The sequence below is a fragment of the Bos mutus genome, chromosome 7 (genome assembly GCF_027580195.1).
Source record: "Bos mutus isolate GX-2022 chromosome 7, NWIPB_WYAK_1.1, whole genome shotgun sequence".
NCBI classification, from domain to species: domain Eukaryota; kingdom Metazoa; phylum Chordata; class Mammalia; order Artiodactyla; family Bovidae; genus Bos; species Bos mutus.
Genome location: NC_091623.1, coordinates 47,855,654 through 47,999,832, shown reverse-complemented (window position 1 = coordinate 47,999,832; position 144,179 = coordinate 47,855,654). Strand labels below are relative to the sequence as shown.

The window sequence follows — 144,179 nt, the reverse complement described above, 5'->3', positions numbered from 1 at the left end:
AGGTTCATACCATTTCTGTCCTTTATTGTGCTCACCTTTGTGTGAAATATTCCCTTGGTATCTCTAATTTTCTTGAAGTGATCTCTAGTCTTTCCTATTCTATTGTTTTCCTCTATTTCTTTGCACTGATCACTAAGGAAGGCTTTCTTATCTCTTCTTGCTATTCTTTGGAACTCTGAATTCAGATGCTTATATCTTTCCTTTTTTCCTTTGCTTTTCGCTTCTCTTCTTTTCACAGCTATTTGTAAGGCCTCTCCAGACAGCCATTTTGCTTTTTTGCATTTCTTTCCATGGGGATGGTCTTGATCCCTGTCTCCTGTACAATGTCACAAACCTCAGTCCATAGTTCATCAGGCACTCTATCTATCAGATCTAGGCCCTTAAATCTATTTCTCACTTCCACTGTATAATCATAAGGGATTTGATTTAGGTCATATCTGAATAGCCTAGTGGTTTTCCCTACTTCCTTCAATTTAAGTCTGAATTTGGAATAAGGAGTTCATGATCTGAGCCACAATCAGCTCCTGATCTTGTTTTTGCTGACTGTGTAGAGCTTCTCTATATTTGGCTGCAAAGAATATAATCAATCTGATTTCAGTATTGACCATCTGGTGATGTCCATGTGTAGAGTCTTTCCTGTGTTGTTGGAAGAGGGTGTTTGCTATGACCAGTGCATTCTCTTGGCAAAACTCTATTAGCCTTTGCCCTGCATCCTTCTGTACTCCAAGGCCAAATTTGCCCATTACTCTAGGTGTTTTTGGACAGCCTGCTTTTGCATTCCAGTCCCGTATAATAAAGAGGACATCTTTTTGGGTGTTAGTTCTAGAAGGTCTTGTAGGTCTTCATAGAACCATTCAACTTCAGCTTCTTCAGCATTACTGGTTGGGGTACAGACTTGGATTACCGTGATATTGAAGTCTAAACGGACAGTATTAGAGCTCCTTAGTGGTAACAAAGCAGTTCTGTATCCTGATTATTGTTGTGAATCTATTAATGACATCCAATTGCAAAGAACTAGACACATCCACATGTGAACCACACTCACATGAATGTAGGGTTTTAAAAAGGTCAAGATTGAGTAAAGTCTGTAGTCTAGTTCTCTGTATTGTATCAATATCAATTTTCTGGTTTTGATATTAGACTAGTAAAAAATGTCAGTCTTTGATGAAAGGTACCTGAGTCACTCTAATTGCACAATAAAATTAATTGCACTATAAAAAGTAAGAGGATGGGAAGTGGGAGGGAGGTTCAAGAAGGAGGGGACATATGTACACTTGTGACTAATTCATGTTGATGTATGGCAGAAATCAAACCAATATTGTAAAGCAATTATCCTTCAATTAAAAATTAATTTTAAAAATAAGTAAAAGAAAAAAATGTCTTTCTAAAGAAGCACTTTTAAAATGCTTATAAAGATATCAATTATGTCTAACTGGTCCACTGTATCATTTAAAGTTTGTGTTTCCTTGCTAATTTCGATTCAGTTGATCTATCCACAAGTGTGAGTGCCACAGCAATCAGAGAAGAAAAAGAAATAAAAGGAATCCAGATTGGAAAAGAAGAAGTAAAACTCTCACTGTTTGCAGATGACATGATCCTCTACATAGAAAACCCTAAAGACTCCACCAGAAAATGACTAGAGGTAATTAATGAATATAGTAAAGTTGCAGGATATAAAATTAACACACAGAAATCCCTTGCATTCCTATACACTAACAATGAGAAAATGGAAAGAGAAATTAAGGAAACAATTCCTTCACCATTGCAATGAAAAGAATAAAATACTCAGGAATAAATCTACCTAGAGAAACAAAAGACTTATATATAGAAAACTATAAAACACTGATGAAATAAATCAAAGAGGACACAAATAGATGGAAAAATATACCATGTTCATGCATCAGAAGAGTCAATATAGTGAAAATGAATATACTACCCAAAGCAATCTATAGATTCAGTGCAATCCCTATCAAGATACCAATGGTATTTTTCACAGAACTAGAACAAATAATTTCACAATTTTTATGGAAATACAAAAAACCTCGAATAGCCAAAGCAATCTTGAGAAAGAAGAATGGAACTGGAGGAATCAACCTGCCTGACTTCAGACTATACTACAAAGCTACATTCATCAAGACAGTATGGTACTGGCACAAAGACAGAAATATAGATCAATGGAACAAAATAGAAAGCCCAGAGATAAATCCACACACCTATGGACACCTTATCTTTGACAAAGGAGGCAAGAATATACAACGGAGAAAAGACAATCTCTTTAACAAGTGGTGCTGGGAAAACTGGTCAACCACTTGTAAAAGAATGAAACTAGAACACTTTCTAACACCATACACAAAAACACAAAAACATAAGACCAGAAATTATAAAACTCCTAGAGGAAAACATAGGCAAAACACTCTCTGACATAAATCATAGCAGGATCCTCTATGACCCACCTCCCAGAGTAATGGAAATAAAAGCAAAAATAAATGGGACCTAATTAAAATTAAAAGCTTTTGCACAATGAAGGAAACTATAAGCAAGGTGAAAAGACAGCCTTCAGAATGGGAGAAAATAATAGCAAATGAAGCAACTGACAAAGAATTAATCTCAAAAATATACAAGCAGCTTCTGCAGTTCAATTCCAGAAACATAAATGACCCAATCAAAAACTGGGCCAAAGAACTAAACAGACATTTCTCCAAAGAAGACATATAGATGGCTAACAAACACATGAAAAGATGCTCAACATCACTCATTATCAGAGAAATGCAAATCAAAACCACAATGAGGTACCATCTCACGCTGGTCAGAATGGCTGCTGTCCAAAAGTCTACAAACAATAAATGCTGGAGAGGGTGCAGATAAAAGGGAGCACTCTTACACTGCTGGTGGGAATGCAAACTAGTACAGCCACTATGGAGAACAGTGTGGAGATTCCTTAAAAAACTGGAAATAGAACTGTCATATGACCCAGCCATCCCACTGCTGGGCATACACACCGAGGAAACCAGAATTGAAAGAGACACGTGTACCCCAATGTTCATCACAGCACTGTTTATAATAGCCAAGACATGGAAGCAACCTAGATGTCCATCAGCAGATGAATAGATAAGAAAGCTGTGGTACATATAGACAATGGAATATTACTCAGCCATTAAAAAGAATGCATTTGAATCAGTTCTAATGAGGTGGATGAAACTGAAGCCTATTATACAGGGTGAAGTAAGTCAGAAAGAAAAACACCAATACAGTATACTAACGCATATATATGGAATTTAGAAAGATGGTAACGATGACCCTATATGCGAGACAGCAAAAGAGACACAGATGTAAAGAACAGGCTTTTGGACTCTGTGGGAGAAGGTGAGGGTGGGATGATTTGAGAGAGTAGCCTTGAAATGTATATATTATCATATGTGAATTGGATTGCCAGTCCAGGGTCGATGCATGAGACAGGATGCTCAGGGCTGGTGCACTGGGATAACCCTGGGGGATAGGATAGGGAGGGAGGTGGGAGGGGGTTCAGGGTGGGGAACACATGTGCATCTGTGGCTGATTCATGCCAATGTTTGGCAAAAACCACTACAATATTGTAAAGTAATTAGCCTCCAATTAAAATAAATAAATTAATTTTTAAAAACCTAAAAAAAATTAAAATGCCTATATTATCAGAAAATAAGAAAGCAAAAAAGTAAGCAAAAAGATTAAAGGTCATAAAGTGGCATAAGTTAAAGCTCATACTATTCGTGGGATTAAAATTAATCCCATAAAATTAGAAAAAATTATTATTAGGAATGCAGTGCCAGTAATAACAGATATCATGAAATGTTGGGGTATAAAGAATGTTGAGCCATTAGAAATGGCAAATGTTTTTAGCTTTCCCTGCTCTTTAATGTTTAATGTCCAATTGCATGCTTTTCCATAGTTTATTGATTGATATACATTTATTTTAATATATCACCACTACAAATAATGTTTTAGTGAATTTTCTTATCATATGTCTTCTTATTATAGTAAAATATATATAATTGTTTAATCATTTTTAACAGTTAAGAAGGAAATGCCACAATTAAGTGGCATTAAGTACATTCATAATGCTGTGCAACCATCCCACCATTTATTTCCAAAACTTTTTCATCACACCACCTAGAAACTGTGTACCCATTAAATAATTTATCACCCTCCTCCAGATCCCTAGTAACCTCTCTTCTACTTTCATGTCTATGTATTTGCCTCTTCTAGGAACTCCGTATAAGTGGGATAATACAATATTTGCCCTTTTGTGTCTGGCTTCTTTCATTTAGCATAATGTTTTCAAGGTTTATGAACACTGTAGCATGTATCAGAATTTTATCTCTATTTAAGGCTGAATAATATTCCATCATATGGATAAACCACTTTATATTTATCCACCCATCAACTTGTGGACACTTGGGTTGTTTTCACTTTTTGCCCTGAGGCAGAGAGTTCTAGGATAGCTTGGGAGAGGCAGGAAGTTCTGAGGCCTGAGGGTGGCAGGGACCTCTGAACTTTCCTGGGAGGCAACCAGGGCTTTTGTTTGGTTCAAACTTAGAGTTAAGGGGAAAGCAGGCCACTCAAGCTCCCAGCATGGTAGGTCCACCTTGCACTTGCCTTGTGGGGACACCATGTAAATATCCTTTTATTGGTGAGGTGGCCATGGGTGAGTGGAACTGTGGGGGCCTGAACCCTGAATTTTAGGTGAGCACAGAGGTTATGGGAGGATCTTCTGAGAAGATCTGAGAGCTCAGAGGCCCTAACTGTGGGTCAGCCAGGAACTGAGTCAGTACAGAGAACCATGTTCCAGGTCCAGCTGAGCCAGAGCTGCTCCAACCAGCTCAGAACCTGAATCAAGTCTGCTGCTAGGACCCTGGTCAAAGGGCTCCTGCAGCACCTTCATGGGTCAGAATCCTTCGATCAGAGCAGAGCAATGGACAGCACAGAGCAGAGGCCCTGCCTCGCAGGCCAGTGACCAAGGCCTGGGAGCCACGGGCAGCAGGGGTAGACACACGCAGATCAGCCACCTGCCTTTGAACTTGGAAAAATAGGGGGCAGACATCTGCGATCAAAAAGGTATCTGATGACGGGAGACTTCATCCCTGTTTTCCATTGAGCCTCCATGAGTTCTGGGGATTGGGATCGGAGCGGCAGTGATGACAAAATACAGCGTCATTGCAAAGACATCTGCTACTTTGGGGTTGGCAGAGGGACTTGAGAGGCTGTTGCCCTTGCCAGGGCTGCAAGGGTTCTGTGCACTGCGCTGGCCTGTGCCCTCACCCAGGACAGCGGGCAGCTATTCACGGAGCTGTCAGAGACTACTGTCCCTAGGGGCCGCACAGATAGGCTGTCCAGGCATGCGTGACCTGAAGAAGTTCCTCCTCTTCCCTCCTCCAACCCCTCACCTGGCAGAGTTCCCTCCGCAAAGGCGTTCAGAGATGAGCATCGCATTGTGAGGTGGGGCCCGGCCAGGTGCTTGCTGACGGGAACTCCTGGCTGCCTTCCGAGGAGGAGCCAGGAGCCGGGTCAGCCAGAGGCCTTAAAAGGCTGCCGCCAGGCAGGCTAGGAAGGCCGGGCAGCGGCATCCGTGGAATGTTCTCTAATCCGCCTCCCGGGTTAGCCAGCCACGGGTGAGGCCCCCTCCCCTCCACTGCTCCAGCTCCACCATCTCCCATCTAAGACTGTCCCAGTTCCTCCATGACCAGAGAGAGGCCTCAACCCTCAGGCCAATCACGAGGGGGATAATGTGTAGATACAGGTGGAAATGGAACCAACACATCCTTTCACAGATATTATCTCAACTCCCTAATAAAATCACTGTTTTCTACTTTTACAAATGATGCCACATTCTTGCACTCACAACACATATTCCTGTGGGATGGATTTTTTGAAAATGGCAATTGCTGGTTGGAAGGAGAGCATATTTAAAAGTTGGTGGGCACTGTCAAATTCCCCTAAAATGACTGTTCTAGCTTAAACTCCCACCAATACACTGCCAAGGAGTTTCCTAGAAGAATCTGGGCTGCTTGACAACATTTACCAGCAGTGCACACAGTTGCACATCTCCATGGGCAGCTGAGTATTGCATATTGTTATATTTGCATGTTATTATTTTTAAAACCTTTACTATTCTAGCTCAAGTGAACACTCTGGTTTACACCCGCTTTGGGATTTCTTGCCATCTAAGAGTGCAGCAGCAGCAGCAAGAGTGATTTTATGTTTTTAAATGAATGAAAAAAATATATCATGGTGTGAAAATTACATGAAATTCAAATTACAGTGTGCATGAATAAGGTTTTATTGAACCTAGTCATGCTCAATCACTTATGCTTTTCTGAGACAGCCAGGAAGGGAAGAGTTGTGACTGCAGGGCCCAGGTCTCTGGCCCTTCAGAGAAAAGATTTGCTGACCCCTGACACAGCTCATGAATACCGTAAGAATTCACTGTTGTTTGTGAGACTGGGTCCTCTTGTGAAGGCTGCTCCTTCCATCCCCCGTTTGCCCTGCTGAAGCCCCCTAACTCTTTCCCACAGGCCTGCTCCTTCCAGCCCGCGTGTCTCCTTCCCTTCTCACTAACTTCCCGGCAGGCCTTCCCCCTACCATCCCAGGCCTCCCACATACTTCACGTCTCCTTCCGTCCTCATGGGGAGGTCCTGCTCCTTCTACCCTTAGGCCCCCTTCTGACCTCTGGCTTTCACCCACAGGCCTACTTCTTCCCTCCTCCATGTTCCCTCCTCTTCCCTTCACTTGTCCCCACAGACCTGCTCCTTCCACCCCAGGCTGTCCCCTGCTGGTGCTTCCTACCCCTGCGTTATGGCTCTTCCTCCATCCACCTTGGCCTGGGAGTCCACCATGGCTCCACAGACTCTCCTGACTGCCTTTCCGCTTCATGTGCCTATTTCTGTAGAGCCACCCTGGCCTCCCGCTAGGATAGATGGTGCCCCTGGACGGGAAGACTCAGGCCATCCCCAGGAGCCTGCCCTGTGGAGGCTTTCTGCTAGGCGACCTCTCCCAGGATCAGTTCTGAGAATAAGGCTGGGCCTCGTGGGCCTTTGTCAGGGTGGATGGGGTGTATGAGCTGCAAGGTAGGCTCAGATCAGGCTGACTCTGATCCCCCAAAGTCACTATCTGAGGCCAGCATAGCAGGAAAATGTCATAAACAGTACTGGGCTCCTGCCCAGGGACCAAGGCCCACATGGGTCTTGCCCTCAGTGTCCGCTGCCCACCCTCCGCCCAGTGAACTCCACGCCAGACAGACCCAGGACATACCTAGAGGCCAGGAAGGAGAGGCCTGGTCCTGCAATAGGTCCTGCGTGACTGTGAGTGGCCGGAGTGTCTCAGGTCCAGGCATGAGCACCAGGAGTGGTCATCACTGCTCCTCAGGCCTGATCCAGGTTTGATCCATGCCCCTCTACTCAGAGCCCGGACACAGACTGGCACTTCGGCTCCCCCCTGCCCCCTGCTGGGAAGCCCCTGCATCATGCCTGTCAACCTTCCTAAGACCAACTCTACACAGACAGACCTGTGAAATCACTCCTGAGTGCCCCAACCTGAGCGGAAGCTGCGACTGTACTAAAAGAAAGTGAAGCAAACAGGAACAAGCAGAAGATCCAGGTCTCACCCTGGGGAGCACGGAAACCAGAGGGGCAAGGAGGCCCAGGTGGGAGGCACCCAGACCAGGAGCCAGATCAGCCCTGCTGGAGAGCTTTGCTGGGGCCTGAGGACGGTCCCCCGGGCAGTGACCTCAAAGAGAAGCCATCTGGAGCCTGGCTCAAGGATCCCCGGCTACAATCTGTGTGGAGGAGCCCTGGACATGGATCTCTTGTGGCTCACCTCCCTGGACCTCAGTTTCCCCAGCTGTAAAAGGAGGGCTAACAAGTCTTCCCTGGGAGATGACTTGAGCAGAGAGTACGTGGCCTGTGCTCCTTCCAGACACAGCTTCCCCCTCCCACAGCTGGTTCCCATTAGAACAAGGCTTGGATCCCACTGGTTAAGCGAACTTGTCAGGCAAATGAGGAAACCTGATCCTTCGCTCATTCCACATTCCAGCCTTGGGAGCAGGCAGGAGCAGCATGCTCCTGTCTCCTCAACCCTGCCCTTCTGGACCTTGACTCTCAGCCGACTCCAGAGGGCAGGCAGGGACTCTCAGGAAAAAAGAGCCCTGGATCTGGCCCATTCCAGTAAGAGAGGGATTTGGAGACCCCCTTCTTAGAGCCTCCTCCTCTAAATGGCAACCCACTCCAGTTTAATCCCATGGAGAGGAGCCTGGTGGACTAGAGCTCCATGGGGTCGTAAAGAGTCAGACATGACTGAGCACAGCACAGCTTTTTTGTAGCCCAGTTTCTGGGGCCACTGGCTTTTGACTGGAGTAATGTTGACCTAAAACAAATAGACTGCCAGCTATTTCTCCAGCAAAGATGGGTTTATTTGGGATCAACAGAGAATTGAAATTCAGGGTCTGCAACCATGGCAGGCCATGTGCAAGTTCTTGGACAGCCAGGGGAGGAGAACTCTTTTATAGAAGGCAAAAGAAAGTCTGGAGGGCTACAGTAAACAAGGAGTCTATGACTTTTCCTTGGCTGAGTCCTGGCCAGAAATAAAGAGGAGTTTTTCTTCTTCCTCTTGGGCTGTATTGTTGTCACAGAGAGGGAGAGCTCCTCTTTCTGAGGTCCCAACTCAATTTAAGTCAGGTTTCTGTTTATTAGTTTTTCACATTGCTCCACTTTTGAACTTTGAAAGTATCACAGATCAAGAGTCAGGTTTTCCAGTTTCAGCAGCTTTTTGTCTCTCAGTGCCAAGAAGGACCTTTCCTGGATTTAGTGCCCCATGTTGGAGGGTAAGTACACAGATTGGAAACCTATTGAGGTTGCACTTGAGTAACAAGGGAGGGCAAGAGGGAGAATTCTCAGGCCTTTTTTATCCAAAGGCCATATGTTATCAAGAGTATATCAAGGAGATTGAGATTGACATATATACGCTACTATGCTTAAAACAGATAACTAGTAAGAAGCTACTGTATAGCCCAGGGAACTCTACTCAATGCTAGGGTTGTGACAAAGAGGGGATATATGTATACATAGAGCTGATTCGCTTTGCTGTGTAGCTGAAACAACACAACTACAGCAACTAAACTCCAAAAACAGCAACAAGAAAAGATCAGATCGAGGCCTAGTCTGAATATCTTGGGAAGGTTGTCTGTTCAGATGTCATTGGCTTCAATTCCAGGAAATACTTCCAGGTCGCCAGACGATGAGCAGGTCCAGTCAGCTGCTTTCTTTACATGCGTCATGTGAATCCAAGCACCTATTTCTTGGAGACTTTTGGCACAAGAGTTGGTTAGAAATATTTAGTGGGGCCTTTTTAGTGAGGTTGAAAAGAGTCCTTCTGGAGGTGTCTTTTCCAAGAGATAAAGTCTCCAGGTTTGAAGGTATGATGCTTAAAGTCTTCATCTCTTGAAAATGCACTGTGAAAAGATTGTTCTATCAAAACATGGCAATTTTGGAGTATCTCTCCTTTTATCAGTAGTGGGTAAAAAGTGATAGGAGGTAAGTACATTGGTCATCCTGTGACTATCTCTGTGGGTAACAGTTCATGAGTTCCAAAATGCTTTTGATATTTAGAGAATCTCCATGAACTTTACCAAGTGCATCTTAATAGTGCCATTCAGCTAAAGCAGAGCACTGAGGGCGGTAAGCGCAGGAAAGGGACTGCTTTAGTGGCTCAGCGGGGAAGAATCCTTCTACAATGGCGCTTGTTTGATCCCTGGGTCAGGAAGATTCCCTGGAGGAGCAATGGCCACCCACTCCAATATTCTTGCCTGGAAAAAAAAAAAAAAACATGGACAGGGAAGCCTGGCAGGCTACAGTTCTAAGGAGAGCAAAGAGTCAGACATGACTGAGCACACGCAGGGACGCAAGTCCAGTAAAAGTGTCATAAAACCAGCCAACCTGTAGAGACCTGTTGAAGCACCTGACCAATAAAATGGGTACTTTGATCACTGTGATTCAAGAGGAATTCCTCATGTAGGATAATTTTTTCCAAAAGAGTTTTAGCCACAAGAGGTAGTAGCCTGTCTGTATGGGAAAGCTTCAGTCCAAAGTGAAAATAGACCATGATTAAAACATACTTATATTCAACCGACAGAGAAAGTTGTATGAAAGCCATCTGTTACTGTTGTTCAGTTGCTGAGTTGGAAACGTGTCTGACTGTTTGCAACCCCATGGACTGCCGCATGCCAGTCTTCCCTGTCCTTCCCTATCTCCTGGAGTTTACTCAGATTCATGCCCACTGAGTCAGTGATGCTATCTAATCAGCTCATCCTTTTGCCTTCAGTCTTTCCCAGCATCAGGGTCTTTTCCAATGAGTCAGCTCTTTGAATTAGGTGGCTAAAGTTTTGGAGCTTCATCTTCAGCATCAGGCCTTCCAATGCATATTCAGGGTTGATTTCCTTTAGGATTGACTGGTTTGATCTCCATGCTGTCCAAGGACCTCTCAAGAGTCTTCTCCAGCACCGCAATTTGAAGGCATTAGTTCTTCGGTGCTCAGCCTTCTTTATAGTCCAGTTCTCACTTCCATATGTGACTGCTTTGCCAGAACTCAAATGGTCCATTAGACAGTTTAAAATGCCCCAAAGCAGTATGAACAGGCTTCCTCGGCTGTGTTTTTGGACAAGCAGGGCAAGTGAGGTTGGTGTTTTTTGCAGCCTTGTTAATGCTTCCCCACTGATATGGATTCATGATTCTTTTTTCAGTAGATCAATGGATTACTGCATGTACAGTGGTGAGGAGTGAGAATTTTAAAGTCTCTAGTAGGATTGGGCTGTTATTTGGGTTGAACCAGAGCTTTCCCTTTTTGTTGAACCAACAGTTGTTGGATTTCCAATCTCATTTTTCCCTTTCTGAGGCCAATTATTGGGCTTCTCTAGCCAGTTTTTCTAAGTTTTCCTTTGGGGGAAATATTCCTTTGGACCATGACAGAGGTTTGGCTGCTGTTGGTTCCTTTAAGGACAACATTCCTTGCAGAAATGTCAGCAAGGTGATTCCCCTTAGCTTCCAGAAGTCAATTTTAGGATGCCCCAGAATCTTAATAATAGCTAAAACATCAGGTACAATGTTCTATCCAATAATTCCTGGACCTAGGGGCCATTTTAAATTTTATTTCTGCTGGAAGTAAGGAAGTCACATTGCTTCCACAATATCCCCAGATCATGGGCTACTCTGAAAGCATATCTACTATCACCATAGATATTGGCAGTTAGTCCTTGGCTAAAGTGCAAGCCCGTGTAAGAATGTATCAGGCTGAGGTAGCCATAGGTAAAGATGCTGCCTCAACAACATCAAAAGGAGTTGCAATAGCATACCCAGCACAATACTTACCAATGTTACCTTTAACTTTAAAAATAAAAAAAAAAAAAAACTTTTTAAAATAAAAAGCTGCTACTTTTTTTTCTTTTTGATGCTGTGTGCAAACTTTTCTTTAGTGGCAGCAAGTAGGGGATATTCTCTACTTGCAGCGCATGAGCTTCTCATTGCAGTGGCTTCTCTTGTTGCAGAACAAGGGCTGCAGGGTGTGTGGGCTTCAGTTCTTGTGGCACGTAGTTTCAGCAGTTACAGCACACAGGCTTAGCTGCCTCATAACATGTGTGCAATCTTCCCGGACCAGGGATCAAACCCATGTTCACTGTATTGGCAAGAAGATTCTTAACCCCTGGTTCACCAGGGAAGTCCCAAGGCTGCTACATTTTAATCCTGAACTATGTGATTATCCCCAGAAAGGTAAAAAAAAAAATGTATAAACTGATGGCTATCTGGCATTATAATATGATGATATTACTTCTAAGATGATATTAAACCTCATTTTAAAATTTACTTTTTATTAGTTTTTATTGGAGTATAGAGGCTTCCCAGGTGGCACCAGTGGTAAAGAACCCCCCTGCCAGTGCAGGAGACATAAGAGACCTGGGTCCAATCCCTGGGTTGGGAAGATCCCCTGGAGGAGGAAATGGCAACCCACTCCAGTATTCTTGCCTGGAGAATCCCATGGACAGAGGAGCCTGGCGGGCTACAGTCCACGGGGTCACAAAGAGTCGGACACGACTGAAGTGACTGAGCACGCATAGTTGCTTTACGGCATTGTGTTAGTTTCTGCTGTACGACAAAGCGAATCAGCTACACATATACATATATCCCCTCTTTTCTGGATTTCCTTCAATCCCATTCCTGAGCATATCCCCAAAGAAAACCATAATCGAAAAGATATATGCACCCAAATACTCACTGCAGCACTATTTACAATTGCCAGGACATGGAAGCAACCTAAACGTCCATCCAAAGAGAAATGGATAAAGGTGTGAAACAGGTATGCAATGGAATGTTACTTAGCCGTAAATGGAACAAAATCATGCCATTTGTTGTGGATGGACCTAGAGACTGTCATACACAGTGAAGTAAGTCAGAAAGAGAAAAAAAAATATTGTATAATAGTACTTATATGTGGAATCTAGGAAAATGATACAGAAAAAGCAGAAATAGAGACATAGATGTAGAGAACAAACTTATGGATACCAAGAGGGGAAGGACGGGTGGGATGAACTGGGAGATTAAGACTGTCTGTCATAAACTCACTGCTGTGTATTATAAAATAGATCACTAATGAGAACCTACTGTATAGAACAGGGAACTCTACTCAGTGCTCTGTGGTGACCCCTTGTTACCTTTTAAATAAGAGCTCTGAGCCATGGGACTCACCATTACCCAGAGGAGCTTCATCACTCCCTGTAAAGGAGTCAGGAGGTGACCCATCAGCATTACGCAACTGAAGAAGAGTAACAGGGTTAAAGTCATCCCAGCATAACAGCAGTACAAGCGGAGCAGTTAGCAAAAGGACTTCACAGGATGTGAGGCAGCTGGCTGAGAAATGTTAAGTGTGATGAAAATTCAGGAGGGCTTCTACTGATTGAGGTACAAAATTGGTTAAAGAAGATCCCACAATGATTTTCTCAGTGGCCTTCATCAAAAAAGCAATGGCAGTAATGGCCCTAAGGCAAAGTGGGTTATCCCCATGCAGCAAGGTCCAGCTTCTGGCTGTAACACTCTATGGGTTGCTTTTTCCCTGGGGCGGAGGCTTCAGTGCATTCAGGATTCAGCTCTACCCGTCACCCAATGCCATGGCCAAGGAAGGCATTGCTGCTGGAGGTGCCATGGACGTTCATACTGCTCTGCAAGATGTGCTGAAGACAGCCCTCGTCCACTGTGGCCTAGCACATGAAGTCTGCACAGCTGCCACAGCCTTAGGTAAGCGCCAAGCCCATCTGTGTGTGCGTGCATCCAGCCGTGATGTCAAGCTGGTGGAGGCCCTTCGTGTTGAGCACCGAATCAACCTGATTAAGGTTGATGACAACAAGAAACTAAGGGAATGGGTAGGCCTCTGTAAAACTGACAGAGAGAGAACACCCCTGTAAAGTGGTTGGTTGCGGTTGTGTGGTGGTTAAGGGCTATGGCAAAGAGTCTCAGGCTAAGGATGTCACCCAAGAGTACTCCAAATGTAAGAAATGATGAAATTAAAAAACTGGGTTCTTGTTTAAAAAAAAAAGTGCTCTGTGGGTTGATGATGGTTCCTTTGTTTTTGGGTGAGTACCTCAAGGGCATTCCCTTTCTTTTCACACACAAAAAAGAAAAATGGAATCTGATCATTACTATCCCCAAGAAAAGGTTGGTTCAGCAAACCTTTTCTTAAGGCCTTAAAGGTTATATTATTCAGTTCTTCCCATAAAATTGGGTACGGGTTATAGTTAAAAAAATAATAATAATACAGAGGTTTGGCCATAAAACAGAAATTTGGAATCCAATTTCACTAATAACTGACTAAGCCCAAGAAAACCCTGCAGTTGGCTTTTGGGAAACTTAGGACACCATGAAGCCTCTCTGGATCAAGGATGTAGCCCTTCTTCTGATATCAGATGCCCTAAATATCAAAGCTGGGTTTGATCAAATTGCAATTTTTCTTTGGTGATTTTATATCCCTTTAAGGCTAAAAGTTTTAACAAGTGGAGAGTGTCTTCGGTGAGGAGGCTCGAGAAAGAGAGCAAAGATGCAAATCATGCACATATTACGATTGAATAGAACCTCTTGGGAACCTAAGTCATACAGCCTTTAGGATTTGTGAAACTCCCAGTAAAACCCCGAGGCATTACTGTTCCAGGTGAATTAATTTTCTTCCCAAGTGAGAGCAAAAGGTATCAGCTAGCTCTACCAACTGAAGTTGGAGGACTTCCCTGGTGGCTCAGACTGTAAAGCGTCTGCCTACAATGCGGGAGACCCAGGTTCAATCCCTGGGTCGGGAAGATCCCCTGGAGGAGGAAATGGCAACCCACTCCAGTATTCTTGCCTGGAAAATCCCATGGGCGGAGGAGCCTGGTAGGCTACAGTCCATGGGATCACAAAGAGTCAGACACAGCTGAGCAACTTCATGTTCCTGTTCACCAAATGAAGTATGGAATAACTGAAGCACAGCACGAATCAGTTACAATTCTTTACGAATCAGTAAAGAATTGGCTTCCAGGGGGAATGGACGTTAGGACGAGGGTTAGGAACAACAGGGTGTCAAGGGATAACAATGACAATGTTGTTTATTGCTCAGAGGTTTGGACACACCTCCACCCTTGGCCCTTAGGTTTTATCAGTGATAAAACAGGACTGCTACAGGGTCCAGTGCAGGAGATAACAAGGCCTTGAGCTTTGTAAGCTTCTATAATGGGCTTTCGGAGAAGGCAATGGCACCCCACTCCAGTACTCTGGCCTGGAAAATCCCATGGATGGAGGAGCCTGGAAGGCTGCAGTCCTTGGAGTCGCTGAGGGTCGGACACGACTGAGTGACTTCACTTCCACTTTTCACTTTCACGCATTGGAGAAGGAAATGGGAACCCACTCCAGCGTTTTTGCCTGGAGAATCCCAGGGATGGGGGAGCCTGGTGGGCTGCCGTCTATGGGATCGCACAGAGTCGGATACGACTGAAGTGACTTAGCAGCAGGTAATGGGCTTTATGCCTTTAAGGGCTTCTTATAGTGCTATATTGGAGAAGGAAATGGCAACCCACTCCAGTACTATTGCCTGGAAAATCCCACGGACGGAGGAGCCCAGCAGGGGTCCTCCATTTGAGTCCATGGGGTCGAGTCGGACACGACTGACCGACTTCATTTCACTTCATAGTGCTATATATGTACATTCTGGGAAGAGGTTTTGAGGGATATATTTGAATCTTGATGGGAGATACATGTGAATTTTTCCAAAATCAGTTGGACATTTTGTCCAAAGGAAGATGGTACCTAATCCAATATGGACAAATTATCAAGTGTTTGACTGACAAAGAATCAGCTCTGCCATCAGATACAGAGCAAATAAAAGGTGTCAGAAGGTCATTTAATTTACCTGATTGACCACTTTGATGACTGCTGCCAAAGTCTGGAATTATTTCCTCTCTTTTTTTGAGAAAATTCTAGCACGATACTTCTTTAAAAAGTCTCTATCGCTGTCCACCTGGAACTATCACATCATTGTTAATCAGCTATACTCCAATGCAAAATAAAAAGTAAAAAAAAAAAAAAAGTCTTGGCTTAATAACTAGATAGGGACAGAGAAACTAAAGAGAAATGGGTGTGGATCTTTCATAGTGCTTAAGCAAAAAAGGACTAGGTTCATTAACAGGAACCTGTAGTGGTTCATTAGAGATCCCATCTTTTTAAACTGTTTTGGTACCCCAGGGTAAGGGCTGCTTTATTGTAGTAGGTTGAGCACTGAGAGTGTGGTTCTCTTGTCAGTTAGGACTGGAAGAGACACATTCCTAATCTGAAGAAGTATTTCTACAAGTTGATTAAGAGGATATGTCAGGAAGTGCCTCTGTATTTCCTTCAATCTTGTCATTGAAAACTGGACGGACATTGGAAAGATTGGTTAAAGGGCTGCAGGAGCCTGAAGCCTGAAATTTGAAACAATCTCTTTTCCAACATCGTGTGTGTGTGCTGTCACTTCAGTCGTGTCTGACGCTTTGTGACCCAGTGGACAACTGTCCGTGGGCTTATCCCAGCAAGAATCCTGGAGTGGGTTGCCATCTCCTCCTCCAGGAGGTCTTCCCGACCCAGGGATCAAACCTTCGTCCTCCTGAGGCTCCTGCATTGGCAGGCAGATTCTTGACCACTAGCACCACCTGGGAAGCTGTCTTCCTTTTGGGTGACTCATTTAGAGTGTGATAAAGTTTGTTTTCCAGATTAACTAAATGTGGATAGGCATAGTTTCTCATTCTGTCCTGGTTCATTTGACTAGAAAAGAAAGACTTTGATTCAGTCCGTTAATAAACACAGAATTAAAAGCTACCCTGGTGGAATCAACATCTGTAGGAACACCAGAATTTTCTTTAAAAATAACCTGAAGTGAATTATAATAGTCATGAAGATGTTCTTCAGATATTTGTGTTCAAGCCTGACTTTTATTCCAATCAAGAGGCTTTGGAAAAGCCCTAGGAATTATTTGATGAAGTTGCCTAGTGATTGTTAGCAGGCTGAGCTCCTGGTTGTAATACTAGAGCCTTTTCAAGGTTTTCCCAGTTAGCAGTTCTCATCCATTGCTGGATCTGACCCTCAATGACAAGCACATGAATTAGCTAATGTAAGTCACAGAAACCAGGCTGGTAAGTTTGAATGACTATATTAAATTCCTCAGAAAATATCTGAGGATTTTTGGTTACTTTGGGAAATTCCTTAACTATGATTCACAGTTAAGCTTTAGTCTAGGGAATACAAGAAATTAAAGATTTAGCCTCTGGGTCCTCAGAAGGCTTAATTTTAAAGGAACAGATTCTAACAACTTCTAAGGAAAGGGGAGCAGAGAGAGTTTCAGAGAAAAAGGAAATTTGGTGAAAAAATTACAACAGGAGAATTGAGAGGATGGCCTCAAAGTACCAATTGAAATAGGCATTCCATTCAGTTTGGAAAATTTGAGAGCTATGGTAGCCTAATTCGGTTTTTAGGGGGAAAAAATTAATTAATTAAGAAAATTAATTTTAAGGATTTCAAATTTTCCCATAATGGTTATTAATGTTCTAAATTGTCTTGGTTAGGTTGGTCCATTTAGTTAGAATTGTGCATAAGGAAGGACTGTGGTTTTTAAACATAAAATTAGCCCAAGTCCCTGTGTCAGGGGGACAAGCTCAAAATATATAGGTAACTAGCATCCCATTTATTAGGATTTCTTCTCGAGAATGGAAGAATGATTTTCAAATGGCCAAACAGCCTACAGCTCTAACAGCTTAGAGTTCAAACAGTTTAAACAGTTCAGCTAGCTCAGGCAGCTTGCAACTCAAATGGCCTGCAGGCCTAATACCAGCCAGTTCTAAGGAAACAGCTTTGCCTGAGTGAGCCAAGCTGAAGGAGGAGCCCAGTTCCCACTGGCCAACCCCTATCACAAATGAATGGGCCAAAGGCTGAACTGGCACAGTTCCAATTAATTAGCCTTCCACTCTCCACCCCCGCCCCCAACACCCTCACCCCATTCCCAAAGGAATGGGTTGAAGACTAGACAGTTCCAGGGGAAACAACCCCTGTTCCAAAGGGAATTTGTTGAAGGCTAGCACATGATGCCAAAAATGAGTACTCATGCACAGAACAGAAAGGATAAAACCTTAAATTGATCTCAAATGAAAACTGGAGAGCTTCAAAATACAAAGAGAGCATGAATTTGGATCCAGGAGAAAGATGTATCTTCAAGCCCCAAGATCAGCAAGAAAAGCCATGAGGGACAGGGAGGTCCTAAACCTGTTTGCTTCCCAGCTCTGGAGCCTTCTCTACCTCCCATATGGGTTACCAAAATGTTGACCACCAGTTATTTCTCCAGCAAAAATATGTTTACTTGGAATCAGCAGAGAATTGAATTTTGGGGTCTGAAACCATGTCATGCAGTCCCTGTATGACTAGCGTAGGAGAACGCTTTTATAGAGGGGGAAAGGACTTTGGGAGGGCTATAGTAAGCAAAGTGTCTATGATCTTTCCTTGGCTGAGTCCTTGCCAGGAAAGAAGAGTTGCAGGGAACAAGAGCTCCCCCTTCTGGTCTCCTGACTATTTAATTAAGGTTTCTGTTTTTTACTTTTTTTTACAGCCCTAAGAGAGGCTGGGATGCTTGCCTCCCTTCCAGAAACCAAACACCGCCCTGTCCTCTGCTGTGAGAGATATATATCCATCCCCTTACTCTGAGAGGGCCCGCCCAGTGAGAAGGAAGGGCAGAAGCTGCCCCAGGAGCCCTGGAAGCCCACCCTTCTTGTGCCTATAGAGTTATAGCTCAGCACTGCACACACTGTGCTGTAGCCCCACCTCTCCACCTGGCCCAGCCTGTCTTCTTTCCCCATTCTGCCCACCTAGCCTGTGTCTGCCCCCAGCCTGGCCAAGCCATGGGGCATTCTCTTGCCAGGACACCCAAACTGGAATGACCAGGACCCAGTGTCCTTGCTTGCTGCAGAGCTCCCTGCCCTACCTGCCTGGAGGCTGCTACATCTTTCCTATACCACTGTGGAGGCTCTTTAGCATTGTATAGGTGAAGGTTAAAGGGACAGAGAAGAACTGACCCCAGGGAAGCTGGTCCTCAGGACATGCCATACCTGCACAGCAGGGATTGTGGTCATGCTTTGCACACGTGTAAACTGTGTGTGGGTACCATGTGTGGGTAGAGGGGTTGTACTTGTGTGCTTTTCTTGGGGGCACCATGAAGGGGCATTTAGTGCCTTGACCCTGGCTCTCGGCCCCTCGATTGACCCAGGTAATGGGGAGGTTCACACTGGCATGTCCCTCCAGAGAGCAGAGGCCTCGGTCACTCCCTCTGAGGCCCATGAGGGAAACTGCCATGAGTATTCATTCTCTCGAACAGGAAATGAAGCTTGCACCTGGCCAAACATGCTGCTCCTCCTGGGGCACAACCCCAGGGCTTTCTGACCCCATGGCCTCCTAGTGTTGCACTAGGTCTCATGGAAGAGAGATCTGGAGACTGTTTTAGGTCCTGGGACCTTTCGTCTTCAGGCATCAGGGCTCTTGTAGCTGTAGGGGAGGACCTGAGGCAGCACAGATTGGGTGACTGCTGACCCTGGGAGGTCGTGGGGCTCAGGACTCTGGAGACAAGAGCCATCCAGGCTGTGCTGAAGGAGTGGCCCAAACATTAGCTGACACCACCAGGGACTCAGGAGGTGGGGTTGGCCCTGGCCCACCATGCTGCACAATGCAACCCAGTCAGGACCCCTCCTTGAGTGGGACTCTTCAGGCCCAGGTCCACCCTAGGCATGGCATTCTGTGATTCCAGATTACTCAGAACCTGGCAGGGCAGGGTCTCTAGCTCCCAAGTCCCGAGACCTCTTGACTGTCAACTAAGGATCACCATTTCCCTCGGGTACCCACCTGTCTGCCCATTTCACTTGTGCTCTGGGCATGTGCCTCTTACTGTTTGGACCATGGCTCTCGGCCTCCGTCTGACCCTGGTCCCCACCCCCTGACTCCTAGGAGCCTGTCTGCACCAACCCATAGCGATTCTGCTCCACACCCTAGGAGGCCTCACTGATGTTGCAGGACGTCCACCACCTCGAGGGTTTTGCTGGAGCCACTACCCTTTATCAAGCATCTAGAGCATTGGTTCATACTGGACACACAGGCAGGCACTTGGGAATGCACACACATGCTCGTATGTATGCACTGTGCACACATATTCACACCCTTGCACTCACACATGTGCAAACAAATGAACACTTGCATATGCACACACATGCACTTGTATGTGCACTTATACAACACACTCACACACTTGCACTCACACAAGCCTTCACTCACACTAACACACTTGCATGTGTGGGCACAGCGGCACACATGCAGTCAAGTGCACAGAATACACAGCACACACACATGAGAATTTTCATGGATGCATTCACCTGCATGAACACATATTCATTGCACACACTCTGGCATACTTGCACACATGCAATCATATGTATAAATTACACCCACATACATGCGATCACACGCAAACACCTGCAAATATGTACACATATGCACGCATTTTCACATGCACAAGCCCACTTACACACATGTGATGACACTCACAAGAACTCATAAGAATTCAGGTTCACTTGTGCTCTGGCAAGACCAGCTGTGCCCACCTTCTCCCATACAAGCCATCCTCTTTCCTTCTCTGCACTTTGAGTTTCAGTTGCCTCCCATACCCTACCTGTCCCTTCTATGTGGTCAACTTGTGGTAAGCCCATAGGGTCCGGTTCCTAAGAGCTTCCACTGTGCAATGCCAAGCCTCTCAAGTGAACCCCTATAGCAGTGGTTATCTGTCCCCATATGCCTCTTGAGGACAGGACTGTTCCAGACGTATAACTCTACCCAGAAAATACCTGCCTGGCTTAATCAGTAGTGACTTAGCCTGACTGCCATCTCCCCAGGGGCTCAGGCCCAGATGGGAATAGAAATGATGGGCTCAGCCCCTCATGGCTCAGCTCCTCATGGCACTAGGTCACCCTTCACTGCAGGGTGAGCAGCCGGGGTCAGACCACAGAAGTGGTCAGGCTGGGAGCTGAGCCCACGGTTGTGGGTGTCAGAACTGAGCCTTTATGTATGCACACACAGGCTCACCAACAAGTGCTGCGTTCCTAGAGCTGGGGCGTCCCCATCGCCCCAGGGCTTTGATGGGGCCACACTTTCAACCAAGATAGTCATGGACGAGGGTGGCTGGACCCGTGCTCTGGGTCATGCACATGGAGCAGGGACCCAGGCCCAGCCCTGCTCAGGAAAGAGCCAGCTGCATGAAGGCGGGAGGAGAGGGGGAGGGGGAGAAGAACGCAGTGCCCTCATCAGCGGGGCACTACTCGGGATGGACTCAGGCAACCATGGTGGAGAAGGGCCAGCACAGACACCCTTAGGCCACAGCTGGAATAGACTCAGAGTGAAGCAATTCTAACCCCTCTTCTTGCAGATAGAAGACTGAGGTCCAGGCAGGGACAGTAAATCAGAGGTAAAGCTGAGCAGAAGCTCAGGACCCAGATACCCAGGAAGAATGGGAGTCCTGGTGAGGCTGAGGGAACAGCTGTGGTTCAAACGCAAGGCAGATCATTGCACCGGGACAGACATAGGACCAACGGGATGGAGCTGGGAGTTCAGGGACACACTAAGCCTCTATGGCCAACAGATTTCACCAGGAATATAAAGATCATCTAGGGTAAAGAAGAATCTCATCTACAAACGATGCAGAAACAACTGGATGGCCACACACAAAGGATGAAGTTGGACCCCAATCTCAATTAACCACCCACCCAGTTAACCAAAATGGATCATGGATGTAAAGCTATAAGACGCTTAGGAGAAAACACAGGGATAAATCTTCATGATCTGGGATTTGGCAATGAATTCTTAGGTATGACACATAAGTAATAAAAGAAAAATAAGATCTCATCAAAATAAACTTTTGTGTATCAGAGGATATTATTAATAAAGTCAAAGACAATGTGCAGAATGGGAAAAGTTTTGCAAATCATATATATGATAAGAGTCTAGTATGCAGAATTTAAAAGGATGTCTTTCAATTCACCAACAAAAGGACAAACAACCCAGTTAAAAATGGGCAAAAGATTTCAAGAGGACACTTTAAAGAAGATATAACAAATGGTCAGCAAGCACATAAGTTCATTATTATCAGTCATTCAGTTCAGTTCAGTCGCTCAGTCGTGTCCAACTCTTTGCAACCCCATGAATCACAGCACGCCAGGCCTCCCTGTCCATCACCAACTCCCGGAGTTCAGTCAAACTCACGTCCATCAAGTTGGTGATGCCATCCAGCCATCTCATCCTCTGTCATCCCCTTCTCCTCCTGCCCCCAATCCCTCCCAGCATCAGGGTCTTTTCCAACGAGTCAACTCTTCGCATGAGGTGGCCAAAATATTGGAGTTTCAGCTTTAGCATCAGTCCTTCCAATAAACACCCACGACTGATCTTCTTTAGGATGGACTGGTTGGATCTCCTTGCAGTCCAAGGCACTCTCAAGAGTCTTCTCCAACACCATTATCAGCCATTGCTGCCGCTGCTGCTGCTAAGTCGCTTCAGTTGTGTCCGACTCTGTGTGACCCCATAGATGGCAGCCCACCAGAGGCTCTCCCGTCCCTGGGATTCTCCAGGCAAGAATACTGGAGTGGGTTCCATTTCCTTCTCCAATGCATGAAAGTGAAAAGTGAAAGTGAAGTCACTCAGTTGTGTCTGACTCTTCGCAACCCCATGGACTGCAGCCTACCAGGCTCCTCCATCCATGGGGTTTTCCAGGCAAAAGTACTGGAATGGGGTGCCATTGCCTTCTCCAATTATCAGTCATTAGGGTCATACAAATTAAAACCATGACAAAATACTACTTTACACCTGCTGAGATACAAAAAAAGGAGGAAAGTAACAAGTGTCAGCAAGAATGTGCAGGAATTGGAATCTGTGTAACTGCTAGTGAGAAGGTAACATGGTGTATCTACTGTGGAAACCAGAATGGTGGTTTCTCTAAATGTTAAATAGAGAATAACCATATGATCTAGCAATTTCACTCCTAGCGAATGGAGTCTTTGGACTGAAAGCAGGGACCTGAGCAAATACATATACACCCTTGTTCACAGCAGTGCTGTTCACAATAGCCAAAAGTAGAAACAGCCTAACATCCACCAACGGATAAAACGTACAGTGGAATATCATTCAGCCACAAAAGGACTTCCCTGATGGCTCAAATGGTAAAGAATCAGCCTGCAATGCAGGAGACCCAGGTTCAATCCTGGGTAAGGAAGGTCCCCTGGAGAAGGGAATGGCAATCCACTCCAGTATTCTTGCCTGGAAAATTTCAGAGGAGCCTGGCAGGTACAGTCCATGGGGTCGCAAAGAATCAGACACAACTGAACAACTAACACACACACACACATATAAAAAGGAATGAAATACTGACATATGCTATAACATGGATGAATCTCAAGAACATTGTGCTAAATGAAAAACACCAGGTGTAAAAGGCCACATAATATTTGATTCCACTTATATGAAATGTCCAGAGTGGGCAAATCCACAAAGACAGAAAGCAAGTTGGTGGCTGCCAGAGATCAGGGGGAAAGGAAGCGGGAGAAACTGCTTGTTGGTGTTTTATTTGGGGGTAACAAAACGTTCTGGAACTAGATAAAGATGGGACTTCACAGCATTGTGAATGCACCAAATACCACCAAACTGGAAATGGTTACCTAAAAACAGTTACTTTCATTTTATACAAATTGGACTGCAAGGAGATCCAACCAGTCCATCCTAAAGGAGATCAGTCCTGGGTATTCATTGGAAGGTCTGATGCTGAAGCTGAAACTCCAATACTTTGGCCACCTGATGCAAATAACTAACTCATTGGAAAAGACCCTGATGCTGGGAAAGAGAGAAGGCAGGAGGAGAAGGGGATGACAGAGGATGAGATGGCTGGATGGCATCACCGATTCAATGGACATGAGTTTGAGTAAGCTCCAGGAGTTGGTGATGGACAGGGAGGCCTGGCGTGCTGCAGTCCATGGGGTCACAAAGAGTTAGACAGGACTGAGTGACTGAACTGAACTGAACACCTTAATAAAAAGTGTAAGGGCATGTGGGGTAGTTGGGGGTGACTAAGACAGGGTACACAGAGAGAGAGCGCAGGAGAACAGGAACAGAAACTGCCCTGTAGGAGTGGGGGGACCAGCAGTAGTCCCCTCCAAAAGACTGCTGACAGCCCACTCAGCGTGGACCTGAGTCCCAGAAGGGGTGGGACCTCTCCCAAAGCACCCTGGCCTCACCAATACCTCTGCACCCCAGACCCCACAGGCGAGGAGCTGCAGAAGAGTCAGACAGGGCCAGGCCACAACTGCCTACGGTAGGGTAGATAGCGAGGCAGCAGAATGGAGATGGGGAGTGTCAGCACAGCTTTCCCTTAGTGTTCGCTTCCTCCAGTGGACACCACACTGCTGCCTGAGGGTGGGGCCCAGGCCTTGGAAGCCCCTGGCCCCTATACCCAGCGTCAGGCCCATCTAGGCCTGCCAGGAGCCACCTCCCACCCCAGGCAGGCGAGCTGGCCCACAGAAGTTCAGTGCTATCTGTCTTGGTGCCTGTGGGGAGCTCAGAGGTGTCCACACTGGCCAGCACTCTGAAGCGCCCTCCCCTCCCAGGGCCCTGGCCACTCTGTGGCCTTCCCAGCAATCTCCCTTGGCTCCTCCACTGCACCCTGCAGCCCCAGGCCACACCCTCCACCCCCTACTGCAAGTGAGTCCTCTGGCCCACTCTACCCTGACCCGTCCTGAAGCCCATGGCCACGGCACACTGCCATGATGGGCGACCACTCCCTGGCTGTGCGGGTCATATGGAGCAAGGAATACTTCTGTTGGTCTTTCTTCAGGAGATGGATCTTAGCAGCTAGGTTCTTTTGCTTCTGGAGAAAGAGATTCCCATGTCACAGGCCTCAGAATCATTAGGCTACAAATTCAGATCTCTGGGACCCATAGGGTTCTGGCCCTGGCCTGCTGTGGGGCCCAGGAATCTGTATTTATGCCTTGAAACCCATGTGAAGGGGGCAGGGCCAGTCTGAGCTCTAGACTCTGATGGGCTGAGCCTCAGGGACTGGAGGGCATCACTCCCTCCCCTGCCATCTTCGTTGCATCCCTGAAGCCTTTTCGTTCATGCCCCAGAAGCTCCTGCCTGCTGTGCTGGGTGCTGCTGCTCAGCCTCCTCTTTCAACTGACTCTGAGTGAAGGATACCCAGAAAACCACTGTCCTCAAGCAGCCCACTTTGGATGCTAAGACAGGATTACTCCAGAGAAGCAAGAAGAGGTCCTGCCACTCCTGTTCTTGAAGTCTGTTGAGGATATGTGGAATCAGATACTTTGAGTATCTTACCATTCGGGACTTTCCAAGACTTTTAAGAAATGATACAGAGCCAGAGGCACCAGCATCGACTGAGACCCTAGACAGCTGCTGCTGCCGCTGCATCACTTTAGTCGTGTCCAACTCTGTGTGACCCCACAGACGGCAGCCCACCAGGCAATCCCCTTCCCGTCCCTGGGATTCTCCAGGCAAGAACACTGGAGTGGGTTGCCATTTCCTTCTCTAATGCATGAAAGTGAAAAGTGAAAGTGAAGTTGCTCAGTCGTGTCCGACTCTAGCAACCCCATGGACTGCAGCCTACCAGGCTCCTCCGTCCATGGGATTTTCTAGGCAAAAGTACTGGAGTGGGGTGCCATTGCCTTCTCCAGCCCTAGACAGCATCCCACCTCTTTTCAGGCCTTCTGAGGGATGAGACTCTGGGGTCCAGTGGGCCAGGGGATTACACGGAGGAACAGTCTGAGCTAAGCTCTGAGAGAAGGAGCTGTCCAGGTAGGCTGGGGTCTTGGCCAAGCTTCTATAGCAGGAGAGGGTAGGAGCAGGGGGCCAGGAACTGATGGCAGAGAGAGATAGGGCCCCTGCCTGGGAGGGGTCTCTGGTTAGGTGGGGCAGGGCCAAGAGAGGCTGATGAGTTTAGCATCCTTGGGGTACAGAACACAGGCAAGAGTGGGGCAGAGCCTGGATGGGACATGGTGGCCAAGTTGGGGCTGCAAGACCCACTGGTCCAAAGGATGAGATGCTGGGGGTACCTGGGAGATCCCAGCTCCTGACCACCTGGAGCAAACTTGAGCCTCTCTCCAGCTGGTGGCTCAGATGCTGAAGAATCTGCCTCGAACACAGGAGACCTAGGTTCGATCCCTGGGCCGGGATGATCCCCTGGAGAAGGGAATGGCAACCCACTCCAGTATTCTTGCCTGAAGAATTCCATGGACAGAGGAGCCCGGTGGGCTACAGTCCATGGGACTGCAAAGAGTCAGACACAACTGAGCAACTAACACTTTCACTTTTCACTTTCCTTCTGGTACAGTTAGTTCTCTTTCATTCACCACCCTCTCATTCATTCAGGAGTCCCATTCCTGCCCAGAGAGAGTGCAATCAGCCTGGGGCATAGGAACCCCTCCAACAGCAAGAGGGGGCAAGTTAAAGGAGGTGATATGTATGTCAGTCTCAGCCAACCCAGGGGTTACCCAAACAAATGAAACCCCCACTGCAGAACCCAGGCATGATTACCTAGGAAGCAGCATAACTCAAGGCTGGGCCTGGCTGTGGGCCTTTGGCCCTCCTGTGAGTCATCTCTGGTGGCCCCAAAGGTCCTGGCCCACCCCAGGGGACAAGAGGGCAGCTCCACCCTTCCTGGGAGCAGCAGGCCTGTCTAGTTCCAGTGATGTCATGAGGATTTTCCAAATTACGTTTCTGGATCCATCACACGGGTCAGAGGAGGCATGAGGAACAGGCGGGACCTGGGCCCTTCCCTCTTTCCTCCAGACTACAGCTCAGACACTGAGGTTCCACTGCTGCTGCTCTGCCCCCAGAGCCCCCCAGGTGCCCCTCCAGCGTCTGGGGACCTGAGTCTGGATTCTGCCAAGAGGAACTGGGATTCAAGGTGACTTCCCAGTCCCTGGGCCTGGCCTCCCTTGCTGTCTCTGACTAGGGAAGTTCCAGCATGTCTTCCTGAGCCAAGGCCCCTCTGCCACCCCCTGCAAGCCCTGTCACATCCCAGAAGTTTGTCAGCTCTTCATGGGCATTCAGGGCTGCACCCCTTGGTCAGCACCCAGAGTCCGGCGCTGGCCAGGAGCTCCCAGGCCTCCCCTTCCTCACCGCAGAGAACCCAACTGTGAGTGTGCACCTCCGTGCGGGAGTGAGCCCATCCTGGATCCTGTTGCTCAGTCCCTTCTAAACACATCACGGGTAGATGTCATGAGTGGAACCCTCCAAGCACCTCACAGTAGATCTTAGGTATCCCTGAATGATAGGGATAGGAGCATGTCTAGAGGGGGAGGTTCCCGGGTGGAGGTTGGGAGGCTAGAGAAGCGGTAAGTGGAGAGGACTGTGAGGATGTGGGAAGGGTGTTTGTTTTAGGATGATCTAAGGGTGGGCTTAGATCGGAGAAGGCAATGGCACCCCACTCCAGTACTCTTGCCTGGAAAATCCCATGGACAGAGGAGCCTGGTAGGCTGCAGTCCATGGGGTCGATAAGAGTTGGACACGACTGAGCGACTTCCCTTTCACTTTTCACTTTCATGCATTGGAGAAGGAAATGGCAACCCACTCCAGTGTTCTTGCCTGGAGAATCCCAGGGATGGGGTCGCACAGAGTCGGACACGGCTGAAGCGACTTAGCAGCAGCAGCAGCAAGGGTGTATGTGTAAACTGATGAGATGATCTAGGACAGGGGTTGATAATTATGGCTCATGGACCACGTCTGGCTGCCACCTGTTTTATAAATGAAATTTTATTGGAAGAATCACACCCCTTTGTTTCCATATTGTCACTGGCTGCTTCTACTCTACTGCAGCAGAGTCAAGTATGTAGTAGTAACAGAGACCATAACCAGCTCGATTAAACTCAGCGGGGGCCACTGGAGAGGCTAGGAAAGATTCATAGGATCTGCTCTTGTCCTAATTAAAGGAAACTGAGTGGTTGATGAGTTTTGGATGGACACAACCGAGTGTGACAGCTGAGCACCTTCATATTGCCCCTGGGGAGCTATAGCTGTGACTCAGCTCAGCGTGCTGTTGCTCAGAGACTGAAGCACACACGCAGGCCTTGGGCCTTCTCCTCTTCTGGGGCCTCTGTCTCACCACCTGATCCACCTCACCTCCTCACTCAGGCTGCCAATGAGACCCTATGCACCTGAGATGGAGCCTCCAACTCAGTCATCAAAAATATCGATAATTTTGGAGAAAGTCTCAGATCCTATGGGTTTTACACTGCAGTTGTTGGATGGGGACAGATAAGGATTTAAACAAACAGGGGAGTCTCAGACAGGATGATTGCTACAGAGACCCTGGCGGGCTCCTCATCAGGCACCTGCCCCATGAGAAGCCTGTTCACTAGGTAGGTAGCTACCTTAGTTTTTCTTCTCTTCCACGACAACTTTTCTAGGCTGTCAGATGGCCCCCGCCAGTTGAGAACTTGCACCTGTTCCGGTGTGAGGTCTTACCTGTGGTCTCTATTCCTACTGTGTGAGTGTGGAGGCTGACCTGACCAGGAAAACAAACTCACTTAAAGGGCCCAAGGAGTAGCAGGCCCTTACTGACCAGATGGCCAGGCTGGGAAGGCCTAGAGAGGGAAGGAAATGCCTGGCACCACAGGGCTGCCCAGCTGGGACAGGTCTCTTGACTACCAATCATTGCTCTGAACAAAAAGGGCAGAAATGGCAACACAGAGGGTGTCCTAACATGAGCTCCCCCATCCCTCCTTAAAATACCCTCTCTGATCTCCAAACCATATCTGGGCCCAAGAGAACAGACCGCAGTGCTCCACCAACAGCCTTTGTTAACACCAAAGCCTCCGTATTCATCAGGGGCACGAGAGGCACCAGACACAGGCTATGGGAGCAGAGTGCACCTGCAGAGGCCTCGGGAAGGAATCCTGTTCTCTCACCAAGCGGCTCCGACATATGCCATGCACTGCGTGGTGCCATGCTCACAGCAGGGCTTGGGGTGGGGGTCGGGGGCGGTTCCTGATGGAAGGGCCTGTACTTCACATGGAGACACCATCTAAAGATGCCAGGACAGGTGACTGGGCATGCAGCTTCTCACCTGTGACACGCAGGATAATCACACAGGCCTCACCTAGGCGCATGGTGAGTGATGCTTTCTGTTAGCTCTTCTTCCTACCTCCAATCTGATGCCACTATACTTTTCCCAAATGTTCTTTCTTGTCACTTATTTATTGTGTGAGATATTTTATGCATCCTTTACAAGCTGCTCCAAAACTAAACAACAAGGAGCACTGAGTATGTGCTGTGTGCCTGCCTGCCTGCGTGTGCCGGCAGGTCCCCATGTGTCTGCGTGCGTCTGCAGGTCTCTTCATGTGTGTGTCTCTGTGAGCATCCCTGAGTGCCTGAGTCTGCCTGCACACGTGGGTCTCTGTGTGTGCATGCCTCTGCGTGTGCACACAAATGCACATGTGAAGAAATAACTGCGTAATTACATCTGAGTTGCTGGGGGATGAAGTCCCCGAGCAACTCTCCCACGTTGATTTTAGTGAGTTAGCACATGCTCCAGGAGCCCGTGTGATGGAAGGCTTGCTTCCACGGAGTGGCCACCAAAGGTAACTGAGACACAGCCTCCTCCTTCTGGGCCCAGTTCCAAGGGAAGGAAGTTTGTGTGACAAAACCTTGAATACACACAAACATTGCACAACATTACAAGTGCTCCTGACATCATAGGAAGACAGGAAGCTAGCCAGCAGCCCACGGTGGCCAGTGCTCCCCAGGGCATGCGTGGCCAGAAGGTTCTTCTGATGGCCCTTGGAGCACGGGTTTCTAGACTCACACACTCTAGCTGTGTCTACAAGTCAGAGTTTTGCCTGAAAATAACCTCCATTTCCTTATAAAGATTAAAAAGTAACTAGAGAAGAAAACTATTTTTCCAGCATAAATTTCCCCTCTTCTTTCCTTTCATGAAGACTATCTACTAACATAGATTTTGAGAATATCACTCCAAGGTGTACTAAAAAGCAAACATCAGTTTTGGAGAGAAGGTGCAGACTCCCACCCTGCAGGGTACCTGGTGAGAATGTGTCTGCACGGTTACTACTGCAGATGGTTCTTCGGGAATTAGTGTTTAATGGTCAACCCATAAATAAGATAAAAATTGCAACTGAGGAACAATCCCAGAGAGGAGGTTATGGATTTCAAGCTTGATTTCAAATAAATATAATGATGCACTTACCACCATATGTTTAAACTGTGACTTTTACAGAGGTAGCCAAGGAAGAGGCTGTTTTAGGGCCAGTCTCAGCTCCAATTTATTTTGTTGGTTTTACAGTAAATTCAATGTTTTAAGTTTGCCTTGCAATATCAAAACACTGATCCAGAAGCTCCAGGGAAGGAAAACTTGTGTTGCAAAGCTCCACACAGCTGCTTGTATTTTTAATTATAAATAACACAAGTCAGCAAGAAGCACCCAACACTTGCAAAGACTATGGAACCATCCCTAATCCATGCACACATTTAGTTCCAACGTTCGTGGGTCACGGAAGAACCAAGAGAGCTCCAGAAAAGCAGCACGCAGTTAGCACCTTAAAGGAAGACTCCAGACAGCTCTGCATGGAAGGTGGCAGGTGGAAAAAAACCCACTTCTCCCATCAACTCTTCAGCTTGCCCACATCCATCCAGAGATATGACAAAAGTAGGTATTTACATGCCATTTGGCCTTGGCCCAGCCTCCTGAGGTGACTTCACCCAGTCTCCTGGTTTGTTTCCTTCTCCACAAGACAGAGTTTCCTAAGCTTTTTTCCAGTTTTAAGCGTTCCATATACATGTTTTTATTTTAAGCCAGCATGATCCTTTCTGAGAGAAAGTAAACACAAACCATTAATTTGTTGACTGGTATGTTATCTGGTTATAGTGGCCCCTCCTTATTTGCAGGCTCTGTATTTGTGAATTTTCCTACTTTTTAGTGCTGGTTTCCCTTTTTGAAACTTATTTGGCCCCTTGCAGTGAAGGCCTGTGAACACAGGACCGGGGCTGGGGAGCAGCGCCTGACCTGGGCGGGACGGTCCTGCCCAGAGGGTGGACTCAGAGGCTGTCGGCCCTATGCTCCTTTGGTTAAGACTGTATGTTTTTGGCTCTCAGCACAGCGAGGCCGTGGGCCGCCTTGGAACAGTTCGCTCCACCTCTGCGGAGCCTCAGCGCTGCCAAGGGTGGGGGTTAAACTGGGTGCCTTTCTGCCCCCTCAACCCTGCTCGGCGGCCTCTCCTTCAGCTCTTGCAGTGTCGTCCAGCACTCAAAGAGAAGATGAGCCAGGCTTAGGAAAGGAGGGTGGGCAGCAGCCTCGCTTTCTTCAGTGGAAACCTGGCCCAAAGGCTTCCTTTGGCTGTGAGAAAGCTCTGCATGGCTGCAGTGAGGAACTGGAGAGGAGCTGACAGCACTCGGGGAGGACGGGGTCTGAGGGACGAGGGTGTGAGTGTCCTGCTGCCCCCTGAAGTGAGGAGCTGGGTGGAGGCCCGCCTCTGGGGGTCACCATCTCGACCGGAGCCTGGGCCCAGGTGGGATAGTGTAACTGCCTCACTGGACCTTCCCTTCTCCCATCCTTGCTTCTCAATGGCTGTGAGTCTAAGCCTGAGCAGCTGGGAGTGAAGCAGCACCTTGGTGGGTGGGAGGATAGGACTCTACAGAGGGTGGATTCAGAGGCCATCGGCCGCATGCTCCTTCTTGGGTAAGACTGTATGTTTTTGACTCTCACCATGGCGAGGCCCTGGGCCACCTGTGGCCAGTTCACTCTATGGACTGAGGAAGATGGACTCTTGCTGGCTTGCAGAGAACTTGGGGTGCCACAGCTCCTGTCCTCAGTCTTTCACCGCTTGCCCCAAGTTTCCCTGGATGGTGCACTGAGAACAGGACTCCTGGTATCACATGGGGCCTTGGGCCTCTCGAAGCCAGCCACAGATGGGCCAAAGGGAGCCCCGTGGTGTGCACACCCTGTGCCCTTCCTAGCTAACCCTCGGGGTGCCCTGATGAGGACACAGTCCCTCCCCCTTGGAGGGAGGAAGCAGCTGGGCTGGAGTTGGGAGGGCACAGGAAACGAGCAGGCCCCACAGAGGGCGTGCCTTGCTTGAGAAACGCAGGTGGGAGGTTTGAATTCTGTGAAGTCATTCTGGCTAATGGTTTCTTTACCACTGTGCCCCTCCAGGGGGACTGTATGGACGGTGCATCCTCTAGGGTCCCTCAGGACCCAGGATAAGAACGTGCCATCCTAGTGTTCATGACAAAGTCCCACACACTGGGAAGCTTCTCCCAGGCGCGTGAAAGGTGCAGGGTCTTTGATTGAAGCAGAAGACTGGGAGAAGAGTGAAAAGGTCACATGGTGGCCCCAAACGTGGTGAAAGCAGGCCTGTCTAGTGCCTAGTGGATAGGGCACAGACTGCTGATCTTTCACAGGGACAGGACGTGGCGACCTGGGACTCACGCTGCAGTGATGCAGTCCAAGCGCTCACTGTTGCACTCTGTGCTGAGGCGGTACTAGTTAACTGTTGCCCGGGGAATCACAGGGGATGAAAAAGAGAATGATGCTTACTAGCGCCAGGACAACCTGGCTGTCACCAAAAGGAAGGCTTCGGCGTCAGAAGGAAGGACCACACACCTGGCTGAGAAGCCGGAGCTCACCCAGAGCACACGCACCATATGCTGCGTCTGGAGTGGGCGAGGAGCAAGAGTTGGCCACACACATGGAGACCAAAGCCCAGTCCCGCAGACGGCAGCACTTCTGCCCAGGCGTGGGTTTCATCTCCCTGAGGGACCCCACGTGCAGCTGAGAGTGGTGGCTGCTGGGCGTCTTGGGCACACCACCCAAACGAGCACCATTCCCTTTACTGCCCTGGCTGAGAATACTCACATTTCCTATTTCAGAAGTTGCGACTAATGTCCTGTGGGTGGTAGAGGGGAAAATTTGGAGTAGACAGCCCCAGATCTATCCCTGCCCAGGGCTGTGCACATCTCGGGGAGGTGCTGCCTGACGACAGAATGGGGCATGGCTGACCTCAGCTACTGGGAGGCAGAACTCCTTGTCCTGGCACAGGGCAGCCTGGGCCAGGCTCCCAACCCACCCGGACTCTCTCACACACACATGTGCACACAGTCACACCCCAGCCCCTTCATATGCACATATACCCCACACCCAAACACGTGTACATACTTATGTGTACATTCATTCACATGCACACACACACACCCAAACTCTTGCACACACATATACATACACCATGCACATGTAGGGCTTCTCTGATAGCTCAGTTGCTAAAGAATCTGCCTGCAGTGCAGGAAACCCCGGTTCAATTCCTGGGTCAGGAAGATCTGCTGGAGAAGAGATAGGCTACCCACTCCAGTATTCTTGGGCTTCCTTTGTGGCTCAGCTGGTAAAGAATCCACCTGCAATGTGGGAGACCTGCGTTTGATCCCTGGGTTGGGAAGATCCCCTGCAGAAGGGAAAGGCTACCCACTCCAGTATTTTGGCCTGGAGGATGCCATGGACGGTATAGTTCATGGGGTCTCAAAGAGTCGGACATGACTGAGCAACTTTCACTTTCATGCACATACAAACTCATACACACCTAAACTCACACACATACCCTTGCACACACATCTCCAAATCCACTCACACACCCTCCATTGCACATATATGACTCCACACATAGTGTACACACACCCCCCACACACACACGCTCATGTATCCACACCTTTTGTCCTGTGGTGTGTACACACACCACACACTCATGTATCCATACTGCTTGCCCTGAGGTGTGTACACACCCCCCACACACACACGCTCATGTACCCACACCGCTTGTCCTGTGGTGTGTCTTCATCCAGGACCAGGAACACTGACCGCAACAGCGCCGAGGGAGCTTGGCGAGCCACAGGTCAGAGCACTCCCTCCCACTGGCTCCCCTGCCCTGGAGCCAGGCTAGCCCTCCCTCTTCTACCTCATGAGGCTGTTCCCACTGCGTCCTTGGACAGCCCTAGGCATGCATCCCCAGACCAAACCCAGCTCCGCAACGAAGAGGAAAAGAAGCCAACGCTGAGCAGGGCTGCTAGTCAGTATCCTATGCAAATCCTGGTGGCCAAGGCCTGAGGAGGCCACAGGGCTCGTCAGAAGGCGGGACCCTCGGAAGGAGCTGGGAGCTTCCCACGGTCAGCTGACGTCTGCCCAGGCTGCGGGCAGCCTGCATGCAGACATACTTGTCTGGAGGGCTCCACAGTGTGCAGGTACCACTGTGTCACCTCAGGTACTGTTTCCAGAACACCGTCAGGGTTTCACCCTGTCTCCCTGCCTAAGCTCGGTGCCTGGAGGGTGCGGATCCTTTGCTCCCCCTCCCCCTATCCTTTGCTGCTTACCAAAGACCTCCCTCCTAAAGAAAGGGAGCTCGGTGCATCGTCCCTTCCCACCTTCAGACTCCAGCTGCCGGGAGATGCCCCCCAGCGCTACATGCTGCCCTTTCTATCACCTGTCCCCTCCACTTGGATGCCCTCCTGCTGCCATGCCCAAATCCCCTTCCACCTGACCATCCATTGCCCAGCCCACACTGCTCGGCCCCTTCTGCCTCGCTGCGGCTGTAAGCTCACTCTCACACCTTCCCAGTGGTCTGGAGACCAGTGGGGCCCAGACAAGCCCATATGCAGAGATGATAGAGCTCAACATATGAATGAGCAAAATATTAATACTCCCTGCACAAAATTTTCATCTGGATCCTTTAGCACTATACAGATGGAAGGACTGTATTAAAACAGGCCTCAGACTGTACCTAATTTTTATCAGACTCTGAACATAAGGAAAGAATTAAGCTTTGAAGGAGGTATCATTTCCAAATTTAAGCAGATTTTTGTTTTGGAACTTTCTCCCTTGAAAATTACCAAAAGCCAAAACTGACAGGCATGCTTTCTTCTGAAATTGCAGAGTAATTTATTTATTTATTCAGGCCATGTGCTCGCTGGGATGGCATCTGGAGATAAACATCTGCTTTTGGTGAGAGTCTGCAATTTAGTCATGCCAGGCGCACAGCAACTTCAGGCGTGCAAACACACAAAATATCTGGCCCTCTTTCTAAAATAAGAGACTGGTCAGAGGTGGGAGCCAAGTGTGGAGTCCTTCCACATCCTCCTGTGATGGAGCTTGTCCCAGGCAACGGGTCTTCTTTACAGGAAGGGGCCTTAGGAATGCCTATCCTGCCCTCTCCCCAGGACCCTATCCCAGGCCTTCTGCTTTCTGCCTCCTCACTCCTGCAATTCCATGCTCACCACTCCCCTGCTCAGACACACCCAAGCTGAAGGCTTTAAGGCATGGGGCAATAAAAAGTAACCTCTCCCAGTGGCATACTCCTCAGAAGCTCTCCCCTATATTATCCATCTGAACTTCATGTAGCCAGGACCCTAAATGGGTTTTGGTATGAACTGTGTGCCAGGCATGCCCTTATGGGTGCAAATGGTGCCCACTTGACCCCTGGGAGGCCCCACTGGGAGAGTGGAGAAGCCCAGCTGCAGGCGGGTATAGCTAACACACCCAGATCCTAATGAGGGCTCCAGCATCACCTCTGGGCCTGCTTGGGGCTCACCCTGAATGCCAACAAGCTGCAAGCTACCTGCCTGATCTCCTGTCCCCTCACATGGAGTTCCTGTGGTCCTAGTGTAAAGAGGAGAGGGAAGACTGTAGTCCTGAGGGCTGGAGAGTCTCCATCTCTGTCTCCCAGAGACACGCTTCATGGCAATTTCCAAAAAGTCTCTCAGGCACTGGACAGATGACAGATGAGCTTTGCTCCGTGCAATCAGTCAATTCAACACAAGATCTGTCAACAGCACTGAGTCCTTGTCACGCACAGAATTTCAGACACCCGGCTTGTTCTCTCCATTCTGTATCACTCAGAGGCAGCTTCCTAGTGCCCTGGGTGCCATCAGATGATCTCTGCCCCATTTTGGCCTCGCCCCCTCTCTCCATGGATGGAAGAGCCTCTCTTCCCTCCCGGAAGCCAAAGGGTTTTTGTTGAACAAATTCATGATCTCAGGACAAGCCAGGAGGGCCAGACTTGTCTCAGGTTTAAACATGAGCAATTTGAGTCAGGGACCCTCTTGACTGATTGGAAAAGACTGTGATGCTGGAAAGACAGAGGGCAGGAGAAGGGGATGACAGAGGGTGAGATGGCTGGATGACATCTCCAACTCAAAGGACATGAGTTCAAGCAAACTCCAGGAGATGGTGAAGGTCAGAGAAGCCTGGCATGCTACAGTCCATTGTGTCACAAAGAGTCAGACATGACTTAGCAACTGAACAACAAAAGTACCATTCTTCTAGATTCTACGTATATGTGTTGGTACATGATGTTTGTTTTCCTCTTTCTGACTTACTTCACTCTGTGTGATACTCTCTAGGTCCATTCACGTCTCTGCAGACAACACAATTTTGTTCTGTTTTATGGCTGAGTAATATTCATATGTACCACATCTTCTTTATCCATTCCTCAGTTGATGGGCATTTAGATTACCTGGAGAGCATCACCAACTCAATGGACATGAACTTGAACAAACTCCAGGAGACAGTGGGGGACACAGCAACTGAACAACAGATACCCTCTCGTAACAAGATGACACCACCCTTATGGCAGAAAGTGAAGAGGAACTCAAAAGCCTCTTGATGAAAGTGAAAGTGGAGAGTGAAAAAGTTGGCTTAAAGCTCAACATTCAGAAAACAAAGATCATGGCATCTGGCCCCATCACTTCATGGCAAATAGATGGGGAAACAGTAGAAACAGTGTCAGACTTTATTTTTCTGGGCTCCAAAATCACTGCAGATGGTGACTGCAGCCATGAAATGAAAAGACGCTTATTCCTTGGAAGGAAAGTTATGACCAACCTAGATAGCATATTCAAAAGCAGAGACATTACTTTGCCAACAAAGGTCTGTCTAGTCAAGGCTATGGTTTTTCCTGTGGTCATGTATGGATGTGCGAGTTGGACTGTGAAGAAGGCTGAGCGCCGAAGAATTGATGCTTTTGAACTGTGGTGTTGGAGAAGACTCGAGAGTCCCTTGGACTGCAAGGAGATCCAACCAGTCCATTCTGAAGGAGATCAGCCCTGGGATTTCTTTGGAAGAAATGACGCTAAAGCTGAAACTCCAGTACTTTGGCCATCTCATGCGAAGAGTTGACTCATTGGAAAAGACTCTGATGCTGGGAGGGATTGGGGGCAGGAGGAGAAGGGGACGACAGAGGATGAGATGGCTGGATGGCATCACTGACTCGATGGACGTGAGTCTGAGTGAACTCCGGGAGTTGGTGATGGACAGGGAGGCCTGGTGTGCTGCGATTCATGGGGTCGCAAAGAGTCAGACACGACTGAGCGACTGAACTGAACTGAACTGAACTGAACAAGCAGGCGGCAAGATGGGCTGTTGAACCACAGCATTTCATGACGTTATGTGATGTACAGGTCCCTGTGGCCATTTCTCAGGAGAAAAAAAAAAAAGTGAGACCATCTCTAGCAGTGTCAGGAGTGCCCTGGCTTCTGGAACACCTCCAGGATGGGAACACGTCAGAAATGCTTACTGTCCCTAGTGGGAAGGAACTAAACTCAGGGGGTCCTGCTTTCAAAACAGACAAGATGCAAGCCCCAGAGGGCAGGGTGCTCTGAGTTTGCTCTCCAATCGGGGAGCATCAAAAACACTTGGCCAGCATTAGCCTGCCTGTCTCCGCCACACATCTACAGTGTGCAGAGAGTGGAGGGACCCTGCCTGAGCACAGCGGGTTCCATCGAGGCCTCAGCACTCTTCTTGCTGTCTCCTCCCTTCACACTGCCCTGCCGATGGAGCACGCTGCACCCACAAACAGCAGCAAACCATGAGGTCCCTCTCGGACGCTTACTCCACTGGTCACTGGTAACTGGACAGCGCCCTACTCACTCTATGGGGGTCCTGGATCCACTATTACTTCCTGTCTCTCCTGACTTTACTGCTGTAAACACCAGGCACCACGACACAAACTATTAAACTAAAAACATGCTGAACATGGGGAACAAATAGGAACATTTCCATAGACGGGTCTGGTGTCCAGCTGGCCATCTGCATTTTAAGTCCCCTGCTGTACCTCCCGGGCCCACTGCAGGTTCTGGTCTGGCTGTCACCTTGAAAATAGCCTGCTGGAACCAGAGCAAGAGGTTCCTTTTGTGATGACAAGGACACCTGGTCCCCAGGCTGAGAGGGTGAGGGGGTTTCCTCCCCACAGCTGTGGCCCTCATGACTGCCTTCATCATACTCCTTCTGTCTCCTCAAATGTGTGATGGAGAGGAAGGGACTTCTCCCAGGACCTCAGCACTAAAGACCTCCTGGAAAAGGAGTGGCTTCACAAAACCCTTTGTTCGCTGTCTCCTAGCTCCAGAAGCCACTGTGAGGACATCTCACAGCCACCAGGGGTGCGGAAGTCTCACAGATAAGCAGATAGGAAGTAATGGCTTGGGCCAGGGGCTCTGGCTGGTTGTAACAGTGGGCCTTTAGAATCCATATGTTATAGATGCAGAAGTAAGTTACTTCCCACTTCAGAGGTGGGAAGTAACTTACAGAAGTCCTACAGACAGACAGCAAGGAGAACCAGCACTGTGAGCTTATGCATCAGCCCTGTGGGTGAGGGGTGAGGTCTGTACCACCACTTTCCTGGAGGCAGGAAACAGCCAGGGGTAGATCCTAAGACACCCTCAACATTCCTGCCCTTGTGTTCACACAGGCTTGCCCAGCTTTTTGATCAAACACTGATAAGGTGTTGCCGCATAAAGATTTTGTAGATAGGATGAGGGGACCTTAAGATAGGAAGATATCCATGTGGGCCTGACCCAATTACATGACTTCCTTTAAAAGTATTTTTCTCTACCTGGTTGCAGAGGAAGAGGCCTAGGTTCACAGCATGAAAAGGATTTGGCCTGCTTCTGCTGGTATGAAGATGGAGGAGGCCATGGGGCAAGGAACATGGGTCACCTCTAGGGGCTCAGAGCAGCCCAACTGAGAGCCAGAAAGGAAACAAAGACCTCAGTCTCACTGCTGCAGGGAGACGAATTCTGCCAACAACCTGGATGAGCCTGGAAGAGCCCCAGATGAGCCCATATGAGGATGCAGCCTGGCTAACACCCTGATTTCAGAATTCTGGCCTCCAAGACTGTGAAAGGAAATTTCTGTTGTTTCAAGCCACCCAGCTTGTAGCACTTTGTTATGGCAGCCCTGGGAAACAAATACAGATTGTATTACTTGGGAGTGGTACACCACTGCAACAAATACCTAAAAACATGGAAGTGGCTTTAGAATTAGGTAATGCCTTGAAAAGTTTAGAGACGCATGATAGAAAAAGCCTAAACCGCCTTGAACAGACTATTGGTAGAAATATGGATGTTAACAACTCTGCCAGTGAGTACTCAGAAGGAAATGAGTAACATGTTATTGGAAACTGGAGGAAACTTATTATAAAGTGGCAGAGAACTCAGCTGAACTGTGTTCCACTGTGGGGTGAAAAGCAGAACTTGTAAACGAACACGAGGAGATTTCTAAGCAAAGTCTCGAAGGTGCAGCCTGGTACCTCCTTGCTGTTTATAGTAAGACTTGTTAAACAGAAATGATGAGCATCTGATGATGTGGGAAACTCTCAGCCTGTTCAGATAGCAAAAGAGGCTAAAATTAGGAGATTCGTCATGGTTAGTAAGGTATCCACTAGTGTGGCTGAAGAGATTAAGGGTGTGACTCAACCATCTCAGCAGAAGCAAGGAACAGAGATGGGGTTACCCAGGAAAGATCTAATGGAGGATCTTCTTGTCTGCGGTGTGGATCCCCATGACAAACACAGGAGACCCACACGTGTTTTGAGAATGTCAATCAGCAGAAACACTGCCAGCTGGGACTGAAAAGGATGAAGTGGAAAAGGGCTGTTGGGCTTCTAAAATTCTACAGGCAGGAACCACGCTGATAGAGCTACTGAGCTATTGACGTGTTCCACCCTTCAAGAAAAAGGAAGAGTGTGCTGGGCCCAGAGGACGAAGCCTTGAACCACAGAGGATTCTTCTCAGGTCTTGAAACTGAGTGGGATTTGCCTTGCTGGACTTCCTTCCTTTATCTCCTTCTCTCTTTCCCTTATTTTTTCCCAGTGGTCTTTGTTTCTTAGAGCGGTTTTAGGTTCACAGCAAAACTGAGTGCAAGGTATAGAGAAAGTAATCCCTGGCCTGACGTTCACAGTGTCTCCTCCCACCACAATCCCACAACAGAGGGCACACTCATTATAATCAGTAAGCCCACACTGACACATCACTATCATCCAAAGTTCACATGAGGGTTCCCTCTCGGTCTCAAACAATCAACGGGTTTTAACAAAAATAACCCTATTTTTTAGCAGTATCATACAACGTGGTTTCACTGCCCTAAAAATCCTCTGTGCCCTGCCTATCCATCCCGTTCTCCCCTCCATCCCCAATTCCTGGGAACCATTGATCTTTTTACTGCCTCCATGGTCCTGCTGTTTCCAGAACATTATATAGTTGGAATTATATAGTACGTATATTCTCAGATTTTCTTTCAGTTAGTTAATATACATTTAAGCTTTTTCCATGTCACTTCATATTTCATAGCTCATTTCTTTTTAATGTTGAGTAACATTTCATTGTCTAATCAGCAAACTGAAATGGACTGGAATGGGTGAATTTAACTCAAATGACCATTATATCTACTACTGCGGGCAGGAATCCCTCAGAAGAAATGGAGTGGCCATCATGGTCAACAAAAGAGTCCAAAATGCAGTACTTGGATGCAATCTCAAAAACGACAGAATGATCTCTGTTCGTTTCCAAGGCAAACCATTCAATATCACAGTAATCCAAGTCTATGCCCCAACCAGTAACGCTGAAGAAGCTGAAGTTGAACGGTTCTATGAAGACCTACAAGACCTTTTAGAACTAACACCCAAAAAAGATGTCCTTTTCATTATAGGGGACTGGAATGCAAAAGTAGGAAGTCAAGAAACACCTGGAGTAACAGGCAAATTTGGCCTTGGAATACGGAATGAAGCAGAGCAAAGACTGATAGAGTTTTGCCAAGAAAATGCACTGGTCATAACAAACACCCTCTTCCAACAACACAAGAGAAGACTCTACACATGGACATCACCAGATGGTCAACACCGAAATCAGATTGATTATATTCTTTGCAGCCAAAGATGGAGAAGCTCTGTACAGTCAGCAAAAACAAGACCAGGAGCTGACTGTGGCTCAGATCATGAACTGCTTATTGCCAAATTCAGACTTAAATTGAAGAAAGTAGGGAAAACCACTAGACCATTCAGGTATGACCTAAATCAAATCCCTTTTGATTATACAGTGGAAGTGAGAAATAGATTTAAGGGCCTAGATCTGATAGATAGAGTGCCTGATGAACTATGGAATGAGGTTCGTGACATTGTACAGCAGACAGGGATGAAGACCATTCCCATGGAAAAGAAATGCAAAAATGCAAAATGGCTGTCTGGGGAGGCCTTACAAATAGCTGTGAAAAGAAGAGAAATGAAAAGCAAAGGAGAAAAGGAAAGATATAAACATCTGAATGCAGAGTTCCAAAGAATAGCAAGAAGAGATAAGAAAGCCTTCTTCATCGATCAATGCAAAGAAATAGAGGAAAACAACAGAATGGCAAAGACTAGGGATCTCTTCAAGAAAATCAGAGATACCAAAGGAACATTTCATGCAAAGATGAGCTCGATAAAGGACATAAATGGTATGTACCTAACAGAAGCAGAAGATATTAAGAAGAGATGGCAAGAATACACAGAATTGTACAAAAAAGATCTTCACGACCCAGATAATCACAATGATGTGATCACTGACCTAGAGCCAGACATCCTGGAATGTGAAGTCAAGTGGGCCTTAGAAAGCATCACTACGAACAAAGCTAGTGGAGGTGATGGAATTCCAGTTGAACTATTCCAAATCCTGAAAGATGATGCTGTGAAAGTGCTGCACTCAATATGCCAGCAAATTTGGAAAACTCAGCAGTGGCCACAGGACTGGAAAGGTCAGTTTTCATTCCAATCCCAAAGAAAGGCAATTCAAAGAATGCTCAAACTACCGCACAATTGCACTCATCTCACACACTAGTAAAGTAATGCTCAAAATTCTCCAAGCCAGGCTTCAGCAATATGTGAACCGTGAACTTCCTGATGTTCAAGCTGGTTTTAGAAAAGCAGAGGAACCAGAGATCAAATTGTCAACATCTGCTGGATCATAGAAAAAGCAAGAGAGTTCCAGAAAAACATCTATTTCTGCTTTATTGACTATGCCAAAGCCTTTGACTGTGTGGATCACAATAAACTGTGGAAAATTCTGAAAGTGATGGGAATACCAGACCACCTGATCTGCCTCTTGAGAAATTTGTATGCAGGTCAGGAAGCAACAGTTAGAACTGGACATGGAACAACAGACTGGTTCCAAATAGGAAAAGGAGTTCGTCAAGGCTGTATATTGTCACCCTGTTTATTTAACTTATATGCAGAGTACATCATGAGAAATGCTGGACTGGAAGAAACACAAACTGGAATCAAGATTGCCGGGAGAAATATCAATAACCTCAGATATGCAGATGACACCACCCTTATGGCAGAAAGTGAAGAGGAACTAAAAAGCCTCTTGATGAAAGTGAAAGTGGAGAGTGAAAAAGTTGGCTTAAGCTCAACATTCAGAAAACGAAGATCATGGCATCCGGTCCCACCACTTCATGGGAAATAGATGGGGAAACAGTGGAAACAGTGTCAGACTTTATTTTGGGGGGCTCCAAAATCACTGCAGATGGTGACTGCAGCCATGAAATGAAAAGACGCTTATTCCTTGGAAGGAAAGTTTTGACCAACCTAGATAGCATATTAAAAAGCAGAGACATTACTTTGCCAACAAAGGTTCATCTAGTGAAGGCTATGGTTTTTCCTGTGGTCATGTATGGATGTGAGAGTTGGACTGTGAAGAAGGCTGACCACCAAAGAATTGATGCTTTTGAACTGTGGTGTTGGAGAAGACTCTTGAGAGTCCCTTGGACTGCAAGGAGATCCAACCAGTCCATTCTGAAGGAGATCAGCCCTGGGATTTCTTTGGAAGGAATGATGTTAAAGCTGAAACTCCAGTACTTTGGCCACCTCATGCAAAGAGTTGACTCATTGGAAAAGACTCTGATGCTGGGAGGGATTGGGGGCAGGAGGACAAAAGGGGACGACAGAGGATGAGATGGCTGAATGGCATCACTGACTCGATGGACGTGAGTCTCAGTGAACTCTGGGAGTTGGTGATGGACAGGGAGGCCTGGAGTGCTGCGATTCATGGGGTCGCAAAGAGTCAGACACGACTGAGCGACTGATCTGATCTGATCTCTGACCACAGTTTATTGGTTCGTTTTGTTCTTTGGATTACAGTCCTTACCAGGTATGTCTTTTGCAAATATTTTTTCCCCAGTCTGTGGCTTGACTTCTCATTCTCTTGACAGTATCTTTCACAGAGCTGAAGATTGAAATTGTAATGAAACCCAACTTATCCATTCTTCCTTTCATGGATCATGACTTTAGGGTTGTATCTTTCCTAAGATCTAGGTTTTCTCCTATGTTATCTTCTAGGTATAGTTTCGTGCGTAATACATTTAAGCCTGTGACCCATTTGGAGTTAAATTTTTGTGAACAAAGTCTGTGTCTAAAGATTAATTTTCTTTCATGCGGGTGTCCAGTTGTTCCAGCACCATTTGTTGAAGTGTATATTTGCTACATTCTGTCGCCTTTGCTCCTTTGTCAAAGATTCACTTACTACATTCAGGTGAATCTACTTCCGGGCCCTCTACTGTTTCATTGATTTGTCTATTTTTTCAACAATACCACACTGTCTGGATTACTATCGCATTATAGTCATCTTGAAGTCAGTCCTCAGACTCTGTTCTCATTCAGTATTGAGTTGCCTATTGTGAGTCTTTTGATTCTCCAGATAAACCATAGAATCAGTCTGCTGATACCCACAGAGTGACTTACTGGGATTTTGGCTGGCATTGCATTGAATTTATAGATCAAGTTGGAAAATACTGATATCATAACAATAGTGACTCTTCCTATCCATGAACATAGAGTGTATTTAGCTCTTCTTTAATTTCTTTCATTAGTATATTGTAATTTACTACAATTACATAATACTACATACATAATTACAATTACATATACTACAATTATCTATAAGAGCTCTCATAGAGCTCTGATATATATTTTGTTAGATTTCTACCTAAGTATTATATTGGGGGCAGGTGTGCTAAAGTAAATGACATAGCAGTGAAACATGTATAATATCATGTATGAAACGAGTCGCCAGTCCAGGTTCGATGCACGATACTGGATGCTTGGGGCTGGTGCACTGGGACGACCCAGAGGGAGGGTATGGGGAGGGAGGAGGGAGGAGGGTTCAGGATGGGAAACACAGGTATACCTGTGGCGGATTCATTTTGATATTTAGCAAAACTAATACAATATTGTAAAGTTTAAAAATAAAATAAAATTTAAAAAAAAAAAAGAAAAAGAAAGAAGATAGGAAACCCATGAGAAAAAAAAAATAAATGACATTGTTAACTTCAAATTTCATGTGTTCATCGATGGTATCTAGGAAAGTGATTGACTTTTGCATATTAACACTGTATCCTGCAACTTTGCCATAATTGTTTATTAGTTTCAGCAGTTTGTTTTGGTCAATTCTGATTTTTTTCATAGAAAATCATAACCTCTGCAAGCAAAAAAACTTTTATTTTTCCTTTCCAATCACTATACTTTTTATTTCTTTTTAGTTTCATTGCATTAACTTTCAGAACAATGTTAGAAGGAACACTTTTGCCTTGTCCCTGATCTTAGCAGAAAAACTTCAAGCTTCTCACTATTATGTATAGTATTTGCTTTAGATTTTTTTGTAGATGTTCCTTATGAAGTTGAGAAAATTCCCTTCTGTTCCTAGTTTGTTGGAAGATTTTTTTTTTTTTATCGTGAATGAGTATAGGATTTATCTTATGGTTTTTCTGTATCTATTGATATGATCATGTGATTTTTCTTCATCTGTTGATGTGATGGATTATACTGACTTTTTAAAATGTTGAACCAGCCTTGCAAACATGGGATAAATCCCACTCAGTCATTGTGTATAATCATTTTATGCTTTGTTGATTTGGTTTGCTAACACTTCGTTGAGGATTTGTGCATGTATTGGTACCCTGTAATACTTTTGTCTGGTTTCGTATTAAGGAAATGCTGGCCTCATAGAATGAGTTAGGAAGTTTGCCCTGTGAACTCATTTCTTTAATAGATATAAGGGTTGTTGCTTTTCAGTTTGCTCAGCTTTTAACTTGTTGTTAGGTTGGAGAAGTGACTTCCCAGCTCCCCTCATGCCAGACAGCAAACAGGAACTCTGGTGACCCTTCCTAACTTCCATATCCCCTTCCCCCCTTTTGGAGTAAGAACAGCCTATCACTTTATCATAGGCCTGCCCCACTACTGTATTTAGAAGCAATCTGTTTTCTGGCTTCACAGGTCAGAGATGGAGAGAAATTTTGCCCCAGGATGGACCATACCAAGTGTCTCACCAATACTAGATGTAAATGATTCAGATGATGAGGTCAGAGCGGATGATATTTAGATGAGACTTTGGATGAAGAGCTGTCATGTAATGGGTTGAGACTTTTGCAGATGTTGGGATGGACGAATATATTTTCTATGTGGGATGAATGTGAATTTAGGAGGAACATCAGACAGATTATAACAGGCTGAACTATCGCCCTCAAAAGACATGTCCAAGTCCTAATTCCAGGAACCTGTAAATATGACCTACTTGGAAAAAGTGTCTCTACGTATGCAGTTAGGTTACAAATCTTGAGATGACCAGGTCATATGGGATATTTTAGTGGATGCGAAATCCACTGACAAGTGTCCTTGTAAAAAAGAAGCACCGGGAATTTTGAGGCAGACACACAGAAGAGGAAGCGGTAATGGGAAGATGCAGCAGAAATGGAGAAATGTGGCTTCAGGAAGTGGAGAGGCAAAGATTCTCCCCTGGAGCCTCTGAGGAGACCAGGGCTCTGCTGACACCTTGACTTCAGAATTCGGAACTCTGGAATTGAGAGAGTTTAAATTCTGTTGTTTCAGGCCACCCAGTTTGTGGTATTCTGCTACAGTAGCCCCAGAACCATATGTCTCCATCTACTTTGCAGACAGGCCAGGTAATGGGGAGATCCTAGTCCATGCTGTGAGGTCTGTGAGTGAAGGGCTGGGTGACGCGGAGACCCCACCCCTCTGAGGTCTGTGGACTGTGAGAGCAGAGTAACATGGACACCCCACCCATGATGATGTTCCTGTGCTGGGCAGTGTGACAAGGGAGAGCTGAGCAAGCAGGAGTGGGTGGATCTGTGAGCAGCCTCAGGCTAGTTTATGAGGCCAAGAGGGCAGAGTGCTTACTTCACAGGATCCAGAGGTCAGAGTGGGCTTGAACAAGATGCAGTGGTGTCTTTTCTTATGACCCCACGCTCCAACAAGCACACAGAGCAAGTGAGGCTGCAGGTTCAGGCATCTCCTCATTTTGGGTTAAGCTGACAGGACAGTGAGTGACCGAGAAGGCATCTTGTTGCCTCCCCAGCTATTGCTTCAACCCCCTCTGTGACCCTCCCGTGCTGAAGCAATGTTCTACATGAATAAGCCAGTTGGGAAGACAGGTGGTCTCTAAGTTTAGCAAGCAGCTACTGCTTCCAAAAAGAAACAAATTTTCTATGACATGGGGCACAAAATGGGTGGGTTTGGATCTGTAAGTAACCCTGGTTCGTTGAGACCACACCCCGTGACCTGGGACACTTCCCTTCTCTCCACACTGTTCTGCGGGCTCACTCCTGTTGGGCAGTCAGGATCTCAGCAGAGCCTTGACTACAGACCCTGGGGGGGGTGTTAGGTATTTTGTTTCCTCACTTGTCAGAAAGATAAACAGAGATGCCCTCTGGGGAACTTCTGTGAGCACTCTGCAAAGCCAACAGGCTTGTGCATCTGATTCAAAGACGAACCACTTACTGGGCACTTAGGAATGGGATCCCTGGTCTCGTCTTCTGACCCACTTCCATCATCTTCATTCCTAATCTCTATTCCCAAATTGTCTATCTCTATGCTGCCATCACATTAGGAAACGAACCGCCCTCTAAAGCATCCTTCCATTGGAAAATGCAGCAGAAGGTCCAAACAACTCCATATGAGACTTCACAAGGCTGTGCATTCTCTGCTTGTCCTCACCTTCCATGGTAGGAGAACCCAGTGCCTGCACCCCACCTGCCACTCCTTTCCAGGGCACCTGCCCCGAGCCTCTAAAAAAGGGTCCAGCCTCATTAATCCCAGCACAAGCTCCACTGACCAGAAGTGGGAACAGAACAGCCGCTGCGTGGGGGAAGCCGCGTGAGTGTGGCGGAGAGGCATGGGCAGCAGGCTTGAGCTGTTTGCACATCCTGGGAGGGCCGATCCTCCTTTATGGATAGCTGGGTTTCTGCATCCTGCCCTTTACTCACTCTGGGGAACATGCCCTAGACCTACTAACCCTCCAGCCTCCAGAAGAGATAGATGGCGGAAATGAGTTGCCGTTCCCTAGCTCACACCTCCCTCCCCAGGGTGAGAGAAAGGGCCAGAGGTTGTGATAGAAGATGAAGGTAAAATGCAGAGGTCACTGAGGAACCAGTGCTGCCCCGGACCTGGTGGGAGAGCACGTGGCACAGTGTGGCGCTACCGCGCCCCAGGACAGCAGCTGCTCATGGTGCGACGGCCTGAATATGGCTGCCTACCCAGCGAGAGCCCAGGACGTGAGCCAGGCTCAAAGAACACAGCCTTGACCGTGGTCGTGCTCACAGCTCCCCACTCCTGAAGCTGGGATCTCCTCCCCTGGACGCTGCACACGGGCCTTGAGTGGCTCCTGGGTTGACAAGCAGCCCCTGCTGTCTTTGAATTGATGCCTTCTCTGCTCCTGCTGGTATGTTTCTCACTGAGGAGGCTGAGGGACGAGACTAGGCAGTCCTTCTGGGAAGCAGGACCACCCTCGTCTTCAGACTAGCTGAAGGACCAACCTTGTGGCTTTTTACTTTCAAAATGAATCAGGGAAAATTACCTCCTGGGTAAACCCACTGCTGTTCTGTTTCCAGATGGGTGCCAAAAGCTTGAGATACTATGTGGCTGCGGAAATCAGTTGCAAATGTGAAAACTGATTACAATTTGCAAGTTGTATTCAAACCCATGACTAATAATTAAATCAGGAGCAGTGAGAGGTGAGCGGACTCCTCATAGGTGAGGCCAGTGGGGCCTTGGAAGCTTGCAGCATGGTCTCATGCCACGGCTGACATCCCAATCAATACAACTTCCTCCAAGAGGGCATTCCATCAAACCCAAAACCAAAGCCCCCCACCCCAACTAACTGCCTGTAGTCAAGTTTCCTGTGTTATTTGAAAATGTCTCTAGGATTGACTGCTATCTTTTTCTCTCCTAAAATGTGTGTGTGTGCTGTTTTGGAGCCTCCAGAGATTACTCGTGGAAACCATTACCTGCCATTTCCCATCTCATTCTCTCTCTACTGTCCCCCATTTCTGCCTTATAAAGGGAGGGGACTGACTAGTGCCATTAACGCAGGCTTTGAAGCTCTGAACAGCTGAGCAGAGTCAGGAAACAAGCCGGTGGGTGTCTCCCAGCCTGTGGCTGGTACTTGTGCTGTAAGCAACTTTGCTGCGAGCAGTTTGGTCTCACAATTGGCTGTAAGGCAATTGTTCCATGAAAGATAATTGACTACAGTCTTGCAGAGCATTAATTATCAATTCTTTAGCTAATTTAGACACAGCAGCTTGTTCTCTAATGCTTTCTTAACCAAATTATGCAATATTAGAAGCTGGAGGGAAAGAAGAATCAAGGACCTCCTATTCCCCCCAACTCCAAAATACATGGTTATGTGATTCCTCATGAGCATAAGTTTCTTAAAAATGGTGACGTTATTTGATAGCAGAGTACGTGATGTAGCTAGAATTTTGGTATCTGGCACAGAATCTGGCTTAGATGATTTGGTTAAATATTAATATAGGAATGGGCATGTGATGGAACACTTAAATATAGGCCATGTATGTACTACCAATTATACACAATATATTGATAATAGCATCCTTCATCTGTTCATTTTACTTCCAGGAAAACGTCAAAAGATTTCAGATTTTTTTATATCATAAAGAACGTACAACTGACATTAGATCCTGAATCCTTAAATGATTGACTGTGAAAAAGGAAGTATCATCACTTTCTCTTAAAGTGAAATAGCTCAGTCATGTCCGACTCTTTGCGACCCCGTGGACTGTAGCCCACCAGGCTCCTTCGTCCATGGGATTCTCCAGGCAAGAATACTGGAGTGGGCTGCCATTTCCTTCTCCAGGGGATCTTCCCAACCCAGGGATCGAAACAGGGTCTCCCGCATTGCAGGCAGATGCTTTAACCTCTGAGCCCCCAGGGAAACCATACTTTCTCTTAAGTTATACCCAAATACAAGTATAACCATGAATCTACACACATTTTAATAACATTCAAATACTTTTAGCATTTTCATTTTTCCAAAATAAGATCTTTTAAAGATTCTGTCATTAGTTTTTCATGTTTCATTGTCATTTTTGCCTTTTTATCTTTTATGGCAAAAATACCCAAAACCCTGCCAGCCGCAACCCTAGACTCAGTGCTGGCCACCACAAGGAATGCCGTGTGAAGAGCTCAAGCCACACTTGAGTTTGGGGCTAAGGAGGGAAGTGAGATGCCCTCCAGACAATGCTCAAAGACTCTGATGTGAAACGTCAAAGGAACACACCCATCTGGGCAGGTGAGTGCAAAGCCCTGCAGTCTGTTCTCCTATGGCTTGCAAGCTGGGGACGTGTCTAAATGTTCAAATGGTTGAAAGAAAATCAGAACAAGAATAACATTGTGGAACACATGAAATATATGAAATTCTAACTTCACAGGTAGTTTTGATGGAACACAGCATGACCATTTGTTCCTAAGTCCAGGCTGCCTTCATTTAACAGTAGACCTGAGACATTTCAACAGATACCACATGGCTTGAAAGATGAAGTATTTTTTACCTGGCCTTTTATTGAAAAAGTCTGCTGACCTCTGCCCTAAACAAACAAAAGAATCAGCCATTTTTGATGAAATGTCAAAGCAGTTTCATTTCAGCTCAGTATTCATCTCATGGCTGCATTAGATGTGGGTCCTTATTCTGCCCACCTTTATAGTGTAAAACTGAACTTAAAGAATTACATGTTTTAAGAAGTGCAAACTCCTTATAGGGTGACAACAAACTTAACTCAATCCATTCCCTCAGTCAGAGGTTAAAGGGCAAATAGATTTTGTTACTCACATGCGTGAGCTTGACCCCCCCACACACAAACCCAAAGTCAGTGTTAGGAGGACAAACTCCACATCAGGAAAATTAAAAGCACAATAGGAGACACAGCAGGTCCTGATCCAAACACCAGTGGTGATGACCACGGGCTCAGTGTGCCTTTCCTGCCACTCTCCAGAGGGTCTACTCACCTGGTAGGATCCACTTGGTTCCAGCCGTCACGCTTACCACCTAGGCCGCCTGAGGGTGGCAGGAGAGCTCACCAGCTGACCTGCTTGTCCCCTTCCCTTGGCACTGCTTCTAGGAGCATCTCAACAGCTGTCCCCCTCGCGGCCTCCCCATGTCCAGAACACGGAGGCAGAGCCAGTGCACCACAGTTGCAGGGAGCAGTGGGAGGTGGAATTACTTCCCTGGGATAAGTGTATCGTGGGAGTCACTGCCTGGTTTCATAGAGTTCCTGGCAATTTTGCTTCAGCCTTGGTGACTAACCATTTGGCAGATGGATTTTCTGCTACGGGAAGGTGTTGAGGTTAAAAAGTTAGTTCTGGGGTCAAGGTTTAAAAAAAAATAGCATAAAATGGTCTTTGATGGCCCCCTTCTTTTTTTAAAAAAAAAAAACACACTCTAAGTCTCCACATCAATTTAGCTATTCATGGGCGAGAAAGGGCCCAGAGAATAGTCCTCTAACAGTACAATGTCTTCTGTGCCACACACCTTCATGCTCAGAGTATCTGGTGATGGATAAGGAGAGGGTGAGGCCCACAGAGCTCAGGGCTTGTTCCTGGCAGGGGATCACCAGCAGAGTCCTGGCCCCTGCTTTCCAGAGGCCTGTTGGCAGCTGAGGTGTGTATGGTCCTGATGCCAGAGGAGTTACCTATTTTCAGGATGAGCAGAGGCTGGCTGGCTGCTGGAGACTGAGCTGGGGACCTCTGACCAGTGCCCACCTGTATTCAGAATAGCATCATGAGTGGCACGGATCTGTGTTCATGTCCACTGCTCAGGGCTCTCCAGAGCTAGATGCAGAGAGCGCAGGTCTGGCAGTAAGTCACCTGCTAATTGAGACATCTGGGTAACGCACGCACCCTCAGGTGTCCTGACTCCGGGCCTGAGGTCAGTGTGTGTTGTGTGCATGTATGTCTGTGTTTTCTGAGTCCCAGGCACGAGCCCCGTGCGTGGCCATGGTGAGAACCACGTACTCTACCCCAGGGGACACACTCTTCGAGGGATGCCATGAGAAGCTATGGTATTTGGGTGTAGCCTGCCCACCTGCACTTGCCTGTGCCCAGGGCACATGTGCTAAATCTCTTCAGTCGTGTCCAACTCTATGCAACCCCGTGGACTGTAGCCCGCCAGGAGCCTCTGTCCATGGGATTCTCCAGGCAAGAATACTGGAGTGAGTTGCCATGCCCTCCTCCAGAGGATCTTCCCAACTAAGGGATCTAACCCGTCTCTCCTAAGTCTCCTGCACTGGCAGGCAGGTTCTTTACCACTAGTGCTACCTGGGGAGCCCATGCCCAGGGCACAGGCTGCCTTTCCTCAAGTGTTCCTCCAAGTTCCACAGGGATGTGATCCAGCTGCGGCTGCCTCTAGGCTGCCTCTCAGTAACTGTCCTTGTTGACACACCTTCCCATCTAATGTGTTCTCCCTGACCTCCCTGGGATCATGCACAAGAAAGGGCGGCATGGGCTCAGACCCCATGGAAGGGGCACGAGCTCTGAGCTGATCCGTCATTTGATGCAAAGGAAAGGTCAAGAGCAACTCTGCACACGCCTGCATTGGTACGAGAAACCTCGAGAGGACAGGCCCACTTCTCATCTTGGAGGTTAGTGAGTACAAACCAAGGAAGACAAACAGAGACTAGGAATATAATTTACCAAACTGAATAAAGAAGGACCCTTATGACCATTACTCTCTAGAAATGCTACTTTCCATGTCTTTTTGGAATGGATCGGCTCTCACAAGGCTGGGCATCCCTAGGTGACCCAAAATCCATGCCCACTGGGAACCTCAGGCCTAATGTGGAAATGGGGTCTCTGTAGACATCATCAAGGTAAAAAGATCTTGAGGTGAGATAACCCTGGATTAGGACGGATCCTCATAAGAGAAAGGACAGGGAGTTTTGAAACACAGAAACGTGGGATGGTGGCCACATGACAATGGAGGCAGAGATCTGGGTGATGTGGCCACAAGCCCAGGGATACCTGGAGGCACCGGTGACCTGAAATGGCACAAATGATCCTCTCCTAGAGACACCAGAAGGACCGCAGACTGCCCACACCTCAACCCTGAATTTGCGGCCTCCAACCATGCATTCCTACTGCTGTAGGCCTCCTGTTTGTGGTACTTTGTTAGGGCAGCCCCAGAAAACTAACACTGTATCTGTGAATTAATTCTTAAAACCACCCAGGACTTAGTACGCAAGTGGAGTGGTGCGACGTGGCAGCACAGGGCTTGCAGGCGCCATCCCAGGAGGGCTGTAGCAACGGTGCTTCACAGCAACACCGTACAAGGCCTAAGTGAGCTTCTCTGGGCAGGGCTCCTTGGGATGTGATTTCAAAGCAGCCTGAATGGGACTTGTTGTGAGAATGGGAGGACGCCACCCATTTCTCTACTCTCCCTCATCTTCCCATGAGGGGCTCTCCCAGGCACACGCTGTGCTGTGCTGTGCTTAGTCACTCAGTCGTGTCTGACTCTTTGAGACCCCTTAGTCCATCAGTCTCCTCTGTCCATGGGGATTCTCCAGGCAGGAATACTGGGGTGGGTTGCCATGCCCTCTTCCAGGGGATCTTCTCAACCCAGGGATTGAATCCAGGTCTCCCACATTGCAGATGGATTCTTCACTGTCTGATCCGCCAGGGAACACACTAAGACACCCCAAACCAAGCGAAAAGGCATCAATGTATAGCTTCAGACAACATTCTAAAACTAGCATTTCTGTCTCTGGATAGAAATGGGGCAGAAAAGCAAAAATTAACACTATTTAAAACAGGTGCAATTTCACCAGTCAGAATGGCTGCTATCTAAAAGTCTACAAGCAATAAATGCTGGAGAGGGTGTGGAGAAAAGGGAACCCTCTTACACTGTTGGTGGGAACGCAAACTAGTACAGCCACTATGGAGAACAGTGTGAAGATTTCTTAAAAAACTGGAAATAGAACTGCCATACGACCCAGCAATCCCGCTGCTGGGCATACTCACCAAGGAAACCAGAATTGAAAGAGACACGTGTACCCCAATGTTCATCGCAGCACTGTTTATAATAGCCAGGGCGTGGAAGCAATCTAGATGTCCATCAGCAGATGAATGGATAAGAAAGCAGTGGTACATATACACAATGGAGTATTACTCAGCCATTAAAAAGAATACATTTGAATCAGTTCTAATGAGGTGGATGAAACTGGAGCCTATAGAGTGAAGTAAGCCAGAAAGAAAAACAATACAGTATGCTAACACATTATATATGGAATTTAGAAAGATGGTTAACAATAACCCTGTATACGAGACAGCAAAAGAGACACTGATATATAGAACAGTCTTTTGGACTCTGTGGGAGAGGGAGAGGGTGGGATGATTTGGGAGAATGGCATTGAAACATGTATAATATCATATGTGAAACGAATCGCCAGTCCAGGTTCGAAGCACAATACTGGATGCTCGGGGCTGGTGCACTGGGACGACCCAGAGGGATGGGATGGGGAGGGAGGTGGGAGGAGGGTTCAGGATGGGGAACACGTGTGCACCCGTGGCGGATTCATGTTGATGTATGGCAAAACCAATACAATATTGTACAGTAATTAGCCTCCAATTAAAATAAATAAATTTATATTAAAAAATAATAAATTAAAAAAAATAGGTGCAGTATGTACTGTTTTCATGTTTGACTAAAAACTGAACAGTTAAAGAACATTTCAGGTGTCTACAGGATGATCTCGGGGTGCACCAAGTGTACTCTTAGCTTTTGTTAGAACTTACAGTATAACCAAAGAGAAACTGACCTGTCCATCAGAGAAAAACGGAACAACGTGAAGGCAATGGGGTCTGTGCTGAGCAGGCCATGCAGGAGAGGCAGGCTCAGGACTGAATGTAGTTCTGGAGAAGAGATTTTCCTGACAAAGGATACGCCTGCAGTGTTCAAACAGGCAGAGGGTTAGAAATAAGCAGATTCTTTCATAGAGACATAAATCATCCTTTTTATGGTTATCAAGAGGAGACAGGATGCAAATACAGCTAGTTGTGCACTGGAGACCTGGGACTGTGGCCAGGCAAAGTGGTCCCTGAGGCCTGCATCCAGCTCACCCTCAGAATGAAGACGCCGTGCTGCCGTGGCCACCTCACAGGGCTCAGCCTGTGTTTGAATGTGTGTGCGCTCCTGACTCCCCAGGCAGCCTGGGAGGGCCCTGCGGGCAGGAGCTCACTGTACTTGTAGGCAGAACTCCTTCCCTGCACGTTCAGCTCCCTACAAGGGAATCCCTTGGTGGCAGCTACGATCACCCCGAGCCACTTTCTCAGCAGCCCTTCATCCTGAGGCAGCCATGCACCTCCCAGGACAGGCACTTGGAATGACTTTCCGGGGTCTTCATCTCAAAGGAAGCATGCAGGATCTGAGAACAACGTACTCAGAAGTGATTCTCATCAGAAGCAGTCATCCCTACGCTTGCCTGTTCTTCTAAGTCAGTTTCTTCATTCGTCGGTTATGCTTGTCGATGGTTAAGGTCGCCCGGTCCACAGCTTCAGTGATGCCATCCAAGGCCTCATCCTGTCTCTCCAGCTCTGTCTCGGTGTCTAACGCAAGACCTTTGAGCTTCCTCAGGATCTGCAAGAGAAGCAGAAATGATAGGAGGGGCTGCCTTTTCTCATGCTCTCAAAAAGATAATGTATCTTTCCATTATTTTCATAATACTCAGAAAATGTGTAAGTTAATGGAGATAACCAACCAATGTGTAAGTTAATGGGGAGGCTCTGAGCACAGAGCCTCCAGCTCTGACCTGGCTTTGGGTCTCAGCGCTGCCGTTTTCTGGCACTGACCTTCGGGGAGGTAGGGCTGTTGGGAGATGATGCATCCGCTGTCTGGCCCTGCTCCAGGCCATAAACAAGGAGACTGACCACACAGCCCCAGGAGATACATCCCTGAGGCACTGCTGTTTCCAACCCGTGATTTCGACGCTGACCGCCTTGCTAAGAATGTTACCACATCCACATGGAATTCCTGCGAACGGCAGTGGCACGGCACAGAACCAGGAATCCGGAGGCTACAACTCAGATCTGAGTCCCAGCTCTCACCTCATCACTGCTTCATTTACCTTTCTGCACCCAAGCGCCTAACTGCAGACTGAAGCTGGAAAACCAAAGCTTAAAGAGAAAGGCAACCCCCCTTTTTCGTCTGTATATTTGGGATATTTCACACACAAATATAAAAGGCAGAACACAACAGGAGAGATAGCCAGAGGTGATGAAGCAGGGACACACCATAGCCCCGTGGGCCTACCCAGAAATGCGGGGACAGCCCCGCGAGCGCAGGCCCTGGCGTCCCAGCGAGCGCACACACGGGGGACACACAGAGACGCCATGAGCGCACAGTGACGCCCGGGGAAGGACGGCGTCCCAGACCAAGGGAGCGGCCCAGGCTGGACGGCAGCTCCTTGCTCCATTGCCGGGACTCATGTCATACTTCATACAGTTTTATAAACTAGTTGAGGGCAACACTGTATTACTGTGAAATGTACTTTAATTATATACCTACTGAACCGGGGTTTAAAAATTTAATGTCTTTGACAACAAAAAGAAATGATTTTGAGAGAAATCTTAATGACCAACTACTTGCAATAAATATCAATACTGTTCCTCTTTTAGAGAAAGGTTCAGGAAAGGAACTGCACAATCTGAATTAAGACGAGCCCTTGGTGCCCGGTTTACTAACTCCCGATGGACCAGCCTGCCTATGGATCCATGCAAAGTCCTTTATCACAGGAGGACGGGTCTGACGATGAGCAGCCTGGGTGAGCACCAGAGGAGGACCCGAGTGCAGTCCTACTGATGACATATCACACTCCAGACTGAGAGCCAGTCCCCGCGCAGGTCCCACCCAGAGACACAGGCAAGAAAGCTCTGGGCTCCATAGGCGGCCTGGGATAATCCTGAGCAGTGCTACTGCCTGGGAAAGGAGGCCACACCTCACGGAGAATAAAGTGCAGCCACATGGTGTCTCAGAAGGCACAGTACCTGTGAGGTCAAACGAATCAAAAAGCAATGCCTGAGCACCTGGCCCACCACCCACTGCCTGGGAGAACTCCTCCGTCTGATTAACAAGAAACAGAATAGGCAGGGAGATGGTCAGGAGGAGAATACGATCAACTCCTTCCCTAAGAACGGTGGGGCTCAAATGAGATCACAAATGTGAACAAGCTGTGAAAACCATAAAGTGCTGTGTAAGGCGCCGCCGCCAAGTCTTCGAACGCTCAGGCTGAAGGAGCCCAGCAACACGCCCCGCTTTTCGAATGCTCAGGCTGAAGGAACCCAGCAACACACCCCCGCTTTTTGGAGGGCGATGTGGAGATGAGGCTCGCTGAGGTCATCCGCAGTTATACGCAAGTCAGAGACAGAGGCAGGATTTACCCCGTCTCTCTTCAAACAAAGCATCATCACAGGGATCTTCGTCATGAGAAAGAAGAATAAATCCTGATCCAAGCTAGCAGTCTCAGACACTACCTTTTTGCGCCCTCTGGGAGCTGGTGGAAACTCCATCAGTTGAGTCACTTGAAAAACTGGACAGAGCTCTGGAAAGTATACTGTGGGGTCAGTCAGCTCTGGAGGGGATGGGCTAGATGACCTCATACAGGAGGTCTTTTCCATCTCTCATTTCTATGATCTCATATGGCTGAGGCCCAGACAGCATAATAAAAAAGTCACCACTCACCACTATGTTAGGCAGGTCCTTCCATGCTGTTCTCTCTGGTCAACTATTCCTTCCTTATTGCCTCCATTTCAGTGTGATAATAAGGCCATTCTACCAGAAACTTGCACAAAATGTCCCCTTTGTCAGACACCTGCATCCTACGTGACACCTTTGAGGAGGTCTCTCCCCTACGCTGAGTGATTAGGCCACACAGACCCTGTGACTCTCTTTGCAACCTCTACATCCTTGTCAATCACATCAAAACGTGGTCAAGTTTATTTTCAACTGAACTGTTTTTCAGGACTACCAGGTTCTGAACTGTAAACAGTCACTGTTCGCACATGCACTGATGGCAGGAGACAGGCTTCAGCAAGGGAGCCGCGTGCTCCCTTCCCTGCAGACAGCCAACTGTTTTGCTCTGTTCTGATATTAACAGTGCACACAGAAAACCAGGAAACAGAAGACATGATAAAAGTCCTCCAAAACCCAAATCCAAATCAGTGCCTGTTAGACAAGCACTGCTGATAATATTGCTTTCTCATCCCAACACCCGAACACTCTCAGAGGAAAGTAAAACTGGGGATTAGAGTGTGTGTGTGTGTGTGTGTGTGTGATCTATATATGCGTGTGAGCTCAGCTGGGTCTGACTCTTTGCAATCCTTTGGACTGTAGCCTGCCAGGCTCCTCTGTCCGTGGGATTTTTCAGGCAAAAATACTGGAGTGGGCGGCCATTCCTCCTCCAGGGGATCTTCCTGACTGAGAGACTGAACCAGCACTGCAGGCAGATTCTTTACTGCTGAGCCACTGGGAAAGCCACATAGATATATGATCTCTATGTATGTATGTGTATATATATATGTGGTTTTGTTTTCTGTGTTCTCATTCCCCAGGTATCTGAAATAAGAATAGAATTTAGGGGACCCCTACAATGTGCCCTAACTATTCTCTGCTAATCCTCAATCTAACTCTGCTTCACAGATGAAGCTGAGAAGGGTGGCTGACTTGCTTGAGTTCCTGGGGTCTAGCTCCTACTGTGGCCCTGACAACCGCTGCATGGACAAGAGATGTCACGGCCATGACTCAGAGATCACAAAAAAAAGGCAATAGGGCTCTCACCAGGGATAGGCAGTCGATTCACATATCCTAGAACCTGTACCAGCTCTGAGACCCCTGAGCGACCATGGAAAGATATCCAATTAGGGAGAGCCATACTCGAAATTTCAAAATTTCTAATAAAAAGTAAATAGTATAATTAATTTTAATAATATATTTTATTTAAACCAAATAACCCAAAACATTATCATTTAAACATGTGAGTGGGTGCTCAGTTGTGTCCAACTCTGCAATCCCAAGGACTGTAGCCAACCGGACTTTACTGTCCATGGAATTTTCATGGCAAGAATACTGGAGTGGATTACCATTTCCTTCTCAAGGGGATCTTCCCAACCCAGGGACTGAACCCGTGTCCTTGGTGTCTCCTGCAATTGGCAGGTGGATTCTGTACCACTAGCACCACCTGAGAAGCCCCCCATTTAGACATGAAGTCAGTAAACATTAATGAGAGATTTTATATTCATTCTTTTTTTATATGACGTTCTCACAAGCTACTTGGAGAACTTGGACCAGCTGCTTTTTAAGTGCTCAGCACCCACACGTGCCCAGTAGCCCAGGCCCGTATCGCCAGGCGACAGCACTCTCACCAAGGACCACTTTGTGTGACGGAAGCTGTGTGTCCTACACTTCCACAGCCATCTTTCTCTAGCGGATGAATCAACCGCCTCTTTTCCAAAAGGAAACAGTGGCAAAAGCAAGAACACCTATATTCTTGAGTCTATGCTTAATAAACACAGTAGTAAAAGGCACATACAACTTATTTTGTGAACAGGAACAGCTGACATGCCTACAAAAGTTGAGCATTTACCGAGTATATGAGTCCAAATAAAGGCTGGTTCCTGTTGAGTTTCATTTGGAAAAAGTTTCACTGAGATGGTCTTAAAAATAGCACTCGTTCTATGCAGCCTGTTGAGACCCTTGGTTGGTCTGCCAAAACTGCACTTGAAATTAATTAATACTGCAAAACACAAGTGAGATCTTTAAAGCTACCAAATCGGCAAAGAAAATTACTGAGTAAACCTTCAAACTACTAATACCTCTGGAATACTGGTTCAGTGTCTTTTTCCTTTAAGAAAGGGATTGAAGTAATTAAATGGCATCGTGTGCATTCCATATAACATGGGATGGAAAGAATGGAGAATATGAAGTCTGGCCAAACCTTAAAACAGTTGTTACTTCTGTGGCCCAGGATGACAAGCTGTCTAGTCATCAATGCACGATGTTGCCAGCCTCTGGAGAATATCAACGGGGCTCTCAGACGAACCTTCACTGGGCTCTGACTCAAAGACCAGGGTCAAAATGGACTCTTCCCCAAGTCTCTGCTCCACTAATAAACAAACCCAGCAGCCAGCCATCATCCAGCTACATTTGTACCTAACACAGAAATTATGTGATTAATAGTACATTGAGTTTTAGGAAAAACTTTGATAAATTCCCAAGAAATATATAGTGCACATAAGTTCAAGTTAAGACAAAATAACATGTATGCCAGTATCTCTGGGAGCAGCATCTTGGGAAAACACCACAGAAACGCTCAATGCTCTTCAGCTCAGGAGTCCCAGGCACTCAACAAAGCCAGAGCAGGAGGCTTGGTTCCCCATAGGCAGGACGCTGGCCTCACTCACGAGCCTCAGAAACCAGGAAGTGGGAGAGCAGAGATGACTCAGGCAGGAAGTGGGAGGCACCACATGGTCCCCAGGACAGAGCAGAAGTTTCTGTCTTCTCTGGAAGAGGAAGACCTTCTGCTCGGCCACATGCTACGGTGACCTCCATCTCTGCAATGTCACAGACCTCAGAACGGCGGCACAGACACCATCTGGGTCAACAGAAGAGCAGATACAGAGATCCTTTAGCTTTCCAACCATTTTCACTTTGTTTATTAAAAAAAGAAAATAAATTATGGAAAAATGGCTCACCCAGTAGAGGAAGCTCCCTTACCAAAACAGACGTATGCCTCACGCCAGCTATCAAGGTGTGAAAGCCTGGGAATCAGAGGCCCCAAGCTCTGCTGTAAGTAGAGCCTGGAACATGTAGGCTTGTGCTTTCACTGTGTAAGGACATGGCCTTAATGTTTCTACAAAGCCTATAATATGCTAGTTGTTGCCTCACTTATAGTCTGAAAAAAGAAAGTGTTTTGTTCTACCTCACAATACAACTCCAGGATTTAGACTATTAGTATATTTAAGTACCTAAAATGAGTAGGAGAAGGAAACGGCAGCCCACTCCCGTATTCCTGCCTGAGAACCCATACACAGAGGAGGCTGGTGGCCTCCAGTCCATGGGGTGAGGGGGTATCACAACAAAGAAGTCAGAAATGGCTTAGCGACTGAACAACAGAGTCAGTTTAATATTAGCTAGACTGTCTGCCTTGATCTTGTTATTAAACTGACCCACTGAAAGACTGAATTTTCTTGCAGTAAGAAACTAGCAACCATTTAAGAACAGAGCTGGGATAAATCAAGCTGTCTGCAGTTCTACCATTTGGGACTATTAACATGCTGTAGAGAAGGCAAAGAGGGAAAAATTGGCTCCCTCTCAACCAAAGCTCTAGAGGCTGTACAGAATATTCTAGTCTACAATCTGTCACATTCAGCACTCACAGGCCACCCCCGTGCCCCGCCCTGCCCTCTCTGCATTCCCTGAGGTCCTGAGGGCAACCTGTGATGCACAGGGGCAGGAAAGGGTTCTCTTTTAAGGAGCACCCCTCTTCATAACCCTCTCGCAGCACAGAGAGTTGAGCATAAACCTGCCTTATGCACCAGGGCTGTGTCTGTACAAGACTTTGAGAGCTGAGTCTTCAGGGATCTGTTAGCCCTCACTTGAAGTCTGCTGAATAGCGCAGTTACAGACACCGCAACGGCCCACAGCAAAGATGGCCCCTTTAGCTCACGGCCTGGGCAAGGAAAGCACCTCACAGGACTATAGAGAAGTCCTGGGAACCAAGCTGCTATCAGACTGTAAAGAGAGCTTCCCATGATGAGAACCACGTTTTTAAGAGAGGAATGGAACCCCTACCAAGTGAAATGCTCAATAAACTGAAGGTTCATCTTACATTAGGAAGTAAATGCCTCAGTGGGGACATCTCAGGATATGAAATAAAGAGAAAATGCATTAATTTGGAAGTTCTTCAGAGTTGACTGGGGCACAAACATTTGAGGCCCCACTGGTAAATTTGTTCAGAACAGAATTCTGCTCCATATAGTACCGGCCTCACCTTCACTTCAAAGCAAGCCTCAAGTAGGGGACCCTGTTTTGTAAAACGTGACAGTAGCATTTTATCTGGGAAATGTGCAGCCTGCTGAAGGCCACACGGCTCACTTGGCAAAGGCACTTACTGGCTGGCCACAGGAGCTATGTTTCCAAGAATTAGTCTCCAGCCCTATGCTACAGATGGGATGGACAGAGTACGCTGCCCAAGGCCGTGAAGCTTCCCCAATACTGTGTCCATGTATTCAGTCCAATTTTACATTTAAATACTGCATAAAACCAACTTTCCAGCCTGAACCAAAAACCACCTAATACTAGTTAACTATTTTTCAAAAGTTAAAAAAGATGCTGGTAATGGATGAGATATCCCGATAGAAAATCAATAAGGAAACACAAGACTTGAACACCATCTGCACCCAACAGAGGTGCTCCACTCGAATCAGTGGAGCCCGCAGTCTCCTCCAGGGCACACAGAACATCCTCCAGGACAGACCCATGGCAGGCCTCAAAATAAGCCTCAACTTAAGACTGAAGTAATAGAAAGTACCTTCACCGTGGAAAGAAACTAGAAATCTGGAAAAATAAAAAACTTACAAATATGTAGAATTACAACACTCTTTAACAACCAATGGGTCAAACAGGCAAATTAGTAAACTCTCTAAGACAAATGAAAATAAAAGCACAGCATACTAAAATAGTAGCAAACTAAACCCAAGTAGAATTTATGTCAGAATGCAAGGGTGGTTCAGACTTAGAAAATCAATTCATGCAATATACCATATTGTTAGAACAAACAGAAAAAACATATATAATCAACTCAACTGATGCAGAAACAGCAATGACAAAACCCAACATCCTTTCATGATAAAAACCTTAGAAAAGCAGGACTAAAAGAGAACTCCCTTCTATGATAAAAGAAACCTAACCTATCCTTCTGAAACTATGCCAAAAAACTGCAGAGGAAGAAACACTACAAAAAAAAAAAAGAAGGAAATACTTCCAAACTAATTCTATAAGGCAGGCGGATTCTTTACCGCCGAGCCCCTGAGGAAGCGGCCCCCGCCCCACCGTTGGTGGGGATGTAAACTGGTATAGCCATTATGGAGAACAGTTTGGAGGTTCCTTAAAAAACTAAAAACAGAGATACTATATGATCCGGCAATCCAACTCCCTGAGCACATACCTGGAGAAGAATCAAAATTCTAAAAGATGCAATTCTAAAATTGGTACTTCTAACTCTGTGAAAAATGCCATTGGTGATTTGATGAGGATTGCACTGAGTCTGTAGATTGCTTTGGGAAGTATAGTCGTGCTGACAGTATTGACCCCGCTCATCCAGGAGCACGGCACTCTCGCTCTGTTTGTGTGGCCTCTGATTTCTTTCAAGTGTCTTGCAGCTATCTGCATACACGTCTTCTGTCTCCGTAGGTACGTTTATTGCTAGGTGTTTTATTCTTTTTGTTGCAGTGGTGTCACAGGATTATTTAATTTCTCTTTCTGATTTTTCACTGTTAGTATACAGGAACACAAGGCATTTCTATGTTTTAATTTTATATCTTGTGATTTTACTAAATTCACTGATTAGCTCTAGTAATTTTCTGGTGGTGCCTTTAGGGTTTTCTACGTGTAGTATAATGTCATCTGAAAACAGTAAGAGTTTTACTTCTTCTTTTCCAATCTGGATTCCTTTTATTTCTTTTTCTTCTCTGATTGCCACAGCCAGGCCTTCTAAAACCATGTTGAATAACAGTGGCAAGAGTGGGCCTCCATATGACCCAGCAATCCCACTACTGGGCATATACCCTGAGAAAACCACAATTCAGAAAGACACATGAACCCCGGTGTTCATTATAGCACTATTTACAATAGCCAGGGCATGGAAGCAAGCTAGATGTCCACTGACAGATAAGGACACTGTGGTAAGACACTGCCACATTTAAAACACAGATCCAACAAGGGCCCACTGTACAGCACAGGGAACTCTGCTCCATGTGATGTGCAGCGTGGAGGGCAGGGGAGTCTGCGGGAGAACGGATACACGCACACGTACGTCTGAGTCCCTTCACTGTTCACCTGAGACTGCCACAACACTGTTAGCTGGCTATGCCCCAGTACAAAATAAAGTTTTTTTTTTAAGTTGTACATATATATAATAGAATATTACAGCTCGTTAATATTAATAATTAGCATTAATATTACAGCTCATTAATATCTGGTCCCATCACTTCATGGGAAACAGGTGGGGAAACAGTGGAAAACAGTGTCAGACTTTATTTTTTGGGGCTCCAAATCACTGCAGATGGTGACTGCAGCCATGAAATTAAAAAACACTTACTCCTTGGAAGCAAAGTTATGACCAACCTAGACAGCATATTGAAAAGCAGAGACATTATTTTGCCAACAAAGGTCCGTCTAGTCAAGGCTATGGTTTTGCCAGTGGTCATGTATGGATGTGAGAGTTGGAGTGTGAAGAAAGCTGAGCACCGAAGAATTGATGCTTTTGAACTGTGGTGTTGGAGAAGATTCCTGAGAGTCCCTTGGACTGCAAAGAGCTCCAACCAGTCCATTCTGAAGGAGATCAGTCCTGGGTGTTCTTTGGAAGGAATGATGCTAAAGCTGAAACTCCAGTACTTTGGCCACCTCATGCAAAGAGTTGACTCATTGGAAAAGACTCTGATGCTGGGAGGGATTGGGGGCAGGAGGAGAAGGGGACGACAGAGGATGAGATGGCTGGATGGCATCACTGACTCGATGGAGTCTGAGTGAACTCCGGGAGCTGGTGATGGACAGGGAGGCCTGGCGTGCTGCGATTCATGGGGTCGCAAAGAGTCGGACACGACTGAGCGACTGAACTGAACTGAATATTACAGAACGTTAATACCTCAGCTATTAAAAGGAATGAATCTGAGTCAGCTGAACTGAGGTGGATGAACTTAGAGCCTGTTATACAAAGTGAAATCAGAAAAAGACAAATGTATATTAACACATATATATGGAATCTAGGGAAATGGTGCTGATGAGCCTATCTATAGGGCAGGAATAGATATGCAGATGTAGAGAACAGATGTGTGCACACAGCTGGGGAAGGAGAGAGCTGGATGAATTGAGAGTAGCACTGAAATACATACATTACCATGCACAAAACAGATTACTAGTTGGAAGCTGCTGTACGACACAGGGAGTTCAGGCCAGTGTTCTCTGACCACCTAGAAGGATGGGGGCTTGGGATAGGGTGGAGGAGGGAGGCTCAAGAGGAAGGGGATGTATGTATACTTACACCTGATTCATGCTGTTGTATGGCACAGGCCAATACAACATTGTAAAGCAATAATCCTCCAATTAAAAATAAACAAAAAATACATGTACCCCAGTGTTCACTGCAGCACTATTTACAATAGCCAGGACACAGAAGCAACCTAAATGTCCAGTGACAGAGAACTGAATAAAGAACATGTGGAACATACACACACACACACACACACATATATATACACAATGGAATATTACTCAGCCATTGAAAAGAATGAAATAATGCCATTTGCAGCAACATGAATGAACCTGGAGATTATTATACTAAGTAAAGTCAGACAAAGAAAGACAAATATCTTTCTTTGATATTTCATATGATATTGTTCATATGTGGTGGTGGTTGTTCAGTCACTCAGTCGTGTCTGACTTTGCGACCCCATGGACTGCAGCATTCCAGGCTTCCCTGTCCTTTACCATCTCCTTAAGCTTGTTCAAACTCATGTCCATCGAGTCAGTGATACCATCCAACCAATTCATCCTGTCATTCCCTTCTCTTCCTGCCCTCAACCTTTCCCAGCATCAGGGTTTCTCTAATGAGTCAGCTTTTTGCATCAGGTGGCCAAAGTACTGGAGTTTCAGCTTCAGCATCAGTCCTTCTAATGAATATTCAGGACTGATTTCCTTTACGATTGACTAGCTTGATCTTGCAGTACAAGGGACTCTCAAGAGTCTTCTCCAACACCACAGTTTAAAAGCAACAATTCTTCAGCACTTAGCCTTCTTTATGGTCCAACTCTCACATTCATACATTACCGGAAAACCCACAGCTTTGACCATACGGACCTTTGTTGGCAAAACAATGCCTCTGCTTTTTAATATGCTGTCTAGGTTTGTCATAGCTTTTCTTCCAAGGAGCAAGTGTCTTTTAATTTCATGGCTGCAGTCAGCATCTGCACTGATTTTGGAGCCCAAGAAAATAACGTCTGTCACTGTTTCCACTGTTTGCCATGAAGTGATGGGACCAGATGCCATGATCTTCGTTTTCTAAATGGTGAGTTTTAGGCCAGCCTTTTCACTACCTTCTTTCACCTTCATCAAGAGGCTCTTTAGTTCTTCTTCGCTTTCTGCCATAAGGGTGCTGTCATCTGCATATCTGAGGTTATTGATATTTCTCCCGGCAATCTTGATTTCAGATTGTGCTTTATCCAGCCTGGCATTTCTCACGACGCACTCCGCACAGAAGTTAAATAAGCAGGGTGACAATATACAGGCTTGACGTATTCATTTCCCTGTTTTGAACCAGTCTGTTGTTCCATTTCCAGTTCTAACTGCTGCTTCTTGAACTGCATACAGGTTTTGCAGGAAAGGTGGTCTGGTATTCCCATCTCTTTAAGAATTTTCCATGTGGAAAATTATATGTAGAACCCCCCTCAAAAAATGATATAAATGAACTTATAAAAATAGTAGATATGACATGAAGGCATGACAGATGGAAATCATAATGAAATACAAATGGAGTATAATATAGGAGATACATGAATTATTGAGAACATATGTAATGATTGGAAATAGAAGAGCCTGTAATAAAGTAAAAACTTAAAAACATTTTTTACAAAGGCGCTTATGAAAAATCCAGCTAATAGGAAACTCAATAGGGAAGGACTGAAAGCGTCTGCAAATTAGGAGACAAGAATGCCTACTTCCACCACTGCTACACAGTACTGCTATGCACTGCAAGTCCTAGACAGAGCAAGTAGGCAAGAAAAAGAAATAGAAGGCACCCAAACTGAAAAGGAAGAAGTAAAACCATCTCTGTTTTCACGTGTAACTGGTAACCTGTGCTAGTGCTCATCTGTGTCCGACTCTGGGAGCGCATGGACTGTGGCCCGCCAGTATCCTCTGTCCATGGAACTCTACAGGCAAGAAGACTGGAGTGGGTTGCCATTTTCTACTCCAGGGGATACTCCCAACCCACATTTCTTGCATCTCTTGCCTTGACAGGCAGGTTCTTTACCACTGCACCACTTGGGAAGCCCCATTTTCATATGACATGATCCTGTACACAGACTATCTCAAAGAATGCTGCTGCTGCTGCTGCTAAGCTAATTAAAAAGTTAGCAAAGTTACAGGATCAACACACAAAAACCAGTTGTGTTTCTATACAGCAGCAATGAAGAATCTGAAAAAGAAATTAAGAAAATAACCCCGACAAGGAAATAATATGGCAGCTAATTAAAAAGCTAAACATAAAATTATCCTACAACCAAGCAATTCTACTCTAAAGTATATGTACAAAAGAACGAAAGCAGAGACTCAAATACTTGTGCATGAATGTGTGTGGCAGCAGTATTCACAGTGGTCAAAGGCCGGAAATAATCTAAGTGTCCATCAGCGATGAACAGATAACACAAAGCATGTTTTATCCATACAACAGAAGACTATTCACCTAAAAAAAAGGAAAGAAGTACTGATTCATGCTACAAGATGGATCAGCCTTGAAAACATTAAGCTAAGTGAAAAAAGCCCGAAACAAAAGGACTATAATACTTACAGGAGGTTCCTGTGCTTGCGCTCAGCGGCTCAGTCATGTCTGACTCTGGACCCCATGGACTATAGCCTGCCAGGCTCCTCTGTCATGCGACTTCCCAGGCAAGAATATGGAGTGGGTTGCCATTTCCTACTCCAGGGGATCTTCCCGACCCAGGGATTGAACCCGCATCTCCTGCATTGGCAAGTGGATTCTTTACCACTGCACCACTTGGAAAGCCCATTGGAGGGTCCTAGAATAGGCAAATTCATAGAAACAGAGAAGATTAGACATTACCAGGAACTGGAGAGAGGTGAAATGTGGAGTTATTGTTTCATTATAACAGATTCTGTTGGGGTGATAAGAGAGCTCTGGAAATAAAACCATTAGTGGTGATGGTTGCAAAACATTTTTGAATGTAATTAATACTATTTATATAGTTAAAATACAGAAAAAAAATTTTTAATAGTTAAAATGACAAGATTTTATTCTATATATTCTACCACAATAACAAACACGGTTATAATATACAAAACCTTCCACAGGCAGGTACTCAATAACAGTATAATCAAACACTTGATTTTAAGACTTGAGGTTCATTCAAAAGCTGACCAAGGACACAGGAAAATGTTCTGAAGGGTGAACAAGTCATCCTCCAAAACGAAATACCTGAGCATCTGTTTCTTGCCCCTTGGCATTCTACTTTCTGCATCACCAAGCAGCTGCTCTAGAATTTGTTCCCTGAGATGCTGGTACATTCTGGAATCACAAAATCTTAGAGTTCCTTATCTGGCAGCTTCTTTCCTATCCACAGTTCCCAGGGGTAACAGAAAATACAGAGTACATCCCCAAGATTCATCTGCGTGGGTATCTGGACCTGAAGGACAGGTGCCTCCCCCATGCAGCTCAGGTTCACACCACAGCTTCTGTGTGGAGGAGGTCCAGCGTGCCCACACAGCTTTCTCTGTCAACTGCAGAGGACACACAGCCACGCACTTGGACTGGCCCTCTCATCATGAACAGTCACTGTCACAGACAAGGGCCTCTGCTAGAATGGTGACCATACCCAACATACTGGGAATTCTGAAGGCTGCTACGGAGAAGAGCTGGTTGTCCCAGGCAATTACAGAGGGCACCAGTGGGAGGCACATGAAACCACAGCCAGCAGGGCTGGGCTAGGCGGTGGGGGCACCACGTGTCTGTCTGTCTGTCAAAGCAGTGCTCATGGTTACCAGTGACCCAGCTAACCAACAGAGCAGACAGGAAAACCAAAAATGAATAAGTGAGGCATGGCATTTTTCTGTAACTCAGCTTTCCTTTCACTGTGGCAGATTCTGCATTAGATGGTAGGTATTGGAACACACTACAAGTCAGTCCTTTGCTTTTCAGAAGTGGAGACTGGGGCCAGGGGAGCGAAGCAGCCTTCCCAGGACTACAGAGACAACAGGCAGGGCTGGGACCAGCGCCGGGATGCCCGGTTCCTAAGCCAGGGCTCATCCTAGGCCATGTGACCTTTCACTGAAATGTGCCCCGTATGTGGACAACAAAAGCTGCTAGCTACCTTTTCCTCTTCTAATGGCTTAACATTTAGAAATGACATGGGATATGATGTCAGAAACATTTATTAGTAATTCACAATTAGAGTAACATATATTTAAATAAACGGCCTACTTCGTTTCTAATATTCAGACTGGTATCAAAGCCATAAATAAAAATACTAACTTTCTAACTGTGCCCCGTAATTAAACAAATGAAATGAACTATCTGAAAAAGATTCAGAAGACAGCAGAGGACAATAACAAGAGAACCTGAGGAGAATGAGTAAAAACCTGAAATCATCTCCTCTCTCCTTATTTAAAAATCTTCAATGATTCCAAGCTACTTACAGGACAAAATCCAGACTCCTTTGAGTGGACACGTCCAGCTCCCTGTCCCCAGGCCCCTCCACAGAGCCCACTCCCAACAGAGGTGTCAGCACTGGTCAGCGGTCCTATAGCTGGTGGAATGTATTACCACTGCCTTTCTACTTTTGAAGGCCTACCAGTTTAGCCATTCCCACCTTCATCCTAAGAAGTATCAGTTCTAGAATGTGCATTTCTGGAGTGTGGTTTAGTCTACTGCCGCAGCTGATGAGAAGCATCATGGATTACCACCCCTCACTCATTATCTCAGACTTTGTCCTGACAGTTATTCAAGGAAACCCAGATGTGTTGTCTTCTCCAAAAAAACAAGTAATACACTGAAGCCAGGGCTATACAATCCCACTAATTCAGGCATTTATTTTAGGCTAAAGATCAGTTATGCAAGAAATGAGAGATTCTTTTTCTTCCTGACTAGGAAAGGAGACATGAATTGGGACAAATTTAAATAACTGGGAAAAAAGTACAAGGAAAAAGACCAGAATGGTGGAGTTACTGAAAACGAAATGTATTTTATAATTTCTATACAGAAGAAAGAAAAAAGAAAAAAAGATAAGACTGTCTTGTAATAAACCACAATGGAAAACAATGTGAAAAAGAATGTAAATAGACACACACACAACATACAGAAAGAGAGAGAGAAAAGGACATTAATTTCTTAAGATAGTTAGCAAGGAGAGAGCCATAGCATCCTTTCTGGCCTTGAATTATTTCAGGAACCATCCAGTGAATTACCAGTGCAGATACATGTGGAACTTGGCTCAGCTAATCAACGCAGAGACAAAAGGCCTGGCCCTCAGTCCTCTCCCCAGCACAGGCATCCACAGGACTGCCTTTTCAATAAACTCTTCTCCTCATGCCAGCTGACGAGCTAAGTTTTCCAGTAAACCAACTTTCTGACTGAACTGAATGAATCACCTCCATTTTTAATTTTTGTGTTTTGCACTTATTGTTTATAAAGATACCACATACAGTAGGCAAGCTAAATGCCCAAATATAATCAAACAGAAAGTTCAAAACTATGACCTAAAAACTCGCCATGAACCCACACTCTGTGCAGCCCTTCTTCTTGGAAACGATGACGCGCCCGGGGCGAGTCTCCCCTCACTGCTGCTCCGCGGCCGGGGACGCTGAAGAGCCCGAGAAACCGTAAGGCCAGAGCCGAGTCAGCTTTCCATTCTGATCCTTTCTTTGGTGAGAGACGGAGGAAGGGTGAAAAAACAAGCACAGGACACAGAAGCGGAGAAGAAGAAGTTATGAAGAAACTTTATATAAAACTGCAATGTCCTGAGGACAGAACCATGCCGTTTTTGTCTTATCACTTCCAAATGCTGTATCAAATACAAGGGAGCCACAGATTGAGTAACGAAAGAGCAGGAGTTCTGAGGCAGGAAAGGTTAGCACATCAGACATTGGAAATGATTCACGGGATTCTGCCAAACCCCTCTGAGGGACTCTGATTCCTCTCCCGGCCTCCTCCACCACGTGCCCTCCCACAGCGGATGGTGGACAGCCACAGCTACGCAGCAGATGGGGCCCAATTGTAGCCCACACGCCTGCTGCAGAGGCCCAGCACAGAGGGAGCCGGCACAGCGCGCTGAGCACACTGCCCCCTGAGGAAATCACGGCGCGTCTTCTCTCTAGCACCCCAACTGCACTTTAAGTCACCAAAATCCATTTTCACGTAATGACTTTAATAGCATCTGCAGCAGAAACCACAGATGAATGGAGGGAGATTTTCTTGCATTTTCATTTTCCCTAGAAATTTAACTCATTCCTACCTATGCCTGAGCTTCAGCTACACAGCTCAAAATTCTTCTCTAAATATGAAACATGTGTTTTACCTCAAGAAGACAACCTCGTATGAAACTACGTTCTCCCTGCAGGGAAGGAGAATGAGACAGCTAACTAGCACAAAGGCCCGCCCCTCCTGTGGGTAGGTCCTGCCAGCCCAACCGCTCAGGGATCACCACGTCCTCTGCCCCAAAGCCAGCGTCCTGATTCATGACCATGGCATCTGCTGTTCCCAGCACGGACGCCACACGGCTCACTGAGACTTGTTGATGACAGTCAGGACCAACCACATAGACACAAGCTTTGGGGGGAAGAATGGCGACCTCGGTGGTTACTGAGGAATCTTCTACTCTTAGCTGTTGGTGCATCCATCCCGATCTCTCCCATTCTACCCATCTAGCTTTTAGGGGAAGGGCACACTGGACATGATGGCAGAGATTGTTTATTTGAAATTGGAAGGACCCTCTCAAACTACATGGCCACCAGTAGAATTAACAGATAAGATTATGCATTTCCCATGAAAAAGCCATGTTCTTGCTCCAGTCTCAGCACAATGGTGGGACACAGAAGAGCTCGTCTCAGCCACAGACATCTTCGTTGGAGGGTGAGAGAAGGGACCCAGATCCCACCAGTCTGAGGCCTGTATGTACCCTCATTCACTTTCACAAGAACAGGCAAAGTTTGCCTTCATGGTACAAAGCTTTCTCAAGTCCCAAGACAGAGAAGATCTGTAGTGTTCTGTAGTCAATAAGCCCATCAAAAGAAGGGATTACTAAGCTGCAAAATTTGCTAGTTGCAGCTAGAAAGCAGCATGTCTATGTGTCATTACTAAAAGTGATTAAGTCAGATCAGAAGGAATAAGTGACAAATGTTTAAAATACCCCATAGTAAAAGATGAACACTTTTTTCCCCCAAAAGGAAAAAGCTGAGTTTAAAGGAGTCTATGCCTATGTAGACACGTAGAATAAAATTATCTAAAAACAGGTTTAAAAGCCATACAGTCTCTTACAGGCTTTGATGACATTTGTGGGGTGCCACCAACAAATCAGTCTCTCCAAAACAGAGCCTGAATCTGATGGAGCCTCTAGAGCTACAAACTGCCCTACAGGAGTACCAAGGCAGAGAGGAGACAGCTCACCGCCTGCTGGGAGCTGGGGAAACCAAGGAAGTAATATGTTGCAAGTTGCAAAATTTTGACAGAGAAACAATTCAGCTTTTTCCATCAAATAAAGTGCAAAAGAAGAAGAGATGACAGAGGAAAGTTGTGAATGAAAGGCACTTCACTAAAGGCAACACAGGGGCCTTCTGAGGATCCCAATTGGAACAAACATGTGACCCATTTTCCTAAATGAGGAACTAAGGGAAACCTGCGTGCTGGCTGACGTCTGATGACACCAAGGAATCTACCTTTTACTTTTTAAGGTGAGTATGGTACTGTGCTGATTTTTTAAAACAGTTCTTTTTTTTAAAGCTACTGAAATATTTATAAATGAAATGACACAATGTCTAGATATTTGCTACATAATTATTAAAAAAGGAGAAAGAAAAGGCCCCTGTGTTGTCCAGCATTAACACAGGATGGTAAATTGCAAGTATTTCTATCAAATATTGTTTAAACTTCGATTTCCTGGACAAACAGTGGCAAGCCTTCTCAAGAACCAGTATTCAACACTGAGGGCAAGTGCCCTCAACTATACATGCCCAGCTGGTGCACACACACACAGGTGCTGCACATGTGTGCACACAGTGCATACACCACACACGCATACATGTACATGTACAGAGCATATGTGTGCACACACACACATACGAGAGGCAAGACTACTGTGTGTGCACAGGAATGCTATGTATATCTGCATGCCACAAAACGAAAGGAATCAGAATGGGCAATGCCTTTATTCTCCTTTTTCAAGCCACAGGGAGCTGAGCAAATCAGGTGGATATCCCAACACTCCCATGTAGGTGAGAGGCAAGCATAAATCAGTGGAAAATTGTTTTAGGCAAGAAAGAGAAGCTGCCTGCAGGGGAGGATATAACAGTATGAATGCACGTTACCTGCCCCAGTTCCTGGGTGTCTTCCTCAGAAATCACTGGCTCGCTTGTCTGTAGCTGAAGCGGCCTCCCTTCCTGGCTCCCTGAGGAGGGTTCACAGTGCGTGGCTTGGGCCATCAGTCCAGATGCTGAAATGTAAAGTCAAACACTGGCATTTTCCAGAAGGTGTGAACAACACAAGCACATTCAGAACTTTAGAAAAAGTGGTGTTTAAGACCGTCAGAGCTCTTTAGGTTGACAGAGTGTTTTCACAGTCACCTATGGGTGCAGAGCCTCTGTGCTTGCCAGAGCAGGAAGTGTGGGGAACTCACTTGGCTGAGCCTCTGCTTAGCTGACTGAATGTGGGACTTGCCTGAGCCTTGGCTTCTATCCCAACCCAGGGCTGCTTCCTTACCTGACACTGATTGGTGTACAACACGGTGAATACTCGGGATCTTGCTCTGTAACTGTCTTTGAGAAGAAACATCTTTTATCCAGGAGTATATATTATTAAGTCACTAAGTTGTGTCCAACTCTCTTGTGACCCCATGGTCTGTGCAGCCCACCAGGCTCCTCTGTCCCTGGGACTTCCCAGGCAAGAACACTGGAGTGGGTTGCCATTTCCTTCTCCAGTTTATTAGGATGCTGGAAAGATGAAAGCATATTGGTCTGAGAACCAGCATCTGGATTCCAGGACCAACTCCTTTGAGCAGCTTGCTCTGCTTCAGCAGAATGGGAGGGCAGAAATGGGACACCCCCACTTCCTTCCAAGGACTGTCAGGGCAGTAAGCAGCGTCGCCTTCTGGCAGAGTGGCCTAGAGCAGCTGATAAGTGCATCGTTAGGAAAGGAAATTCATTTTGGGGTCCAGTTCTTGCTGGGCCTGAAGAGTAGGAATACAGCTGGTAACTCTAAGGTATGCTAACTGCACAAGTCCCTGCTCCCAGGGGAAAGAACAGCCACCTCCAACAGGTATACAAGTATCCCCTTATTCTTGTTTCTTAAAAAATTTCTTACAAACTAACACTCCCTGAAATTCCCTAACTGAGCAGAGAAGACATGAGGATGAGAGCGTGTTTCCTGAGATACTAGAGTCTCGGTCAGATAGAGTGAGCTCAGGAACCAGCTGATGCAAAGCAAAACCTGCATGGAGGCAAGGGCAGGGGGTCCACACTGCAGACCTGAGCACGCCCCTGGGAAGGAGACCCTAAGAGAGACGCTTGCCTTTTAACTGTGCACACCTGTAAGAAGTGCAACCTACACACAACTGCTACACCGTCACATACACCTTGGGAGTCACAACACAAAAACCTCAGTACAGACCACGCACTCGGGTTGCTTTTCTATTCTTTATATAAAAGCTGCTTGCAATCAACCAAACTGATTCCACAACCCGTGTTCTACAATCCCCAAAGTGCCACTGCTCCATCATCCTAAGGGCATATTAAATAAAGAACTTTCCACAGCATACAACTCACTGTTGGTTGGACTTACAAGACCTGAATGTCACTAAGATGTTACCTAATAAAAAGCACTTTTCTAACACATTAGCAACAGAACACCATCAGAGCTAAACTGGAGAACAGAGGGCATGTTCTACTAACTATTATCAGCCTAAAGGAAAAGCTAACTAACGCACATGACCTTAAAATATTATCAGTGGTAACACGACGGCCAAGCGCACTTCATTTGTGTATGTGAACAGTGGTTCTCTGGCCTAATGGGTGAAAGCGAACTCCTCGGTCAGCCTACACCCTTCTCCCTAGTCTGCTCCCTGACCCTGCAGACTCCTGTTCCTGCCACCTGGCACCCTGCCCCAGCATACTGGCCCTGCCCACCATGCATCCCACTGCACATGTCATGCAGACAGATGTCCCCTAGCCCGAGTCTGGAGACGTGTTCTCTCCTCAGCCCTTTCATCACAGCAAGCTCCCCGCATCTGTCCTGGTGCCATTCAGTTTACACAGGACAGGGACTCGCTTGGTGCTGCACTGCTGTTTGTCTCTTTTGGCATCTGTTGGAACTGGGCTCCCCCCAGCTGGCTTCTCCGGGAGCAAGGCCCACGTCTGATTCACACTCGTGCACTTGTGCCCTGCTCCTTCACTGTCACTCTGGTTTCCATTCCAACAGCTACAGCTGCATGACAGGCAGAAACACACTACTTTTAAATTTTTAACAAATGGGATGGAACAACTAGAAAATCACAACTGAGGACTTTTCTTCCTGGAACATGCTAATCAGAGATGTTTCGCACAATGAGCTGTGGCATCACCAGGGTCCCGCCTAGTACAAAACTCAGCCACCCTCAGAACTGTGTGTTGAGACCTGGGTTGCTGACTCAGTTACTTTAATACTTCCAAATATCTTCTGAAAAAAATTAATTTGATGCTGTATAAGATGGTTTTTGTGTCAGAAGTCAACAGCATTAATAGTTAAACAAAATAAGCACAAATTGTTCAAGCTACGTGAGAACTTACCAACGACCCCGCTCTCTAAGGACACGGAGGCATCAAGGGGAGCCCTGAGCAGGGACCGGGCTGGCAGGGGCAGCACCAGACGCAAAAGTCACCTCTGTGCACCAGACACAGACTGGTCGCCTCACTGCAAGTTCAGAGCAAAGACCACCAGGGCCTGCCCTGCGAGCAGAAAAACTGCTTCAAGTCTGTCTAGTCATGAGCAAATCCTTCTCCCTGTCCTTGGGCCCCAAATGCCCCACTGATGACACAGGAAAATGCCTATACTAACCAGCAGCTTATGTAATTGGAGTGGGAAGCCCTTTCAGAAACACACACAAAATGCCCCATGTCCTCAATGTAACAGGAGGTATATGAGAGAGAAAGCTGAAATGGAGAGAGACAGTAGTCTCAACTAATTACAATTTTAAAAAAACTTACTTTGCAAATTTACAAAATTGTATGGTACACAGCTTGGACCTCTGGGTCCTCGAAGGGGTCAAGGGGTTGAGGGTCAAGCAGCTCTCTGAGGGCCTGTCGACAGTCAGGAGTCACCATGTCCTAATAACCACGTGGGGCCTGTTTGAAGTCAGTGCACTCGTGTTCTAGTGGCCACGTGGGGGTCTCTCGGTGGTCAGCCTGACGGCCGTGGCCCATCAACCACATGGAGCCCTGCTGGTGGGAAGTATGATGCTGTGTCCCAGGGTCAGAACCTCACTGCTCCAAAAGACGGTCCTACATTAATGGCCCTGTGCAGAGACTTCAATGCCCTAGAAGTTTACTTACCATTTTACAGAAATGCATGTGCTAAGCAAGATTTCTACAGGGTCAGTGAATGGGAAACCAGTCTTCTTAAATTAGATGGTCAGAGAAGGCCCCTCTCAGAAGGCAACAGTTAGCAAACAGTAAAAACAAAACTCAGTACCAAAAAACTCCTTAAAAATGCTATGCACGGACCTTGCTCTTATGATAAGAGCTCTGTGGTCTTCCTCCCCAAACCCATCACCCCAGTGGATCATGAGACAACATGAGACAAGGTCCAGCTAGGAAAAAGGCTACAAAACCTGACCACTGTCAAGATCATCAAAACAAGTGGAGTCTGAGAATCTGCAATAGTCTAGAGGAGTCCAAGATGAGACTCCAAAATATCATGTGGGACCCTGGATAGGATTCGGGAACAGTAAAACTTAAGGAAATCTGGATAAAGCATGGAATTTAGTGAGTACAGATGCATCAACACAGACAGGTTCATTAGTTGTGACGATGAACAATACCAACGTAAGACGACAAGAACCGGGGGACCTGGGTGTAGGAGACACCGGCACGCTGCGCTATCCTCACAACCCTCCCTCAAGTCGGAAACTGTTCTAAAACTTAAAAGATTATTCTAAAGATGCTGCACAGGCAAACAGCAATTTGCAACTGCTCTTTCTTAAGGTGGAATCTTCCCACCTGCACCATTTCCAGCCCTTGAAGCCCAGGAGACTCTCCTCCTCCCCCAGTTCCCAGCCTGGCCACCTAGGCCCTCAATCTGTCTACACTATACATTACAACAAAAGTCTCTGGAAAGTTCTTCTGGACTCTGGTTCTTAACAAACATTGGTCCACTGTTACTAGATCGCCACCTTCTGGCCACACATTTTACTAAACTAGCTCACTGAGAAGAGAGAGGTTTCTGAGATGTCAAAGTCATCTCCACTGTTTCTGCTGTTTCCCACACAGAAAAGTAAAAACAGAGGTGCTGACAGATGCAACAACAAGAAAGGTTAACAGTGAGAAGTAAGTTCTCATTACTGGGCTTGACAGGACCACTGTGAAGTTCCAAGCAAATAAGATATCCTCTTGCTTACTGAACTCAGCATGCTGGCTTCTTCCAAACGTAACTCCTCATCACCTGCATTCCTCCAAATCCACAGCTGTAAAGTACACCTGCCTTGCTGGGCAAGGCAGCTTCACAAGGGGAGGATGGCACACTTCATGCTCAGTGCAAACCCAGACACACTGCAGGGATCCCACCCAGAAGCTAAAGTTAGCACTGAAATGAAAACCAATCTGTCACGGTGGATGTGGCTCAGCTCATTCCATATATATACAACCCATTACTGGGATGGGTGAGGCCATAGTCCCCAGTTATTCAATCCAACCCTAATCTAGCTGTTGCTGGGAAGGTGTTTATAGATGTGGTGAAAGCTCTCAATCAGTTAACTTTAGGGGAGGGGTTCTATCCTAGACAATCTGGTGGGCCTGGTTCAATCAGCTGAAAAAACTTAAAGGTGTAATATCCGCAGCTTCCCTAAGAAGAAAGACATTCAGCCTCTGCTCAGCAGCCTCAGTTTATGAGCAAGAGGTCCATTTTCCCCTTCCAGATGGGTGGCCTTGCAAATCTGCAGTCGCTTAGCTTCCTGCAGTCTGATCACAGCTGCAGAGTCCCTGGCGCTCACTCCCTGCTGCTCTCTAGCCCCATCTGCCACCTGTAGGCTTAGAGTCAGAGCTTATCATCCCATCCTCGGGGTCTGCCCTCCGTGACAGCAAGGCCCAGCAAGCTTGCACTCGTCTCACTTGCACAGTATGACTTTCTGTGCCACACAAGACATGATCCCACCTGCCATCTCATTTGTGCCACGTTCTCTCTGTGCCACGTTCTCTCTGAAATCACCATGCCTAACAGGACCCATGAATCGAATGTGCTAGAGCTCCATGAGAAGAAGGATGGTTTTCAGGACTACAGGTACCTGGCATCATACCTGGTATAGGTGAATTCTTCAACAGCACTGTTAAAACCAGTAGCCCACAGTGCTCTGCATCTGGTCCCACCAGCCAGGCCCTCCTTCCTCCTCTCACTGCTGAGGCTCCCCCAAAGGAAAAGAGCAGTGATAAGGACTCAAAGACGTGGGTTATCAGAGGAGCTAACCAGACTGAGCTTGCAGATGGCCTTTCCTCAAGGGTCCTTCTGCTCAGCATCTGATGTTGGCTGGTACAATCTACCCTTTTTGGCCCTTTTATGTAAACAGATTACATACTGAAATCAGTCACTTAAGAGGAAAAGGAAATGAAAGGAACTGGAATAGTAACAAACATACCTCTTACAAACAAACTCTAACAACTGAAGTTAACAAGAAAAGATTATTACTTATTAGAAAAATCACTATAACAAGGAAGTAATGTCACCTGTAATGTTAGTATTAGAAAACAGAAGAATATTTTATGACTTTGGGATTTCTTAAGTAGGGCTCAAAAATAAACTTAAGGGGAAAAGTGGTGGATCTGACCACGGCAAAATTAGAGGTTTCAGTAACGGAGGCTGACAGTCTGGGAGACGTATTTGTCACTTCTAAATCAACGAGGAATGAATATCTAGAATGAATAATGAACCCCTATAATTATATCAGAGAGAAAAAAAAAAAAGCCTAGTAGAAAAACAAAAACAAACAGAACGACCAACCCACACAGAAAAATCTGCGAGACCAAAAAGCAACTACAAGGTGTCTGATATTTCACCTCACAATCAAAAAAATAAAAATACCATCAAGATACCACTGACACCCTCACATCCACATGTCCTGCCACCCACACTGGACCCGGGGGCCAGACTCAGCTATACCCTCCACACCCCACGGAGACCTGCAAGAGGATACTGCAGTCACACTGCCAAGAAAAGCAAAGGTTTTCACAATCTTTGTAGACGCTAAAAATCACACAAAAACTATGCTGCATAGTTATCAAAAATTCTGACATCCAAACGTACATCTGGAAGGTGGGCCTGGAAGACCTCGACTAAGTGCCAAGAAAACCAAGACTGATGCAGGTCCGGGCGGAGACACCAGGGCAGGTGGAGATGAAGCTAGGCAAGACCCTGAAGTGTTGGTTCTCAAATCAAGTGGAGGAAAGGGGTGAAAACACCTAACTTGGGAGCTTTCCTTCTTCTGAAAGTGTCACCAAAACCTTTCTGACCCACTTGGAAACCACAGCTCTAAAGGAAATGATAAAACCGAGTGATCTGATATTCAGCGGGTAAATACTAAGAAAAATGGTCTGAAAATATTTTTATTTACAAGCAAATGGGCAGTCGCTAGTGAGCTGAAACCAGCAGTTGCTGTATGTGATGCATCATGGTCAGTGTGCACCATGGGTGTGCTGAGTGTGACTGTGACTTTACAGGTTTTGTGCACAGACTGTTTTGATGATCACTCACCTGCATGCCAGACTGAGTAGCCCTTCTCTGCTAGGGAAGAGGTTCTAGTGCTTCCGAGCATCATGGCGACTTCTAATAACTCGATCTTCTTGCTGAACTGTACTTCCAAAATGGGGATAACCTCTGGCATCTTGGCAGATATCAAACGATAACTTATGTCTGGCTTCCCAATGAACCGCTGGCGGATGCTAATTTCATAAGGTGTGTGGACCTTGATGTCATCCACATCTTCTCTTTCAAATCTGTGCATGAGCAAAGAATCTGAGTTGTAGATTTCCAACCCAGAAACAAGGACCGTGAGCCTTCCTGGTTTAACATGAGATTCTGTTCTTTGGGAAATAACAGCAGGAACTTGGATCACTATCCCTTCTTTTCCAAAAGCTTTGGAATCAGCCATGGAGGCGTCCCACTTGGGCTTTGTCTCCGATGGCGTCTTCCAAAGCTTGGAGCTAAAGGGCCACCAAGAAGGAGACTCCAGTTCAGTCAGCAACCTAAAAAAGCAAACAAAACACAGAAAGTAGACAATCAGTTGTTTATTTTTTTTTTTTTTTTTTTTTGGAAAATTGCTTTGACCTTTATAAAGACTGTTACCATTTTATAGTTTTCTTTTCCACAAGCACTCCAAGAAGCAGCTAGAGCAGGAATTATTATCCTCGTGTTTTAAAAAAAACTGAGGCTAAGAGCAGTGGGACATTTGTCTACAGACACACAGATAACCAGGAGTAGACACACAACAAAAACATTTTCTGACTAGAATACTGCTCTTTTCACACTTGACCTGGGGTAGTTTTGACCAAAATAAATCCTGATCATAACCTTTACAGAGCTATCTAATAGAACTTTCTGCACTAATCTGTTATTTCCTAATCCAGTAATGGAGACACGTGGCTACTGGGCACCTGAAATATAGCCAAAGCAATGATGAACTGAATTTTAAACTTAATTTTAATGTGGTTAGTGGCTATCACATTGGACAACACAGCTCTAATTTAACCACTAATACATCAAGAGATAAATCTAAAAAGAAAGGAAAACAGCGGAAGCAAGAAAGGAAAAGCAAAGGAACAAAACAGCAAATCAAATAAACAGGAAACAACGAGAGAGTAGAATTATCACAACCCTATTTGTAATCGTACCAAATATAAGTGGGCTAAATTCTCTAACTAAAAGGCACATGGTCAGTCCAAATAAAACAGTTATATCCTGTTGACAAGAAGCAATGTGAAATATAAAGACACACGACAGACTGAAAGTAAAGGGACTGGAAAAGTAAAATAAAATAACATGCCAAAATAAACTTTAAGACAAGAAATGTTACTGGGAAAAGAGGGACAATGCATAATAATAAAAGGGTCCATCTAAAAAAAACAGACAATGACAGTAAACATGCATGCATCTAAAAACAGAACTTCAAAATTCATTCAGCAAAAACAGACAAAACTACAAGTTGCAGGTTTTAACAAATTTCTCTCCACAACTGATACAGCAAGAAGACAAAGGTAATTAGTAAGAATAGAGAAATTTTGAACAATAGTATTCAACCATCTCAACTGATACCTCCAAATGCTGGATGCACTCTGAAGTATATTCAGAACATAAACAATAACAACAAAAATGTTATGTAACAGAGTGGTCAAGATGGCACAGAATGAACACCTTCACTTCCTCCCACAGGTAAACCAAAATTATGACTACTTACAGAGGAACTATCAGTGAGAAGGACCTAGAGACTAGCAGAAAGCATTTCCCCAAACTGAGGATATCAAGAAGGAACTACAATGAGATGGGTAGGAGCAGTGGAGCTGCAGTATAGTTAAAACCCACATCCTCAGGTAGGTGACATATAAAAGAGTGGGCAATCACAATTGCAGAGGTTCTCTCCAAGAAGTAAGGGGTCCATACTGGGCTCCCCACCCAAATAAGCTCCATAACAACTGACTTGGAAGGTCAGCAAGTCTTGTGTGTAAGAGAGAGCTAGAGGGCTCTAGGAAAAGAGAAATGCTTCTTTTAAATGATACAAAGTATCACATGCTCAGAGACCCCGCAAAGATGGAGTAATTTCAAAGGGAGTCTAGATCAGACCTGCCCGTTACACTTGGAGAAGCCTGCCAGGGAGGCAGGAAGGCACCAGAACTTCTAGGGACACAGATGCTGGTGGCAGCCGTTTGTAGGAGCCGTTTAGGTTCTATCATGAGGATACTGAAGCTGGCAAGCGCACCAGTGGATGTACTTGTTTGGAGTCTAGACTACTGGCACTGGAACATGGCTCCACCCACCAGCAGGTGGCCAAGAGTCCTGGGACCTCCCACACTGCACAGCCATGACCCTGACAACGGCAGGCAGAGACCCCAGTCCTGGACCAACAGAGCTGTAGCCAGCCACACAAGAATCCGGCACCACCCATCAACGGGTAAGAATCAGCTCTGGGACCCCAGGCCCTACAGGCAACTACACTGGGAACAGGTTCCACTCATAATCAGGCAGGCACCAGCCCTAGGAGTCCTTGTTTCACACACTAGCAAGTACTGGGACTTGCCAGCTATTGCAGACAGCAGTCCAAGGCTGGTAGGCCCCAAAGTCAACTGTACTGGGACCAGACACCACCTACTAGGAAACTATAAAATATTTGAAGTGAATGAAACTAAAAACATGATATACAAAAATATAGTGGAATGTAAACAGAGCAGTCATGAGAGGGAAGTTCATCTTTCTCAATGCATATATTTGAAAACCTCTTGTTGTAATTCAGTTGCTCAGTCACATCCGGCTTTTTGAGACCCTATGGACTACATCACACCCCCAGGCTTCTCTGTCCTTCACTATCACCTGGAGTTTGCTCAAACTCATGTTCATTGAGTCGGTGATGTTATCCAACCATCTCTTCCTCTGCTGCCCCCTTCTCCTCCTGACCTCAATCCTTCTAAGCATTAGGGTCTTTTCTAATGAGTCAACTCTTCCCATCAGGTGGCCAAAATATCAGAGCTTCAGCTTCAGCATCAGTCCTTCCGATGAATATTCAGAGTTGATTTCCTTTAGGATTGACTACTCAATCTCCTTGCAGTTCAAGGGACTCACAAGAGTCTTCTCCAGCACCACAATTAAAAACGATCAGTTCTTCGATGCTCAGCCTTTTTATGATCCAACTCTCACATCCAGGGATGTCTACTGGAAAAACCACAGCTTTGACTATACAGACCTTTGTTGGCAAAGCAATGTCTCTGCTTTTCACTCTCTAGGTTTGTCAGCATCTTAATTTCATGGCTGCATTCATGGTCCGCAGTGATTTTGGAGCCCAGGAAAAGAAAATCTGTCACTGTTTCCACTTTTTCCCCTTCTATTTGCCATGAAGTGATGGGATCAGACGCCATTATCTTAGTTTTCTGAATGCTGAGTTTTAAGCGAGCTTGAAACTCTCCTCTTTCACCCTCATCAAGCGGCTCTTTAGGTCCTCTTCACTTTCTGCCATTAGAGTGGTATCATCTGCCTATTTGGGGTTGTTGCTAATTCTCTCAGCCATCTTGGTTCCAGCTTGTGATTCATCCCAGCCTGGCATTTTGCACGACATACTCTGCATCTAAGTTAAATAAGCAGGGTGACAATATACAGCCTTGACATACTCCTCTCCCAATTTTGAACCAGTCTGTTGATCCATGTCCAGTTCTGACTATAGCTTTTTGATCTGCATATAGGTTTCTCAGGAGACAGGTCAGGTGGCCTGGTATTCTCATCTCTTTAAGAGTTTTCCACATTTTGTTGTCATCCATACAATCAAAGGCTTTAGCATCATCAATGAAGCAGAAGCAGAAGTTTTCCTGGAATTCCCTTGCTTTCTCTATGATCCAACAAATGTTGGCAATTTGATCTCTGGTTCCTCTGCCTTTTCTATATCCAGCTTATACATCTGGAAGTTACCAGTTCATACACTGTTGAAGGCTAGCTTGAAGGATTTTGAACATGACCTTGCTAGCATGTGAAATGAGCACAACTGTCTGGTTCATTCTTTGGCATTGCCCTTTTTTGGGACTTGAATGAAAACTAACCTTTTCTAGTCCTGTGGCCATTGCTGAGTTTTCCAAATTTGCTGACATATTGAGTGCAGCACTTCAACAGCACTATCTTTTAGGATTTTAAATAATTCAGTTGGAATGTCACAACTTCCATTAGCTTTGTTCGTAGTGATGCCTCCTAAGCTCCACTGAACTTTACACTCCAGGACGTCTGGCTCTAGATGAGTGATCACACCATGGTTATCCAGGTCATCAAGATGTATTTTGTATAATTCTTCTGTGTATTCTTGCCACTTCTTTTTAATCTCCTCTGTTTTTGTTAGGTCTTCGATGTTTCTGTCCTTTATCATGCCTACCCATCTCTGCATAAAATGTTCCCTGATATCTCCAATTTTTTGGAAGAGATCGCTAGTCTTTCCCATTCTATTGTTTTCCTTTATTTCTTTGCATTGTTTACTTAAGAAGGCTTTCTCATATCTCCTTCATATTCTCTGGAACTCTGCATTCAGTTGGATATATCATTCCCTTTCTCCCTTGCCTTTCACCTCTCTTCTTTTCTCAGCTATTTGTAAAGCCTCCTCAGACCACCACTTTGCCTTCGTGCATTTCTTTTTCATTGGGATGGTTTTGATCAACACATCCTGTACAATACTAGGAACCTCCACCCATAGTTCTTCAGGCACTCTGTCTACCATATCTAACCCTTGAATCTATTCTTCACCTCCACTGTATAATCATAAGGATTTGATTTAGGCCAGGCCTGAATGGCCTAGTGGTTCTTCCCTATTTTCTTCAATTTAAGCCTGAATTTTGAGGAGATCATGAAAACTTCTTAGGAAGGTTTAAAATCAGTGGTCTAAGCCTCTACCTCAAAAAGCTATAAATTATACACAAAGAAAGTAGAAGGAAAAGTAGGAAACAATGAAAAGGAACACAGAAAAATTATGAAACATTATCTCTGAAGTAATTTTAAAAATTAAACCCCTAGCAAGAAATAATAAAGAAAAAAATTGAATGAGAGGGAGCAAACAACCTAAAAAGTAAAATAGGCTTAAGTAATTTTATTTTTATTTTTTAATAAAATTTTATTTAAATTGGAGGCTAATTACTTTACAATATTGTATTGGTTTTGCCATACATTGACATGAATCCGCCACAGGTAACTGTGTTCCCCATCCTGAACCCCCCTCCCACCTCCCTCCCCATACCATCCCTCTGGGTCATCCCAGTGCACCAGCCCCGAGCATCCTGTATCCTGCATCAAACCTGGACTGGCAATTCGTTTCACATATGATACATGTTTCAATGCCATTCTCCCAAATCATCCCACCCTCGCCCTCCCCCACAGAGTCCAAAAGACTGTTCTGTACATCTATGTCTCTTTTGCTGTCTCGCATACAGGGTTATCGTTACCATCTTTCTAAATTCCATATATATACGTTAGTATACTGAATTGGTGTTTTTCTTCCTGACTTACTTCACTCTGTATAATAGGCTCCAGTTTCATCCACCTCATTAGAACTGATTCAAATGTATTCTTTTTAATGGCTGAGTAATACTCCATTGTGTATCTGTACCACAGCTTTCTTATCCGTTCGTCTGCTGATGGACATCTAGGTTGCTTCCATACCCTGCATATTGTAAACAGTGTTGCGATGAACATTGGGGTACACGTGGCTCTTTCAATTCTGGTTTCCTCGGTGTGTATGCCCAGCAGTGGGATTGCTGGATCATATGGCAGTTCTATTTCCAGTTTTTTAAGGAATCTCCACACTGTTCTCCATAGTGGCTGTACTAGTTTGCATTCCCACCAACAGTGTAAGAGGGCTCCCTTTTCTCCACACCCTCTCCAGCTGTTATTGTTTGTAGACTTTTGGATAGCAGCCATTCTGATTGGCATGAAATGGTACCTCATTGTGGTTTTGATTTGCATTTCTCTGATAATGAGTGATGTTGAGCATCTTTTCATGTGTTTGTTAGCCATCTGTATGTCTTCTTTGAAGAAATGTCTGTTTAGTTCTTTGGCCCATTTTTTGATTGGGTCGTTTATTTTTCTGGAATTGAGCTGCAGGAGTTGCTTGTATATTTTTGAGATTAATTTTTTGTCAGTTGCTTCATTTGCTATTATTTTCTCCCATTCTGAAGGCTGTCTTTTCACCTCGCTATAGTTTCCTTTGTTGTGCAGAAGCTTTTAAGTTTAATTAGGTCCCATTTGTTTATTTTTGCTTTTATTTCCAATATTCTGGGAGGTGGGTCATAGAGGATCCTGCTGTGATTTACGTCAGAGAGTGTTTTGCCTATGTTCTCCTCTAGGAGTTTTATAGTTTCTGGTCTTACGTTTAGATCTTTAATCCATTTTGAATTTATTTTGGTGTATGGTGTTAGAAAGTGTTCTAGTTTCATTCTTTTTTAAGTGGTTGACCAGTTTTCCCAGCACCACTTATTAAAGAGATTGTCTTTTCTCCATTGTATATTCTTGCCTCCTTTGTCAAAGATAAGGTGTCCACAGGTGTGTGGATTTATCTCTGGGCTTTCTATTTTGTTCCAATGATCTATATTTCTGTCTTTGTGCCAGTACCATACTGTCTTGATGACTGTGGCTTTGTAGTAAAGCCTGAAGTCAGGCAGGTTGATCCCTCCAGTTCCATTCTTCTTTCTCAAGATTGCTTTGGCTATTCGAGGTTTTTTATATTTCCATACAAATTGTGAAATTATTTGTTCTAGCTCTGTGAAAAATACCGTTGGTAGCTTGATAGGGATTGCATTGAATCTATAGATTACTTTGGGTGGTATACTCATTTTCACTATACTGATTCTTCCGATCCATGAACACAGTATACTTCTCCATCTATTAGTGTCCTCTTTGATTTCAGTGTAAGTAATTTTATATTCATCAATTATTACATTGTTAAGATGGCAAAACTCTCCCAAAATGACACATTCAGCCCAATTTCTATCAAAAGCCCAACTGGCTTTTGTGTAGCAACTGGCTAGCTGATCCTAAAATTCACATGAAAATGCAAGGGACCCAGAACAGCCAACAATCTTGAAATAGAAGAACAAAGTTAGATTCCTATTACCTGACTGCAAAACTTACTACAAAGCTATAGAAATGAAGATGGTGTAGTGCTGGTATAAAGTTATGTATATGAATGAAATATAGTAATTTTCATAATTCAATAATAACATAATAATTCAGAGTTCAGAAACAAACCTTGACATTTATGGGCAATTGATTATCAACAAGGGTGACAAGACAATTCAATGGGGAAACATATCTTTTCAACAAACATTGCTGATACAACTGGATATCCATAAAACAAACTGGTCCCATTCTCATGCCTTTTTCAAAAATGAACTCAAAGTTAATCATATATAAGAGCTAAAACTAGAAAAACTCTTAGAAGAAAGTACAAGAGTAAATCTTTGCAACCTGGGATTAGACAAGAGATTCTTAGATATGACATCAAAAGTGAAACAATATTAAGGGAAAAACAGATACATCACACTTCATCAAAATTAAAAATTTTCATATTTCAAAAAAACAATTAAGAAAGGGAAATGACAATCCACAGAATAGGAGAAGATATCTGTAAGTCATATGTCTGATAAAGGGACTTATATCCAGAATATATAAACAATTCTTATAACTCTAGAATAACAATAATAAATGATCAAAGGACTTGAAAATAATATATACATATGAACAAAAAGCACATGAAAAGATGCTCACTACTGTGAGGAAATGAAAATGGATACCACAATGAGATACCACTTCACACCCACTAGGATGGCTATCATTTTAAAAAAAGGCAATAACAAGTATTAGTGAGGATGTGGAGAAAACAGAACTCTCATACATTACTGGCAGGAATGCAAAATGGTGCAACTATTTTGAAAAACAATTTCTCAGCTTCTAAAAATGTTAAACAAAGACCCAGCAACTTCCCTCCCAGAGGAAATGAAAATATGTACCTATACAAACACTTGTACATGAGTATCCATAGCAGCATTATTAATAATAACGACAAAGTAGAAACAACACGTGTACCATTGGGTAGGGAGTCCCATGGTAGTCTAGTGGTTAGGATTCGGTGCTTTCACTGCCGTGGCCAGGTTCAGTCTGGGGACTTGAGATTCCACAAACCATGTGGTGCCCTCCCCGGCAAAAGACTAAAAACTAGTCAATGGGTAAACAAAATGTGACAGATCTACAGAACAGTGTTACTCAGAAATACACAGTAATAAAGTACATCCTACTACATGAATGAATCTCAAAAACCATAATGCTAGCTGAAAGGAGCCAGGCATATATTAACTCTGCAGAAAGACAAACCCATACAATACACAACGAGAGCAGATTAGTGGTGACCTGGGCTATGCTAAGAACAGACAGTGACAGCAACTGGGCTTGAGGCAACTTTTGAGGGTGACAGAAGTGTCCTAAAATTGGACTCTAGTTACATTCACTTAACTCTGTAAAGTAACTAAAAATCACTGAATTGTTCACATAAAATGAGTGAATTTTATGGTATGTAAGTTAGAAAGCTGTTCTAAAACATCTACAATAGACAAACAGCAGTAAAACATTAGAACATTTAGAATAGGCAGAAAAAAACATTAGCCACAAAGGAACAATAAATTCTCTCTAGCAATAACATATGCAAAGAGGACAATGGAAAACATCTTCAAAATGTTGAGCTGAATTTGGCTTAACTGTGAAAAGCCAAATTACCATTCAGAGTGTCAGTAAAATAAAGGCATATTTCAATATATGAAGACTGAGACAATGCTACTTACTCATAGAACCCAATGAAAACATAATGAATTCTAAAAATTCATTATGTAATCCTTATTTTACCACAGAATGTGAGGAAGTGGTAAAGATCTGATTGAAGAATGGCATGGCTGTTAAATGAGTATTAGGGAACCAGGACTCTTAACTCCCTCCCAAGAGGCAGCTGTAAATAAAGCCTCTGGACACCAACTGCACTGATGAGACTTTCTCCAGTGACTCTGAGCTTCTGTGCCTCGCCTTGCTTCTGCTCTATAGTGTGGGCTTTACCTGGAATTTGTCTGCAGACCATTCACCCAACAGTCATATTTAAAAGGTAATAAAAGGTGACAGGGGCTGTCCCTGAATACCTGAGGTTATATAATTTAAGGTTTACAATCCTAGATATTACTCCCTGCTAAATAATTGGATTAAAAATGTCACAACATGCTTAAAGATGGAACAGCTTAACGTTCAGTAGTATACTAATTGCAATGGATTGAAACTCATCAAATACTTTTAGATCCAGGAATTCAAAAGGATGTTAAAAATTATAACAACATTTTTTAATGATGATAAAGAACAAAATCATTACTTTGAAAACTGCTAAATACAGAAAAACAATGAAATTTGCTCTAGAATGAAATGGTCACATGAAGGGCATCATCTATTCATAAAAGCCATATAGACAGTGAGTACAGGGAAGATGGTGGAATAGGAAGCTGCAGAAATCTGTCCCTCCAGCAAAACAAATAAACTGGCAGAACTGTCTGAAGCAACTACCGTGGAACTCTGGTCAAGGAGAACATTTGCAGCATCCAGAGGAAGTTGACGCAGAGACAGTGAATTTCAAGCAACTTCTGCTTTCAAGCAGTAGCAGCTACCATCCCCCACCCCACAAAACCATAGCTCACAGCTGTGGAACAGCAGCAAGTATTCCTAGTGTGGCCTGTTGGAGCCAGGGTGGGCAACAATGACCTTTCCTCCAAAAACTGAGACTGTTGAGTTTTGACTGGGGCTTTCGATTGCTGAGAGGCTGGCACAGAGTTCTCTACCACCATGGGCTGGAGTGCTCCCCAGTCAGGAGGGAATTTAAAGAAAGAAGATCTATTTATTTTTTCTTTCTTGGGAGCTTCAGTGGCCACACTTAACAAGGAATACACGCTTTGCAAAAATAGTCTGGAGTAGTCACAAAAAGTCAGTTCCAACCCTCAACAAGCAAAAACCACCAACCCCTGAGGTACAGGAGAATTAGATTTCCAGAGTGTTATCATTCAGCTTGGGCTGCAACAGACTGGTAGCTTAAGCAACAAATATTTATTTCTTACAGTTTTGGAGGCTAAAAAGTCCAAGATCAGCATTACAACAGATGTGGTTTTTGCTCAGAGCTCTTTCCCTGGCTTTCAGTCACTTTCTCTCCAGCTTCTTCCTTCTCTGTAAAGACACTAATCCCATCATGGAGGCTACACCCTCCTGACCTCATCTAAACTTTACCTTCCAAAGGCCCCACCTCCTAACACCATCACACTGGTGGTTTAGACTTAATACATGAATTTCAGGGACACATACATTCAGTCCATAACAGAGTTCTGAAAACATAATCTTCAAAATATGTAGTTCTGAAGACAAAATTACAAATATACAAAGAAAGAGGAAAATATGCCCCATTCACAGAAAATAAAGAAAGCCCAGACATTTGAATTATCAGTCAAAGACATTAGACCAACTGTCTTAAATATGTTCAAAGAGCTAAAGGAAATTATGGACAAAGAACTGAAAAAAATCAGAATAACAATACATAAGCAAAGAATCTCAATAAAAAGATAGAAATTATGAAAAGAAACCAAACAAATTTTAGAGCTGAAAAGTAACAGTAGCTGAAATAAAAAACTCACTACAGGAAGTCAAAAGCAGATCTGAGCAGGGAGAATAAAGGATAAGCAAATTTGAAGGTCAAACATTTGAAATTTTCTAGTCTGAGGAGCAGAAAGAAAAAAGAAGAAAAATGCTGCTGCTGCTTGCTGCTGCTAAGTCACTTCAGTCGTGTGTGACTCTGTGTGACCCCATAGACGGCAGCCCACCAGGCTTCCCTGTCCCTGGGATTCTCCAGGCAAGAACACTGGAGTGGGTTGCCATTTCCTTCTCCAATGCATGAAAGTGAAAAGTGAAAGTGAAGTCGCTCAGTCGTGTCCAACTCTTAGCAACCCCACGGACTGCAGCGTACCAGGCTCCTCTGTCCATGTTATTTTCCAGGCAACAGTACTGGAGTGGGGTGCCACCGTCTTCTCCAGAAGAAAAATGAACAGAACCTAAAGAAACTATGGGACACCATCAAGCAGATCAACACATGTATTACAGGAATTCCAGATGGACACAAAAGGGGCAGAAAATATATTTGATTTGAAACTTCTCAAATCTGGTGAAAACCATGAATAGACACATCCAAGAAGCTCAAAAAACTCCATGGAGAATAAAAAAGAAACACATTATGATCAAATTGCTGAAACTTCAAAGACAGAAACAAAAATTTAAAGCAGCAAGAGTGACTCGCCATCTACAAAGAATTCACAGTAAGTAACATGCACTGTAACCAACCCACCAAGCAGCTGACTGAACACCCTGGAGAAAGATGCCACAGTGGAGACTCAGTGCTGACCGCTGCTGCCATGGGACTGCAGGGCAGTGGCAATCGCCAAGCCGGCCTTGATAAGTGGAGTTCGTGCTTCAGTGCCCAAACACAGCCTCCTCCACCCTGTTGCCGTTGTGCTCATGGGCCCACTGGGCAATAACAGGATGGACTGGAGAAACAGGCTGACTGGTGTCCAGAGAATGGGTCTTCCTATTCGTTTGGTTACTAAAATTCTCTTCTGCTGAGGAGACGCTTTGGTGACCCCTCACGTGGGACATATCTTCACCTTTCTGCCCATTCAGAAAGACTATTCATCCAATTCTACCCCAGACCTGCTCGTCATCAAGTTTCCAATCATGTTTCTTCCCATCCCTGAACCTCCAGCCAAACCACTTTGCCACAACCAATCAGAACACAGTTCAGCCTCCGGCCATCCCTCCTTCCAAGCAGACTGTTGACCAGAATGCTGCTTATCGTCACTAATCCCAGAAGAGGACTCCAAACACCTCCCCACAGCACCGTGGTGTTGGAGTCAGCATGAAACACAACACAGTTAAGCGCTGGATAGAGCAACGCCTTACTGAGTTTTATTTACATAGAGAAGAGACAGAGCAAGATCAGTTCCAATAATAGGCACAGGTCCCTCATGGTCAGCAGGTCCCTCCAGCAGCCAATGGACAGCAACTGGCTCGTGCACACCCCTCAGTACCATAATGGAAGGACCCTTCCCCTTCCCCCACGGAGTCTGAACATCTTGAAAGACTGGGTATGCTTGAGAACCACTAATGTACAGGCTTAAGCAGAGCAAAAGATCACTGGTAGAGATTGTAACAAGGAAAGTTATTCCCCCAAAAGCATGGCACAGGTTGTGGGGTTTTTTTTTACCTCTTGATAATAAAGTGTTCTAGCCCCAAGGCCCACTCTTAAGAGGCAAAGTAGGGGTAAAAAGACTGCATACACAAGACTGCGTTTCCCAACACAAATGAACCAGAAGCACTGCTTGTGGTTCTGTCCACTGGGAGGATTTCCCTTCACCACTGTCCTTTAGGATGTCCCAGGGAGAAACCGTCCTGCTACTACTCTCCTCCTCTGGGTAGTGCCTACATATCCTGCAACTAGGCCCCAGTGTTTCCTCCTCAGTCAACTGATTACAGGGCATTCCCCAAGTACGGAATGGTTGGGAAACAGAAGGCAGGGTACCAGAAAAGGGTGGGAGGAGCATGCATGTGGGCCAATTCCTCATGCATCTTAACCTGTGCCTTCAGGGCCTACTTGAGCCCAATCTTTTGTATCCCAATTTTTGTGGGATACAGTTGATGATGGGGTACTGCTAAGTATACCCAACTTCATGAATGGTGAGTCAGATAACAACCACTCAAGATGGCAGCTGAACTTGTATAGTAGCTTGGTGGCCTGTGGTTGTGTTCTGTCTCTACTAATGCCCAGCAGCAGGCCAAGAGCTGATTCTCAAAAGGAGTAGTTATCTGCAGAGGATAGCAGGGCTTTGTTCCAAAATCCTAAAGGTGTGTACAGAAATTCCCTAGAAAGGTTTGCAAAAGGCTCCAAAGAGCACACCTGCCACTCACACATCACATACCAATGGATCATGTGACCCCAGTGGCAGAGCGGCTCTGCGGCGTCTGGACCTGCTTCAGAGCCTTCTCTTGTTCTAGGCCCTACTCAAACCAGCAGCTTCTCAGGCACTTGGTAAATGTGCCCGAGTAAGACATCCAAATGAGGAACATGTTGCTTCAAATGCTAAGAAGCACTGCGCCTCCTTTTTGGTTGTAGGAAGAGTCAGATGCAACAACCTACCCTTCACCATACAGGAGATACTTCAATGAGCCATATACCATGGGATTTCTAAAAATTTCACTGCAGTAGAAGGCCCTTGAATTTCTGTCAGATTTCCCATCCTCTGATATGCAAATGTCTTATGAGTCTAGAGTAGTTGCTACTTCTTACTCACTAAGTACAATCAGCATTAACATCATGTCATCTTGTGGAAGAGAAAGCATCAAGACCTTTGTGAACTAAATCATGACACAGGGCTGAAAAGTTGGTATACCCTTGAAGTAGGACAGTGAAGGTGTACTGCTGGCCTTGTCAGCTGATAAAAACTGCTTCTCGTGGTCTTTACTAACAGGGATGGAAAAAAAAACTTACCAGATCAGATGCTGCATACCAGACACCAGAGGATATGCTTGTTAATCTGCTCAAGCAGTAAAACTACATCTGGAATGCCAACTGTAATTATAGTCACTACCTGGTTAAGTTTAAGATGTCCTGCAAGACCCATATTCTTTTCCATAGCCAAATACTTGAGCTGAATGGAGATGGGGTAGGACTTACTATCCAAGTTCTTGATACTTGGTGGTACTCATCTCTATAATCCCTCCAGGGAAGCGAAATTGCTTTTGGTTTACTAATTTTCTAGGTATAAGCAGTTCTACTGGTTTTTACTTAGGTCTTTTCCACCAGAATATCTCTCATTCCACAGGTCATGGAACCAGTGTAGGGATTCTGACAGTTCCTGAATATGTCTATTCCAATTACATACTTCAGAACTACGAAAAATTACCACAGAATGGGTCAGAGGTCATCTCATTGTAAGATGAACCTGAGCTAAAATTCCACTGATCATCTGACCTCCAAAAGCCCCTAGATGAACCACAGTGATGTTTTGGATCTCCTAGAATCAGTTTTGGAGAAGGCAATGGCATTCTTGGAGAAGGCATGCCTTCTCCAATGGCACCCCACTCCAGTACTCTTGCCTGGAAAATCCCATGGACGGAGGAGCCTGGTGGGCTGCAATCCATGGGGTCGATAAGAGTCAGACACAACTTCACTTTCACTTTTCACTTTCATGCATTGGAGAAGGAAATGGCAACCCACTCCAGTGTTCTTGCCTGGAGAATCCCAGGGATGGGGGAGCCTGGTGGGCTGCCGTCTATGGGGTCGCACAGAGTCAGACACGACTGATGCAACTTAGCAGCAGCTTAGCAGAATCAGTTTTAGTTGACAGCTAGTGTCTAGTGTGAAAGTGCTTAGTCTCTCAGTCATGTCCGACTCTTTGAGACCCCATGGACTATAGCCTGCCAGGCTCCTCTGTCCATGAAATTTTCTAGGCAAGAATACTGAAGTGGGTTGTCATTTCCTTCTCCAAGTGTCTAGCAGTCCCTGACAATCTGATTATTTCCTTTTCTCCAGTGCACGGTCACCCTGGTAAAATGCCACAGGTCTCTCGGGGGGAAAGCTGGGATAAAGATGAACAGTACAAAATTTGATAGCGTACTGAGATCCTTCCACAAGATGACAGACCCACCTTCCCCATTGTTCAAGGTGGTTCAAGTCTAGAAATCGATTAAGAAGCAATGACTTTTTTAAAAAATTCAATTTAGATGTTGTTCACATCACCTACAACTCTTCTGCTTAACAGTTCGAGTAAGAATTGAGTCAACTGCCTAACTATTTCTCTTCTAGGGGCACATGATCAAGTGGCCAACTGACTCCCAGGTCTCTGGGAATCAGATTATTCTGATTGCTTGTTTTGACTCTGCTGTCGATTATGGTAACCACCCCTACTTGTCTTTGGTGATTTAAGTGCTACCACTTAGCCCTGCCACCCCAAACTCCAATTATCCCTGCTCAGTTAAGGATCCCTGTTCAGTGGCAGCAGTTCCCACTGTAATTTCTGGCCTGCAGAGAAGAGCAACCACACAGCTCTTCAAGGATGCTGGGACTCCTCTTAAAAATGTATTTCCCATAGTCAAGGTGCAAAGTGTGTCTTCCTTGGACCCTGTCAGGGTAGATGAGGAGATCTCACATAATACATCTACTCTACCATTCCAATCTTCCTCAGTCTTCCTGTGAGTATACTCCCTATACTTCCTCGGAGATGCTTCCTCTGGAGTATACCAAGGCAGTTCTAGCATTCCAAACTTCATTTAGTCTAGGCTGCCTTTCAGTCCACATCTCATCCAACCAACCGTTAGAGCCTTTCTAACTTCTCGAGCTACAGCAACAAATCCAAGATCTCTGTTTAGCAAGCCCCCATTTCAGGAAACTCAGCCACATCCAACTTCATATTCCTCTCATCCAACTTCATATGCCTCTCACCACTGACCCACACCCAAGATATCCATACCCACACATATTCTTAAGATCTCTGTCTGTAAAAACTAGAAAAATCATGTGGTTCTTTTAAAGTGTTGTGCACCTCCTTTTGTAGGTCACACTTTGGGCTTCATCTTTTGGGATCTGCTGAGACTTAAGCCTTAACAATATACTTAGAAGCACAGAGGGATGGTGAGGGTAGGTCTTGAGGAGAATCTGCGTTGTCCTGCAAAGCAATTATCTCAGGGGAGGCCATTACAGATTCCTCAGGCAAAGTGTGGTTAATCACCCCAGATAGGGATGGAAGGGCTGCTTTTAGTGGCAAAGAAGACTCATCAGAATTTAGAGGTTCTCTTCTTTCAGTTTCATCAGGACCTTTCCATGTGTCCACATTCTAATTTTCAGGATCCCATTTCATTCCTATTAATACCCTTGGTTTAACAGCAGACACCATGCAAAGTTGGGATTTCAATTTACATGATTCAGTCACTCGCAGGACGACACTCTGGATCTGATTTTCAGCAATCTCAGTTGTGCAGCTCTGGGAGCTAAGGTTTTCTTTCAGGGCAGATATAGCAGTGTTCAGGTCACTACGGGCCACCTGAACTCATCCCTTCCTTTCCATACTTTGTCCAGTGCAGTCAGAGCAGCCAGCCAATTTCATTACCTATCAGCATGTCAAAAATGTTATTAGAAAAAAAAAAAGTTATTAGGTATCAAATGCATGGTCACTCAGAGCCTTTTACAAATATTTGATTATGCGCAGCCCACGATGATATTTCATGTATCACCACTGCCACATCACCATTGTCTCCTATACCATTTGAAATAAGGGTTATTAGTCACTTTAAATCTAACCAGATTATATTTCAAAATCTGTAGAATTCCGAAAACTCATCTTCCCTTAGTACAAAAAGAGAATGAAAGAGGAAGGGGAACAGGGAGATAGAAAGGGAGGCAGAGAGGGCCAGAGGAACGTGGCGGGCGTGGGGGGAGAGAAAGGGAAGGGACCATATTTTGGAAAGACTGTTGAAGGCACTGTCCTGTGGGCTTAGTTGTGTCTGACTCTTTGCAACCCCATGGACTGCAGCCTGCCAGGTCCCTCTGTCCATGGAATTTTCCAGGCATGAGTACTGGAGTGGGTTGCCATTTCCTTCTCCAATGGTTGAAGACACTAACTGCATAAATCTACCACTGTCATGGGAAGATGGACCCGACATTCTCAGACCACAAAGCACTACTCTCAAACACTGTGACCACACTCCTTTCAGCAGAACCAAAAATTTCACTGTACACCTCAGGCCTTCCCACGCAGAAAAATAAGACAAGGCTATCCATAACAACCCAAGAAAAAAGAGAACAGGGCATCCATGAAGTAATAACAGGCTGATACTCAAAATAAACACTTGGAAAACAAAAAATAATTCTTGGAAATTAAAAATATGATAACAGAAATAAAAGGTAGGAAGATAAAATTCAAGAAACAAAAGCAGAACAAAGACTGCTTCAAGATAGAAGAGCAGAAGGAAATGTGCTCATTTTCTCCTGCGAGGACAACAAAATCGCAACTAGCTGTTGAACAACCATCGACAGGAGGACACTGGAACCCACCAAGGACAAAGGACAAAGGAGACAGACTTCCACAAGACTGGGGCAAGCAGACGCCACTCTTGGGAGGGCACAAATAAGACCTTGCATGTACCAGGACCCAGGGGAATGAAGCAGTGACCCCACAAGAGATGGAGCCAGATCTAGCTGTGAGTGTTTGAGGGTCTCCTATGGAGGCATGGGTCCACAGTGGCCTGCAGTGGGGACAGGGGCACTGGCAGCAGGAGTCCTGGGAGGTGCGTGTTGGTCTAAGTCCTCTTACAGGTAGCTATTAGCCCTACCTTAGAGCCTGCAGACTCCACCACCGGGTCACCTCAGGCCAAACAACTAAAAGGGAGGGAGTGTAGTTCCACTCATCAGCAGACAACTGGATTAAAGATTTACGAAGCACAGCATGGCCTTGTCAAGCAGAGCAAGTCCCAGTTTTCCCCACAGCCAGTCCCTCCCATCTAAAAGCTTGCACAAGACTCATCCTCATTCACCAGAGGGCAGACAGAAGAAGCAAGAACTACAATCCCATAGTAACCACAATCACAGAAAGCAAACCAAGGTGAAAAGAAGTAGCATTATGTCCCAGGTAAAGGAACAAAATAAATTACCAGAAAAACAACTAAATGAAGTAGAAATAGGCAATCTTCCAGAAAAAGAATCCAGAATAATGATAGTGAAGATAATCCAGGATCTTGGAAAAAGAATGGCGGTAAAGACTGACAAGATGCAAGAAATGTTTACCAAATAAGAACTAAAGAACAGACAGAGATTTACAATACATTAAGAATAACTGAGGCAAACAAAAGGATAGATCTGGAAGACAAAATGCTGGAAATCACTGCCCCAAAACATAATACAGAAAAAAAGAATGAAAAGAAATGAAGGCAGCTTAAGAGACGTCTGGGACAACATTAAATGCACCAATATTCACATTACAGGGGTCCCAGAAGGAGAAGAGAGAGAGAAGGGAACCGAGAAAACATCTGAAGACAATAATAGCTGAAAACTTCCTGAAGATGGGAAAGGAAATTATTAACCAAGTCCAGGAAGCACAGAGAGTCCCAGGAAGAATAAACCCAAGGAGGAACACACCGAGACACAGTCATCAAACTGACCAAAATTAAAGACAAAGATAAAATATTAAAAGCAACAAGGGAAAAAAGACACAATAACACAGAAGAGAAATCCCACATAGTTATCAGCTGATTTCTCAAAAGAAACTCTACAAGCCAGAAGGGAAGGGCATGGCATAGTCCAAGTGATTAAAGGGAAGAAACCACAACTAAGAACACTACCCAGCAAGACTCTTGATCAGATCCAATGGAGAAACCAGGCTTTCCAGACAAGCAAGGCTAAGAGAGTTCAGCACCACCGAATCAGTTTCACAACAAATGCTAAAGGAACTTCTCTACTCAAGAAACAAAGAGAAGGAAAAGGTCTTCAAAAAACAAACCCAAACAATTAAGAAAATGGTAATGTTGCTGCAACTGCTAAGTCGCTTCAGTCGTGTCCGACTGTGCGACCCCATAGACGGCAGCCCATCAGGCTCCTCCGTCCCTGGGATTCTCCAGGCAAGAACACAGGAGTGGGTTGCCATTTCCTTCTCCAGTGCATGAAAGTGAAAAGTGAAAGTGAAGTAGCTCAGTCGTGTCCGACTCCTAGTGACCCCATGGACTGCAGCCTACCAGGGCCCTCCGTCCATGGGGTTTTCCAGGCAACAGTACTGGAGTGGGTTGCCATTGCCTTCTCCGAAGAAAATGGTAATAGGATCACATGTATCAATAATCACCTTAAATGTAAATAGATTAAATGCACCAACCAAAAGACATAGACTGGCTGAGTGAAAACAAAAACAAGACCCATATATATAGTTGTCTACAAAAGACCTATCTCAGACCTAGGGACACTTATAGACTGAAAGTATGGGGGTAGGAGAAGGTATTCCATGCAAATGGAATTCGTAAGAAAGCTGGAGTAGCAATACTCATATCAGACAAAATAGTCTTTAAAGAAAAGACTATTGTAAGAGACAAAGAAGGACACTACATAATGATCAACCTAAGAAAAAGACATAACAACTATAAATATATATGCACCCAGCATAGCAACACCTCAGTATGTAAGGCAAAATACTAACAAATATAAAGGAAGAAATTAACAGTAACACAATAATAGTGGAGGACTTTAACACCCCACTTTTATCAACGGACAGATCATCCAGACAGAAAATTAACAAGGAAACACGAGCCTTAAGTGACACTTTAGATGAGCTGGACTTGACTGATACTTAGAGAGCATTTCACCCAAAAGCAGCAGACTACGCATTCTTCTTCAGTGCACATGGAATATTCTCCAGGACCGACAACACCCTGGGCCACAAGGTGAGCCTTGGTAAATTTAAGAAAATCAAAATTATATCAAGCATCTTTCTGATCACAACATATCTGATTAGAAATAAATTATAAGGAACAAAACAAACCTCTAAAAACCACAAACACGTGGTGGCTAAACAATATGCTCCTCAACTACCACTGGGCCACTGAAGAAATCAAAGAGGAGTGAAAAACACCTGGAGGAAGGGAAGGGCTGCCCTCGTGTCTCAGATGGCAAAGAGTGTGCCTGTGATGCAGACCAGTGTTCGATCCCTAAGTTGGAAAGATCCCCTGGAGAAGAAAATGGCTACCCACTCCAGTATTCTTGCCTAGAGAATTACACAAAGGAGTCTGGCAGGCTACAGTCCATGGAGGCACAAAGAGTCAGACACGACTGAGTGATTGAGTGCACACACACACACACACACTGAGACACATGAAAACAAAAGCACAACAGTCCAAAATGTATGGGATCAAACAAAAGCAGTTCTAGGAGGGAAGTTTATAGCAATACTATCCTACCTCAAGAAATAAGAAAAATTTCAAATAACCTCGCACCTAAAGCAACTAGAGAAAGAACAAACAAAACCTACAGTTAGTAGAAGGAAGGAAATCATAAAGATCAGAGCAGAAATAAATGAAATGGAGACAAAAAAACATGCAAAGATCAATGAAACTAAAAGCTGGTTCTTTAAAAGGATAAACAAAATTGATAAACCCTAAGCAAGACTCACCAAGAAAAAAAGGAAAATTCAAATCAATAAAATTAGAAATGAAAAAGAAGTTACAATTGACTTCACAGAAATACCAAGGATCATAAGAGAATACTATGAACAATTGTTTGCAAATAAAATGGACGACCTGGAAGAAATGACCAAATGCTTACAAAGGTACAGTCTCCTTACACCAGGAAGAAATAGAAAATATAATAAACAGACCAATCACAAGCACTGAAATCAAAACTGTGATTAAAAACCTCTTGGGCTTCCCTTGTGGCTCAGCTGGTAAAGAATCCACCTGTAATACAGGAGACCTGGGTTCGATCCCTGGGCTGGGAAGATGCCCTGGAGAAGGGAAAGGCTACCCACTCCAGTATTCTGGTCTGGAGAATCCCAGGAACTGTATAATCCATTGGGTCACAAACAGTCGGACACAACTTTCACTTTCACCAAAGAAAAGTCCAGGACCTGATGGCTTCACTGGTGAATTTTATCAAACATTTAGAGAAGAGTTACCTATCATTCTGAAATGGTTCAAAAAAGTTATAGAAGAAGGAAAATTCCAAACTCATTTTATGAGACCACTATCACTCTAACCAAAAGCAAAGATACCACACAAAAAAAGAAAACTACAGGCCAATATCACTGATGAACATAGACGCAAAAATTCTCAACAACATACTAGCAATGTGTATCCAACAATACATTAAAAAGATAACAGACCATGAACGAGAGGGATTCATTCCAGGGATACAAGGATTTTTCATCCACCAATCAATCAATGTGAAACACCAAATCAACAAACTGAAGAACAAGAACGATATAATCATCTCATTAGATGTGGAGAAAGCTTTTGATAAAATTCAGCACCCATTTATGATAAAAAAAAAAACTCTCCAAAGAGTGGGAATAGAGGATACACACCTCAACATAATGAAGACCATATACGACAAACATACAGCTAATACCACACCCGATGGTCAAAAGCTGAAAGCATCCCCTCTAAGATCAGGAAAGGATGTCCGTTCTGGCCACTTTTATTCAACATAGTTTTGGAAGTCCTAGCTCCAGCAACAGAGAAGGCAATGGCACCCCACTCCAGTACTCTTGCCTGGAAAATCCCATGGATGGAGGAGCCTGGTAGGCTGTAGTCCATGGGGTCGCTAAGAGTCAGACACGACTGAGCGACTTCACTTTCACTTTTCACTTTCATGCATTGGAGAAGGAAATGGCAACCCACTCCAATGTTCTTGCCTGGAGAATCCCAGGGACGGGGGAGCCTGGTGGGCTTCCGTCTATGGGGTCACACAGAGTCGGACACGACTGAAATGACTTAGCAGCAGCAGCAGCAGCTCCAGCAATCAGAGAAGTAAAAGAAGTAAATGGAATCCAAATGGGAAAAGAAGAAGTTAAACTGCCACTGCAGATGACATGATACTATACATAGCAGATCCTAAAGATGCTACCAGAAAACTACCAGAGCTCATCAATGAATTTGGTAAAGCTGCAGATTACAAAATCAATACACTAAAATCTGTTGCATTTCTATACACTAACAATGAAAGATCCAGGAGAGGAATTCAAGAAGCAATTCCATTTACTATCACAACAAAATGAATAAAACACCTAAGGAGACAAAAGACCTATACTCCAAAAACTATAAGATGCTGATGAAAGATATCAAAGAGGACACAAAAAGATGGAAAGAAATACCATGTTCGTGGATTGGAAAAATCAACACTGTCAAAATGACTATATTACCCAAGGCAATCTACAGATTCGATGCAATCCCTATCAAATTATCAATGGCATTTTTCAAAGAACTAGAACAAAAAATCTCAAAATTTAATGGAGACATAAAAGACCCCGAATAACCAAAGCAATCCTGAGAAAGAGAAACAGAGCTGGAGGAATCAGGCTCCCTGACTTCAGACTATACTACAAAGCTACAGTCATCAAAACAATATGGTACTGGCCCAAAAATTGAAATATTTATCAATGGAACAGGATAGAACACCCCCAAATACACCCAAACACCTACAGTCAATTAATCTATGACAAAGGAAGCAAGACTACACAATGCCGGAAAGACAATCTCTTCAACGAACGGTACTGGGAAAACTGCACAGCCACAAGTAAAAAAAATGAAATTAGATCATTCTTTAACTCCATACACAAAAATAAGCTCAAAATGGATTAAATGCCTAAATGTGAGACCAGACACTATAAAACTCCTAGAGGAAAACAGGCAGAACACTCTCTGACATAAATCACAGGAACATCTTTTCCAATCTATCTCTCAAAATAATGTAAATAAAAACAAAAATAAACAAATGGGACCTAATAAAACTCAAAAGTTTTGCATGGCAAAGGAAACAATAAACAAAATGAAAAGACAATCCACAGATTTGCAAATGATGTGACTGATGGGCGATTAGTCTCCAAAATTTACAAAGAGCTTATGATGCTTAAAAGCATCAAAACAAACACCCCACTCAAAAAATGGGCAGAAGACCTGAACAGACATCTCTCCAAAGAGGACATACAGATGGCCAAAGGCAACGAAAAGATGCTCAACATCACTAGTTACTGCTGCTGCTGCTAACTTGCTTCAGTCATGTCCGACTCTGTGCGACCCCATAGACGGAAGCCCACTAGGGTCCCCCGTCCCTGGGATTCTCCAGGCAAGAACACTGGAGTGGGTTGCCATTTCCTTCTCCAATGCATGAAAGTGAAAAGTGAAAGTGAAGTTACTCAGTCGTGTCCGACTCTTATCGACCCCATGGACTGCAGCCTACCAGGCTCCTCCGTCCATGGGATTTTCCAGGCAAGAGTACTGGAGTGGGGTGCCATTGCCTTCTCCCTAGTTACTAGAGAAGGAAATGGCACCCCACTCCAGTGTTCTTGCCTGGAGAATCCCAGGGACGGGGGAGCCTGGTGGGCTGCCGTCCATGGGGTCGCACAGAGTTGGACACGACTGAAGCGACTTAGCAGCAGCAGCAGCAGTTACTAGAGAAACACAAATCAAAACTACAGTGAGCTATCTCCTCACACCAGTCTGAATGGCTATCATCAAAAAATCCAAACAGTGAATGCTGGAGGGTGAAGGGGGAATGTAAACACCTACACTGTTGGTGGGAATATAAACTGATATAGCCATCATGGAGAACAGCATGACGCTTTCTTAAAAAACTAAAATTAGAGCTACCATATACCCTGCAATCTCACTCCTGGGCATATATCCAGAGAAAAACATGACCCAAAAGGATACATGCACTCCAATGTTCATTGCAGAACTGTTTACAATAACCAAGACTTGGAAGCAACCTAAATGTCCACCACCAGAGGAATGGATAAAGAAGATGTGGTATATATCTACAACTGAATATTACTCAGCCATTAAAAAGAATGAAATAATGCCATTAGCAGTATCATGAATGGACCTAGAGAGTGTCATACTGAGTGAAGTAACTCAGACAGAGAAAGAGAAATACTGTATGACATCCCTTATGCTGCTGCTGCTAAGTCACATCAGTCATGTCCGACTCTGTGCGACCCCATAGACGGCAGCCCACCAGGCTCCCCTGTCGCTGGGATTCTCCAGGCAAGAACAATGAAGTGGGTTGCCATCTCCTTCTCCAGTGCATGAAAGTGAAAAGTGAAAGTAAAGTCGCTCAGTCGTGTTCGACTCTTTGCAACCCCATGGACTGTAGCCTACCAGGCTCCTCTGTCCATGGGATTTCCCAGACAAGAGTACTGGAGTGAGGTGCCATTGCTTTCTCCAACATCCCCTATATGTGCAATCAAAAAAGACAAGTCCTTCATTGGAAGGACTGATGCTGAAGCTGAAGCTCCAATACTTTGGTCACTTGATTCAAAGAACCGACTCATTGGAAAAGACTCTGATGCCGGGAAAGATTGAGGGTAAGAGGAGAAGGGGACGACAGAGGATGAGTTTGTTGGATGGCATCATTGTCTCAATGGACGTGGCTTTGAGCAAACTCTGTGAGATGGTAAAGGACAGGGAAGCCTGGTGTGCTGCAGGTCACAGGGCTGCAAAGAGCGGGATACAACTTAGTGACTAAACAACAACAAAAAAGAAATGATACAAATGAACTTATGTACAAAACAGAAAGAGACTCACTGACTTAGAAAACAAACTTATGGTTGCCGGGGGAAGGGACAGTTAGGGAGTTTGGGAAGGTCATGTACACATTGCTATATTCAAAATGGATAACCAACAGAGACCTACTGTGTAACACATGGAACTCTACTCAGTGTTATACATCAGCCTGGATGGGAGGAGTTCAGGAGACAATGGATACATGTGTATGTGTGGCTGAGCCCCTCCGCTGTCCACTTGAAACTACCACAACGTTGTTAAATGGGCTATACCCCGATAGGGCTTCCCAGGCGGCACCAGTGGTGAAGAACCTGCCTGCCCATGCAGGAGATGTAAGACACACTGGTTCGATCCCCGGGTTGGGAAGATCCCCTGGAGAAAAAAATGGCAACCCACTCTAGTATCCATGCCTGGAGAATCCCATGGACAGAGCAGCCTGGCAGGCTAGTCAATGGCATCACAAAGAGCTGGACATGACTGAGCAACTTAGCACACACATACCCCAGTACAAAATAAAAAGTTTAAAATCTGAAGAAAAAGCAGAACAAAAGGACGAGGAAAAAGAAAAATGAGAACAATATTGGAAGATCAGTTCAGAGTTCAAGAAGTCAGATAACAAAACGGGGGAGTTCCAAAAGAAATACATTTTAAAAAATGAGGTGAAAAAATTTCAAAGAAATAATACAGGAAATAATAGGCTTACTGAGTGTCTATCACAATCAGCTTGAAAGGACCCACGCCAAGAAGAATCAGGAACCACAAGACCACCATCTAGGAACACCAGTCAGCTGCTCTCTGGGTAAATCACCACAGAGCTACACAGTATGGCGTCTGCATGTACCCTTCCTGTTCAGGTATTTATATTTTAATTCTATATTTTTCCTACAGTATTATTTTGCATGTTAAAAATCATATAATGGTATCCTGCTGTACACATCTCTTTGCAACTTGCTTTGTTTTTCAAACAGTGCTTTGAGATTTATTCAAGTTGATATCTAATATATAACAGTTAACACGAAAAATTGGTCTATTTTGTGACTAAAACATAGCTTATATACCCAATCCCCTTGAGAAACAACTGATTGTAATTGCTCACTACTGTCCAGAGTCTTTTATGAAAGTTCATGTCCACACACGCTGTGCACGAGAGCCAACATTTCCCAGGTTACACATCTGAAAGGGAAAGGTCACAGCACGGGGTCTGTGCACCTCTGGCTTCACCAGGTATTGACAATTGCTCTCCTAAGTGGCTGAGCCAATTCACATTCTTGACAGGAACATCAGAGTTATTATCATCCCACATCTGAACTAACAGCTGGGGTTACCCACTAATATACTTGTTGGTTTAATTTAACTTTCCTTATTACTAGGGATGATGAACTCCCTTTTTACTGGTCTTTTGGGATTTCTCCATTGCGAGACACTGTGGCAGAGACTACTCATGATCCCTATTATCCATTCTCCTCTTTTTCCTTTGATGGTGAAATACCTAGGTAACCTCTCACAACCACCCAGCTTCTTTGTTCGTAAGTGTAGCTACGAGATTAAGCCCTGCCAGTAGGATATGGGCAGAACTGATAAGGGCGATTTTGGGGTCATCTTCTTAAAGACATGGCTGTACACCCTGGGCTCCCTCTCTGTTCCGCCTCCCCACTGGCTGGGAATGATCGATGCCACCAACTTCTGACGTAGTAATGGTGCCATGTGATAAGACAGGAGGACGTTCCAGTCAACATGCAGCCCCAGGTTACGGCGTAAAGCAGAGCTTTATATCTGCCTGGGATACCTACCTTCCTTTGGACCATTAGATTAAACTTCTAGCTTTTATCAACCACAATATTTTTGGATCTCTGTTACAGTGGCTTGTTAGTCTAAACCCCAATCAACGACCTTTCCTAACGTTCCTGTTGAATGGTCTTTTTCTCATTCGGCCTGTAACTAACTGGATGTTAATCTTTTGTTGGGATATGGGCAGGTATCACAAGTACTCTCTTCCAGTCTCAGGGTCATCCTTTCCCTTTGTCTTTTGTCAAAAGAGGATTTACAAACCACCCAACTGTTCTCCAAAAGTATTATGCCATTTGTTATTTTTATTATATTCTTTGCAGCCAAAGATGGAGAAGCTCCATACAATCAATAAAAACAAGACCTGGAGCTGACTGTGGCTCAGATCATGCGCTCCTTATGGCAAAATTCAGGCTTAAATGAAGAAAGTAGGGGATACCGCTAGGTCATTCCAGGATGACCTAAATCAAAGCCTTCATGATTACACAGCTGAGGTGACAAATAGATTCACGGGATCAGATCTTGTAGGAGTGCCTGAGAATTATGATTGGGACACTGTACAGGAGGCGGTGACCAAAACCGTCCCCAAGAAAAACAAATGTAAGAAGGCAAAGTGGTAGTCTGAGGAGGCTTTATAAATAGCCGAGGAAAGAAGAGAAACAAGAAAGGGAAAGACATTCCCAATGAATGCAGAGTTCCAGAAAACAGCAAGGAGAGCCAAGAAGCCCTTCTTAAATGAGAAATGCAAGGAAATAGAGGAAAACAATACAACTGGAAAGACAAGAGATCGCTTCAAGAAAAGGGGCGATATCAAGGGAACATTTCATGCAAGAATGGGCACGATAAAGGACAGAAACAGCAAGGACCCAACAGAAACAGCAGAGTGAGAAGAAGTGGCAACAATACACAGAAGAACTACACAAGGAAGTTCTTAATGACCCAGATAATCACGATGGTGTGGTCACTCACCGAGAGCTGGACACCCTGGAGTGTGAAGTCAAGTGGGTCTGAGGAAGCATTACTATGAACAAAACTAGTAGAGCTGATGGAATTTCAGCTGAGTTATTTAAAATCCTAAAAGATGATGCTGTTAAAGTGCTGCATCCAGTATGTCAGCAAATTTAGAAAACTCAGCAGTGGCCACAGGACTGGAAAAGGTCAGTTTTCTTTCCAATCCCAAAGAAGGGCAATGCCAAAGAATCTTCAAACTACTCTACAACTGCACTCATTTCACATGCTAGCAAGGTTATGCTCAATATCCTTCAAGTCAGGCTTCAGCAGTACATGAACTGAGAACTTCTAGATGTACAAGCTGGGTTTTGAAGAGGCAGAGGAACCAAAGATCAAATTGCCAGCATTTGCTGGATCATGGAGAAAGCAAGGGAGTTCCAGAAGAGCATCTACTTCTGCTTCATTGACTACACTAAATCCTCTGACTGTGTGGATCACAACAAACTGCGGAAAATTTTCAAAGAGATGGGAATACCAGACCACTTTACCTGTCTCCTGAGAAACCTTTATGCAGGTCAAGAGGCAACACAGACACAGGCAATGGACTGGTTCAAAACTGGAAGAGGAGTAGGGCAAGGCTGTACTGTGTCACTCTGTTTATTCAACTTCTATGCAGAGTACATCATGGGAAATGCCAGGCTGCATAAATCACAAGCTGCAATCAAGATTGCTGGGAGAAATATCAACAACCTCAGATGCAGAGATGATACCACTCTAATGGCAGAAAGCAAAGAGGATCTAAAGAGCCTCTTGAGGACGGTGAAAGAGGAGAGAGAAAAGCTGGCTTGAAATTCAACATTCAAAAAACTAAGATTATCACATCCTGTCCCATTACTTCATGGCAAACAGAAGAGGAAAAAGTGGAAGCAGTGTCAGATTTTACTTTCTTGGGCTCCAGAATCACTGTGGACGGTGACTGCAGCAGTGAAGTTAAAAGGTGCTTGCCCCTTAGAAGGAAAGCTATGACAAACCTAGACAGCATATTAAAAAGCAGAGACATCACTTTGCCAACAAAGGTCCACACAGTCAAGCTATGATTGTTCCCACAGTCACATTCAGATGTGAGAACTGGACCATAAAGAAGGCTGCCCGTGTGTGTGCTAAGTCGCTTCAGTTGTGCCCGACTGTTTGCGACCCTATGGACTATAGCCTGTCAGGCTCCTCTGTCCACGGGCTTCTCCAGGCAGAAATATTGGAGTGGGTTGCCATGCCCTCCTCCAGTGAATCTTCCCAACTCAGGGACTGAACACATGTTTCTTATGTCTCCTACATTGGCAGGTTGGTTCTTTACCCCCAGTGCCACCTGGGAAGCCCAAAGAAGGCTAAGTGAGAAAGAGTTAAGTCACTCAGTCGTGTCTGATTCTTTGCAATCCCATGGACTGTAGCCTGCCAGGATCCTCTGTCCATGGAATTCTCCAGGCATGAATACTGGAGTGGGTAGCCATTCCCTTCTCTAGGGGAGCTTCCCAACCCAGGGATCAAACCTGGGTTTCCAACATTGCAGGCATATTCTTTACCTTCTGAGCCACCAGGGAAGTGCTGAAGAATTGATGCTTTTGAGCTGTGGTGTTGGAGAAGACTCTTGTGAGTCCCTTGGACTGCAAGCAAATCAAACCAGTCCATCCTAAAGGAAATCAACCCTAAATATTCATTGGAAGGACTGCTGCTGAAGTTGAAGCTCCAACATTTTGGCCACCTGATGCAAAGAGCCGAGTCATTGGAAAAGACTCTGATGTTGGGAAAGATTGAAGGCAATAGGAGAATGGGGCAGCAGAGGATAGGATAGATAGATAGCATCACCAACTCAATGGACACGAATCTAAGCAATCTCTGGGAGAGAGTGGAGGACAGAGGAGCCTGGCCTGCTACACAGTCCATGGGGTCGCAAAGAGTCAGACACTACTTAGCAACAGAAGAACAACAAAATTCTTACTTTTAGTTGTTACTAATCTGATCATTAAAACCTAGATTTCCATTATTTTAGTGTACATTTCTTTGATTTCCAGTGTGGATGAACATTCTTCTAAATCTCGGATCTCAATGTTCTGTTGTATGTTGAAGCTATTTAATAGGTGTCTCTCTTTCCTACAGGACTGTTGTGCTAGTCTACGAGGGTTGCCTGCTCTAACAAACAACTCCCAGAATCTTTAGGGCCTAGCCCAGTAAAGGACTATCGCTTGTTCACACTGCAGTCCAATTGAGGGCTCAGATCAGGGTTCTGCTCTGGGAGGCCACTTGGGGCCCTAAACTCTATCTAACTAATGTTCCTGTCCTAGCGCCTTCCAGTCCTGGAGGATTCCAGCAGATAAAGGGGAAGACAGTCTTAGAGATTGGGTAGGAGAGCTTTTAGAGTCTAGGCCTGCAAGTGACCAACACCACTTCTGTAACAACTCAGTCGTATAACTCCTGAACTGCAAGAAGAGTGGGAAAATGTCTAGCCTTGTTCCCATGAGGAAAGCTCACAGAGGTCTGATGATGTTACATCTCATTTACCATAAGCACCTCCTCTTAAGAATAAGAAGCAGGGCCCAGTTCCCTGTAGCTCTAGCACAAAGCCCTTTACCACACAGGGCTTAGAAATAGCAACAGGTGGTGACTCCAGAAGCAAGGGTCTCACCAACAGCAGTCATGCACCCCTGGTCTCAGGGTCCATCATAAGACTGTCACCTCATCCTGAGCTCTCAAGCAACCATTCCAGACATCAGGGAGGGAGAGGTTACTCCTCCTAGACTCAAAAATCCCTGACATATTTTATAGGTCGTATAGTTAGCACAGCACTTCTCAAAGTGTGGTCTTTGAGACCCTCCAAAGGAGTCTGGGAGGTCAAAATTACTTCATACAATACCACAACGCTCTGTAGCTTTTTACTCTCATTCTCTCACAAGTGTAGAGTGGCGTTTCCAGAGACTTGTGATATCACATGTGACTTGTGATACCACAGCAGACTGATTGCAGAAGCAAGCATGAGAATTCAGCTGTTTTATACTAAGCTTTACCTTAAAGAGAGGTGCAGAAAATCTTAAACAGTGACACTCCTCTCACTACACATTTTGCTTTATAAAAGTTATTTTTCATTAAAAAAAAAATTGTCATTTATTTTACTAGAAGCCTGGCATGCTGCAGTCCATGGGGTCGCAAAGAGTCGGACGTGACTGAGCAACTGAACTGAACTGAGGACTTGGATTTATCATTGTACTTTTTAAGTGAATAATTATTTAATGCCTTAGTTTTTTTAAAAAATATGGTACATATTGGTATATACAACCCACATAAACAAAAGCTCTTTGGATACTCAATTTTTAAGGAGGATGAGATGGTCCCCAAGACTGAAGGTTTGCGAGTGGTTTGGGGCAGTGGCTAAGATGGCAGTTTCTGAAGCCAAAATGCTTTAGCTCAAACCCTGCTGCTATACAGGTATGAAAAAGAAATAAAGATGAACTATGCTAACAAACTTAGTGTGTGTGACCTTGAACAAATTATTTGGCCTCTCAGCCTCAGTTTCCCCATGGACAAAATGTGGACCAACATGCTCTTCCTGGCTTGTCTGGTGACTGAATGAGGTAATCCCCATATACACTTAAAACTGTACTTGGCACATACTGCACGCTCAGTGAATGCTGGCCCTCATTTATTTGTATGCCCACAGCAGTCAGCTCAGCGCAACTGCCCAGGAGTACAGCTTGTGTTTTCAGATGCTGAATGTGAAATAAATGGAAGATGATGGAAAAGATACCATACCACAGCCATTCCAAGGCCAGGCTAGGATTCCAGAGTTTGCTTACCTGTCAGCCACATCCAGGTCAGATTCCATCTTGTCCAGGCCTCTGGAGATACCGTCGAGTTGCTCGCCCTGATGGTGGAGGACTCTGGCTGTGTCTTCCAGACGCTTCTGGGTACAGGCCATCAGACAAGTCAGCTCCTTCCCCTTGGTCATGGAGGAGGAGGCCGCCTCAGCGGCAGCTCCTGACTCGGACAACAGCAGCTCTCTCCAGAAATGCTCGATGACGCTGAAAACAGCATTTCGGCTAGGCTGCAAGGAACTGAACCAGTGCTTGCTGTGGTCCCTCTCCAGGATGGTAATGGAACTGAAGATAAAATGAGAAGCTTCTTTCTTGATCTCAATTATACTAGAGAGGGGAAAGCTGACAAGAGTCTCTCTAGTTTTATCAGTCATAAACTTCAGCGAGAGAGAAGTTAACGACAGTCTTCCAGGGACCCATCGCTTTTCAAGCTCTAAATAATAGGAGCACGGCCAGGTTTGGACACAGGTGTCTCCGCTCATCTGGTTCCTGCGTCGGTTTGCACCACGGCCAACGTCGCTCTGCCTCTGAAGGAAAGGGCACACATTAGTGGGCAGACGAGCCCGAAACAGACCTGGACACCTGGACCAGGGACAGCAGGACACGGACGCTGAGGGGTGATCCGGGTTCCGAGCCCACGGGAGACTCCAGCACAGGCCAGGCCCGCACCTGCACGGGCTCTCACACCACCTGTCACAGGCAGGATGAAGACTGCACCCAACGCGGAAGAGAAGCGAGGGCGGCAGCCAGGCCTGTACTGGTCCCAGAGCACCACGGTCCCCAGGAGCCCTGCACCACAGCACCCTCGATGCTCATCTGTGGCCAGATGCGACCGAGGGAGAAAACCACTGGGAACGACTGCCCATGGATTCTTCACAGGAGCACCACTCTAGCTGCGATGGCTCCCACCACTGTACGTACTACAAGTTTCTAAACCAACACTCTTCTTTTGACAATTTTATAAGTTTACTTAGTTTCATATAGAAAATAATCCTACAGACTTTTTCATTTGTGTAATCCCAACCAACTTGATAGAGTTCCATATCATTATATGTACATATTTATATATAGTTTTATATAGTTACAGGTAACAAAGGTATACTATTCATATCTACAGGTTGCATTTACCAATGCATTTTTTTCTTTTTTTGGACACGCTGCACAGCTTGTGGGATCTTAGTTCTCCAACCAATGACTGAACCCAAGCCCTCAGCAGTGAGAGTGCAGAGTCCCACCCACTGGACCAGCAGGGCATTCCTTATCAAAGCATTTAAAAGTCATGAATGACAGATCTGAAACAGCCCTTGTAGAACACTCGGTCCGACCCTCTCATCATACAGATAAAGAATATAGGGCCAAGAAAGGATGAAGACTTTGTACAGGGTCAAACCACAAGTTTTAAGTCCCCCAACACACTATGCTGGGCTGCAAGCAGAAAAGAAACAACATCCTTGGCTCACAGAGCTTAAGAGTCCACTGGAATTCTATAAACTTCCTCACTGAGTTATACTCTAAAGACTCAAAACTCTTCAAAGTAATTACTGTACTACATGCCGCATCAAACAACACAAGGCTAGACACCACAAAAGGGAGTAGCTGCACCTGAGGAGCTGCACTGAATTGAGAGGCCCGGTTATAAAGAAATAAAGTCACTTGAGATTTGGAAGAGCATCATCAACTGTGAAGTGAGTTAATGCGAGAAAACAAAAAACCCAAAGCTCATAGGTTACAGGCATAAAAAGAGATGTAAAGAAGTCTTAACTGGACTACAGTGGCATCTAACTGGTCTCCCGCCTTTGGTACTCCAAAACACTACCTGCTGCTACTGAAACCTTCTTTCCAGAGTGAGAGAGGCCTTACCCGCCCCTGACCCCTCCTCCCCTCTTTCTACCTTGCGGGGCTGTACAGAACTTATGCACACTTACAGAACATGTTAAATGGTAGGATGACCACTTGTTATTTGACTGCAGGCTCTCAAAGGGCAATGATCATATTTTATTCATAACCCTGACTCAGGAAACACTTTGAGACTGAACGAGTGCAGCAGATACTCATGGCTCATGGTGTCTGTCCAGCTGTGACCCTCAGCACAGTTGTGGTCGGTGCTCAGGCTGGCCTCACCCTGCTGCTTAATGTTCTCCATACAAGGTGTGGACATTACAGAGAGGGAATTCTTCACAGTGTTTCTCCACATATTATATCAAAAACTGATATGAAATTTTATGTCATGAGAACTGTCCAAGAATATCTTCCTTGTAACTGTGGATAGTGTCTTCCTCCTGGCTGAGAGATCTGTTTCCTGACCAGGATAAGAAGTGAGTGTCCCCTCTGAGGCAAGGGTTAGACAGGTTTGCTAGCAGTCCCCCCGTAAGTTATGCCACAAACCCATGGAATGTGCAGCATCCACGAGGGCCTTAGAAGTTAGGGGCAAAGTGGGCAGATGTACAAGAATCCTGCTACACAGCAGGCCCTTTCTCTCTGACCAAGGGCCTCCTGTCTTCTTCCACATCTGCAAAACTAAGGCAGGCTCACTCTCAAACATATAATAAAGTCTCAGACTCTGCATGATTCCCGGCAATGATGCGCACCCCAAGATCATTCTATTTTGGGGTATGGGTTCTTCATACCAGAATCTCTATTAAAACTAAGTATTTAGGAAGTAAACTCCACAAATCAACTCTATCAACTCATAACACCCCTAAGATGTTTCTATTTGACTTAAGGGAATCAAGACTTTCCCCAAACTTAATTCATTTTAAAAATAAGTACATGAAAAGCTCAAAAACAGGAGTCAGAAGGGTAGTTATAGCCAGGGAGAAGGGGGCCTTGAGGAGGACCCTGTGGTACTGGTAATGTTCTGCTTCTTGCCCTGGGTGTATTCATTTTGTGAGAATTCAAGATTTGTGCTTTTTCTGTTCTTATGATTGGCTAATTTTTCTGCATTAACACTTCAATAGAGGATTTACTAAATATTTACTAATAAAATAAAATTATATTAAAAATTAATAATAAATGTACGTACACATGAGAGATGTACCAAAACTAAATTTCAGCTGGGTATCACAATTTCGAAAACACCTAAAATCACTGCCTTGGGTAGCAGTGCATCTAGAAGACTACAACACAAAGCTCTCATACAGATAATGGCCGGTGTTCCCACTCATCTGTGAATGACCCCTTCTGTGTGTGACTCGGCCCTCCTGCATCCACTTCCTGATCTGTAGATGGAGGTCACTGTACGTATCTCATACTGCAGTGGTGAGGCTTAACTGAACCGATCTGTGAAAGGTGCTTAGACGAGTACTTGGCACCTAATATATGCTGTAAGTGTAATTATGAATACTACAAAGTATCTACAGAGCTAACTCAGCTCATCTATTAGGTGTGAAGAGTCTATAGTTTTCTCTTGATCCCACTTCTTTAGCAACCGCTAAAGCATCACTATACTCAGAATCTGTCATTTGGTCTCATTAGTTTTCACCATCTGATCAGAGTTGGCTACAGACAGCACCTGAAGAGAAAAAGAAACATGCCAGTGAAACAGAGGAGAAGAAAAGAAAGAAGGATGCGTGTAGACATGCAAAATTAAGGTGTCAAAACAACCTGATTCCATTACAAGAGGAATAAATTTAACTATGTTAATCAAACTGAAGCACTTTCCAAATATATTCTAGAACTTCTCTCAATCACAACAGCAAGGGCTGGCCCAAACTTCCCAGATACGCGTATGTGCCAGTCAAGCCCCGTTACAACTACAAAGCAGTCCAGTTTCCTAGCTCTGCTAATTACTAATACCTGCGATTAGGACAAGCCTAGAAGAAAGCTGCCACACCAAGATGAGAATGTTGTCATCACTACAAAGTAAGACATGGCACTTGGAAGTAATAAATATAAAGGTATCAGGGCTGGAGGGACCACAGAGATCATCTCCAATTCACTTCATTCAACAAATGAATGAGCACAGTCCTATCATGGCAAAAGCTCTCAAAGTCCACTGATAGGACTTTCCTGGAGGTCCAGTAATCAAGAATCCGCCTGCCAATGCAGGGGACACAGGTTCGATCCCTGGTCTGGGAAGACCCCACACGCCACGAGCAACTAAGCCCAGGCACCACAACCCCTGTGTGCCTGGAGCCCGCGCTCTGTGGCAGGAGAGGCCACTGCGGTGAGAAGCCTGTGCGCTGCCACGAAGGGCAGCCCCACCCCCCAGCACAACTAGAGAAAGCCCACACACGGCAAGGGAGACTCAGTTTAGCCAAAAATAAGTAAATAATTTTTTTTTTAATTGAAAGTCCACTGATGGCTTGGCTAATACTTTCAGGAGTATTAGCATCTTCAAGTGTTTTCTCTGAGTGTCAATTCTGAGAAAGCAATAGCCTTAGGATCTACATATTTAAGGAGACATGAACCCAAGAATCCATCTTCTCAGCCAACATGATGATGAATGCCAGACCAACACTAAAAACACACTGAACAAACAAACAAACTCATACTCCCAGCTCGGCAGGGCTCTGTAAACGATCCAGGAAATCCATGCTCTTATGTCACTGGAAAGCTAACAAAGATCTCCTCAGCTGTTTGAAACTCCTGACCTTCTGTACCAAAGACTGGTGTCATCTTCTTTGCGGGCTTTATCTGTGAGCTCCCTCCCAGGTCCTCCCGTCACATGCTAGGATTGTGAAGAAGCAGAAAGCAAGGGGCAGAGCAGTTGGGAGGGGGCCTTTCCTCTTAAACAGCAGTGCCCACTGGACAAAGGAACTGCAAAGCCAAAGGGTCTTCATCAGACCTTTCTCCCTAGAAAGAACACTCGCCCAAGCGCTCTGAAACAGACATAACACAGACTACAGAGCATCACCTGACTGGGACACAAGGGAGGTGCAGACCTTCAGCTTGTTATGCCATCCTTCCTCAGTTGTAAGGACCCTGGCAAGCCACCTGCATAGCCCACTAGCACCGTCTTGCCATGAGGCCTCTGCGCAGTCATTCAGATGTGAATAAGAGAAAAGATTTTTCTCTGAGAATTAGGGGACGACTAACCCCAACAATTTAACCATGTTTTTCAGTGTTTCCACATCCAAGACAAGGTGCCTCTGGCCTCAGTCACCAGTGTGCTCATAGCTCTGGTCAGGCTCCAGCTCTGAAACTGGCAGGACCTCGTCCTTCTGACTGGAAACAGCCTCCCGCCACCTGGCCACCCTGTGCCCGCCATCAACCCCAAGAGAGCTGATGAGGGGCAGGAGCTTGTTTACTGCTCCTCCCCACACGTAAGAGATTGACTCAGCATGAAAACTGAGTTCACACTAACAAACCACCTGACCTGAGCCGTCATTCCTGAGCATGCACTCTGGGAGGTATTCCTTGAACACTGAGATTACGCACAAATCCCCACAGAATTGTTGAGTCTGGCATTGCAGCATCCAAGGAACCATGCTGTGGTTCCAGTGCCAGCTCCATCACAAACTTAATGACTGTGGAAAAGTTATTTCACCTTCTGGGTCTCTGTTAACCATTAAAATCACTAAAAGACCCAAGGACAACAGCAGCTCTAAACTATTCTAAAACTCTCTAAAGAGAAAAGAGGAAAGAAAATTCAAGAGAAGAGCAAAAACACTTCTCTTTCCTGTAGTATATAAAAGAAATACGAGAAAAGTACTTAGGTTTGACGAATACCAAGGAAAAAGCAAAAGGAGAAACCTGTGGCCACAACTTTTCCTACAACAGATTTCTATGGCAGCCTTCCAATCAGACCAAAATAAATGACGATTAAGTGGAAGAGCCAAAGGAACAACATTCCTGTGTGCGTTAGCATGACCCCACAGACACCCTCCCTTTCCCTCCGTTAGGACTCGGATACCACACCTGTCCCTGGGTGTCCACCTTTCCTCTCTCCACGCACAGTTTGTGGGAAGCAGTGTCCCCACTCCCTCAAAGACCAGGTTCTAGTCCTCTTGATCCCAACCCCCTTCCTCTCCAGCAGCAGTAACTTCTCTGTCCCTTCACCACTAGGAGAGGGTATGCTTTTCCCCACCTCTAAGGGCCAAGTAGTAAATATTTTAGGCTTTGTGAGCAGATGGTCTCTGTTAAAACTATTCTGCTGTTGCAGACTGTAAGTAGCCAGACAATCCCCACAGTCCACTCACTGTTCCTCCAAGAGACTCCAAATGCGGCCCTGTGCTTGGCCACCAGCCAGGAATGTCCCCCTCCAGACAGGCTCCTGTCCCCACTGCTCACGGACACTTCTCAGCCCAGGCCTCCAGGTGGCCAAATCTAATGCACACATCTGTTCTAAGCTCTGTCCAACACACCTGCCTACCTCCTGGGAGACATCATGTCTTGGATTCTTGGATACCATGCTCCCCTGGTCTCCCACCCCCTGGAGCCTGTTTTCAGTCTGCTCTGCTGGTTCTTCCTCTTCTACCTGACTGCTAAATGCTGGAATCACCAGGTCACAACCTTGGTCCTCTTAATCAATACTCGGTTCTTAAGTGAGTCAACACAGTTTCGTGGCATTAAATATACCTTCCAGCTGTTGCCTGGCAAACTTTCCTGTCCAGCCCAGACTCTCTTGAGACGTGAGTACTGCCTGGGCATTTCCACCTGACCATCTAATAGACATTTCCAACTTAGCAAGCCCCTCCATCTGCTCCCGCATTTCAGTGAAGGTGTGCCAGGTGAGTTCTCATAGATTCCCTCTGCCTTACCCTCTCAATCCATCAGCAAGTCCTGGCAGCCGTTTCTCACACCCGCCCTCTGCGCTCCCCGCCCCACAGCCACAACACTAGGCAATGTTGTCACCACTCTCCTGGACAACCTCCCATCTGACCTCCTTGTTTCATTCTGCCCCCCCACTCATTCTTTATCCAGCAGCCAAAGTGACAACCGTAAAACAAAATGAGAAAATATCGCTCTTCTACTGAAACCCTTCCCCATGTACCTTGAGCAAAGTCACCAGCTAAGACAGGTAGGCTTTAGTAACCACAGCCACACCACCCAGCCCAGTAGAGACAGCCTCTCTCTGCTCCGTTCTTCAGGGCTCCCCACCTGCTGCTCTTTGGACTCTGAATGGCCAACTCCACCTCACTCTCCAGGTCTCTGTTCCAGTGGCATCCTTGCCTCTTCACCAACCACAGCACTCACGTTAACTCCAAAGAGCCTGTGAATGTGTTTACATGTTGACCAACTGGGTCAAAACACTGGAGAAGGCAAACACTACAAGGAGGGTGCCTTGGGGACAATATTGGTGCAAAACAGGAACCCGGGAAATATGGGATGAGTGAACTACAAATCATACGATGTGAAAACACCAGCTGTGTCCACTGGGGACAGTCGTCTTCCTTCTATATGCTAAATTAGGTCCCCATTCTATGCTAAGTTCCTGGAGGCCTTACTTGGTCCTCGCCTGCTGTAACCCGGAACCCACATCTCCAGTGAAAACACAACACACCTGCTGACCTATGGAGAGAGTTGAATTAGGGAGGGGAGGTCATGGCAAGACACCTCAAGAGTGTCTAAAAGTAACCCACACAGTGATGCTCTCAGGGAAGAAATGAGTGGTCACAGGGACTGAACTTACAACATCCTGCAGTTAGTATAATGGATCTCTTTTAGCACTTCCATCAGACCTGTGTCTTGGAGTAGACTCAGTATCAAGTAAACAGCCTATTTTTAGTTAATTTCCAATGTAACAGACCAAGCAGCATTTTACACACCTTCCAATAACTCCTGACCATAAGAAGGATTAGAGTCAGAACAGTGGGAGCAGTGTCTCCAGGCAGCAGCAGTCAGTCTTTTCCATTACCTTCACCTCCCGCTCCTCAGAGGCTCCCACTTTCAACCTGGGAGGTTTGGGGTGTTTCATGGCAATAACACAGCCTATTCACATGGCATGCACCATCTTCTTAACTTCTCAGAGCCGAGAACTAGGATTTTATGTTATTCCCACTGCATTTCCTAAAACGCTAACTTTTAAACTCCCCTCCTGCTATTTTTCCTCTGGCCCTCTGTGGGGTGTGTCACTGGGATGTGATAAGGCATGCCATGCTCCCAGATCTGATTCAGGTCTGGGTGGGGCTCAGGAATGTGCATTCCCCACCAGTGCCCAAGTGATACCAGGGCTGTTGTCTAGGGGCCTTGGAGGAACACAGACCTGTGTTCCAGTCCCAGTCGTGTTCTCAATAGCTATGTCAGAAACTCATGCATACAATGGCAGTAATAGGGTTAACACTAGAGAGCCATCATACAAACTAGAGAAAATACAGGACAAAATACCTGGCCCAGGGCAAATGCTCGAGAAAGGAGACATTCTCTCCTACACTGAGCTACTCGTTCAGTTGCCCCAACAATCCTGGGAAGCATGGGGACCTGCTGGCCTAAAGCATCCCCTTACTTATAAAACTTAGTCACAACCACAGAGCTTCAGAAGCTGGAATTCTGGAATTCTTCCCAGGCAATGTCTATCTGAACTCCATATTTCCCTTATAAGGCAAACTTTGAACCATATTTCCCAAATCTTTAGACAATTATGAACATTCTGCTGCCCATACTTTTCCTATTTGCCTTCCATACTCTGCACATACCACAACTAAAATCAAATAACTAAGGAACATCCAGTCAATATGTGGCAAACAAAAAAAAACAAAACTGACAACTGTTAATCTTTTTTAAAAAGTTAAAAGCAGCAAAAGCTTACATATGTAAATTCACTTACATATAAAATAGAAAGACAGACTGTGTGTATTTGTGTGTGTGTGTGTATGTGTACAGAGAGGGACATAGAGGAAAAAAAAACGAATGAATGAGTACATGCCTGGAAGGATACTCTATATCAAGAAATGAAAAAATGCTCATCTCTGGATGGAATTAAGGGTGACTCTTTTTCTCCATTTTAACTTCTAAAGGCATTCTAATTTTCTGCCCAGCACTGGCCCAATGAAGAATTCCACAGCTTGACCATGTGAGGCACAATAAGACAGACTGGGAAAAGCGCCCAGTGCACAATCACACAGCCCCTCACACTGCTCTGCTCGCCACAAACTCTCCACCACCTGTCCCCTCCTACCCACATTCTCAGCTCCCACTTTAGACCCCTCCTCTACCTGGACTTCAGACTCTCCCTAACTCACTTTCTTCCTAGTCCTCCCCTCTGCCTTACCCCACTTCTGGTCCTTGCTGTTCTCCTGCATAAGCTTTAACCCCCCTGGGAAGAGTCTCCACCCCCAAACCCCTCTCCAAAGCTCAGAGCCCCAATATCCCCAGAGTCTCCCTTATGCCACCTATAAGGATAAACAAGGTTACATCTTCACTGTTCAATAAAGGGGAAGAAGCTGCCCCTTCTCTACCCTTTGAGTGTTTCTTTTGGTCAGGAATGAAAGAAACTCAGTGTTCAGATTTTACAGGGCACAGTCACCACCTGCTGACTCAGAGTTGTAAATAAACAGGGACCTCCAGAACCCAGGCAGGAGTCTCCTGTCAGGCACAGACTACACAGGTGCATCTATTTTTCCCTCGAGGCTATGACAGAGGTCTTCACAATTCTTTCTCTGCTTTTTGTGTGTGAAATGTGTGAAGTTCTGCCCAACTCTACTCTCTTGCAGATGCCTTAAATGTATGTAATCTGCTCACACAGCAATGAAACTGTTTTCTTCTCTCCATATTGATACGGGTAGATTTGAGTTGGAAGGACATGTATTTCTCCAACATGCTGAGACCCTGACGTGTCATCCCCACTCAAGTCCCCCTTTTTTGTCCCTCATTTCAGGTCTGCTGGTGTGCACAGCCTCGTATCTCCACACTTGAACCCCCACACCTTCACTTCAGACCCTCGCTATTCCCCCAGCATCTCCTCCAGGTTCCCACCACCCCCTCCAGGTCCCATCATCCTATCTTGGTCTACACATCCCCTCCACGTTCTCAGCATCGCCCTAGGCCCTCAGCACTCCCCTAACCCCTAGCATCCCCACCAGGTTCCACCATCACCGGCAAATTACAGCATTCCTTCCAAGTCCCCATCATCTCCCAAGGCCTCTCCATCCCCTCCAGGTCCCCAGCATCCCTTGAAGACCCCCAGCATCCCTCAGATCCCACCTCTGGCCCTTGTACCTCTTTGTTAGCCCTGCCCACATCCCATCAACCTTCCGCAGTCCTTGAAGGTTGAGGAAGGAAAGAAGAGTCCTTGCCTCGCTGGTAGCGTCAGGGGGCATTATGCCGGAAGGGCACAAGCCCAGCTGCAGACTGGAGACACCGCTTACCTGAGTCGCTGGGAAGACGAGAAAACAGCGAGACTCGGGGCCGGCACCGTTCGACAACCTCTGAAGCCCTGGGGTACCCGAAGCTGGGTCGAAGCCGCTGCAGGCCGTTCCAGTACCGGGTGCGGGCCGCAGCATGAAGCGAGCATGCGCGCAGGGCCTGGCTCTCCGTGTTTCAGGCTCCGGCAGGAACTCCGAGTGCAGACTCTTGGTTCCGCTTTACTGCTCTGGGACTACCGCGGGCTCTGCTATCTGTACCTCGCCGGTTTCTCTCTGGCCGGCTGTGGGCTGTGAGCCACGGACGCCCAGAGGGTTTACTCCGGAAGCAGTTTTAGCAAACACTTCCTTTTTCTTCTCCCAGTTTAAAGAGCAGAGACGTAGGAATGCCCAAGTGGGATTCCCGGCTTCCGCCCTTCGCGGGTCCGCGGCCGGGAGACTTCACCGCTGTTTCCATCATCCGTACCAGCCCCTCTGTCCCCGCTGCTCCTTCGACATCCCCCGAGCCCCGCCCCGTTCCCAGCAGCCCTCCAGACTCCCCGTCCCCCGGCGGCAGACTCCCAGCCCAGGTTTCCCTGCACCCCACGGACGCAGAACCTGGCCCGGGATGGACAGGGAGACGCGGGTGTTCGCCGAGAGCCACTTCAGAGGCCTCGAGGGGCGTCTCCCCAGCAGGGTTTGTCCGAAACTGGACCGCGTGGACTTCATCGAGAAGCCGGACTCCTTTTCCTACGCCGACTTTTTCAAGGGCTACCTGCTCCCCAACTTGCCCTGTGTTTTTTCCAGCGCCTTCACCGAGGACTGGGGCAGCAGGAGGCTCTGGGTGACACCCAGCGGAAAGCCCAACTTCGATTATCTGCTTCAGAACTATGGTAAGGACTGGGCAGGAATACCCTGGAGTGCAAAGTCAGGCCTTGACTCTGACCTGAGTCAGACTGTGAGGGCGGAGATGAGGAGAGCCAGAGAGGGCTTGAGGGAGGCAGGGCATGAGAATTCACTGGAGACAGTGTAGCAGTGAATTGGAGGGCGGACAGGGTCAGGGAGGACGGACAGGCTGGAGGACTCTCAGAAAAGTCTTGTGCCTGACCCTTTGCTTTCAGGAGACGTGGTTGTACCTGTTGCAAACTGTGGGGTCCAGGAATACAACTCCAACCCCAAAGAACACATGCACCTCAGAGACTACATCAGCTACTGGAAAGAGTACATTCAGGCAAACTATTCCTCTTCACGGGGCTGTTTATATCTCAAAGACTGGCATCTGTGCAGGTAAAGGGGCCTGGAATACTGGCCACAGCACTGCTTCTCAGTTCTGAGTGAGCCCTGGCTGCACGCAGAGGAACTGTGCTTTAACCCATTTAGGAATTTAACGTGATCTCTTCAGTGGTTCAAAGTGTCATTCTCTCCAGTCATGGCCATCTCACTATGCCATCACAGGCTTGGCTGCTGTGAAGAATGTGGGCCTGGCAGAGGCGCATATGGCTGTGGTTATCCACCTCTTCGTTGTCAGTTTTGCCCAGAACCTTCCTTGTCAGCTTCACCTCCATCTAACTGGCAGCACCCAGCCTTTGCCTGTCTTCTCAGGCGCCCTGGGACTAGCCTCCCATGTCCAAACCTACTTCCCTAAGTCAGGCCTCTTATCATTCACCTTGGTTGCTGCCAACCTCCAGACTGCCCTGCCTCAGGTACTGGACTCCACTGCTAGGCTCACTAAAGTCCAAATGGGCTTTCCAGCAGGACTGTGTCCCTCCTGTTTAAAAACCTCCATCACTAACAAGCAATGGCAACTGTTTAATGTGGTCTTCCAAGGTCTGTCCCCACCCACTGCATACTTCTTCCACCTGGAGAGCTCGAAGGATGTTGTCCTGAGAAACATCTCGCTCGTGTGGGCAATCCCACCCTTTCTGTGGCGATCCCATTCTCTGAGGTGGTCCTCGGGTTTTGTAGCCATTTCTCCTGCCAGGGTTATGCTTTTCACAAGCAGGAAGGGTCCTACCCACTCTCTGGCACAGGGCCTTGGCATAGAGTAGGTGCTCATTTAATAAATGAGTGAACAATCGAGTTCTTGTTTCACTGACGCAGGAATTAAGACTCAAAAAAAAAAAAAAAAAAATGAATTCAGGCCCTTGTGATTCCCAAGAGCAGTCCAAGAGTACATGAAAGGCATCAGCAGCATCCTGCTCACAGCTTGCCTTGGTACTAGCTGCCACACAGTTTCTTACCTGGCAGATAGAAGCTAAGATGCAACCAAACTCTGGCTTTGGCCTCAAGGATTCATATTCCAGCAGCCCAGATGGACTCATAGACTCAGACACTCATGTCCTGTGAATTTGTGCTTCAGATAAGCAATGAGTGGTTTTTACATACTTACCCTAGAAGCTTGTTCACTGTTTATTTGAAATTCAGTTTTGACAGAGTGTCTTGCGTTTTCCTGGGCAACCCAAAACTAAAAAGAGCAGAGGAAGACCTGCATCAGGTAGGCAGGGGTAGCCACAGGGGAGATAATGTCTGAGCAGGGTTTTGAAGGGCAAGCAGGTGTCTGTTCGTGTACAGAGGCATGGCAGCGGAGGAATCTGCACGGTGTTGGGGAGACTACCCGTGGCGTGGCACCACTAAGGCTGTACCCTGGCATGGCTCTGACCGACAGTGTTGTGTGACTGTGTAGATAGATGCGCACTCTCCCTTGGGCTGGTTTGGAATGTTCCTCTACTTGGGATCCCATCGGTTGGGCTGTGGGGGTGAACCAGGAGAGTGAGGGATTGAGAAACAAAGCAGAAAGGAGCTTGGTGTACCTGGGCTGTCCTCATGGCTGGGCTCATGGCTTTGAATCTGCTTGATGGTCCGGGTCACTGGTGTGGGTGAAAAAGTGGAAGTGCGCAAACTCGGGAAGCCGTCATGATGCAAATGACGCATTTATAACGCCAGCTCAGCCAGAGGCTGAGATCCTGGAATGGGTGTGCAAGGGGCCCTAAACATCTAGGTTACTGCCTGTACAAGTTATCTAGGTTCTGTCATAGCACCCCCAAAGCCATTTTATCTGCTTACATCTCTGGTTCAGTCATTTGGGCAGGGATCAGCTAGGGTCACTTGGGGCTGTAGTCATCTGGTGGCAGGGCTATGGCTGGATGGTCTGAGGTGGCCCCACTCCTGGTGGTTGGTGCTGACTCCAGAAGGCAGGTCAGGGTCATTCACATAATTTCAAAACTCTCATGATATTTCATGTACTCAGGATGTGGGTGCTGGGAGGTTGGCTTGTAGCCACTTATGCTGCAGCTTCATGCCACTTTCTAAAGGGACTTCTTGGCAGAAGGCGTGTTCACCCTGCCCATATACTTCTCATCTGACTGGCTCAACGAGTACTGGGACGCCCTAGACGTGGATGACTACCGCTTCGTTTACATGGGGCCCACCGGCACTTGGTAACTGCCTGTCTGCTCCCATCCGCCATCCTACACCCCTGTCCCGGTCACTCCTGAACCTTCCTGTTGGTCTGTTGGCTCTTGCCCAGAGCCTCTCAGAGATCCCTGTTAGCCAAATGGAAAGAGCTCCTACACCTCCTTTGTGATGTTCCGGGGTTGGGGAGGTTTGGCCCTCCCACCTGACTCACAGGCCAGGTGTGAGAACTGGGGACCACTGAGGCCTCTGAGCCTGGCCAGTCTATTCAGAAGAGGCATAGCCCACACCCAAGCCACATGGCACCAACAGGAGCTCTTGCACAGGTCACCGTTCCATGCTGACGTTTTCCGCTCCTTCAGCTGGTCCGTCAACATCTGCGGGAGGAAAAAGTGGTTCTTCTTCCCACCAGGGCAAGAAGAAGCCCTGCGGGATTGCCACGGTGGCCTGCCCTACGACGTGACCTCCCCCACCCTCCTGGATAGCCGCCTATACCCCATGCAAGATCGCTGTGGCCCACCACTGGAGGTCACGCAGGAGGCAGGCGAGATGGTGTTTGTGCCCAGTGGGTGGCACCACCAAGTCCACAACCTGGTAGGATGGCACTCCACACCCCACGACCTATGGTCCAGGCGGGTCAGGGAAACAGGCCACGGTACTACACTGGGCTAACTCTTACCCCGACTCAGCTGAGCACTTTGGCCTGCCAGCAGCTCTCCTTGCCTTCAGCACCTTCCTGAATGCGTTCCTGCAGAGTGGGCAGGGAGAGCCTGGGTATGGGAGGGGGCAGGCCATGGGCAAGACTGGTGCTGCACGTAGCCATGTTGGTTCCCGCACACAGCGCTGCTGACGGCCCCCAGCCTCTTTGCCTCCCTTACATGTTACTTTCTTGGGTGACAGTGGGCAAGGGATCCACACACGTGGGGTTGTCCCAGCCTTTGGGGAGCCCCACTATGGGTTAATAATTGTGGATTAGGATGATCCCAGCCCCAGCTCCCTCTTCTCTGCCAGCGCCCACTGGGAGATAGGAGTGGCTCTTCCCAGCTGAGGAAGTCTGAGCGGATCTCAAGACAGGGGGGGGGCAGTGCCCCCTGTGGGATCATGAGGACAGCCTGCGCCCTGCCCCTTCCAGGAGGACACCATCTCCATCAACCACAACTGGGTCAACGGCTGTAACCTGGCCAATATGTGGCACTTCCTGCAGCAGGAGCTCAGTGCTGTGCAGCAAGAGGTCATTGAGTGGAGGGACACCATGCCTGACTGGCATCACCACTGCCAGGTGGGACAACTGGTCTGAGCAGTAGTGGGGCACGGGCTGAGTGAGGCTCGCCACAGCTATGTAGGAGTAAGAGGTGGGTAGGGGCCTACCTGGGCCAGGGCCACAGTCGGGCAAGAATATGCTCACTAGGCCAAGGCCTCAGTCGGGGAAAGGTGTGGGAAAAACCCCGGGACAGCCTGCAATCTGAAGGGAGGTGTGGTCTCTGAGGTCGGAGCTGCAGTCTTAGGGGCCCAGTGGCAACTAGGACTACCTATGTGAGTGAGGGTCTGGGCTTCCAGGCTGCAGGACTCAGACCCCTTTGATCACTGGCCGACCCCCAGGTGTGTCTCAAGGACTGGACTGTGTGTCAGGGCCCTTTGTAGCCTAGACTCAGTATAGGGTCAACAGAGCTTGCCCAGAGCTATGAGTGAGCAGCAGCTCACTGGCTGTTTCTTTCTGACCCAGGTCATCATGAAGTCCTGCTCTGGGATTAATTTCGAAGAATTTTATCACTTCCTGAAGATCATTGCTGAAAGGAGGCTTCTCCTCCTTGCAAAGGGGATGAGCCCTGGCCAGGTGGAGGGTGGCGAGGACACTGGGTTGGGCCCCCAGCAGGCCGCATTTGACATTGGCCGCATAGCTGAGGTGCTGGAGTCCGTGGTGGCCCACCCTGACTTCCAGAGGGTGGATCCTAGTACATTCTCACCACGGCCAGAGGTACTACTGCGACAGCTGGAAGAGGCTGTAGCTGCCACCACATCCCTTTAGTGCGTGCTCTGAGGACTGGGTGAAGCACGTCTCTGGGGGACGCTGGAGGCACCAGTGTGGAAGGCAGTCATCCTGCTCCAGGATCCCTTCTGGAAATTCTTCTGGAAATAAAGCTCTGCCCTCCTGTGTGGCCTGGGACTTGTCACCTCCCCGTTGAACTGTCACTTCAGTGTCCCAGGCACAGATCCTGCTCTTAGGGGTCTGGTATGTCCTGGCTCTCTTTTGGCATCCCTGGGGCCCTGACGCCTGTCCAGAAGGTCCAGGCCCCTTGTCCTTGTGAGGCTCAGCCAGGACTGGGAACTGGATCTTGTGAGGGGGTGCATGGGGAAGTGTTGGTCATTTGGACCCAGGGCAAGGAGGTTAGGAATGTGCTGGGGACTCAGGAGTGGGGGTGGCATATGGCCAGGTTTTCTTCCCCCTTCTTCCCCCGACCAGCCTTCCCTCAGCAAAGGCTAGCACCCATGCTGACAGCCTCCCATCCTCAGCAGTGCAGGGCCCCCTCTGCAGTAGCACCACATCCCTGCATGAGTCCACACATCTCCCACTAGAAGAGGGTTCTCAGTGTAGGGTAGAGACTGAGGCCCAAGGCAGACCCAAGATCCAAGGCCTATGTCTCCATCCCACATTGGAATCACTTTAAATAGAGCGTTCCTTCCCTCTTCTGGCCTTTGACCCTCTTTTCCCCAGCAGGATCCTGTGCTGTCTATTAGTCAGAGCTCCAGGCCTCATGTGCTATCCTTCATGCAGGTCTCCCAGATGTCATAGGTACATCGTTCAGGTGCTCTTTGGGCCCTGGCAATAGGGCAAGGCAAAGTCTGTCCCCCTCCTGCTTGCTACAGCAATACCTTTCCCCTGCAGAGACTCTGAGGTCACCCTTGTAGCTGCACACCCAGTGAGGCAGAATGCCTTGTCTGAGGTCTCCCTGCGGGCCAGGTAGGGCCCAGAGGCCAGCTGGAGCCTGGGTCTCTTCCACACCTCATACACCATCCAGCTTCAACTCATTGCACACCCACTATTGGCCATCTAAAGTCACTTTGCAAACTGATTCAACAGCCACTCTTTGTGCACTCATTCTGCCCTGTCCAGAATTTATCATTGCACTCTTTTCACACTTATCTGTACCATCCAGTTTCCACTTGTTGCACACCTATATTATATGCAGTAGTCACAGTTTTCAGGATTCTCCACAGAAATGGAACCAATAGAATATATGTAGAAAAAGAGGTGTTAAGGGCTGGTGAGTGTGGAATTTGCATGATAGGCTGCAGATCCAGGGAAGAGCTGACATTGCAGTCTTGAGTCTAGAGGCTGGAAATTCAGGCAGGGCTTCTGTGATCCAATCTACAGGCAGAATTGCCTTTTTGGGAAACCTAGGTCCTTTGCTAGTAAGATCTTAAACTGATTTAATGAGGTCTACCCACATTTTGGAGGGTCATCTGCTTAAAATCTCTTGAGTTGAATGTTAATCACATTTTAAAAATGCCTTCACAGCAACATCCAGACACTAGCATTTAGCCAAATAACTGCACCATGACCTAACCACACTGGCACATAAAATGGACCATTGCAGTCACTCCTTACATATTCACTGGTCACTCTGCTTCATCCAGTGCCCGTTCTTACATGCCCACTCAGACTCACCAATATCTCCTTGCACACTCACTGTGTAATTAAAAAGCCGGTGACTGTCATTTCCAGGTCATTTTGCACATCTACTTGCCGTCTGGAGTCACTGCATACTCTCCCTGTGCAGTTCACCAACCAGTCTACGCGTGTGTGTCCCACTTTCACTCCAGCACACTCCTGTAGCATTAACAATCGCTCCTCCCATGCTCACCATCAGATTTTCTATTCTCACACACTACTGTGTGCTAGTCTATAAAGTTATTGCACACACACTGTGCAAGACTGCCCGCACACTGGGGCCAGGTTATCAACTGCCCCCCATGCTCCTCACTCTTCCAGCTTCCCCTTCTACACAGCCATTGTGTGCCATTTAACAGTGCTTGCACACTCACTGCAAAACAACTACTCCACATTTCTGTGAATTTATCTGTCTTTCCTTGCACATTAGTTCTGCACCATCCACATCCATCAATAGTCAACTCCGTTATGGTCGTTATAGTTCAACCATCAGACGTAGGGTGAGCTCTATCTTGCTCATCCTATGTCTTCCTGCACTCCGACTTGCATTCAACAGTCACTTGCGCGAATCCTTTAGGGCCTGGCAGCGGTGAGCCCTACTGTGTGTCTGAGTGACAGAACCATCAGGAAGGAAAAGGTAACTCAGAATTGCCCCACAATTCATCTGTTTCTTGCCTTTAAAGACTATATATTCATGGGAGGGTATTGAAAATACGTGGCAGTATAGTCTGAAGGCTGTGTAGGATCCCAGGAGCTCCCTGACTGTGCCTGACATTAACTCTTTAGTTTCCAATCCTAGGAGAAGCCTCAGGAGGGCACTCAGGTGAGGGCAGGGCAATGTGTGTTTCCCATCCAGGTTGGAAGCAGTCTAGTGTTTAATTGGCAGAGCTGTGTCTGTGCTGTCCATGGATTGTTGGTCCTGGTGGTATACCTTCTCCCTGCCTATCAGGCTGCATCTTGGAGCCCTTCCTACAGGAAAGGTTGACATCTCCATGACATAACCAAGCCCCAGACAGAGAAGAGTGGCCATTGGTGTGCCTGATAGGGGCCTGGGGACCATCTAGGACATTTCTGCATTAAAAGTTTGCAGGGCACTGCAGGGATGCTGGGAATCCTTGTACACAGGCAGCAGGAGTGCTGGTAGAATGACATCACAAATCTTTCCCTGGAAAAGAAATAAGCAGGGAAAGGAATCCTGAGGTCAGAGGAGTATTCCAATTTATGTGAAGTACTGATCTTGGGAAAGTGGGGTGATGGAAAATCTTGCCTGCCCTCAGTTTGTTTCCTAATAACCTTCCTCTGCCTTTTTCTTTTCCATGTTGTATGTTTTCTCTTTTTCACAAGTTTCTCCACTTAGGGCTTACAGAATTGCAGAGTTTGACCAACAGTTTCCCAATTGGTGGTCAAAAGATATCTCAATAACAGAAGCAGAAAGCTCTCCCTCCATAATGTAGAAATCAGCCGTTGTCCTGGGGTAGGAAGTGATCCTGGCAAGAGTTAACTTTTAAGGATGCCCACATTTCAGTGGTTGTTGATATGCCTGTGAAAATACCTTCAGCTTCCAAATTCCCCAAGTTCTGAGGGGCTTTCTCAGCTCCTTGTCCAGTTTAATGATACTGAAACAAACATCTCTGTGAAAGATGGATGTGGATATGTCCTTCAGAGAAGAGTAACTGGTGCTTCTTTCTTCCACATACAATAAACTGATGGCCTTGCAAGACTTACTGAATGAGGAATGAGAGTGTCTGTCTCTTTTTAAACACAAAAAATGAAAGAATCACAACTCCTAGGCTGTAGTAGAAAATGGGATTTTAGTACAATATTCAAGTGCAGCTTTGGCTATTTACAACAATAGTAAACTTTTTTTTTTTTTCACCTTTTATACAAAAAAAGCAGTTACTCTCTTACCTCTGAAATCTTCCCACTGACCCCTTCTCCTGTGGTCTCATAAGTCCTTGGTGCTTGGCACTTGCAGTGGCACCAGACAACATCAGTGGGATGAAGATGAAGAGCAAGATATGTGAAGTGGGGTCTCTCCTCTACTGGGGAAGGGAAGTGGGTAAGACTGTCACTCTCAGTTGGCCTTGATGATAGAATCTCTGAGATTCCTTCTAGCCTGAGAAAGTGGTGGGAGGTAGGACCAGGATCCCTGGGAAGGTCATAGGCAGGTGCTGTGAAACAGGAGAGAACTGCAGTCATCTGACCCAGTGGGTGAATGGGGTTCTGGGCAGCCTGTGAGCACAGCTGGCAGTGAGTGGTACCTGTGAAGGCCACTGTACAGAGGGCAGTATCTGGCAGCAGCAGGCAGGGCACTGTGCCCATTGGCAGTGCTCAGCTAAAGTTAACTAGCCTTCTGGTTCCCAGAGAGCAGAAGGCACCTAAGGCAGTAAAACCTGTGGGAGGCCAGGTTAGCCTGTGAACGCCCAGCCAGAAAACAGGTTCAGTTGATGAAACAAGCCTGGGGGTGGCCTGGGCTGTCAGGTTTTAGCACGGTGTCTGGTTGACCTGGGCCACTTCAGTCTGGAAGTCTTTAATTCACTCTGGAGAGGGTGATCCTGAGGCTGGCTACTGTCAGGAGTCAGAAGATGCCCTTTGTGAACCAGAGAAAGAGCAAAGTAAGGCTAAAAACTTAAGAGCAGAGATGAATATAATAAGAGAACAACATAACAATGGAGAAAATCAACAAACTAAAAATTGTTTATCTGGAGAAATGAAAAAATTGACAAACATTTAGATAAATTGACTAAGAAAAATGTAGAGAAGGCTCAGCTAAAGTCAGAAACAAAGTTTGGGGTTACCCAGAATGACCCTGGGTGTCCCATCCCTGCTGCTGTTGCTTTGTTGAGTGCAGTGGGTACAGCCCATCCCACTGGTAAAGTCAGTGCTCTAACTATAATCCAGACAAGAAACCAGAGAACAAAACACAATTTTGGATGTCATCAGACAGTGGTTCCCTGGGCCCTTAACGGGGCAGAGGAGTGGGACGTGCAGACTCCAGGAGTGGTGAGGACCTCAATCCTCCCTTGTCTCCATATTAGCTTCCTCTGGCCCTGGATGTCCAGTTCACTCATGAGACCTCACCAAGCCTGGACAGTAAACCTAACTCCACTTCCAAATGAGGACCCCAAGCCTCCAGCAAAGATGGTCATGTCTCTGGACTTAACTATGTTATGAATTATATCTGGTCCTCAATCACCCATGCCCTCAAGCTATTCTGCTTGGAGGATTGCCAGTGTCCTCAGCACAGTGGACCATCAATGGAGGACCAAGTCCAAAAGATACTTCTCTTGGAAGTGGAACTCTTGGGATCACTCCATGCACCCAACTTATAGAGGAGGAAACTAAAGATTTCTGTAGCCCCCTCCACACTAAGGGATTTTGCTCAGATGCCTATATCAGTAGACACAAGACCCAGCAACAAGAGTTCCAGGTGCCTATATCAGTAGACACAAGACCCCAGGCACTGTCCTGTCTAGGATGCTCTACAGGTATCCCATTCCAGAACCCTGGGGGACCTCTGCCTATCAGCCTGGTATCACTCCCCCTCCCCATGCTGTGGGCCTGTGGACATGCTGCTAGGAGATTAAATGTCCCTACCCTGTAAGAGAGCTTCCCCCACCCTCTTTTTCCTCTTACCACCTTCAGGTGTCTACTCTTCCTCTGCCCCCCATACTTATGGTGCCCACCTGGAAGTCTCTGTGTGTATTGGAAGGATACTTGAAGGAATATGGCCCATTAAGGAGAGGGTGAACAGGAATCCACCAGATTCCTATTGAATTTCATTCTTAAAACATAACCCATGGGAGTGGTTGACTAAGGGTATCAGGATAAGAGTTGGGCATAAGAGGTTGGGATTAGGGATCAAGTGTAGGACATTAGAGTCAGGGTCAGTATTGAAATCTGGATCAAGATTGAGATCTGAGATTAAGATTTGAGTTTGTGTTTGTGCTTGGGTTTCAGTTTGTAATTGGGTTAAGGGGGTCAGGGTCAGGATGTAGGTTAGGGTCAGAATTAAGAATAGTGTCAGGGTCAGGATCAGGTTTTGGCTTTGAGCCTAGGGTTAGGATCAGGATAAGAATCAAAGTTTGGATTAGGTTTTAGATTTGGGGATGGATTGGGGGTTAGGGATTTGAATTAGGGTCAGGGTTAGGTTTAGAAACAATTTTAAGTCTCTATAAACACTTCACACATTACAGAATATCACTTCCATTAACAAAACACTGTTTGGAACACAGCTTCTAAGTAGCTTCTAGAAACACCTTTATTTCAAGTCCCTTAAATCTTCACTACAGGCATTATAGAATAGGTGACACTTCCATTTACTGATGGAACACTATACCGATTGCAGATTTCAGTGACTGTTTAAAAACCATTTCAAGTCTCAAACATTTCACCACATGCATTACAAAATGGGTATTATTTTATTCATTGAAAGAACGCTGTGCTGAAGGCACCTTGCAAGTAGCTTGTAAGAAACATCTTTATTTCCAGCCAAGGTCAATCTGAGACAACTGTTGTAGAAGTTAATTGAATGGCAACTCAGAATCTGAGGACAAGTCACTGATACCTCAGACAGACAGCTAGTCAACCCAGAAGGTAGGCATCCTAGGCCAAGGCCAAGGCTGAAACACTTTAGAAAGACAGGTGACTGAGCTAGTAGCCAGGTGCTTAAGGCCAAGTCTAGGATGATCGGGTTAGACAAAAGGTCAACACGGCAGCTTAATGCCTAAGGCCAACTCCAGGACTCCTGTGAAGGACAGCTGGTCTGGCACTTTAGTATTAGAGGTCAAGTTTAGGATGCCTGAGACTTTATATAGGTTGTTGACATGGCAGCCTGACACAAGAGACCAAGTCTGGGACACCCTGGAAAGGGCTGGCCAACCCAGCAACCTGGTGGCCAAGGCTAAGTTTGGGGTGCCCAGGATGAACAGCTCTTCAAACCAGAAGACTAATACCCAAATCCAAGTCTGGGAGGCCTGGGGAAAACAATTGGTAGACACAGCAGCTCAGTGCCCAAGGGCAAGTCTAGAACACCTAGGACAAAGAGCTGGATGATCGAGCACCCAAGATCAAGTCTGAGAGGCCCAAGACATACAGATGATCAACTAAAATCTGGCACTAGAGGCCAAGTCCAGGACACTGGTTGACCAACAGTACAATGTCCAAGGGTAAGTTCAGGAAACCTGAGATACCAGTGATAGATTGACCTGGCAGCTCAGTGCCCAAAGCAAAGTCTGGAACCTTCCAAGGCACATGAGACATCCACGATGAATAACAAGTCAACCCGGCAGCCCAGTGCCTGATGTCAAGTCTGGGATTCCTAGGATTGTCAGCTGGTTTACTTGACAGTCTAGTACGCTAGGCCAAGTCTGAGTACTAGACATGGGATGCCTGGGATTCATATGTGGTTGATCCAGAAACTTGACACTTGAGGCCAAATCCAAGATGCCCAACAAGACAGCTAGTTACTTGGCAGAGTGGTACCTGAGACCAATTTTGGGATACCTGGGTCAAAGAGTTGGTGGGCCTTCCAGCCTGACACCAGAGGTCAATCTGAAATGGACACTTGACTGACCTGGAAGCTTGGAATCCAAGGCCAAGCTCAGGTCACCTGGGATGAATAATTGGACAGTTCAGTAGCCTGGTGCCAAGTTCCTGAATGAACAGCTAGTTGACTTGGCTACCATCCCCCAAGGTCAAGCCTGGCTCTTCTAGAATGAATATTTGGTCACCCCAGCACCCAAGGCAAAGTCTGGGATGTCTGAAAAGGACATCCCAGCTGATTGACTCTGCAACTTGGAGCCTTAAGACTAAATCTGGGACATGCCTGAAATAAACAACTTGTCAGTCAGGCAGTCTGGCAACCAAAGCCAACTCTGGGCCACCCCAGACAGCTGGTCAACTCAGAAGCTCAGTGCTTGAGGCATAGTCCAGAAAACCTTGGACTGACAGTCAGTTGACCCAGCATTGCAACCATGGAGATCAAATCAGGGACCTCCATAAGGGACAGCTAGTCAACATAGTAGGTTAACACCCTAAGCCAAGGCTTGTTGTTGTTCAGTTGCCCAGTTAAGTCCAACTCTTTGTGACTCCATGGACTACAGCACTCCCTGTCCCTCACCATCTCCTAGTTTGCCCAAGTTCCTGTCCATTACATCGATGATGCCATCCAGCCATCTCTCCTCTGATGCCCTCTTCTCCTTCTTCCTTCAATCTTTCCCAGAATCAGAGTCTTTTCCAATAAGACAGCTGTTCGCATCAGGTGACCAAAATATTGGCCAAGGCTGGGACCTTACAAATAGACAGCAGGTTGACTTGGCAGCTCAGTGTTTGAGGCCAGTCAGTGATGCATGGACATCACTAAGTTGGACAGATGTTAAACCCACAAGCCTGATGCTAAAGGCCAAGTCAAGGATGCCTGAGATGAACAGCTGGTCACCCCAGCACCCTGGCATTCAAGACCAAGACTGGGAAACCCTGGACAGACAGCTGTTTGACCCAGCAGGCCATGTCTGGGATGCCACAAATTAACAGCTGGTGGACCCAGAAGCCTAATGTATGAGGCTAAGTCTATGACATCCTGGGTCAGATAGGTGGATGATGTGGCAGACCAATGCTAGAGGCCAAGTCTTGGATCCTGGAGGAACAGATGGTCAACCTGACAGCCAGTGCCAGAGGCCAAGTCATCTAGGGGTAGACAGTTGGTTGACCTGGCAGACAGATGCCAAATGCGATATTTGGGAACCCCCAAATGGACAGCTGGTTGACCTGGTAGCCCACTGAGAAACCAAATCCAGGATCCTCTGAACAGATAGCTGGTTGACCAGGCAACCCACTCTTCATGGCCAAGTCTGAGACAACCAAGATGCCTAGGACACAGTTGATACAGCAACCTGACACTGGAAAACAGATATAAAAAGGCTAGAATGTTTGGGATGGACAGCCGATGGAGTCAGTAACTCAATGCTGGTAGCCAATTCTTGGATGCCTTGGAGAGTAAGCTAGTCAACTCAATACTCTTGCCACCCAAAGCCAAGTCTAGGATGCCAGAGGTTGACAGCTGGTGAACCCCAAGACCTGGTGGACAAGGCCAAGTTTCATGATACCCCAAAACTGATAAGTGGTCAATCTGAAATCCTAGCAACCAAGGCCAAGTCTGGGAAATTGGGACACCCTAGACTAATATCTTGGAGAAGGCGATGGCACCCCACTCCAGTACTCTTGCCTGGAAAATCCCATGGATGGAGGAGCCTGGAAGGCTGCAGTCCATGGGGTCGCTGAGGGTCGCACACGACTGAGCGACTTCTCTTTCACTTTTTACTTTCATGCATTGGAGAAGGAAATGGAAACCCACTCCAGTGTTCTTGTCTGGAGAATCCCAGGGATGGGGGAGCCTGGTGGGCGGCCTTCTATGGGGTCGCACAGAGTCGGACATGACTGAAGCAACTTAGCAGCAGCAGCAGACTAATACCTTCAAGAAAATTAGAGATACCAAGGGAACATTTCATGCAAAGATGGGCTCAATAAAGGACACAAATGTTATGGACCTAACAAAAGCAGAAGATATTAAGAAGAGGTGGCAAGAATACACAGAAGAACTGTACGAAAAAGATCTTCATGACCCAGATAATCATGATGGTGTGATCACTCACCTAGAGCCAGACATCCTGGAATGTGAAGTCAAGTGGGCCTTAGAAAGCATCACTACGAACAAAGCTAGTGGAGGTGATGGAATACTGGTTGAGCTATTTCAAATCCTGAAAGATGATGCTGTGAAAGTGCTGCACTCAATATGCCAGCAAATTTGGAAAACTCAGCAGTGGCCACAGGACTGGAAAAGGTCAGTTTTCATTCCAATCCCAAAGAAAGGCAATGCCAAAGAATGCTCAAACTACCGCACAATTACACTCATTTCACACGCTAGTGATCTTGCCTGGAGAATCCCAGGGACGGTGGAGCCTGGTGGGCTGCCGTCTATGGGGTCACACAGAGTTGGACACGACTGAAGTGACTTAGCAGCAGCAGCAGCAGCACACGCTAGTAAAGTAATGCTCAAAATTCTCCAAGCCAGGCTTCAGCAATACGTGAACCGTGAACTTCCAAATGTTCAAGCTGGTTTTAGAAAAGGCAGAGGAACCAGAGATTAAATTGCCAACATCCGCTGGATCATCGAAAAAAGCAAGAGAGTTCCAGAAAAACACCTATTTCTGCTTTACTGACTATGCCAAAGTCTTTGACTGTGTGGATCACAATAAACTGTGGAAAATTGAGAAAGAGATGGGAATACCAGACCACCTGCCTTTTGAGAAACCTATATGCAGGTCAGGAAGCAACAGTTAGAACTGGACATGGAACAACAGACTGGTTCCAAACAGGAAAAGGAGTACGTCAAGATTGTATATTGTTACCCTGCTTATTTAACTTATATGCAGAGTACATCATGAGAAATGCTGGGCTGGAAGAAGCACAAGTTGGAATCAAGATTGCCAGGAGAAATATCAATAACCTCAGATATGCAGATGACACCACCCTTATGGCAGAAAGTGAAGAGGAACTAAAAAGCCTCTTGTTGAAAGTGAAAGAGGAGAGTGAAAAAGTTGACTTAAAGCTCACCATTCAGAAAATTAAGATCATGGCATCTGGTCCCATCACTTCATGGGAAATAGATGGGGAAACAGTGAAAACAGTGGCTGACTTCATTTTGGGGGACTCCAAAATCACTACAGATGGTGATTGCAGCCATGAAATTAAAAGACGCTTACTCCTTGGAAGGAGAGTTATGACCAACCTAGATAGCATATTAAAAAGCAGAGACATTACTTTGCCAACAAAGGTCCATCTAGTCAAAGCTATGGTTTTTCCGGTGGTCATGTATGGATGTGAGAGTTGGACTGTGAAGAAAGCTGAGTGCCGAAGAATTAATGCTTTTGAACTGTGGTGTTGGAGAAGACTCTTGAGAGTCCCTTGGACTGCAAGGAGATCCAACCAGTCCATTCTAAAGGAGATCAGTCCTGGGTGTTCATTGGAAGGACTGATGCTAAAGCTGAAACTCCAGTACTTTGGCCACCTCACACGAATAGTTGACTCTTGGAAAAGACCCTGATGCTGGGAGGGACTGGGGGCAGGAGAAGAAGGGGACGACTGCGGGAGCCAGCATGAGGAACTCCGCCCATGGCAAAGGTCATGAGGAAGGAGGCTCGGCATACACAAAGGCAGGATCGAGCCTCAGGAGTCCCCCTGGAAATTCTCGAGCACCTACCCCCAAAACCAGAGTCTGCCTACTTTACTGCTTTGTGCTCTCACCTACACCTCTGACTTTACGAGGGGCTGTCCCCCACCACCTCTCTCTGAAAAAGAGTTAACTTACAGCTCCAGTTAATAAAGTTCCTGGGCGTGACAAGAGTGTTTCAACCTACAAACTCCTTTGGAAGTCCTCTAGCCTGCCTGAACAGGTTCTTCTGGCCACACGTGATTGTTCACAGCCTCCCAACCGTGAGAGGCATGAGATGTTCTAAACTGTCTAAATACAGATTCCTTTGAGCAGTTAAAAGATTGATTAGAAATTGTATTGGTGAAGAGTTTTTCACTTGTTGGGCCAATGTTTGCTGCTGAGTTTCCGTATCCCTTACCTACTGTGTCCCTAGGAGTGTATTGATTAATATAATTGGTGTATAGGAATGTAAGTAGTAGCTTTAATGTTTGTAACCTTGGACCCTTGAGTTAATTCTTTTCTTGTTATAGCCCACCACACCTTTGCCCTTTAGGAATGCAACTTTATCTAATGCTTTTGGAGGGTGGTGCCTGACTTTAGAATAATCACCTTTAGAGAAAAATAAGTTTTCTGAAGAAGGGTTATAAAATGTTAACAGGCCCCCTGGCCAGAAGATGATGTAAATCACCTAAACTTTGCATATGATAAGTTTGAAAGCCTGGCTTCGATAAGGATCAAGGACTGCTGACCTTCCCCCATTATCCTCTATGCACAACTTAAGGTATAAAAACTACTTTGGAAAATAAAGTGCGGGCCTTGTTTACCGAAGCTTTGTCTCCCCATGTCATTCTTTCTCTCACCTTCTGGCTGAATTCCCATCTGGAGTGTGGAGGCTCGTCAAGCCTACTAATTATGCCTGAGCTTCTAAGATCTGACCAGGGAGGCCTTAGTGTCTCCTCTCCTTCGGGAGAATGGGAGGATGCCTGCGGCCTATGTAGGTGAAGCAAATTCCTTGTCTTGGAATTTTATTAGCTTTCCACGTAAACCAAATTATTCAGCCTCTTTTCTCCACTGAATTTTCTCACTGAGCTATCCTTACTTAACCACTCTTTATATCTTTAATTAACGCTTAATTGATCTATTGTTTCCTGATCGCCGACGCCGTCCCCACTTCAAATTCCCTGGATCCACCAGGGCTGGACCCTGGCAGATGACAGAGGATGAGATGGCTGGATGGCATCACCGACTCGATGGACATGAGTTTGAGTAAACTCCGGGAGTTGGTGATGGACAGGGAGGCCTGGTGTGCTGCAATTCATGGGGTCGCAAAGAGTCAGACAAGACTGAGCAACTGAACTGAATTGAACTGAGACTAACATCTGGTTGACCCAGAAGCCCAAGTCCAAAGGTTAAGTCTGGGAACCCTGGGATGGACAACTGGTCAACCTGGAAGCCTGATGCCTAAAGCCAAGTCAGAGATGCTATAGGATGCACAGCTGGTTGCAGCCACCTGACACTGGAGGCCAAGTTTAGGGCACTATGGGTGTCACAGATGGTTGACTTGGGAGGCCCAGTTGCATGGGATGGACAGCCAGCCAACCTGGCAGCATGATACTGGAAACCAAGTCCAGGTCCCAGCACCCCAGTGGATGAGATCATATCTGGGGTGCTTGGAACAGAAGCTTCTCAACCCAACATCTGGGCACCCAAGACCAAGTCCAAGAAACCCAAGAAGCCTGGCATGGACAATTGATCAATTCAGCAGCTCAATACCTGAGGCTACTTTTGGATCAGAAAGGACAGGTAGCTTGTCAACCAAGTAGTCTGGCACCCAAGACCAACTTCAGAACATTCACAATACCCAGTGTGAACAGCTGGTCTGGTAGCCTAATACTGGAGACCATGGCAAGGATACCCCAGAAGAATGGTGGGTTTATTATAGGGAAGAGCCAATTTTGACTCCATGTTGGATCCATTTCTTTTACTTTAACGTTTGCTTCCCATTGCTTTTGTTCACTACAAGGATACTCTCCATACATAACTGTCTGCCTCAGGGAACCCTGCCCCTCTGCCTGAAAGTTAAACCAGAATGCCTTTGTTTAGGACCCTGTCCATGTGTGGATGGCTCCAGAAAGGAAGAAATTAACGCATCCCCTGCCCAAATCTGGCTATTCCAGGAGATATTTGAAGATAAATGGTCTTTTTACTTTATTTCCTCACCTCCCCCCTTTTCTGTTCTATAAAAGAACCTGGCCTCCAGACCCCGATAAGATGGTTATTTTGAGACATTAGTCTGTCATCTTTTCAGTCTGTCAGCTTTCCGAATAAAGTCATATTCCTTGCCTCAACACTATGTCTCTCACATTTATTGGCCTACTGTTGGTGAGCACAGCAAACTTTGCTTCAGTAACAATAGCAGGTGCTATCCATGACCAGTTCTAAATTCATTGGTCCATCTTTCACTGCAGCTACAGCTGTGATAGTTTTACCTATCTTAGGGGCTTTCCACTTCAAACATCTGCTGCATCTTTTGGTTTTCTAATTTAGGACTCTTTCTGAACCCCCAAGACCTAACCAAACTACAACTCCTGTACTGCAGGAGAGTTAATGCCCAAGAGAAAACCATCGAGTAAGCTGTGCTGTGCTTAGTTGCTCAGTCATGTCTGACTCTTTGTGACCCCATGGACTGTAGCAAGCAATGGGTAGGAGTAGACAAGTAGTTTCCTTTCTTTGAGGTGACAATTCTGAGGTGTATTCCACATGTTAGAGGGTCTCCAGTAGCACTTAGCCCATAGTGACCACAGAAGTAAATAGCAAAATAGTATATGCTTCATTGCCTTCATGCTTTCTCAGTCTCAATCTCCCTGTTCCCTCAGTCTTGTCTCCTTGTATAGCGTTCTGCTTTTGAGGGGAAAAAAGAAGGAAGATGATTCTAGCAAAAAATTAGAAATTACTGAAGCAAACCCCTCATTGAGAGAATAAATAAAACTATAAATAGGGCTTTGAAAAGGATAACAAATTTGATTACAGGAAACAAGGCCAAAGAAAAAGAGAGCAACTAATCAACAAAGGCGGAGAAGGCAATGGCACCCCACTCCAGTACTCTTGCCTGGAAAATCCCATGGATGGAGGAGCCTGGTGGGCTGCAGTCCATGGGGTCGCTAAGAGTCAGACACGACCAAGCGACTTCACTTTCACTTTTCACTTTCATGCATTGGAGAAGGAAATGGCAACCCACTCCAGTGTTCTTGCCTGGAGAATCCCAGGGACAGGGGAGCCTGGTGGGCTGCGGTCTATGGGGTCTCGCAGAGTAGGACACGATTGAAGCGACTTAGCAGCAGCAGCTGCTAAGGAATCAATAAAGGAATAAATAAAGGAATCAATAAAGGAAATCAGAAAGGAAAACCATTAAAGATCCAGTAGTCTTTAAAATATGAGGGCTATGAACAACTTCCTAAAATTGTGAAAATGATTATAAATGGGCAAATTATTGTAAAAATTTATCAAAGTTGTTAAAATTGAATTTTTTTTCATCATGGCATCCAGTCCCATCACGTCATGGCAAAATAGAAGGAGAAATAATGGAAACAGTGACAGACTTTATTTTCTCAGGCTCCAAAATTACTGCAGATGCTAACTGCTACTGCTGCTGCTGCTAAGTTGCTTCAGTCATGTCCGACTCTGTGCAACCCCTGAGACGGCAGCCCACCAGGCTTCCCCATCCCTGGGATTCTCCAGGCAAGAACACTGGAGTGGGTTGCCATTTCCTTCTCCAATGCGTGAAAGTGAAGTCGCTCGGTCATGTCCGACTCTTAGCGACCCCATGGACTGCAGCCTACCAGGCTCTTCCGTCCATGGGATTTTCCGGGCAAGAGTACTAGAGTGGGGTGCCATTGCCTTCTCTGGCAGATGCTAACTACAGCCATGAAGTTAAAAGACACTTGCTCCTTGAAAGAAAGGCTATGACCAACCTAGTCTAGTCTAATCTAAGTAGCTAAGTCATGTCCAACTCTTGAGACTCCATGGACTGTAGCCCGCCAGGCTCCTCTGTCCATGAGATTTTCCAGGCAAGAATACTGGAGTGGGTTGCCATTTCCATCTCCAGGGGATTTTCCTGATCCAGAGATCAAACCCGAGTCTTCTGCTCTGCAGGCCAATTCTTTACTAACTGAGCTACAAGAGAAGCCCAACAGCAGCTCCACCTAGACAGCATATTAAAAAGCAGAGACATTACTTTGCTGAGAAAGGTCCATCTAGTCAAAGCTATCATTTTTCTAGTAGTCATGTATGGATGTGAGAGCTGGACCATAAAGAAAGCTGAATGCCGAAGAATTGATGCTTTTGAACTGGGGTGTTGGAGAAGACTCATGAGAGTACATTGGACTGCAAGGAGATCCAATCAGTCAATCCTAAAGGAAATCAGTCCTAGGTGTTCATTGGAAGGACTGATGCTGAAGCTGAAGTTCCAATACTTCGGCCAACTGATGTGAAGAACTGACTTATTGGGAAAGACCCTGATCCTAGGAAAAATTGAAGGCAGGAGGAGGAGGGGACGACAGAGAATGAGATGGCTGGATGGCATCACTGACTCAATGGACATGAGTTTGAGCAAGCTCCAGGAGTTGGTAATGGACAGAGAAGCCTGGTGTGCTGCAGTCCATGGGGTCACAAAGAGTCTGACACAACTGAGCAACTAAACTGAACTGACTAAGTAATAAATTTAAAAAATTCCTTAATTGAAAATTTTACCATTTAGAAAACCCCAGGTCTAGAGAGCTTAAACAGTAAACTATCTAAACACTTAAGGAAAAAATATAAATCTGACCAACAGAAATTTTTCTAGGGAATAGAAAAAGAGGGCATATCCCAATTAATTTTATGATTACAAGAATTTGGTATCAAAATCCTATCAATGTGACAAAGGAAAAATATAGGCCAATTTTATTCATGAACACAGATACAACAATCCTAATAAAATTATTAGCAAAAGTTTGGCCAAAATGGCAAAGTAGGAAGAGCCTAAGCTCAACTCCTCCTGTAGGCACACCAAAATTACAACTCATTACCAAGCAATTATTGAAGATAAAGATTGAAATTTAGCAGAAAATATTTTCTACAACTAAATATATAACAAAGGAATCAAAACAATACAGGCAAGAAGGGCAGAGTTACAGCCAGAGATTCCAAATTCCAGCTCTGCTCATCAGACAACTTATACTGTCTTTGTTTCCCCCTCCGCTTTTCTTCTGGTACTCAGTGGATGTCTTTATGACTACTCTGACCTCTGCCACTCTGTAAACACACTTACTGGAAGTCTATGTGGTCAGCCCAGGGAGGGGCTTTATTGTCCTGAGAAAGGGTGCGGCAGAGACCTCAGACCTCCCACCCACGTAGGGGTAGTTCACTAAATGGCCTAGAGCTCTCTCTTTGCAGCCATTCTTGACTGGAGTGGTCTCTTTTACCATTAAGCATTTGTCATTGGCATTGTCTTGCCGTGGAAGCACTGTCCCAACCAATTCAACAAAGGTTGAGCTAGTACTAACCTCAGAACGCTGCAAACTACTAGGCCCTACAAACCAGAAGTCCAGCACCAGCCCTGAGATTCCAGGTTCCTGCAGACAAAGAGCCCAAAACCCAACTCTTCCCATCAGTAGGCCAGCACCAGCCCCAGGACCTACTTTCACCCACTGGTGAGTTGGCACCAGCCCCAGAATCCCTGAACACTGGGACTTCCCTGGTGGAGTGGTTAAGACCCCGTGTTGCCACTGCAGGGGACACAGGTTTGATCTCTGGTCAGGGAACTAAGATTCTGCATGCTATGCAGCATGGCCAAAAGTTTAAAAAAAGAAATTCCTAAGCCACTAATCCTGTGAAAACCAGCCCAAGGCTACTGCAATCCACAGCTTGCCATGTCAGGACACAGACAAACCTCTAGCAGGGCAGCACCAACCTTGGTATTCCTGTGCCCTGGTCCTGCTCACCAACAGGCTGACAAGAGACCTGGAAATCCCTAGGCCCTGGATCCACCCACACAGCAGGCCAACAACAGCTCCAAAACACCTTGGACCCCTCAAACAGTAGCCCAGAATCCAGCCCCACCCAACCGGTCAGCTAAGACCAGCTTTGAGACCCCCAGGAACCTGAAGTCAGTGACTCTAGGACCTAGCTCTACCCACCAGTGAGCCAGCACTAGCTTGGGGACCCACTGGGCCCTGGGTTTAGTCCACAAGCAGGCCAATACCAGCTCCTAGATACCTTAGACCCCTCATCCAGCCAATATTGGATAGAGCTCCACTCACCAGTGGATTATGACTTCCCTGGTGGCTCAGAAGTTAAAGCATCTGCCTACAATGTGGGAGACCCAGGTTTGATCCCTGGGTCAGGAAGTCCCTCTGGAGAAGGAAATGGCAACCCACTCCAGTACTCTCACCTAGAAAATCCCATGGACGGAGGATCATGGTAGGCTGCAGTCCACAGGGTCACAAAGAGTCGGACATGACTGAGCAACCTCACTTTCACCAGTGGATCAGCAATAGCTTTAAGGCACCCAGAAGCCACAGCCAACTGTGTCAGGAACTGGCCTTACCCACCAGCAGGCCAATGCTAGATACAGGAATCCATCCCTAACTACCATTCCAGAACCCAGTCCTGTCCACCAGTGGGTCAGCCTAGCCCTGGAATTCCCTGGGGTTCCACACCCACCTGCTTCATGACCTGATCCCACCAACAAGTGGCAAGCAGCCTCCACACAAGGCAAGTCCTGGCAACCAATTGGAGCAGAGGCCAGTCACACCTACCAGATGACCCACAGTAATCTGCCCACCACAATATAAGGACTCATGCAGCCCACATAGGGGGAGCATTAGCTACAGCATTAGCTTTATTGATAAGAGCAGAGTGAGCTGTTTGCACGCACAGGACATCTCCGACAATAGGCCACTTCTCTGTGGTTGGGAAATGTATCAAACTACCATACATACAGAAATAAACTGCAAATTAGGGGAAAAGGTGACGGAGGTGTGCTCTGTGCTAAGTCACATCGGTCATGCTCAATTCTTTGTGACCCTATGGACCATAGCCTGCCAGGCTCCTCTGTATGGGATTCTCCAGACAAGAATTCTACGTGGGTTGCCACATCCACCACCTGGGGATCTTCCTGACCCAGGGATTGAACCCACGTCTCTAATGTCTCCTGCCTTGGCAGGTGGGTTCTTTACCACTAGTGGCACCACTAACAAGATAAAAGCCAGTAATGATTGTAAACATGATCAAAGAACTCAAGAGAAGAATGGATTAAACACAGAAGT

The 144,179-nt window shown here is 46.0% G+C and overlaps 2 protein-coding genes and 1 pseudogene across 7 annotated transcripts; 2 read left to right on the top strand and 1 right to left on the bottom strand.

Moving 5' to 3' along the window:
- The first annotated feature begins 13,180 nt into the window (after positions 1 to 13,180).
- On the top strand, positions 13,181 to 13,568 carry LOC102275316 (small ribosomal subunit protein eS12 pseudogene; annotated as a pseudogene).
- Positions 13,569 to 44,188: 30,620 nt separating this feature from the next.
- On the bottom strand, positions 44,189 to 120,742 carry SNAP47 (synaptosome associated protein 47). Of its 3 annotated transcripts, XR_011464745.1 has the most exons (6): positions 120,608 to 120,742; positions 110,343 to 110,887; positions 79,426 to 79,916; positions 72,807 to 72,931; positions 67,063 to 67,291; positions 54,724 to 54,863 (listed from the first exon to the last, which is right to left on the bottom strand). XR_011464745.1 is itself a non-coding variant. In XM_070373438.1 (5 exons), the coding sequence occupies exons 1-5, from the start codon at positions 120,740 to 120,742 to the stop codon at positions 54,717 to 54,719; spliced, it is 1,194 nt and encodes a 397-aa protein (XP_070229539.1). In that variant the 3' UTR covers positions 44,189 to 54,716. The 3 variants fall into 3 exon arrangements, 2 of the variants coding, with proteins under 2 accessions (XP_070229539.1, XP_005893940.3); XM_070373438.1 differs by lacking the exon at positions 67,063 to 67,291 and having other exon boundaries at positions 44,189 to 54,863; positions 79,426 to 79,667; XM_005893878.3 differs by lacking the exon at positions 67,063 to 67,291 and having other exon boundaries at positions 44,203 to 54,863.
- On the top strand, positions 120,741 to 129,393 carry JMJD4 (jumonji domain containing 4). Of its 4 annotated transcripts, none has more exons than XR_011464744.1 (6): positions 120,741 to 121,473; positions 121,702 to 121,867; positions 123,892 to 124,017; positions 124,318 to 124,585; positions 125,003 to 125,270; positions 125,715 to 125,850. XR_011464744.1 is itself a non-coding variant. In XM_070373435.1 (6 exons), the coding sequence occupies exons 1-6, from the start codon at positions 120,741 to 120,743 to the stop codon at positions 126,015 to 126,017; spliced, it is 1,707 nt and encodes a 568-aa protein (XP_070229536.1). In that variant the 3' UTR covers positions 126,018 to 129,393. The 4 variants fall into 4 exon arrangements, 3 of the variants coding, with proteins under 3 accessions (XP_070229536.1, XP_005893939.2, XP_070229538.1); XM_070373435.1 differs by having other exon boundaries at positions 124,354 to 124,585; positions 125,124 to 125,270; positions 125,715 to 129,393; XM_005893877.3 differs by having other exon boundaries at positions 125,124 to 125,270; positions 125,715 to 129,393.
- The last annotated feature ends 14,786 nt before the right edge of the window (positions 129,394 to 144,179 follow it).

Bases quoted from the DNA above. Each gene is read 5' to 3' on its own strand.
- JMJD4 (XM_005893877.3), top strand. From the start codon at position 120,741: ATGAAGCGAGCATGCGCGCAGGGCCTGGCTCTCCGTGTTTCAGGCTCC. The intron at 121,474-121,701 runs GTAAGGACTGGG...CTTTGCTTTCAG, and splicing joins TTATCTGCTTCAGAACTATG to GAGACGTGGTTGTACCTGTT. The intron at 124,586-125,123 runs GTAGGATGGCAC...TGCCCCTTCCAG, and splicing joins ACCACCAAGTCCACAACCTG to GAGGACACCATCTCCATCAA.
- SNAP47 (XM_005893878.3), bottom strand. From the start codon at position 120,742: ATGCTGCGGCCCGCACCCGGTACTGGAACGGCCTGCAGCGGCTTCGAC. The intron at 79,917-110,342 runs GTAAGCAAACTC...TTGCTTTTTTAG, and splicing joins GACCTGGATGTGGCTGACAG to GTTGCTGACTGAACTGGAGT. The intron at 72,932-79,425 runs GTGAGTGATCAT...TTTACATTTCAG, and splicing joins CTACTCAGTCTGGCATGCAG to CATCTGGACTGATGGCCCAA.